General features: G+C 42.6%; 7 protein-coding genes across 10 annotated transcripts; 5 read left to right on the top strand and 2 right to left on the bottom strand.

Annotated features, from left to right (window-relative positions):
* The first annotated feature begins 2,215 nt into the window (after positions 1-2,215).
* On the top strand, positions 2,216-24,871 carry LOC141005720 (uncharacterized). 4 transcript variants are annotated; one of them, XM_073477707.1, is made up of 17 exons: positions 2,216-2,416; positions 15,091-15,173; positions 16,249-16,329; positions 17,050-17,109; positions 17,705-17,875; positions 18,404-18,478; positions 19,515-19,643; positions 19,808-19,853; positions 20,148-20,238; positions 20,386-20,527; positions 20,884-20,988; positions 21,112-21,199; positions 21,531-21,564; positions 21,965-22,039; positions 22,844-22,946; positions 23,095-23,234; positions 24,119-24,871. In XM_073477707.1, exons 1-17 carry the CDS (start codon positions 2,371-2,373, stop codon positions 24,249-24,251), a joined length of 1,602 nt encoding a protein of 533 aa, XP_073333808.1. In that variant the 5' UTR covers positions 2,216-2,370; the 3' UTR covers positions 24,252-24,871. The 4 variants fall into 4 exon arrangements, with proteins under 4 accessions (XP_073333808.1, XP_073333801.1, XP_073333827.1 ...); XM_073477700.1 differs by having other exon boundaries at positions 23,095-23,248; XM_073477726.1 differs by having other exon boundaries at positions 23,095-23,253; positions 24,119-24,246.
* A 393-nt stretch (positions 24,872-25,264) lies between these two features.
* On the top strand, positions 25,265-32,161 carry LOC141003321 (uncharacterized). The gene is made up of 12 exons (XM_073474648.1): positions 25,265-25,283; positions 27,116-27,463; positions 27,550-27,771; positions 27,937-28,290; positions 28,442-28,666; positions 28,818-29,081; positions 29,307-29,567; positions 30,056-30,316; positions 30,630-30,716; positions 31,161-31,257; positions 31,368-31,428; positions 31,687-32,161. Exons 1-12 carry the CDS (start codon positions 25,265-25,267, stop codon positions 31,798-31,800), a joined length of 2,313 nt encoding a protein of 770 aa, XP_073330749.1. The 3' UTR covers positions 31,801-32,161.
* An 11,621-nt stretch (positions 32,162-43,782) lies between these two features.
* On the top strand, positions 43,783-58,906 carry LOC141003206 (sialoadhesin-like). Its single transcript, XM_073474497.1, has 12 exons — positions 43,783-43,825; positions 45,258-45,614; positions 45,744-45,956; positions 47,194-47,463; positions 47,734-47,994; positions 49,175-49,365; positions 49,772-49,899; positions 49,944-50,083; positions 56,984-57,337; positions 57,570-57,797; positions 58,088-58,357; positions 58,626-58,906. The coding sequence occupies exons 1-12, from the start codon at positions 43,783-43,785 to the stop codon at positions 58,904-58,906; spliced, it is 2,736 nt and encodes a 911-aa protein (XP_073330598.1).
* Positions 58,907-68,147: 9,241 nt separating this feature from the next.
* On the top strand, positions 68,148-69,621 carry LOC141003152 (B-cell receptor CD22-like). The gene is made up of 4 exons (XM_073474435.1): positions 68,148-68,193; positions 68,283-68,510; positions 68,801-69,070; positions 69,341-69,621. Exons 1-4 carry the CDS (start codon positions 68,148-68,150, stop codon positions 69,619-69,621), a joined length of 825 nt encoding a protein of 274 aa, XP_073330536.1.
* A 15,448-nt stretch (positions 69,622-85,069) lies between these two features.
* LOC141003096 (uncharacterized) lies at positions 85,070-92,219 on the bottom strand. The gene is made up of 4 exons (XM_073474399.1): positions 92,131-92,219; positions 91,397-91,546; positions 90,080-91,127; positions 85,070-85,300 (listed from the first exon to the last, which is right to left on the bottom strand). Exons 1-4 carry the CDS (start codon positions 92,217-92,219, stop codon positions 85,070-85,072), a joined length of 1,518 nt encoding a protein of 505 aa, XP_073330500.1.
* A 7,913-nt stretch (positions 92,220-100,132) lies between these two features.
* On the bottom strand, positions 100,133-101,891 carry LOC141002775 (uncharacterized). The gene is made up of 2 exons (XM_073474171.1): positions 101,495-101,891; positions 100,133-101,184 (listed from the first exon to the last, which is right to left on the bottom strand). Exons 1-2 carry the CDS (start codon positions 101,889-101,891, stop codon positions 100,133-100,135), a joined length of 1,449 nt encoding a protein of 482 aa, XP_073330272.1.
* A 448-nt stretch (positions 101,892-102,339) lies between these two features.
* On the top strand, positions 102,340-122,809 carry LOC141002754 (uncharacterized). The gene is made up of 11 exons (XM_073474149.1): positions 102,340-102,399; positions 103,889-104,237; positions 104,367-104,585; positions 105,823-106,092; positions 107,453-107,643; positions 108,050-108,177; positions 108,222-108,392; positions 109,531-110,279; positions 120,624-120,893; positions 121,162-121,422; positions 122,604-122,809. The coding sequence occupies exons 1-11, from the start codon at positions 102,340-102,342 to the stop codon at positions 122,807-122,809; spliced, it is 2,874 nt and encodes a 957-aa protein (XP_073330250.1).
* Positions 122,810-123,735: the final 926 nt, after the last annotated feature.

Genomic DNA, 123,735 nt, shown 5'->3' with positions numbered 1-123,735 from the left:
ATATATATATGAGAGAGGATAAAAAAATCTAAATTTTAGATTCTTCCTCCTTTTCTTTTTAATTCTTAAACATGTACTTGTATTTATTTCTCCCCTGACTATATGTCTTAATTTATTATACTTTGATTACAGTCATTTATTGTTATAAGGCCTAATATGTAGGTATCTGTGTGAAATCAAAATGGTGCTGCAAGCTTTATAAATAATATTTGAATCATTAGGCAAACTACAGTGTATGTGCCGTACACCTTGGACAGGAATGACTGAAAATACTACTTTATAAGATATCATTTATGTGAAAAATATACTGGTAATGCTTAACATGTTAAGTCATCAAACCCAGTTTCTCACTTTAAAGACTTTTGGTGACTCAGTTTTACAGTTTTTTGCATTTTAATGAGCTTGCACATCGATGGTTCACCTGATCGATCAATACTTTCATTCTCTGTGTTGCTTTACTCCCACATTATACTATCAACTCTCCTACACTGTGGTGAGCTGAAAAGGTTTGTACCTTATCAACAGTATCAGCTTTTGGAGTTGCATGAAGTGCTTTGTGGCTCCGTGAGGTATTATGGTCTTGATTGTGACGATGTAACGTTTTAAGTATTATATTTAAAATTGTTGATGCCCAGCAGTGCCTAACAGGTCATCCAAAACTATATTTAAACCAGATGTTTTCAATAAATAGCTGATTTTCCTTTGGAGTTTTGTTGCATTGCATTTGCTATTTCCTGAGAAGAACAAGATCTGCAGGTACCGAGTACACTTTGCATGCTCCAGCATACCACAACTGTTCACAGCACCTTGTGATAGGCTATTAAATGAAACAATGTGAAAGTATGAAGATGTATTTGGAGATACAAAACTAAAAAGCAGGGCCACTAAACTTTAAACTGCAACAATCCATCACAACATGATAATCTGATGTGGCCTTTAGGTTAAACCTCCTCTCTGTGAAAGTCAGTGCAGTATTACCACCCAGTGGACAAAGGTGTAGTCTGCATTCCTGGTGCTGTTTCCTGCAAATCATGATGGTTTTATCTGTACCCACAAATATTCATTCCATCCAGCACAGAGACCATAGCTTTCCAGTTTTAAGTAGGTCAACTTGTCAGGAAATACCAGATGGCTTACAGCCTGTTGTTCTCAGGATATTTCTCCTTTCTGTGCGAGACTGGTTGATTTCTCCCTCATGGAAAAAAATAGACACAAGACAAGAGACAAAGTTATGAAACCGTCGAGTGAAGCTGAAAAGGATGTTGGATTTCTTAAAGAATTTCCTTCAAAAGGAAACTGTTGATTGATTCTTAGAAAGTTAACATTTTATATATACTTTTTTAATTGTATGCTTGTCTGTAGACATATTAAACATGTTTGCATGTAGTTCACCTGCATTTGCACTGTCTCATTAATTCAAAATAATTGGAATGAATGAACTTGAAGTGTACCATCTGAGCAGTCTCCATTTTCTCTCTCATAAATAGCACTTTATACCAAATTACATGGTTTTATTTGCACTATGTTGTTTTAATTGTCTTTTAACTTACGAACACCTTGTAACCTTGTTAAGAAAGGTGCTATATAAATACAATTATAGTGATGATGATGATGATGATGATGATGATGATGATGATGATGATGATGATAATGATGATATTATGGGGCACATCAAAGTATTACAAACATTAAGATCAATTAAAATAGAATAAAATCAAATGCATGCTGTGTGAAGTGTGTGAAGCAGCCATATTGCAGGTCCCGAAAAATACTTTTGGAGTTTTTTGTTTCTTATTTGCATTGTTTCTACTGCTTTTTTTAAAAAAAATGTATTTTCTATATATTTTTACTTATTTATTACTACAATTGTTAATTGATGCTCTCTATTTTTGCTGTCCCCTTTGCTGCTGTAATATTGCAAATTTCCCCATCGTGGGACTAATAAAGGATTATCTTATCTTTTCTTTGATCTTATACAATTAGCTAGATTTAATGTGGAATTTAGTTTTGTACTGCATTTGCTCTCTAAATCCTAAATCGTTTGATATCAAACCTTCACCAGTCATGACCAACAGGCTCATTTTCAACGCTTTTGTGGTTTTATTTTGATGGTTGCTGACCGGAAGTCGTCATCAAATTCTGCCCGTCATTGTTTTATTGTTGAAAGTGCGCACCGGAAGTCGTGCGCGCAGTGGCGGCGGTTGGTTGCGGACCGGACCGGAGGGCGGAGGACTGTCAACGGGCGACATTTCGCCTCACCGGCGAGCTGTCAGCGCTGAATGAAGAGTGGAAAGTTGTCGTCTTGTCCGGTGTGACTAGTTTACATTTATCCGAGAGTGTGGGCACGATAATGCCGGACGGTAAAACCCGATGAAGTTCACCAGAGATATCTGCCGGCTGCTGGGTCTGGGAGGCGGTGAGTAGAAGTGCCAGTCAGCCGCTGACAACTTTGAGTTTTTTTTTTCAGTCATTTCGGTTCTTATTTATCATTTTATATCACAGCCGCTGTGATAGCACTAATAAACCCACGCTGAAATAATACCTGTCACATTATAACGCCTAATTAGCTGCTTTATATGGGCTACAGGGCTTTTAATATTTTGAATTGTGGACACAAACAGTTTTTTTTTTTTGCTAACAGCTAGCGTTAAATACAGTTTATAGCTAGGTTAGCTAACTTACCTGCTTACAGGTGACTAAACTTGCTAATATGAATGAATGCCAATGTCATTTTGTGCCATGACTTTTATTTTTCTTTAATTTTTTCATCTTGCCTTATTAACCTTATCAAAAATGTTGATTTGCAATTTTTATTTTACTTAATTCAGTTGTTTTTTTGGGGGGTAATGAAACTAGCATTATATTTACAGGATAGAAAAGCCAGACTTCTTCATTTTTAACACCTATATTTCTGTGTTTCAGCAGACCCGTGTGTGACTGTGAGTGCATGCATTGTGTAAAAAAAATTACTTCAGCGTACATAATTTCACAATGAAATGCTTATTCTGTTTCCCTTTAGGCTGTTTGACTGTAGAAGTTCATGTCACCAGATCTACAGTATGTTATCTTTAGTTTTTAGCACCCCGCTCAGTGATTTGCAGAAAAAAAGATATATTTGGAAGTGCTTACAGTAAGTTTTGCACAGTACAAACCCGTGGAGGAACGGTGAAACAAGCAAAATGTAGTTAATCTACTATTGGTCTTGACAAGGCAAATCAACGGGGAAATGGACATCGGTACAGCTCTGTTAATAACTCGGTGGTGTCCCGTTCCACAGCACATTTGGGAAAAGTTATTTACAGAACTGTGTCAATGTCTGTTTTCCCTTATTTTATCCTGCACCCAGCCTTATTGTTAAACATGCTGATCAGATATTAGGGAGGACGAAAATCCTGATCCAGATATATCGCCCGATATTCTCAGACACACATACACAGAGTCAAACATTTGGGGCAAAGATACGAGCGTAATGGAGGCACAATATTTACAACACATTCGTTGATGGCAAAATATCTGTGTGAGGCCAATATATGCTGATAAAAATGGCCGACTGATATATTGGTCAGGCTCTAGCACTGAAGTCATAATAATAACTTGGAAACTCAGATTTCTTTAAAAGCGCCGACATCTTCCAATTGGTGCTGAGCGATATGAAAAAGCAAACAAACACAGGTACCTCATTGCAGTGAAACTTAGTTGTTCCAGGGAATTAAACCCTAGTAACAGATATAGAGCTCTAATGTTTATATAAAAGGAGAAGTCGATACTTTTAACCCTCAAACAACCAACTTTGCAATCAAAAAACTATTTTGAGTTGTCTGGTGAGTGAAACGCTTGCAAGTTGTAAACCTGGGACCAGGATGGGACGATTAATGCATTTATTATTGAAATGTTATTAATATAAATAATATTATTATTAGAAAAAGACTTGCAATAACTTTATCATGGTTATCTTTCATCATCGGGATAAACGTGAATCTCCTCACATGAACGCCTTGACAAAGCTGTCCAGCTCACTGACGTACATCCCTATATTGGTTTCCTGATTTAATTTTGAATTACCTAAGCCGGTCATCATGGCTGAAGGCATAGCTTGCACATTGTATCCCCCATAAAAACAAGTTAAATCAGATGTGTAAATACTACTGATTCCAAAAAAACGACAGGGAGATGAGTTTACCACCGTTTATCTGTCCTTTATTTGTGCAGAAAGACCTTATGATTTATGATTACTCATTAGACTCTTTGAATGTTTGTTCTGCGATTCAGTGTAAGGTTAAAGTGATTCCAGTATGCTGTAGGACGATTTTAGTTGTAATTTTAAAGTTTTAAGAATATTTTGATGATTATAAGGGTAAAATCATGAATCGCAGTTATGTTTGACAGGGTAATTATGTCAGCACATTTTCATATCTTCCAATGATCGACGACGAGGCCAGCCGTCTTCTTTGCAGAGGAAGTTCTGGTCAAGCCAACCGCATTAAATAGTCCTCCTCCTCTTCTTTGTTGATTTTACTGGCGGAGGAAAAACCACACCACCATCCACTGTATCAGAGTATATAACATAATGCCTTTCACTGACGGGTGCGCTGTCTTGAGTGAGTGAGAACGGGATGCGCAGCTCCAAAAATAGAAAATCAATATGTGGCGGCCGATGTTGTTATTGTGGCGGACTGCCACAAATAAGTTAATGTGTGGGAAACACTGAAGTAAACTGGTGATGCCGGAGCTGATGCATGCTGCGTGATGCACGTGTGTGACGAGGTGGGTGGGGCTGGGGGGTCTGTTTGCGCTGTAAAATTTCAGATTTTATCTTCCTGGGCGGGTCTCAGTTTACCTGGGCGGGTTGCCAAAGTAGAGCCTATGTATGGGAAACACTGCACACTGAATAACCATCAATAAAGGCACTTTAATTGTTGAATTAGTGCTGGGAGATGGTCCACATGAAGACTATATAGGACTTTAAAAAAGGAACATCTGGAGAAGATTAAGTGGACAGCTCCGTCCCCTCCTCTGAGCCTGTGACCCCTGATACCTGATACCTATGTTGTTTATCTTTGAAACTCCATACATTAACGGAAATGTGAAACACATGTTGCTTGCTCCCTGCAACATCAAACTATAACCTGACATTAACCTATAATAGGGCCTTACTCCAACCATAGAGGGCGGCGCTAAGGGAATTACTACTGCAAAGAAGCGGGTTTTGATTCAAGACTACAGGAGAGAGGCATCCGCTCACTTTAGTGGACTCGCTTTATAAGTCGAGCCTTCCACGATTGGCTTCTGTCCTGTAAAATCTAAATTTAAACTTTGAATTAGCAAAACAAAACTAAAATAAAATAAAAAAGTCTTTGTGATTTTGAACAAACTATTTTGCAGCAAATTTGGTTTTTGGCTGCTGTTACCGTGGAAACAGTTTCTTTTTGTATTTTGGTATTTAGAAAAAATTGAATTTAATCAGAGCTGTCTTGTGCCAGTGTTCATTATGTTTGGACTTGGAGTCTGCAGCGTTACATAAACCCTACCAAAAATATTTGACTGGTAAATGAGTTGTGCACTAACCTCTGAAGAATGTACACAAGCTGGTTTGACCTGCTTTAAGTCTGTCAAATGGTCAGCCCTGATTGAAAATAACTCAGGCTTTCAACTCATGTAGTATTAGACTCCACCGAAGTAACTAATGAATTATAAAGGAAAGTAAAAATTATCAGTCAGATTTTGACCTTTGGTGCCCTCAGCATGGCTCATGAGTCATTTCAGTTTCTGGTTAGACAAACGCCTACATCCTAAACACAATCTTCTCTTCCTGTTATTTAAGTCTCCCACCCAGACATAAATTAGGTTTATTTGTAATCAGTGTGAGTTTCCTTTTGTGTTCATCATACCTCTTGGCCTTGGACTGTCTCACGATAAAACATGCTCCTCACTTTGCTCTCACTTCATCTCCTCACATGTGTGCACTTGTGTTTTTTTTAATGAGACAAATCCCTTTGAGGAAGAAATTCATCTCCACATATCTCACATTTCTCATGATGAATACAGACATACCATTCTTATGCGCTTATTGTCCTGAAAAGTAACATTGATATCAGTGATTGCCGGCCTGTTGTATGATCTTCAACCGGTTTTGATTTTTTGCCAGCTGACTGAACCAGCATTTGTTGGGTGTAACGTACAGTAGAGAGAACTAGCAACTTGTGGCTAGTTAGCAGGAGCCTGGGGATAGCCGACTAGCTCAGCTCCACAGGTGGTGCCTTGCTTATGTCTTTGTATGATGCACTAAAACTTAGAGTTGTGCTCACTGTGCCACTATACTTCTCAGACACAAGTTTTAATCTTAATCATTAGAAAATGGTAATTTATCTCATGGTCTTCATCAGTGAACAGAGTCTAGGGCCTTCATTCACAAAGCAAAAACACAGTTAAAAAAACCAACGTCTGTAATTTTTACATTTACCTTCAAGTGAGTTTAGTTTTATGAAGACTTTGAGTTGAAAACTCAGACGAAAGCTTTCAAAGTGTCTTTTAAAAACTCTCGAGTTCATGTCGTAGTGAATCAGAAGCATCCAATAAATGTAACATTTTGTAAACACTGGATGTTCACAGACATCAGGTGAGCTCATGTGACAACAGTGACAGATTTTAGATCCTTTGTCTTGTTTCAGCAGAGTGTGAGTATCAGTTGATGAGTCAGAGGGAGAGCACTTTAGTTTGGACCTACCAGTGTGTGTGTTTAATTTGGCACATTGTGTTTCAGTGTCTTTGGGTGTGCCTGTGTGTGTGTGTTTATGCCAGCGTGTGCGATCCGTTTGTTGAATTGGCCGGAGGGCTGATGATTCAGTGTTCACCACAGACACTCATTAGCCTCGAGTTTCCTTTTTCTTTAAATCATTCAGCTAATGAGAGAGAGACGGAGAGGAAACCACTCCTCTCTGGATGGCAAAGCTGTTGCTGTATTTTGTATAAATGAAAGAAATGCAACAAGGCAGAGGTCATTTGGTATTTATTTTATTAATATAGACTTTCTGATTTCTTATTTTACTTATTGTGGTTTATATTTTTTTATTGATTCATTTCTCACCCTTTATTTTTTTAAGGTAAATTTCACTGCTCTCATTTCATGTCTTAGATTTTGATGAATCTAAATCTGTGAAAAATCAATTGTGAAATTATTAATGAATTAAATAACTAGATGCAAAAGTCTTTTTATGGCTGATCCATCAAATTAATAATCTGACAAACTAAAGCACTTGATGAAATTAAAATCCCAATATTGTCATAATGCAGTGAGCATTGTCCTTAATGTCATAGTATATACTATTTTTGATTTAAAACTTTAAAGAGGTGGTTTTGAAAGACGAAACACCAACAAATATGAATCGGAGCAGAATATTTTGTTAAATATAAGAGTTGTGAATTGTGGAAAATATAACTTCTAATCTTTTTTTAAATAAATTTTGACTTTTGGACTTCACAACACTTAGTTATTACCTCTGCAAAGGATGTTGTGTTTTTGCTTAGCCATATTGCGATTTTGATTATATGAAGACTAATTGTGCAGCTCTAATTAAAATGTATGAACGAGCCTCAAATCAAAAGAGAAATAACAGCCTCAAAGTTATTCTAAAGTCTGAAATATGACCCATACATGTCTTAAATATAAACTTTATTGATTTGGCAGTTACATACAGTGTATTTTCTCAAATATTGTCCATCATTTAAGATCGGAGAGGGTTTTCAGCTATGGTAATGTTAAATTTCATATAAGTGTAAGCATTGTTTATGTCAGTAGAGGAGGTCGTTCTTTCTGGTAAGGTGGCCTTCTACCTCCAACATTAAGTTTTAAGTAAAACTACAGACCTCATTCACACAACTACTGTATAGTCATTATATTTAATGTGACTGTTGTTTAGGCTGTTATCAACTAACAAAGTGGGTCATAAGATGTTAATCTGTGAGGCTTTCTAACTTCCTGTGGGGAAACCACAGGTATTATCAGAGACAAACATTTATTTCTGATTTCCCCACTGTTTTCTCAGAATCTATTTTTTTTATCATAATTTAGTAAGAAGCCTTTCTGTTTGCAGAAGTGCTCCATTCACTGTTCCTTCTGTTTGTTTTTAAAGCAAAGTCAGAATTTCTTTCATCAGTTCCTCACATTAAATCCCTTCCAGCAGTTCAGACGTTGTCTTCGCTTTCCTGGAAATCTTGTGAGAAAGGATTGTGAAATAACCACAGGAAGGGTTGAGTCTTATTAATAGCAGCTTTATACTCAGAAAAACATCAAAATAGAATGAGTGGATATAGATATGCACCCTGACACGCAGCAGCCCTTGTGGGGTTCACTGATAAATCGAAGCGTTGGTTATCGTTGGCATTAAGTTCACCCTGTGGTCACGGCCACACCATCTGCCTCCTTCCCAACCAAGCACATTCTGTAACACCAGCCCTGCTGATAACAAAGACGGCAAAAAAGGGAGAACAGCTCGCTACTGCTGGGCTGACGGGACCGATAAGACCAGCAAGGTCACCGAAAGCATGTCTCATCTCTCACCTCCTGCTCCCCCTCTCAGGGAACAAACTGAGATCAGAGCTTAAGGAACTAGATGAGACGTTAGTAGGTCACACTTTGCTGCACTGCCTCATCTCGAATCACTGCCATTCAAATCAACACCAAGCAAATCATTCTGGCCTCAGTGCAGACATGAGAGAGGATTCCTCAGACAGAAAGGGTCAATACGTTACTTCACCCTCCCTCAGTGTGCCTCTAATTTCTCCCGTTGGGCGTAGACCGACTAGTACGGGGGCCCTGAAGCAGGCTCTTCTTCTGGACTGCATGCACAGAAGTTCCCGATTTGAACCGTAGTAATAAGATACACGCAACTATTTCTGCAAATGTGTCCAATTTGATATCAATTCTGTCAACCACAGTGTGTTTTTGTCAAAGAATGCGTTTAACACACTAAATGTAGCTTTGTTAGACGCGTTGTCTTTGGCAGCAAGATCTTTACTAACTAATGATTTGCTAATTTGGATCTGTGGAGCAGTTCTCCTTGATACAACTCCTGCCAACCTCTGTTCTAGGTCGTGGTCACACATAAACGAATGCAGGCGGATGGTCAGTGCAGGATGTGAGGCACATGGTTTGTAGCTCTTTTTAGCGGTCAACATATTTGTTGGATTAGGCTTGACTTCACCAATATTAAAGTCTATGCGCAGCCAAGATATGAATTTGCCTCGCCACAGGATGCAAATGCTTTATTTGCCCGGTCGCTCACACAGAATTGGAAGTGAACAGGACTGTGATTTTGTGTATGCGTGACTGTGCCCGAGTACAGTGTGTAAACAAAGGAAGGCTTTCACTCCCGTGCTGCATGTCCGATAATCTGCTAAAAGTATAGCTCTAGTCCTAAATTCTCTCTTTTCCCATAACTTATTCTGTTATTCTGCTCTGCACATCAACAGAAAGATAAAAAACTGAAAACACTGTTGCTGATAGAGAGGTGGGTGTGTGTGTGTGTGTGTGTTGATATGGGTGTGTGTTTAAAACAAGGGAGGAAACTGTCAAGGCCACCCTGTCCGGCAGCCCTGAGAACCACATGTGGCTCTCATATCAAACAGCAACACATGGTTTGATACACAGAGCTCATTCTTGACTCCCTGAACATTTTTTGTTGTTGAGATAAAAGAGCAGACATGAAGCCTTTTTTTACTGGACCATCAGATCCAATCAATTGCCTTTATTTAAACCTACAGTCCATGACAGTGCTGTTCAAGCCTGTTGACATTTTGCTGAGTGTGCATGAACTTGCATGCAAACTCCTGTGGCCTCGTGGTAACGTGGCAAGTGCAATTTGTTGTCTCTCTCATAGTTGATGTGAAAGTTTCCATGGTAGTAAATATTGTGAAGCAAAGCTGAATGAAAACAGTAAGACTTCACTGAATCATGTCAAAGTGTGTGTCGTCAGAGGAGTCATCATCTGATAGCGGCAGTTGCTGTTCAGTCGAAATCTTAACAGCGTATTAAATCCCTACAGACTCATATTTTTCCCCTGGTGTATTCTGTTGATGGCTGTGGTCTGGTCTGTGTTCAGATCAAAACAATATGTGATGGTAATTGGGATCAGAAGTACATGAGGAGTATTGTTTAGCCGTGATACACAATGTTGTGGAGTGCCTGGGTGTGTAAATGTTTGTGACTGTAGGGAAGCAACAGCCAAACAAACGATTATTCATTCAGGAAAGTCGAATGAGCATGCTGGTTCTCTGGGTGATGACCTTTCCATCCACGGACAAGGTGATGGCAGACGGACGTGGCACTGTTGTATACAGATGTAGCATTTCTGTAGGTTGATGTCATCTTAGATATTGGCTATCGTTATATCTAGATATGGAAGTGTTGTCTTTTCCTGGTTTTAAAGGCTGCGTTACAGTAAAGTGAGGTCATTTTCTGAACTTGGCTTTACACACTGAGTCATTATATCCACATTACTGATGGTTATTTATCAAAAAAATCTCATTGTGTTTGTATTTTGTCAAGTACAAATCGTCATCCCTGCTATATTGTTGCAGTATTGATACGCAGGTATTTGGACAAGAATATTGTGATATTTTTTTCACTTCTTTTTAGGAGATTTAAAAATATCGAGAGATATATTGTGGGTTGGGATACAGCCAAAAAATCCAAAGTCATACAGCTTTGGAAAACTCCGAAAAATCCAACGCTGTATGACTTGACTTCATGAAAGTACGAGAGACAGAAGTCAAACAGAGAGGCGCTGGAGGAACATACATGCAACAACTCGCTAAAACGAATGAACTATCCACTGAATCAGAATCAGATTTATTGGCAAAGTATATGTACAAAAACAAGGAATCTGACTCTGGTTTGAAGCAGAGCCCGACCACTGCTGGAGATCGATATATCCAACGAAATACGCACATTTTTTGCAATGACATCCTTGACTGCATTACAATCTCTAAAAAAAAAAACCCAGAGTTTTCATATCGGTGCATATCGGGCAACATATTTGCAGATACCAATATATTTGTTACAGGCCAATATTGGCAGATAATATCGGCCAACTGGAAGACAGGAACAGGTAGACGCACAGCTAAAAACATAGACAACAAAGGTAGGAGTTTCTGTAAATTGTAAACAAATGCAGATAGTGCAGAGGAATGGATTGAAATTGCACACTTGAAGATGTTTATAGCTGATAGCGCTGACTGATTAAAACTTCCGACCCCCAGCGTTTCCATGGTGGTATTATTGTTGCTGCTGCTGTCGCAATTGTTTCTGTCTTCCTCAGAGTACAGCTACCAACCAGACAGGACAAAATATGAGTTATTTATTTAATCTGAACTCTGCATTCCTCTTGATCTCAACTACAAACCTGTGACTGCATCTTGCACGGTTGTGGTTGTGCAGACAAAATGTGTCCACAGACAGACAGACAGACTAAACATCTGCCAAAATACTCAACACTGCTTCTGTGTTAGTTTCCCCTACAGTAGGTGTCTCCAGGACTACATTTTGCCAGGATGACACACACACACACACGGACTCACAAGGTGTTATGGCTGGTAATAATAACCTATTGATGATAATACAAAAATAAACGGTAATCCTTTGTAAAGAGTGAAGAGGTCAGGACTATAAAAAATGAATATACACGTTTTAAAAACTGATAAAGTTGGGGCCTCATTAATTTTTTCTTTCTAAGCTTAAACACATCAGAATATAAAAACACATAATAGCATCAAAGAATTTGACTAAACACAATTTTATTGTTCATTATCTGCAGTTAAACTTAATTTATCATCAGAATTTCAGAGGATTCTGGGAAAAGAGTGGTTTATTCCCTGACAGTAGTAATTTTAAAACCCTCAGTCCTACATGGTACACTCACACAGGTGCTTTTAGTTAACCTGATATGACCTTGTTTGACATCCCCCTCACTCCCCCTCACTGCACCCGTCATGATGAGAAAACTTCAGACTTAATCTTTTTTTTCTGGTGTTAAAGCTGTCAGAGTTTGTCTTGGCCAGTTACAGACTAGTGCATTTACTGCCCCCGTCTGTCAGAGGGGGCGGCTGCTGATGATCAAACTGCTTTCACTGTGTCCTGCTGCATTAAAGGCAGCTGTGCTCAGGAGCACAGTAAATCCTGTAGAATAGCTGCTGATTTATTCTATAGGCTGTCATGTGAGTGGTTTTATGTTGTGGAGAAGGAGAATGTGTTTCAGTTACAAACCTATAATTTGGCCCTGGGCTAAATGTGGATGGTTACCCAAAAACAGGCATGTTATTCTCTCACAAACATCCTCCCTCCTTTCCTCTCTGGTTATTCCTCCTTTTGGTCGCTGTGAGTCAGGTGGTGTTGTGGCTCTTAATGCCAAACAGATTCAGTTTCTACTCATTCCAAAAGTTTCTGAACGAGCGGTCTATTCCTGGACCCAGAGTTTACTCCCCTCGCCTTTTCATCTGTCAACGTTGTGTGTTTGAGGGAATGTTGGCCTGAGAAAATACTTTTTATCCGTCATTTATCCAGAACATGCAACCTGATTCTTAGTATCAGCAGTTTTGTTTCATAAAAGCAATGCAGCCTGGTCTTTTACACCTTGGTTGGGCTACATGTGTACTGTACCATGTATGAACAGCTCCTTAAGTGGAGTTCTTATGAGAGATTGATCAGAACACGTAGCTGGATTCACTGTTATATGAATCAACCCCATATTGGATGTTTTAATGCCACATGTAGAAGTAGAATGTGAGATTTCCACGTCTGTTTTGATTATACAGGTGCTATGTAAATACTAAAAACTGTGCTCTTAATCAGAAACTGCGCCTTTAAACAAGCTGTCAGGACTTCTGTAAGGTTGTGATGTCAAGACTATACAGTCACTGCCCTGGATACATGGTGGGCGGTGCCTGCTCACACCTGCGAGAGCTGACCAATCAGAGCACACTGGGCATTTTGGGGAGGGGGGCCTTAAAGAGAGAGGCAGATTTTCATTTTATGTTTTTTAATTATGAGTGTGAGGAGGGTTATTGTCTCCTGATGGCTCCACACATGTCGTTTTTTAAAATCTTTTTTCGTTTTTCATCCGCAGCTATTTTTTTTTATTATTTCAGCCAAGCGAAAAAACTTTCTTGCACTAGTTTGTTTCTATTCAGGTTCATAGTAACTGATATGCAGATAGAAACAGGTGGATACAAATTGTTACTTAATTATCTGTAACATCTTTAGGATTTCTGTAGTGGGATTTGTTCTTGTTTACCAGTGGCTCTGTAAATAGCTGGTGGCATGTCACTACTGCTTGGGAAACAGATGGGTCCTTTAGCAATCACTTGAAATTAAAAACTACCGGCTGTTGCGTTTCCCCCTGCCACTGGTGTGAGTGGACGGTAACTGATCTGCTTCAGCAAAGTCAGTGTTCGTCAGCTGAGAGACAGTTTACTACCAGCCCAGCTCTGATAGCCAGCTGGTAAATGTCTCAACTCACATTGTGAATATGGATTTCGTCTCAGTAGGATCACTTGGGTCAGTTGGAATATAAGCAAGAGAGTGAGAGGTTTCTCTGTGGAATTTTTCTAGAATGCTTCTGGATACCTGAGCTCTATTTCTGTCCAGAGGCCCTTAGATATTTCTGGCATGGTGACCTATTGGTGTGGTATGAGTGGAAGGGAGCAGGATTCCCCTCTTTCAAACACACCCGCCTGCCTGGGGTCGTATTAACATGCACCAAACCTTTTCTGAGTCCATATAACCACAGAAGTCTCATCTGGGTTTGTTTGTTGTTAAATGATTTCAATGATTACTTAAAAATATTGTTGAATAAATAAAAACACATTTTTGGATTTAACTATTTAATGTGATGGAAAGAATCTCGTGGGTTGCAAGATGCACATTTTTCTAATTTTAGCTTTATTTTAATTTAGTTTGACATAAAAGGAATCAGGTGAAATATGTCCAACAGAACAAACACAAATCTAAAAGTTTTAGCTCAGACTGTTTAAGCAGAAAGAATTTACGACATATTAATGACTTGTAGACATGCAGTCTATGTTTCTGTTCAGTTTTAAAGACAATTTTGTTTAATTGTGCACACCACAATTTAGGAAAGTTGGCGTACTTCTGAAGAAGCACACGAGCAGCACATTGATGATGTCAGCGTGCTGTGATTGGTTTGCAGTGTTCGTCCAGGAAACGCAGTGTAGGACTTTGATCCAGGAACGTGAACCTACGCGACTGAATAACGTTACACACGATATATGAAACAGATCAGTGAGACCACCGGCAAATTAGAGCAGATAAAAAACTAAACAAAAACAAATTTCTTATTTGCATGTTTTTTAGTTAAAAGTAAAGTAATAAAACGTAAACCATAAATTGCGACATTTATTGTCCTTTAAAGGTTAAAGGACAGTTTTTTTTAACCTCGAGGCCACTGTAAATATTTGATGTTTAATGCTTCATTACACAGAAACACTATCAGCTGTCCGTGCTGCAGCATTAAAACATCACATTTACATGTTTGCCTTCATCAAAGTGCTGTGCAGATTATACTGCCTGTGTGTGTCATTACAGTACGTGTACCTGTTATTTTACTGCCTGTATTCAGGACAGACCTTTTCTCGTTCAAACAGACCACATCTCTGGACAATATTTGTATAACAGCCATCATTTGACTTTATTCTAGTAGGCTTTACATTTGTATCAAATATATTATTGTGTTGAATGGGGTCCATTTTGCTCTGTGAGCTGCCACTCATACAAGCTGAATGTTTTCACACTGATTCCTTTCTCTGCTTTCATCCAATCACAAGCTGCCACACGGTCACCTGTGCAGTTTTGCATGGGAAATGTGTCAGTCGGGCACTGGAAATCAGCACACACACACACACACACACACACACACACACACACACACACACTTGCACTCTCTCTCTCTTTCTCTCTCTCTCTAGACAAACAATCATTGTGAAAACACGTGACAGTGAAACTGAAAGCAATAGAAGGGATGTCTATTTCTTCATGTCATACCTCGTGTATGAAGACATATTTACTGTGTGTGTTTCCAGATGGACCAGGTGAGGAGGAGATGGAGGTTCAGGATGGAGCGTCTGCTCTGACAGACAGAAGAAAAGACCAAGGCTCTTCACAGGTAGACGGAAATTTTACTATACTATATTAAGTGTGGATCAGTTTGTACTCTACAACTATCTAAATACAACGGACTTGCGTTTAAAAAATAAGTGGATTATTAGTAAAAAAATTCTGCACTGAATGTATTTGTAGTGTGTGTTAAAAACAAAGATCCCCGTTTTCTCATCTACAAACATTTTATGCACTTTAATACTTCTGATGTCTCAACAAGCTGAAGCCAACACCAAAGTACCTTGAGATGCAGTTTTAATAATGGCCAATGGATGCTGGACTCCCCCCATGATCCAGGGTCATGATCCAGGCAGACTCCTCTCAGCTATTAAGGCCAATAGCTCCACAGCTAACTAGGGGTGTTAATGATTAATCATAAATCGATTAATCGCTGTTAAGAATTTAACCAATTAAAAATGTCCTAATCTGCCAATCGGAGACGGGCACAAATACAATGATAGATTACAGGTACTTGTTTTACAAATATATCCAAATAAAACACAAAATACTGGTATGAGAAAATATGTAATATGTCATTTAAAAAATACAAAAAGACATTTGACACATTTTAGCCATTTAGTTGCTTCACTATCGGTTGGATTTTGTTGCCAGTTGTTGAACAGTGACACACTGAAGCTCCGTAATTAAAATTAAGTCATTGTTTTGTGTTACTTGGTTCATCACTCAAGTAACTTTATGTTTACTATTTCTGTTCTTTTAACTCCCAATGTAGCCGACTGTGATTATAAATCAAACATAGATCATGTAAAACAGTTTTCTAAAGGAAAAATGTTCAACATATTTCATATATATTCAATGATTAATCGATAATGGATTGTTAAGGCAGCCGACTATCGATTAAAGAAAACTGAGCTGATTAGCTAAAAGCAGCTAGAGTACAGTGAGCCCCAGCTAGCGGTTACGCTCACCTCTATATATTTTTAATTTTTTTTAGCTATCTTCGCTTTCTGGCCATTTCTTAAAATTTACACCTTGAAGAAGTGACTCCAAGCTCTTGTTGAAGAAAAGTGCACCTGTCGAGTTACCTGAGCCCTGAATATGATACTGTATGTCTCGAGCAGGCGATGCTGAACAGCGAGGACGGTTTGGACGATGAGGAGAAAACGAGAAGGAGGGCAGAGAGGAGGAGAGCTAAAAGGAAAGTGAGTAAAATTATAATTAAAAACTTAATAAAAGGACGGTATCATTTAACATTTCTACTGACTGTTCAAAGTGCAAAAAACTCATACAGAGCATTTTAAAATATAATTTGAAATACAGATTCATGATTTTTGCCTCCATGTCACATCAAATATCAGAAGGTTATTTAAAGCTCAAGTGTGGAGTATGTAGTCTCAGTGATACTGACAGAAGAATGTTGATAGTTATTTGTGTCTTTCATATTTTTGAGAAATGTCTAAAACATTGGTTGACGCATCTGACAGAACAAACTACGATGTGTTCAACAGTTTTATAGACTGACGATCACTATCCTCACATCCTCAAAGTTAATATTGTAACATCCACCACATGTGACCTTATGTAAACTGCTCTGGACATGTAAAGCAAATATATGTTGTTCATCTTCTAGCTCACATCTTTGTTTATTATTCCTCACTAACCAAACTGAATGTGTCCTACATTCACACACATCACCACGCCTGTCACCACACCTGTATTTACTTCTGTCACCTGTTGTCCTGTCCGTCCTCACGCCATTTTTTATTTAATAGATGTTACTGTTTTCATAAGTCCTGCCACACCCTCCTCATGACTGTACCTCGCCCTTTATGACACACCTGGCAGCACATGTGCTTCCACACCTGTGTCCATACATGTCTGTGTGCCATCCCACAGCCACCATGTCCATGCTCTCCTTTTAGAGGCAGAAAGAACGGAAGAAACTGGAGCGAGAGGAGAGGATGGAGGACGCGTCAGAGCAGGTGAGATCATAAGGGCCTATAAGTAATCTGGTGTTATTTCCCTATAGTTTGCATGCTGCAATATATTCACGCCATCATCTTCATTTCCATATGTATTCATGCATTTATGTGTATATGCACACATAAACCTGGAAGTGCGTGTGTTTAATCGTCTGCTCCGGTAATTTTTTCAGTTAAATTGTTGCACAGATTTTAAGCAAGTTTATTTAAGTTTATTTCAGCAAAATAAAATGTGATGTCAGTGTATGTTTCCGTTAACTAGCCTTACAGTAGAATAAGAAAAAGCAGGTTCCTGATGATCAAGGTCTGTTCTAAGATATGTGATTCTGCAGGGACCCAAATCCAACAACAATCCAAGACATCATGACTTCATCCAAACAGTCTTACTCATCCAACAGGTGTTAAGACTCTTAAGATATGTGACAAATATAAATAACAGTTGAGTATCACTCACTGATCTGTTAAATTCTTATTGCTCAGTGTTTCCCTTTGAAAACACAATAAATCTTATGTTGCATAAAACCTCTGTAAAACCTGATTAGGAATATATGAGTTCCTCTTCTGGGGTAATCTTAACACTTTAAACTCTTAACAGGAAGAGGAAGTGGCCAGAGCGGCGTCAGAGAGTGACAGTGAGGAGGAATTGAAAGAGGAGGAGGAATGGACCGCCGTCCGTCCCAGAAACAAATGCCAGCCCGAATCAGTGCCTGCCCTTGTGACAGACCACAAGAGCAACCACCATTTGCCCCACAGGACCTCCGAGGAGGTGGGTTGAAGCCATGTTGGCATACTCAGCGTATCATTTATTCATTTAAAATGAAAATAACAACACAACAGAGCGACCTGTTACTTTAACAGCCCTGCAAAGTGTTCCTGAACAGTCAAATTTCGTTAAAGTGCTCATGAATGAGGCATCGAATGCTTGATAAAACTCATTTTTGAAATTGATTTAGGCAAAACGGTAAACTTTGTTGAGAATCCAGTCCACAGCACTCATAGTCCAAGGCTGGAACATGTCATGTCCATGTGCACTGCAGGAGGATGTCTGAGCCACATTTCTTTAAGCCCAGTTCGGCAGTGCTCTTTGCCGTAAGGTTTAGAGTTGCATCAGGTGCTGCAAGTCTAGTTTTCCATCGTCTGGTCTAGAATAGAAAAGTTAACTGAATCTTTGTGTGAAGTTTGTTTCTGTTCACGAAGTTGGAGTTAAAAAATCCCGTTTATAACTTCAACCAAGCAATAATAGACTTGTGTGTACTACTTTCCCGTAATTTACTATCTCTTGTGTTCATACCAGTTAAGAATGAAGCTGAATGAAGCACACCACACTTTCCTTGGACCAAGGAAAGAGGACCAAGACCTCTATTTTAAGGTACCTTGGTGCGGTTACTTTGTAGCAGCTGCGTCTGATTGGCTCTTCCGCTAAAACTAATCAAACTGGAGAAGTTAAGACTGCAAATATGTTCGGTATGAACACACTTACTCAGCAGTATGAAAAGAAAACCACATGCCACGTCTTTCACTTAATGTTGGTCCTTGTTGCCTGAAATGTTTAATGCAGTTGATGCGACACTGACTTAAGATGATAGTAGGGGGGTTTAGTGAGTAAAGAGCTGTTGTTTTTGAAGAAACATGAGTGCAAATGTCATAATATCAAACTCGTCAGACACAAGTGCAGTGTCCTTGAACAAGACATTGAGCAGCTACCTCCACTCTGACCTATCAGAGATCATATTTGTTTTAATGCTATACACACATTCACAAACATGATTCAGTCCTCAAAAAACAACTACGGCTCCTTTTGTACTGCATCAGTGCGGCGTGGCATGGAGGTGATCAGCCTGTGGCACTGCTGAGGTGTTATGGAAGCCCAGCTTGCTTTGATAGCCGCCTTCAGCTCGTCTGTAGTGTTTGGTCTGGTGTCTCTCATCTTCCTCTTGACAATACCCCATAGCCTCTCCACGATGTTCAGGTAAGGCGTGTTTGCTGGCCCATCAAGCACAGTAATACCATGGTCAGCAAACCAGTTACTAGTAGTTTTGGCCAGCAGGACCATACCACGGGACCATACCACGGCGCATTGATGCAGTAATTTGTGAAAAAGGAGCCCCGAACAAGTATTGAGCGCATAGATGAACATACTTTTCAGAAGGTTGACATTTCTGTATTATAAATCTTTTTTTTGATCGGTCTTATGTAATATTCAAATATTTTGAGATACTGGATTTTTGATTTTCATGAGCTGTAAGCCGTAATCATCACAATTTAAAACAAAAAAAAAGGCTTAGAAATATTTCACTTTATGTGTAATGAATCTAGAATATATGAAAGTTTCACTTTTTGAATTAATTTACAGAAAATAAAGAACTAAAGTATTGAGTGTTTTGTGTTCCTTCCTGGTGTTTCAGGAGCCAGAGTGGGACGTCAGCAGTGCATTTGTAGCCAAAGTTGCGAGCCACATCAAACTCAAAACCCTGAAGAGCAGAACAACACAGTTCTCCAGAGAAAACAAGGAGAACGAGGCCAGAGGCAGCCAGGTACACACACAACCAATGACCTGCTTCCTGATCCGTCTTTACGGGAGGATCTGTAATCAGTGGAAATGTAATTCTGGAGAATATTTCATTGGTATGTTTGATGACCGCCAGTAAAATCAGCGTTAAATACCCAACATTAACAAAACTGTCTGCTGTGATTGCAGATGGAGAACACAGAAGAGATGAGGAGGAGAGGGGAGTCTCTCACAGGTGAATCATCTATTTGTTGTTGTTAAGAAGTGTAAAGGATAAAGATTAGTTTAAAACTTCAACTTGGATTAAAAAAAACAGGATCATTTAAGGTATTTTCTGCTCACATTGCTGTAATACAAAGTGTTAATGGTCAAATAAAAAAAGGATTTTCTCACATGAAGATGACAAAGTTTTTAGATGTACAAAATATTTTTATGTATCTTAAATTTGTGAAGAATTATATCAGAAATATACAACAGTAGTGTTTCAACTGATTTTATGAGGAATATATCTTCCCTGCACATTCTCCAGTGCAGGGCATTCAGATGTTTGGGCAAGGCCAGTACAGCCGGGCAGTGGACATGTTCACAGAAGCCATCTACTGTGACCCCAAAGACCACAGGTGAGCCGAACTATGAACTCTGACCCCAACAGCTACACTCTGACCCTGTCCTCTCCTGACAGTATCACCTGGTTTCCTCTGTCTCCTTCACGCTCACTTTGGTTAAAGTCTCAGTCCGTCCCTCTGACTCTCTGTCTTGTCACTCAGGTTTTATGGAAATCGCTCCTACTGTTATTGGTGTCTGGAGCAGTACTACTCTGCCCTAACAGACGCCCAGAGGTCCATTCAGCTGGCTCCTGATTGGCCGAAGGGATACTTCCGTAAGGGCTGTGCTCTGATGGGATTAAAGGTCAGCAGCTGCTGTACGACAGACTTAAGGCTCATTTATGCTCCCTTTACACACAAAAATAGATCTGTCCATTTCACAATAATATACAACCGTCTCACATACCACATCCATGGGTCCTTCACGTTGGTATGAATGTTAAACAACCACTAGAGGACGCCGCCGCGCTGCTCAGCGGTCTCGCATGGACATCCACTTTTCCTTCGCTGCTGTCCAAGTCACAGTTAATTCCTGTCCGGTCTCTATGAATTAAACATAGAGCATAAATGAGCCTTAATACGTTCCAACCAATAATTTGCATTCTGTGATTTCATTGCTGAACCTAAACGTATGCTGAGTTTGTTGTGTGTGTTTTCCAGCGGTACAGTGAGGCAGAGAAGGCCATTGAGCAGGTGTTGAAGTTGGATCAGAACTGTAAGGAAGCATCCAGCAAACTCTTCACCTGCCGCGTCCTGCAGCTCAAGGTGAGGAGCAGCTGGGTGGAGCTCATCCAAATGTTGATTAAGTGTCATGCTTAAAGGTATTACATAACTTATGTAACTTCTATCTACTTACCCTTCTGAGATGCTCATTTTTTTTCGCTGCAGGAGTTGGGTTATGAAGAAGAGCAGAGTAAAATGCTGCTGGACAAGTTCACCACCGTTCAGGCGGTCATCACCTCACCTGAGGCCAAAAGTAAGAGCCAGCTGCAGTACCACATCTGTCCACACTGGGGCAGCACTGCTCTGAGTTAAACCACCCCTGTGGTTTGAAGAGGACATTACAGACAAAGAGCTGAAGGATACTTTATGGAGGAATAGTACATTTCTTTATATAGTAGATTTAGTTTATCAGTATGATGTTATTGTTGATATAGTAGCAGCTCTTTAGTGTAGCCAGCCAGAGAAATGTAATGTAATTTACAGCAAACTCATTGGTTCATGATGTTGAGTACATGTGATTAATGCTCTGTTTTTGTTCTTTTGTCATTACGTGACATCTACTTCCTGTCTCCTCTTACTTCCAGCACTGAAGCACACACCTCTGCAGGACCAGAGTGGGTAGGTTGTATAGCTGTAAGCAATACACATAATCCCACCAGTCACTATATGTGAATCTCACATATAACCTACAATACTGTGTTGTTTTAAACGTGAAGCGATCAATTTTCTTATTGAAATACATACAGCATCTGCTTTCTTTATAACTATATATACATGTAATCTAAATGATAATAAAATTAAATCAAATAATAATAATGTTGATGTTCACAAATGTTAAACATACATTCACCTCTTTGTCTGATAACATCTGTTGGACAAATAATCATATAATGGACTAATAATCACTCTTTCTCACATTATTCTCTCCTGTCATCTTCACTTTGTCTCTTCCTGTTCACATCCTTCATTTGTTTTCTTTCTCTTTGCTCACGCTATCTTCTTATTTCTTCTCCTCCAGGAGTTGTCGCTCTCTGTGGGTTGGGAACATTACAGTGGAAGTCACAGAGAAAGACCTCTTGGATCTCTTCAAAATGTAAAAACACTGTGTGTGCATGTGCAGTGTGTGCGTGTGTGTGTGTGTGTCGGGGGGGGGGGGGGGACAAATTAGTAGCTTTAAAAGGACGGAGTTATGAGTTCAGATTTAAGGGGTAACGAAACACATCCAGCTCTTCAGGAAGACTACAATAGTGAGATGGACTTTATATTTGTGAGAATTATCTCTGCTTATAAAGAGACTCTTTATCCTTCAGTTTATCACAAAAAGTCACACTCTGAATCGCCAAATTTGTAGATATGTTGCTTTTACTGGACAGGAAAGGGATGAAAACTAACTACTGCTACAATTGTACTTGCTATATATGCATGTGTATGTTAGTTTTAGCAACAGTCGAAGCAGCAGTGGTAGAGAGAAGGCAGAACATGTTGGTCAGTTTATTTGGTATTCAGCATTTTGAGATGAAAAATGTGTTACCAGTGTTTCAGCGTCAAAATTGTAAAATATATCTAAATTGTTCATTGATAATGAACTCCGTCAAACCTTAAAGCTGAAAGTCAGCACTTTGACCTCATCGTTCTGTTACAGTTGTAGATAGATAGATAGATAGATAGATAGATAGATAGATAAGATGACATAATAGATAGAAGTCATAAGGCTGATATAGCCAGTAACTGACTGACAGTCCAGCAGTTTAAAGACAGATGTAGTTATTGAGGCACTAGCAGCAGTAGTGGAGGGGTTGGTGTATAACTGTAATCATAATAACGTATTAATTGTCTGTAGATCTGTGCCGCACTGATTCGCTGAAGGTTAGAAGCTCTGTGTCTTCGGTGGTTACAGGTTTGGTGAGATAGAGAGCATCAGAGTTCTTCATGAGCGTTTCTGTGCCTTCGTCAACTTCAAGAATGCCAACATGGCCGCCAGAGCCCTGGAGAAGCTGCAGGTGAGCGATCAAAGCTGATTTAACGTTTAACATCTCAGATTTCATTGTCAGTGACTGAGTATGTCAACAAGTACGCAGCACGCAGTCACCCTGTTCTTCGGCCACTTCATGTGAAGTTTGATAAACTGTGCTGTTTCCTCCCGTCCAGGGGGTGGAGCTGGGGAGCAGCAAGCTGGTGATGAGATACCCAGACCGATGGATCCAGAGGAGCCTGCCCCCCATACAAAGGACCAACAGCAGCCTCAGCTCCAACGCTACAGGAACACAGCAGAGCACAGCTGCTGCAGGGTACCGAGCGTTCAGTTCAGTTCAGTTCATTTTCTTGACCGCTTTATCCGTGAGGGTCGCGGGGATGTTACCGCTTTACCGAGCATCATACCCATAATACCTGTATCTGTGCGCTGATGTGCTTTGTTCTTGTGCTAATGTTGTTGCAGTTGGATGTTGTACGATGGCTTGACACACATTACAAGTTGTGTTTTTTTCTTTTCTGTTTTGAGACTTAAAATATGTCTCAACTAAGGACATGTTGAGTAAGCGAACTGTTACTAGCTCGGTTGTAGATTGCCTTAAGTTATGTTACGACAGGTTCATGGTCCAGCACAAGACAAAACATATGGGGACGAATGGATATCTTTGTAAATTGGTTTAATTACTAGTTAATACATTTCTGCTACATTCCTTTTTGGCTTAAAATTGCTTTATTACATATTTATAATTAATATCGAATCGGTCCGAACCCTAATTAAGTCTCAGTCAAAGTTAAGGATACATTTTAGACATTTAAATTCCTTTTTAAAAAATAAATAAATGCCATTTTTCCCCTCCCTGTGCATTCACACTATGTCGTGTTCTTTACGTTCAAAGTCAACTGAAATCATTCACTTCTCATTATGTCAGTGACTCAGATGAAAAGTACATCCCAGTTCCTTTGGGCTTTTTTATCCCGCATCCACTTTTCCAACAACTTCCAAATTCATAACTCATCGCTTTGTGATCATCCTCTAATCACAGTATAATCCTTTTAATCACAGTGAAAATGTTCAGTGTTTACTGACAGAGAATAATCTTGTATGAGTTATTATCTCCAGCTTCAGTCTCTGTGCACTATTGGCACCCCATTATTTGCCTGCATGTACTCTAAGTGCTCTTTCTCTGTGAATATGATGCAGGATGTTCTCCAGACGCTGTGTACCTATTGATGGAGACGTGTGCTTCTACTGGCAGACCTCAGGCTGTTTCTATGGCGACAAGTGCCGCTTCAAACACATACCTGACCAACAAGGCCGAGACAAGAAACCATGACGACCCTAATTGTGTCCCCCTACGCTCCTAATCACAGCACCAAGGCACATTAAAGAAGGATTTACAGAGCAGGAACAAGAAGGACAGAATGAAGTAAAGAGGATGAGAAGATGCCTGAGGACACTGACAACTGATGTGTGTGTGAGAGAAGAGAGAGTCAGATGTGGTGTGTATGTGAAAGCCAAAGTGCTGCGACTCTGACCTGATGAGGAATTTTACAGCGTCCGGAGCCAAACCTCAGGAAGACGCGGAAAGAATAAATTCACATGTTACCGCAAAACTTTTAACACGGCGAGGTCCTCAAAGGATTTTAATTTATTGGAAGCATCACCGAGGAGTCCCTTTGCTCCATCTGGATCCTAAAACGTGTCGATGAACTTCCGGGTTTCAGCTGTGGGAAGTATGTCATCTGTCATCAGAGGGGATTTACGTTTGGTTGAAGAATATTGGAAACGATACCAAAGTCCAGTTCTATGACAAACTCTCTCTTTACCACCACTGTCAAATAGCTTTAAAGTCAAGAGTTATTTTCATACTTTTAAAAGCAGACGAAACATTTGAAATGTTTACTGTACATATTGTATTGCACAAAACAATAAAACAATGAAACCTTCTTAAAATGTTTTCATGTTTCCTCAAAACCTCCAATCAGTTATCAGCCTTTCAAATCCTCAGTCACACACACACACACACACACACACACACACTCCGTCATGACTGCTGCAGTGAGTGTACCACAAACTCACACATATTAACTACTGTGAAGTCACAACAGTTATTATTTATAAAATTTGCACATTAACTTATCTAACTCGTAATTTAGTCATTTCCCAGGACTTTCCCAACAGGAACATACTTCTGACAACACTGCACAGCCTCACTTCCAGCTCCGTGAGGCTTTGCTAAAAGCTAAGTGCTAACACTTCAATATCCAGAATGGTGCTACATGCTAACCCAGCTGCTGTTACACCTGGTTCAAGAAGGATAAGGACCCAGCACCACTAACTTCCAACATGAAGCTTATTGTGGCAGGTACGTTTCACTCCTTCACCAACACACACGCCCATTTACTACAGATTGCAGCTAGCGAAGGCACCACACTGAGGGCACCTTCATACACTGTTTGAAGCTATTAAGGATATAAACAGTCAGTCAATGAACATCTTTTCCTTCTGATTAAAATTCCTTCCCCAAAACTTCATAGTGCTCCTGCTGAACCAATCATTGCTAATTTTCCTTGCTGCCATATTCCAGCAAAAGAGTCCAGTCTCAATGTGAACGTAACAGTTGAAGTCGTGGGAAGATATATATGAGAATATCTTCGTGCTACTCTGCACATAAATGGTCTTGTTTACGTCTGATGATGTGATTCAAATCAGCTGTTTCCAGAGAGGTTGATTCTGAAGAAAGACAGTTGATTGTTGAGCGTCAGATACCTACACGTCCCCAGAATCACCTTCTCTCCCTTTAACTGTCACAACAGGTGCAGAGGAAGTGATTAAAAACATGTTGAATACTTCTCCGTCTTCAAACTGGCCTCAGACGTTGTTAGTGTGGTGTATGTGTGCAGTGTAGATACCTGAAACATATTCTTAAGTTTTGTTTTCCTATAATGTGAGACGGAAGAAGGGCCGTGCCAGGTTTGAACAAACCTCTGCCAACCACAATGATCTCACAAGGTTTTTTTCAAGACCACATCCTTTTCAAGGGGAAGAAACAGGCACAGTATTTGCCCTACACATTATCGACAGTGCGTGACGATGTGAGTCAACAAACAGAGAGATGAGAGGAGCAGCTATGGGCTTTACAGCAGCAGCAAGTGGATTTATTATCCTCTTTCTCTCTGTGTCAGGTACTGTACTTTTATATTCGCATTTTAGTGCATTCATCCGAGGAACTTCAGAGGGTGGTTGGTGCGCAGATGTCAAATACATTCACTTGTTTCTAAGTGCTGTATCGAAGGCAACTGGAGTTGTTTTAGTTTCTTGAAGATGTTTCACCTCTCATCCAAGAGGCTTCTTCATTTCTAACTAAGCAGCAGGCTTTAAACCCAGTGTGAGAGCGTCCTCACAGAGTCGTAAGGGGCACATGTGAGTCGTTGACCGAACCGGCCTTCATGTGGGTTGCTAGGTCTAGGTGAGCCCAGCTGTGAATGGTGCTTAAACTGTCTGGGGAGGGAACTCGGTACTGCATTATAGGTGGGTGATGAGTAGTGTCGTAGGCCACCTCCTCTGTTTGGACAGGACAACAGTGTCCACAACTTGGCCTGAGAAGACAGATGGTTTGAAAAACATGTAAAAGAGTCCGTGTATGTCAAGCTGGAACGACCGTCTTTGAACAGAGAAGGTGGCCTACTTGCAGCATTTTAGCTTTGGGTACAGTGATAGCTGACCATTAGTTCAACAAAGTTTAGCGATAAAGTCTGTCAGTCTCTCTACAGTCCTCTGCACTGTGACCACAGACAGGAAGTAAACCAAGCAAAGCAGACAGCCTTTAGTGCACCAAACCTGTCTAAGACTGACGCTTGTGACGTTCATCCTGTTCAGTTAAACTTCATTAAAGTTCTGCCTCCGTGCACAGAGAGATTAATTGTGAAAAGCATGTACTGTACATCTTCCATTGTTAGTGTGCAGTCTGTAAAACTGAACAATTGTTCTGTATTTGACCCCATGATGATTGTTTATTTTAGCAGAATCCAGACATGATGTGATGTAGCCTTTATTAACAGACAGCACGGAGGAGTTTTAAAGCTTGCCGAGGTTATTTTCCCTTCAAGTCGTCTTGCTATAATACATCTACTGCAGATACAAGTCTGTCTGTCATATTGTGAATCTGATTGTGCTTCCTAACGCTCTGTGTTGCAGTGGTACAAAGCAGTAAAGTATTGACGTACATCTCTGCTCAGATCTGTGCTGTGAGAGGATCGACAGTGGACATACGCTGCATCTACAGAACGCCGTCCACAGTGAAAAGACATTCTGTCACAGTTGATAAAATATTATGGTTTACTGAAGTTCAGGATAACGGTGCTGTGGATCTGAGAGCAGACCCGGAGTACGCAGGTCGCGTGAGGTATTACTGCGATAAGACGATCTGCACTTTAAGAATCACTGACCTGAGAGAGAGCGACTCGTCTGTGTACAAGTTCACATTCAAATACAAGCAACACAGGAGACACACCCGTACACCTGGAGTCATTTTATCAGTCACAGGTAACATTTTTATTGTTGTGTATTTGCATGTTTGTGAATGCTAACAGTTAAATCTGAAAAAAAACACGTCTGTTCCTTCTTCACAGATCCAGATCTGCAGGTGCAGGTGAGAAGATCATATTCTACCCAAGCTGAGCTGTTCTGTCACAGCGCTTGTCATCTACCTGAACGTCCTTCCTACATCTGGTACAAGAATGGACAGAAAATTCAGGCGGAAACATCTTCTTCATTCTCAGACTACTTTAATCCTGCAGACAGTTACTCCTGTGCTGTCAGAAGACACGAGGGTGTCCCTGCTCCTTCAGTGTGTGAGTTTAACATTTTGTAAAATAAAGCTCAACTTGTGATCTGCATGAACACATTTCCTGTCATGCTGCACCAAAATGAAGGAGAGTCAATACATCTTCATGTTACTGCAGTCTAAGATGTATGTAGTTGTAGTTCTACTGATTAAAACATATTTTATCTTTCAGGTGTCTATGATCAAACCTGCAACAGAGTGATTTACACTGACAGAAGCATCTGTGCCTTCAAAGGCTCATCAGTGGACATTTCTTGCACTTACAGCAGTTATGAAACTATCGGATCTAAATTCTGGTTCAGTCCTGAACGTTCTCATCAGTGGCAGAGTCCTTCACGACCTGAGGACCTTAGAGAAGACTCCCAGTTTGCAGGTCGTGTTCAGGTCCTTGAAACAGAGACAGGACGCTCCACTCTGAGAATCACTGACCTGACAGAGAGTGATTCAGCTGAGTATCACTTCAAATTCACAGCAGGAAGCTTTGAATGGATGAGTAGTTTACCTGCTACAACTCTGACTGTCACAGGTACTGATGAACACACACCAACACGCAATCTCAGTACAAACATGTTTATGAGTAAATATTATGTGCATTATGTGCTTTGGGATTGTTGATCCTTACAATAAGTATTGCTGCTGCGTTATGGTTATATGTGCTCGTGTATATGTGTATCCAGCTCTGCAGGTTCAGGTGATCCGAACAACAGTCCACCAGTCTGATACTGAGGCAGATCTGAAGTGTCACAGCAGCTGCGGTCCAGCTGGTGATGTTTCCTACGTCTGGTTCAAGAACGGACAGAAAATTCAGGAAGAAACATCCTCTTATAGAGATGACTTTCATCCTGGAGACCACATCTCCTGTGCTTTCAGAGGACATGAGGATTACCACTCTCCCTCACTGTGTAAATGTACCGCTATATCGTTCATATGATGTTGTCTGGTGGTGGTGTTAAAAAACAATTTTTTTGTCATTTTGTTATGAACTTTTAACAGTTCAAATGTGTTATAACCTGTGGTCTCAAAGTCATTTTATGTTCTCATCTTCACCTCCAGATGCTCCACAGTTCCCCTCTGTGACGGTGAGTCCCGCGGGTGAAATCATGGAGGGCAGCTCAGTGACTCTGACCTGTAGCAGTGATGCTAACATAGCAGCTAAATACACCTGGTACAAGAAGAATGTCAACCTCAAACCTCTCAGTAAAAATCCACAGCTTGTCTTCAGCTCCATCCAGTCCTCTGACTCTGGAGAGTATTACTGTACAGCTGAGAAGGAGCTGGGGAGGAGGACGTCTGAATACATCTCTATTAATGTGTCATGTGAGTGAAAACAAAGCCTTTTTAAAAGCATCATCGGTGAAAAATTGGTTTTGGTTAATTAAGGGTCTCACACCATCCTACAATTTTGGAGGAGTCTAAGATTGACCTGATTTTGAGCGTTTAGCTGAACCAAAATCCATTAAACATCCAGTTCAGATGCTGCCACATCCCATTACTTCTGATTGTTTAAATACAACTTCTAATTCTCTGTTAATACACCTCCAGATGCTCCAAAGCTTCCCTCTGTGTCAGTGAGCCCCTCTGCTGAGATAGTGGAGGGTAGTTCAGTGACTCTGACCTGTAGCAGTGATGCCAACCCAGCAGCTAAATACACCTGGTACAAGGAGAACCAGACGCTGTTTCAGGGACCAGAGGACACTTATACCTTCTCCTCCATCATCTCTGAGGACAGAGGGATCTACTACTGCAAGTCTGAGAATCAATATGGAGAGATCAACTCTTCATCTCTTTTTATAGACGTCCAGTGTGAGTATAAAACATCAACACATCACTTAGAACAACAATGGATTTAAAACTGCATTACTATCAATCTACTGTCATGTTCTTGAATTTTGTTGCACCAAAACTTCAAACCTACTTTTAAATGGAATGGATTGAATTTATAACCTGCGCTTTAAATGTGGTTTAGTCTTGGTTCTTGTTAACTCATTTTAATCGTCTCTGTTGTTCATGTAGTGTGTTGATATTGGAAAAGTAACAAATTAATGTCTTTATTTCCTTTTAATATTACCTTTTTTCAACCGAGCATCACAACATTCTCCTTAAAACTAATGTAGCTGGGGACTTTTAAAACGTAAAAAAGAAATTAAAAAAAAGCTCCTTACAGCTTTTCAAGCATAATCCTATTAAAGGAATCCAAAGACAAAATTAATGAAGTCAAACTAACAACACTTTCCTTTTGCCAAACAATTTATGAAGTATAATAGTTGTTTCCCTTAATACCTCTCCTCCAGATGCTCCAAGACTTCCCTCAGTGTCAGTGAGTCCCTCTGCTGAGATAGTGGAGGGCAGTTCAGTGACTCTGACCTGTAGCAGTGATGCTAACCCAGCAGCTAATTACACCTGGTACAAGGAGAATGAAGACTCACCAAAAGCATCAGGACAGATCTTCACCATCACTGACTTCAGAGCTGAACACAGTGGGAATTATTACTGTGAAGCCCAGAACAGAAGAGGACGTCACAACGTGAACTTATATCTTCTTGTTGTTGGAGGTAGGTTTTATGCTTAGTTTCATGCTCTGCATACAAACATGCTTTTTATCCGTCTTCTTGTTTTTACAGTTTTGTTTTTTTTTACCTTCTTGAAACCTGATTTTGTGAATTATCTGTGTATGCTGCTGGATTTCAAGCATTTGATGTTGTAAAACATGGCCGTGATATATATTTTTCTCTCTATGTCCATTCTGGGGCTGCATAGATTTAACCCTAACCCTCTCACACTGAGGGGCCCCTCATACTGTATTTCACATTACCTAAACTACCTGAGCAGCTATTTTCAACCTTTTACTTCGTGTTCACCTCCCAGTTAAACAGGCCTCTCACAGCACCTCTAACCAGGACTGTGGTGGGAGAACAGGACATCACAACTCCACCTTAAATCTGGCTACAACAGGTAAGTTATCCACTTTCACCTGCACACACCTACTGTATTAACTGTTATTAATGTATTATTTTCCCATCAGTAATATCAATTATGCTAACTTTGTCAGCGATCCAGCTCACCAAACTATCATCCAGTGATTAATTCGTCTGTGATATATATATATATATATATATATATATATACATACATATATATATATATATACATATATATATATATATATATATATATATATATATATATGTATAGTACCACGTAACACGATCAGTGATCAGTCATTGAGGGATTTTTTTGTTCCATTACATTTGCAAACCAAATATGTTTGTGACTGTGCAGCACGTACTTTACCTAAATGCTAAATCAGCCACAACAGAGGACAGGTCCACTAATGGACCCAAACATCCTGTAACTCCGGACTGAATTATCTAACTTTCCACGTGGTCATTGTCACAGCTGCACCGAGATCAGGCGTCAGAGAAGATCGCTCACGGGCAGTCACGTGCGTCCTGTTCGTCCTCGCCTTCATCCTCATTCTCTCACTATGGATTAGGTGAGCTGCTCTGTACCACTTTATTTATGTTCCCTAATATTCATACTTCAGCCACTTGTTTAATATAAATATTAATGATTATATTTTTCATCCATTCTCATATCGAGAAGAAAACACAGGCTGTCCAGTGGACAATATGAGCTTGGACAGAGACAAGACAACAGAGCACAGGTGAGGAAGAAGAGTTCAAGAGTGTATCTAACTATCTGTGAGAGTGAGCATGTGCTGTGCCTTCGCCTTCAACTACCACCAGCATGGCTGTATTAATATTTTCAGGACTATTTGGTTTCATTATTTTCATTGTTGGGCATTTATTTAATGAAGTATTCCACGAAAAAAGGGACTTTAAGGTGATTTTCTTGCTTTATTGATCTTGATTGTTCTCCACCTGTCATGGTTTTACTGATTTTCCCTCTCCTGTCATTCCAGACCTTTCCACGCCTCACCTGCCCACCAGCTGTCCGAAGTGTGTTTTCTGCTCTTGTCCATCAGCTGATCCGTCTCTTTCCGACACACTGGCAAACAAAATTCTCATTTGTATGATCTGAAAATGGCTTAATTACTTTTGCAATAGCAATAACATGATTGCTAATGAGAATAATGATATTTTCCAAATCTTTGTGACTGTCTACCATCTCCTCTCAAGTGAGGTGTTGTGTTGCACAAAGTCTAGCTGAAGCTACGCTTTAGCAAATATATGAGGAAGCAGAAGCCGGATGTGTTACTGATAATTCATTGACGTGTTATTGTAAATATCCTTATTTTTTTGGTCTGGCTACGCTGTACCTATACAGCCTCATAAAGCCACTTTTTAAAGCACTGTTAGATTGTTTTGCACAGCAATCCTTTGTCATGTTAAAGGTGTATAATATGAAAGATTTCTGCATTAAAATATCTAAAAAAGCTTTGTTATATCTCCTTTATTCTCTCCTTTACCAAGTGTCTATCTCCAAAAACTGCAGTTCCTTAAATGGCCACTCGAGGCTCCAAAAGTGTGTCAAGAGCCCATGAAAAACGGATGACAGAGTGGACAAAATGTGTGTGTGGTACAATTACAGTGCAAAGAAACAGAATAACTAAAAATCACAAAGTGACTCTGACCTGTAACAGCGATGCTAATCCAGCAGCTGAATACACCTGGTACACATATGTAAACTACTACCATACATTCCTCAGTAATGGAGCACAGCTTGTGTTGAGGTCCGTCCAGCCCTCTGGCTCTGCACAGTACCGCTGTACCGCTGAGAATGGACTGGGGAGATCACATAATTCCATATCTATGAATGTGAAATGTAAGTAAAACAAGATTAAACAAGTTTATATAATGTAAACTATGTTACAGAAACAGTCAAAATACCCCAAACAAAAAATTAAATCATAAATCAATAAGTGCTTTCATAAATACGCTCTTATCTGCGGGTCCGTAATACAAGAGGACGTTATAAATCTACTTTATATCTGGCTGTGAACGGTAATTAACACACACACACACACACATACATACATGTGAATATTGCTAACAGTGGACTAAGTGTCTTTAACCACCAAGTGTGGACCTCTGTTTCTGGTCATTTTGAAAAAACGTAAATAGAACAGAACATTTTACTTTTAAGGTCTTTTCCCAAAATATTACTTCAAATGTGTTTTTTCAATTTTGTTTAAACAAATTGCCAAGAGGGGACTTCAGCGACATCGACCTGTCAAAGAGGGGGCTTCCATATACTGCAGTGGGGCTGTCTGTACCCATTATTTCACCTAATGAAAGTTTGTTTACCAAAGAGACTTTCGTTGTTTCATTCTGAAGTTAATAATAAACTTTGATTTCGTCAATATTTAAACATTTCTGTAATACCGATATTACAAAAACAATCATGGCCGCTTTAATGGAGAATAAATAATATATAACTACTAATAACTATATATCTACTTGGATAAATCTCAAAATGTGAAATAATTTAAGCAATTATTCATATTTGGTTATTGTTGTTTTCTATTTATTTTAACAATCCTGTGCAACTCTTTTCTTGATAGAATGTCTGAAATGTATTTCATTTGTGTCTTCACTTCTTGAATTCGAACAATATTGTTTTAACATTAATGCAAATAAAACCAATTAGAAATCAAATCTCTCTTTACAGTATCTCCAGTTTGGAACTCAACAGTCGTAATGAATATCGCCAGGTTGACTCTGTTGGTCCTGATTCTGATTCCTCTGATTCTAATAATTCTGCACTTGAGGTAAACTATAAAAATCCATCATTTATAATCTTGGCTCTTTTATATTCTTATTTTTTACAAATTTGGCATTCATTATTTTTTTGGCACCATGAAGAACATCTTCTTAGTTTGTTTTGTCTTGTTGGATTTAATCCAGGAACAAGAAAACTCCAGTGAGCTCCACCACTGAACCAAATATCTATAAAGAGATAGAGATGAGGCAGAGACATCCTGGGCTCGAACAACAAGTCCTTTCATGATATTTTTATAGTCCTGTATGTTGATTTAATATGACTGGAACACAGTTTGCTATTAATATTTGGCCAAGGATTGAATTAGAACATAATATTCTTATAATGGTACATTCAGACCAACACGCACAAGTTTGATCACAGGATTATTGATTTTTTTATTCGCATCACCTGCACGGCACACAGCTCGGTAAATTTCAGCGTCTGGTGCTGCGTCGGGATTACGTTACCTGAGGCTGACTGGTGCCCAGTTCTCAGCTGCAGAGCACCTGTCCATCTGTCTCCAGAGAGTGGTTTCTTAATAGGTGTGTTAAAATCAATAAATAGTGACTGTGAACACCAGCAAGTAGGCATGGGACTGAATTAATCTGTCTTATCACATTGGTATGAACCCAAAACAAAGCGATTTTGCTGTGATCTAACTGCATTAAAAAAAAAAGCCCTAAACCTAACCCCGAATTCCAGCTTTGTCAGGTCTGACGATGAGGGGATGCAAATAGTTGCAAGGTGGATAACTAAGAATAAGACTGCATCAACTCACTACACTTGTCAATTGTAGGTTTGACAAATGTGTGGACAAATTAGCATAGGGTGAGTACAAGGCCGCAAGGAAAACAATCAGAATGCAGACAACCAGTCAGGCAGGAACAGTTAAGTGTTTTTAAAGTGATATACACAAGTTTCAAGGGAAACAGCAAACAGCTGAGAATCCACAAGTTAACAGGAATAGGGAACAGACGTGTGAATCAACTTCAGTAGTTGTGACTCCTTCTCTCTTTCGAATAAGTGTCAACGTCATCTGCGTATCACAATAGTTGCCCACGCCGACAGTTTCCATTCACACTCTGCAGCAGCCTGATCACAGAAGGTTAAGTAAGAATAGCAGACTATTTTTTTTTTTTTTTTTAGTTTTTAATGAACATTTTTGTTTGTTTTGTTTTGTTTGGTTTCATAGTCATTTCCTGTTTTATTTTGAAGGTCTCTCCTCATGTGTCATATTTTGCTATTCACTTCCTCCCTCTCAGCTTGTTTTCCTGTTCACCTGTTTTTGAATTGTTAATCAGTCCCTGTCTATTTAAAACTGTGTTCCCAGCACTTCTTTGGTTTGTACTTTATTTAGTTGTTGTATTTTTTTGTACTTCTTTAATTCTTGTATTGGCTTCTGCCTGCTCCTCCTGTTTTTCTTGCTTTTTGGATTTTGTATTCAGACCTCAGCTTCGTTACTAAAGCTCGCCTGTTGTTCTTTACCCTGCCTGCCTCCTGAGTGTCTTGTGTTTGGGTCTTCACCATTTTTGCAACTCGTAACAATACCAACTGACCAACAATGGACCCAGCGGACACAGAATCTCTGGTGGAGGAGCTGAAGAGGTACTGCTTAATTTTTTAGACTGAACTCAATCACAGGTTCTGTGGACTTTAAGCTCAGGCTGTTTTCCTACAACTTAATCGAAAAAGACACTCTGCTCAAGACCAAGGCTGTTGGACCCACAATTTGCAATTACTGACTTCACTAACAGCCTGCTAACCTCCCGCCTGCTTCAGCTCCTGTCTCAGCTAGCCACCCCCTGCTTGCCTTGCTTCCTAGCACCGTGGAGGTCTCACCGTCCGGCCCCATGGAGGGTCTGCTGCCCTGTGGTTGCAAGTCTCCCCTGTTGACGCAGGTCTTGTCCCTGGTTCAGTCGACGCCTCTCCGGCCCCTGAGTTTCCAATCCCTGCTGACTTACCAACAGACCCCCCAGAACATCATTCAGCAGCCTTCTGTGACACCCAGCGACACCTGCCTCATGCCATAGTCCTGGTACCCAGTTTCCAGTCTCGAGTCCTGCTGCCATGTTGCCTGCCTCCTTCTCTGGCGTCCAAGGGCCTTCAACGGTACCAAGACTCTGGTCCTGGTCTCCAGCTTCCCGAGGGCTTCCAACTCTGCCGCTGGTCTCGTGGCCTCCAGCCCGTCATGGTTTGATATTAAAGCTAGCCTCTTGTTCTTTACCCTGCCTGCCTCCAGAGTGTCTTACGTTTGGGTCCTCACTATCGTTGCTACACGTAACATCCAGTTTATTGTCTTAACTATACCTCACACACACACTCTGATGAATGTCTGGTTTAGGCTTTTTAATTTAATCAAAGCTCAGATTAAAATCAAGGCTGACTGAACCTTTGCTGTTCTGCTGCCTCGCCTTTGGAACAATATCACATTTAGTGTTCAGTTTGCTGATACGTCCATGTTTTACCTGCATTGTTTGTAAAGCAACAGTAAGAATCATTTCTTCATTTCATCTTGAGGGTTCACAGGCGTTTGTCTCTTCATACATATTAATAAGATAAAGAGGAAGGAAGCAGCCAGTTAACACCTCGATGTATGTTTAAAACAAGTGAACCAACCAGAGAGAGACAAAATGTCTCGTGACAACGTCCACCCTCTTTATTTAGAAGTGTTTGGTGAGATGAACTGACATTCAGTACTTCTCATGTATGTGATCGACCTGCTGATTTAACAGACGTGAGGAGAAGCTATGAGTTTAACAGCGGCAGCGAGTGGATTTGTTGTCGTCCTTCTCTCTGTTCAAGGTAATGTACATCTACATTTATACTGTAAGACTGTTAGCATGGTGGGTTATATAGTAAAGATTTGATGTGCAACAGTGCACAGGTAGAGACAGTAAAGCTGTGTTTGTGTGGATGTACAGTGACTGAACATACTGCACATTAACAAAGGAGAAATCTGAAGAGAAAATCTGTTAAATAAAATTAATCGCTCTCAGGAACTTCCTCAATCGTTCAAACTTCCTGCAAACTCATCTTGAGCCTGCGTTCGTACGTGTTAGAGGCTGGTCGATGTGCTGCGATAGCATAATTAACACAGGAACCAGAGTTCAGAAGTAACACCAGACGGTATCATGTCTTTCATGTCACGAGAAATTAAATATCATTAGAGTAACAAAGTGCACATTATTGTATAAAGAATGTGATTACAATGAGTGTGTAAAGTGGAGGTGTTGCTTGCATTTCTCTACAGCTCTCATTCACACTCTGCAGCAGCCTGACCACAGGAAGATGAGCAGCCCGCAGACACTTTTTTCATGTGTCACACACTTCTTATAAGTACTTCTAAGTACTGTGTTAAAGTGCACAGTGTCAATACATTGTTGCTCCTTCACTGCAGCCTCTGTGTGATGTGCGTCCTCAGTGCTCTCAGAGATCATGTGCACATCTTTTACTGTTCCTTTGCTTTAAATATTCTACGTACCGTTCTAGTTAAGATAACAGAGACTGCCCAAAAACCTGTTGATGAATTTTCATTCATCTGATTAACACAGGTGAGAAAGGAGATTCAGGAGACGTGATGCCTTACGTTGAAGTATTTAATGAAGCTCCATCTGGGAGAACATAGCTCAACAGTACATGTAGTGAGACAGTGTATTGCTTCACCAGTGCTGAAGGACACTTCCTGGTCTCTGACTACTTAACCTGCTACTGAATACTGCTTGTTTAAGTCCCGTTGTAATCAATGGAAGAAGATGGATTTTGGTCGATCATGAAGCTGGTGTGTTTCTCGTATGAGATATAGTGAAGGTTAGTGAAGGCACAGGAACCTCTGCACACACAGAAGCCTGTGACCCCGAGCATGACCTCAGGGTAACTCTACCTCCTCTGTAAGCAGAGTGGGAGATGTATATAGACAAATGTACTACTATGAACCTATGAGACTGAACATGTGAAAATTCCTTTACAAAACCGTCTGAAGGCTGCCTTTGCTCGCCCACCCCAAACACAGGTTTGTATGAAGAGAGCCACAGTATTTTGGGAAGTGTAGCTTCACAGACTGAAGCTCCTCCACTACAGTGAAAATCTGTCTCCTGATGATGTTTTGAGTCTGATTGTAGTTTCTGATGTGCTCTGTGTTGCAGTGATACAGGGTCAGGATGACTGGGGAGTGACTTACAGCTCTACTGAGATCTGTGCCTTAAAAGGATCAACAGTGGAAATAAGATGCACATACACATACCCATCCAGAATAGATGGTGGTGATACTGAAGTTAAGGAAACATTCTGGTTTACTAAACTGAGTGGAAATCAACCTGTGGATCTGAGTACAGACTCAGATTATCAAGGTCGTGTTGAGTACAGTTGTTATGAGAAGAGCTGCACTCTGAGAATCACAGACCTGAGAGAGAGCGACTCAGCTGAGTACAAGTTCAGCTTCATAACAAACCAACCAGGTGGGAGATATACTGGTTCACCTGGAGTCACTTTGAGGGTCACAGGTAACATTTTCATTCATATTTTAATTATTTCCAAATGTTCAACATCTAGACAACAATAATATAAATGTGTTGTGTGTGTATGTTGACAGTTTGTCTAAAATAACATTCTTGTTCCTTCTTCACATCCAGATCTCCAGGTGAAGGAGAGCAAATCCACACAATCTAGCCGGAGAGACCTGAAGTGTCACAGCAGTTGTCGTCTACCTGATCGTTCTTCCTACATCTGGTACATAAGTGGAGAGAAAATTCCATCACAAACATCTTCTACTTATTCAGTCTATTATTCTGCAGACAGTTTTTCCTGTGCAGTTGAAGGACACGAGGATTTCCCCTCTCCTCCAGTGTGTGAGTTTACTACACTAACATAACACCATCTGATGGAGTCTTATAACTACATGTATTTTAATATGGAGACCCTCATTGTGACTCTTCATGAACTCTGGTTTAAAAATGATCAAAACTTTGTTTTACCTTTCAGGTGTCTATGGTCAAACCTGCGACAGAGTGATTTACACTGACAGAAGCATCTGTGCCTCCAAAGGCTCATCAGTGGACATTTCTTGCACTTACAGCAGTTTTACCATTATCACATCTAAATTCTGGTTCAGTCCTGAACGTTCTCATCAGTGGCAGAGTCCTTCACAGCCTGAGGACCTTAGTGAAGACTCCCAGTTTGCAGGTCGTGTTCAGGTCCTTGAAACAAAGAGAAGACGCTCCACTCTGAGAATCACTGACCTGACAGAGAGTGATTCAGCTCAGTATCACTTTAAATTCAACACAACAAGCTTTGAATGGAGGAGTAGTTTACCTGGTACAACTCTGACTGTCACAGGTACTGATGAACACACACTGATGTAAAACATCAACATAGTACATTTAGAAACAGAGAACATGTTGAAAATGATGGATCATCATGAGTTTGTGTAATAATGACTGTTGTGTTGGCACTAATGTTCACTGCTAGTTCTAGGAATAGTAGCTGTTGTGTTGTCGTGTGTGTACATCTATCACTGATTTCTGTCAGAACCAGTGATAATAATATTGTTTCTTGTTCTCATATCCAGCTCTGCAGGTGCAGGTGACCAGAACAACAGTCCACCAGTCTGATACTGAGGCAGAGCTGAAGTGTCACAGCAGCTGCAGTCCAGCTGGTCGTCTTTCCTACGTCTGGTTCAAGAACGGACAGAAAGTCACAGGGGTGGAGACATCTTCTTTTAAAGGCCGGGTTTATCCTGGAGACATCATCTCTTGTGCTTTCAAAGGACATGAGAACTACGGCTCTCCTTCAGTCTGTGAGTTTGATCCACTGTATCAGGAAAAAACACATATACACACTGGCTACAAATTGCAGACAGACACATGTGTAAAGTAGTAAAAGTACAAATCATATTTCTTGGCTGTCAGTTTCCACCAGGAGGAGTCTGACCAGGGACAGCTCCACGATCAGCTCTCTACACAGCCACTGTGACAAATAGAGACAATTACAATAGAAACAGAGAAAGATACATTTCAATCACAACAGTCAATTGTCTGTGAAAACATATTCTAATGTTTCATTATTACATGTTCATATCTCCTCCAGATGCTCTAAAGCTTCCCTCTGTGTCAGTGAGTCCCTCTGCTGAGATAGTGGAGGGCAGTTCAGTGACTCTGACCTGTAGCAGTGATGCTAACCCAGCAGCTAACTACACCTGGTACAAGAAGAATGGAGATCCAGACCTTCAACCTCTCAGTAAAGAACCACAGCTTGTCTTCAGCTCCATCCAGTCCTCTGACTCTGGAGAGTATTACTGCACAGCTGAGAACGAGCTGGGGAGGAGGACGTCTGAATACATCTCTATTAATGTGACATGTGAGTGAAACAGTTCATTTAAAAATAACAACCAACTTAATTGTCTCCAGTTTTTACAGGAGAAGATTCTTCTGATCACATCTACTCTCTGTAGTTCTGCTTTCTTCACATTCACAGTCTGTGCGACACACAGCTACTCACTGTTTAACATTTAAATCCCATAAATGTCACTGTAGTAACAAACAGTTAACCGAGAACAACACCTCTCCTCCATCACACTAACTGGCTGATTAACAGACAATAACACCTGGGAAACTGATCAATGAATCAAACCCTACTAGTGAGGTCCACTACAGTCTATCTAATAACTGTCTATCTCCATTTCCAGGGAGCTCAACAACAACAACGATGATAAAAATCATCAGGTTGACTCTGGTGGTTGTGGTGTCGGTTCTGCTGCTTCTGTTTTGTCTGTGGATGAGGTGAAACTACAAACATTAATCAGTTCCATCACTGATCTGTTACTTTAAATATTTATTTTAATGTTTTTTGAGTTTTTAATGAACATTTGTGTTTGTTTGTCAATTTGATTCAGGAAGAAGAAAACTCTGAGCTCCACCACTGAACCAAATGAACCCATAGAGACTATGGAGATGAGAGAGGTATTGGGCCACAGTGACGAGAAATTAGCACATTTACTGTAGATGTTTTTATAACAAAGATCAATTTCAGGAAACAGTTCTGCTTTAAACATGTCTGAGTTTGTTGTCATTTAAAATCTGATTGTATCCACGTTCCATTTATGAGGCCTTTGACTCTCATCTTGTTGTCTCTCCCCATCAGTTGGAGTCTGATCCTGATTACACCAACATCTCACCTTTGAACAGAGAAACTGCAGCATGTGGCAGAAGTTTTGAGTAGCATGCAGCTTTATGTTTACCTGTGCAGGTACATTACATATGTTAAGGATTATACTTGGTATGCAACAAGCTATTTTATCTTTTAATGCTTATAATATAACATTTTATTCTAATGCAGTAAATTGCTTTGAAGAAATACTAATTGGCCTATCACATCACACCTGTCCTGGCAGAGAAAGACACGTGGAACAGGAAGCACAGTATCTCACAGCATGTACATTATATATGAAAACACATTGAAATGTAACATGAGCCCAGCTCTATCACACTCTGTAGCTGTAACTTTTCAAACTATTGCAGTGGCTGATTGAAATAAACATCCAGCTTCCAACAACAACTCTGTAGTTTGAACATTGTTTCAGTTCCCTCTCTGTGCTGCAGAGGGCGACAATGTGCAGAAAGTTTTGGATCTCACCATTTTTGCAACGTGTAACGGTACCAACTGACCAACAATGGACCTAGCGGTCCCACTGTCCAGTACCATGGAGGGTCTGCTGCCCTGTGGTTGCGAGTCTCCCCTGTTGACGCAGGTCTTGTCCCTGGTTCAGTCGACGCCTCTCTGGCCCCTGAGTTTCCAATCCCTGCTGACTCACCAACAGACCCCTCAGTCCATCATTCTGCAGCCTTCTCTGACACCCAGGCAGACCTGCCTCATGCCATAGTCCTGGTGCCCAGTTTCCAGCCTCCAGCCCTGCTGCCATGTTGCCTGCCTCCTGCTCTGGTGTCCAGCTGCTAGGCTCTGGCGTCCAAGGGCCTCCAACAGTACCAGGACTCTGCCCGTCATGGTTTGATATTAAAGCTAGCCTCTTGTTCTTTACCCTGCCTGCCTCCAGAGTGTCTTATGTTTTGGTCCTCACTTTTGTTGCTACACGTAACATCCAGTTTATTGTCTAAACATTAGCTCACATACATTCTAATAATAATAATACATTTATTTTATATAGCGCTTTTCAGGATACACAAAGACACTTTACAGGTTAAAAAGCAGAATGATAAAAACAACACAGTACAAATACAAGAAGAGACAAGTTATACATTAAAAACAGTTTTAAAAAGGTGAGTTTTGGTTGAGTGTTTTGAAGGTAGTGAGGTCTGTACAGTCTCTGATGTGTGTGGGGAGGGAGTTCCAGAGGGAGGGGGCAGCTACTGAGAAGGCTGTGTCGCCCCAGGTCCGGTGCTTGGTCCTGTGTGGTGGAGTGAGGAAGTTTGTGTCGGAGGAGCGGATGGTGCGGGACGGGTTGTGGCGGGCTTTGTGAGTGAGGAGGTGTATTTTTAATTGAATCCGTTGTGAGACAGGGAGCCGGTGGAGTTTCTGTAGGACGGGGGAAATGTGGTCACGGGTGCGGGTGTGGGTGAGAAGGCGAGCAGCAGAGTTCTGGACGTATTGAAGGAGGTGATGAAGGCATGGATCAGGGTTTCTGCAGCAGAGAAGGAGAGTGATGGGCGGAGACGGGCTATGTTCTTGAGGTGGAAGAAGGCAATTCTGGTGATTTGACTTATGTGTTTTTGAAAGGAGAGGTTGTTGTCAAAGATGACTCCGAGGTTGCGACTGTGTGGGGAGGGAGAGAGGGTGGAGTTGTCTAGGGTGAGGCAGAAGTTGTGAGCGGTTTTGATGAGGGATTTGCGGCCGATGATGATCATGTCCAATTTGTCGCAGTTTAGTTTGAGGAAGTTTGTTTGCATCCAGGATTTGATTTCAGTGAGGCAGTTGGTGAGTGTGGAGTGGGTTGCAGTGGTGATGGATTTTGTGGAGATGTAGATTTGGACGTCGTCAGCGTAGCAGTGGAAATGGAGACCATGACGGCGTATGATGTTGCCAAGGGGAAGCATGTATAGGATGAAGAGGAGTGGACCAAGCACTGAACCCTGTGGGACGCCTTGCGACAGAGGAGCAGTGGAGGAGGTGCAGTTGTTGATGTGGACGAACTGTTGTCTTTTTGTGAGATATGATTTTAGCAAGGAGAGGGCAGTGCCGGTGATGTTGAGGGAGGATTCAAGGCAGGAGAGAAGAATGGAGTGGTTGATGGTGTCGAAAGCTGCAGTGAGGTCCAGGAGGATGAGGATGCTGAGGTGGCCGGAGTCTGCAGAGAGGAGGAGGTCATCAGTGACTTTAATGAGGGCTGTTTCTGTGCTGTGTTGAGCACAGAAGCCGGATTGAAAAGGTTCAAAGAGGTTGGTGGAGATGAGGTGGGTTTTGAGTTGAGTGGCAACGGTGCGTCCCAGTGTTTTTGATTAAAAAATGGAGGTTGGAGATGGGCCAGAAATTTGTCATAATGTCAGGGTTGAGTCCAGGTTTTTTGAGAATGGGGGTGACAGCTGCCAGTTTGAGTGACTGAGGGACTGAACCAGAGCTGAGGGAGGAGTTGATTATTTTTGTGATGAGGGAGGAGATGGCTGGAAGACAGTTCTTGACCAGGTGGGATGGGATGGGGTCCAGGGCACAGGTGGGGCTTTTCATTTCTGCCATGATGGTGGACAGGTCCCTTGGAGACACAGGGGAGAACTGAGACAGGGGTTGAGAGGTGAGGGGGGGAGGGGTGAGTGAAGGAGTGGAGGGGGTAGGGGTAGGGGAGGTGGACAGGTTGCTGTAGATGTTGTCGATTTTTGTTTGGAAAAATGAAAGGAAGGAGTTGCATTTATCGGTTGTGAAGGAGTTGGAGGTGTTGTCAATGGGAGAAGAGAGCTTTGGGGTTGGTGGAGGCAGATTGAATGAGGTGGGAGTAGTAGGTGGAGCAGGTTTTGGTGAGAGCATCCATGTATTGCTGAAGATAGTCTGTATGAATGTCTGGTTCAGGCTTTTTAATTTAATCAAAGCTCAGATTAAAATCAAGGCTGACTGAACCTTTGCTGTTCTGCTGCCTCGCCTTTGGAACAATATCACATTTAGTGTTCAGTTTGCTGATACGTCCATGTTTTACCTGCATTGTTTGTAAAGCAACAGTAAGAATCATTTCTTCATTTCATCTTGAGGGTTCACAGGCGTTTGTCTCTTCATACATATTAATAAGATAAAGAGGAAGGAAGCAGCCAGTTAACACCTCGATGTGTGTTTAAGACAAGTGAACCAACCAGAGAGAGACAAAATGTCTCGTGACAACGTCCACCCTCTTTATGTAGAAGTGTTTGGTGAGATGAACTGACATTCAGTACTTCTCATGTATGTGATCGACCTGCTGATTTAACAGGCGTGAGGAGAAGCTATGAGTTTAACAGCAGCAGCGAGTGGATTTGTTGTCGTCCTTCTCTCTGTTCAAGGTACTGTACGTCTACATTTATACTGTAAGACAGGTAGCATTTATTTTTATAACTTGTTTTTGCCTCATTTCCTGCTGCAGTTTATCTGCCCAGCACCAAACAACAAAGTTAGCATCTGGCTGGAGACGAAAGTAGGGTATTTAGATGTTAGACAGATATTTCCCTCAGTATTTGTCACTCTTTCTTGCTTCAGGATAAATTTTTCAGTGTTTTCTATCCGTGAGAAAAGTTGCTCACACCTCAGAGTTCTGCATTTCTCTACAGCTATCATTCACAATCTGCAGCAGCCTGACCACAGGAAGATGAGCAGCCAGCAGACACTTTTTTCATGCGTCACACCCTTCTTATAAGTACTTCTCTCTAAGTACTGTGTTAAAGTACACAGTGTCAATACATTGTTGCTCCTTCACCGCAGCCTCTGTGTGATGTCCGTCCTCAGTGCTCTCAGAGATCATGTGCACATCTTTCACTGTTCCTTTGCTTTAAATATTCTCATGTAAACCTTAATGACTTGTACATTTCTCCAAACCTCTGTTGACTTTCATGAACCACAAATACCACTGAAACTTGATTTACAGCATCAACCCATTTTTAAAACAGACCTTAAGAGAAACGTGTGATACAGAATAAGTCTAACGTACCGTTCTAGTTAAGATAACAGAGACTGCCCAAAAACCTGTTGATGAATTTTCATTCATCTGATTAACACAGGTGAGAAAGGAGATTCAGGAGACGTGATGCCTTATGTTGAAGTATTTAATGAAGCTCCATGGAGGAGAACATAGCTCAACAGTACATGTAGTGAGACAGTGTATTGCTTCACCAGTGCTGAAGGACACTTCCTGGTCTCTGACTATTTAACCTGCTACTGAATACTGCTTGTTTAAGTCCCGTTGTAATCGATGGAAGAAGATGGATTTTGGTGGATCATGAAGCTGTTGTGTTTCTCGTATGAGATATAGTGAAGGTTAGTGAAGGCACAGGAACCTCTGCACACACAGAAGCCTGTGACCCCGAGCATGACCTCAGGGTAACTCTACCTCCTCTGTAAGCAGAGTGGGAGATGTATATAGACAAATGTACTACTATGAACCTATGAGACTGAACATGTGAAAATTCCTTTACAAAAACCGTCTGAAGGCTGCCTTTGCTCGCCCACCCCAAACACAGGTTTGTATGAAGAGAGCCACAGTATTTTGGGAAGTGTAGCTTCACAGACTGAAGCTCCTCCACTACAGTGAAAATCTGTCTCCTGGTGATGTTTTGAGTCTGATTGTAGTTTCTGATGTGCTCTGTGTTACAGTGATACAGGGTCAGGATGACTGGGGAGTGACTTACAGCTCTACTGAGATCTGTGCCTTAAAAGGATCAACAGTGGAAATAAACTGCACATACACATACCCATCCAGAATAGATGGTGGTGATACTGAAGTTAAGGAAACATTCTGGTTTACTAAACTGAGTGGAAATCAACCTGTGGATCTGAGTACAGACTCAGATTATCAAGGTCGTGTTGAGTACAGTTGTTATGAGAAGAGCTGCACTCTGAGAATCACAGACCTGAGAGAGAGCGACTCAGCTGAGTACAAGTTCAGGTTCATAACAAACCAACCAGCTGGGAGATATACTGGTTCACCTGGAGTCACTTTGAGGGTCACAGGTAACATTTTCATTCATATTTTAATTATTTCCAAATGTTCAACATCTAGACAACAATAATATAAATGTGTTGTGTGTGTATGTTGACAGTTTGTCTAAAATAACATTCTTGTTCCTTCTTCACATCCAGATCTCCAGGTGAAGGTGAACAAACTTTCTTCTTCCCGCTCAGAGCTGAAGTGTCACAGCAGTTGTCGTCTACCTGATCGTTCTTCCTACATCTGGTACATGAGTGGAGAGAAAATTCAGTCACAAACATCTTCTCATTCAGTCTACATTAATTATGGAGACAGTTATTCCTGTGCTGTTAAAGGACATGAGGATTTCCCCTCTCCTCCAGTGTGTGAGTTTACTACACTAACATAACACCATCTGATGGAGTCTTATAACTACATGTATTTTAATATGGAGACCCTCATTGTGACTCTTCATCAACTCTGGTTTAAAAATGATCAAAACTTTGTTTTATCTTTCAGGTGTCAAAGGTCAAACATGCAGCAGAGTGATTTACACTGACAGAAGCATCTGTGCCTTCAAAGGCTCATCAGTGGACATTTCTTGCACTTACAGCAGTTTTAACATTATCAGATCTAAATTCTGGTTCAGTCCTGAATGTTCTCATCAGTGGCAGAGTCCTTCACAGCCTGAGGACCTTAGTGAAGACTCCCAGTTTGCAGGTCGTGTTCAGGTCCTTGAAACAGAGACAGGACGCTCCACTCTGAGAATCACTGACCTGACAGAGAGTGATTCAGCTCAATATCACTTTAAATTCACAACAGGATGGTATGAATGGAAGAGTAGTTTACCTGGTACAACTCTGACTGTCACAGGTACTGATGAACACACACTGATGTTAAACATCAACATAGTACATTTAGAAACAGTGAACATGTTGAAAATGATGGATCATCATGAGTTTGTGTAATAATGACTGTTGTGTTGGCACTAATGTTCACTGCTAGTTCTAGGAATAGTAGCTGTTGTGTTGTCGTGTGTGTACATCTATCACTGATTTCTGTCAGAACCAGTGATAATAATATTGTTTCTTGTTCTCATATCCAGCTCTGCAGGTGCAGGTGACCAGAACAACAGTCCACCAGTCTGATACAGAGGCAGAGCTGAAGTGTCACAGCAGCTGCAGTCCAGCTGGTCGTCTTTCCTACGTCTGGTTCAAGAACGGACAGAAAGTCACAGGGGTGGAGACATCTTCTTTTAAAGGCCGGGTTTATCCTGGAGACATCGTCTCTTGTGCTTTGAAAGGACATGAGAACTACGGCTCTCCTTCAGTCTGTGAGTTTGATCCACTGTATCAGGAAAAAACACATATACACACTGGCTACAAATTGCAGACAGACACATGTGTAAAGTAGTAAAAGTACAAATCATATTTATTGGCTGTCAGTTTCCACCAGGAGGAGTCTGACCAGGGACAGCTCCACGATCAGCTCTCTACACAGCCACTGTGACAAATAGAGACAATTACAATAGAAACAGAGAAAGATACATTTCAATCACAACAGTCAATTGTCTGTGAAGACATATTCTAATGTTTCATTATTACATGTTCATAAATTCTCCAGATGCTCCAAAGCTTCCCTCTGTGTCAGTGAGTCCCTCTGCTGAGATAGTGGAGGGCAGTTCAGTGACTCTGACCTGTAGCAGTGATGCTAACCCAGCAGCTAAATACACCTGGTACAAGGAGAATGGAGATCCAGACCTTCAACCTCTCAGTAAAGAACCACAGCTTGTCTTCAGCTCCATCCAGTCCTCTGACTCTGGAGAGTATTACTGTACAGCTGAGAACGAGCTGGGGAGGAGGACGTCTGAATACATCTCTATTAATATGACATGTGATTGAAACAGTTCATTTAAAAATAACAGATTAAATGTGTCCAGTCTTTGCAGGAGAAGATTTTACTGTCATGTCTACGTTCTTGTGCTCCACATGCTCAGTCTGCTGTAATTCACTGAGCAGCTCCAGGAGACTTGAGGAGTTTTCTGCTGTTTTGGGACCCAGATTCAAACAGTGCTACACACAGCTGTTCACACTTTATGGTTTAAATACTACACAATCTATTGTTGTAACACACACTTAACCTATTCTCTTAATACATCTCTAGATGCTCCAAAGCTTCCCTCAGTGTCAGTGAGTCCCTCTGCTGAGATAGTGGAGGGCAGTTCAGTGACTCTGACCTGTAGCAGTGATGCTAACCCAGCAGCTAACTACACCTGGTACAAGGAGAATGAAGACTCACCAAAAGCATCAGGACAGATCTTCACCATCACTGACTTCAGAGCTGAACACAGTGGGAATTATTACTGTGAAGCCCAGAACAGCAGAGGACGTCATAACTCCACCTTACAGCTGATTGTTGTGGCAGGTGAGACACTAACTGGCTGATTAACAGACAGTAACACCTGGGAAACTGATCAATGAATCAAACCCTACTAGTGAGGTCCACTACAGTCTATCTAATAACTGTCTATCTCCATTTCCAGGGAGCTCAACAACAACAACGGTGATAAACATCATCAGGTTGACTCTGGTGGTTGTGATGTCGGTTCTGCTGCTTCTGTTTTGTCTGTGGATGAGGTGAAACTACAAACATTAATCAGTTCCATCACTGATCTGTTACTCTGAATATTTACTTTCATGTTTTTTGAGTTTTTAATGAACATTTGTGTTTGTTTGTCAATTTGATTCAGGAAGAAGAAAACTCTGAGCTCCACCACTGAACCAAATGAACCCATAGAGACTATGGAGATGAGAGAGGTATTGGGCCACAGTGACGAGAAATTAGCACATTTACTGTAGATGTTTTTATAACAAAGATCAATTTCAGGAAACAGTTCTGCTTTAAACATGTCTGAGTTTGTTGTCATTTAAAATCTGATTGTATCCACGTTCCATTCATGAGGCCTTTGACTCTCATCTTGTTGTCTCTCCCCATCAGTTTGAGTCTGATCCTGATTACACCAACATCTCACCTTTGAACAGAGAAACTGCAGCATGTGGCAGAAGTTTTGAGTAGCATGCAGCTTTATGTTTACCTGTGCAGGTACATTACATATGTTAAGGATTATACTTGGTATGCAACATGCTATTTTATCTTTTAATGCTTATAATATAACCTTTTATTCTAATGCAGTAAATTGCTTTGAAGAAATACTGATTGGCCTATCACATCACACCTGTCCTGGCAGAGAAAGACACGTGGAACAGGAAGCACAGTATCTCACAGCATGTACATTATATATTAAAACACATTGAAATGTATCATGAGCCCAGCTCTATCACACTCTGTAGCTGTAACTTTTCAAACTATTGCAGTGGCTGATTGAAATAAACATCCAGCTTCCAACAACAACTCTGTAGTTTGAACATTGTTTCAGTTCCCTCTCTGTGCTGCAGAGGGCGACAGTGTGCAGAAAGTTTTGGATCTCACCATTTTTGCAACGTGTAACGATACCAACTGACCAACAATGGACCTAGCGGTCCCACTGTCCAGTACCATGGAGGGTCTGCTGCCCTGTGGTTGCGAGTCTCCCCTGTTGACGCAGGTCTTATCCCTGGTTCAGTCGAGGCCCCTCCGGCCCCTGAGTTTCCAATCCCTGCTGACTCACCAACAGACCCCTCAGACCATCATTCTGCAGCCTTCTCTGACACCCAGGCAGACCTGCCTCATGCCATAGTTCTGGTGCCCAGTTTCCAGCCTCCAGCCCTGCTGCCATGTTGCCTGCCTCCTGCTCTGGTGTCCAGCTGCTAGGCTCTGGCTTCCAAGGGCCTCCAACAGTACCAGGACTCTGCCCGTCATGGTTTGATATTAAAGCTAGCCTCTTGGTCTTTACCCTGCCTGCCTCCAGAGTGTCTTATGTTTTGGTCCTCACTTTTGTTTCTACAGGTAACATCCAGTTTATTGTCTAAACATTAGCTCACATACATTCTAATAATAATAATAATACATTTATTTTATATAGCGCTTTTCAGGATACACAAAGACACTTTACAGGTTAAAAAGCAGAATGATAAAAACAACACAGTAAAAATACAAAAAGAGACAAGTTATACATTAAAAACAGTTTTAAAAAGGTGAGTTTTGGTTGAGTGTTTTGAAGGTAGTGAGGTCTGTACAGTCTCTGATGTGTGTGGGGAGGGAGTTCCAGAGGGAGGGGGCAGCAACTGAGAAGGCTGTGTCGCCCCAGGTCCGGTGCTTGGTCCTGTGTGGAGGAGTGAGGAAGTTTGCGTCGGAGGAGCGGACGGTGCGGGACGGGTTGTGGCCGGCTTTGTGAGTGAGGAGGTGTATTTTGAATTGAATCCGTTGTGAGACAGGGAGCCGGTGGAGTTTCTGGAGGACGGGGATGATGTGGTCACGGGTGCGGGTGTGGGTGAGAAGGCGAGCAGCAGAGTTCTGGACGTATTGAAGGAGGTGATGAAGGCATGGATCAGGGTTTCTGCAGCAGAGAAGGAGAGTGATGGGCGGAGACGGGCTATGTTTTTGAGGTGGAAGAAGGCAATTCTGGTGATTTGATTTATGTGTTTTGAAAGGAGAGGTTGTTGTCAAAGATGACTCCGAGGTTGCGACTGTGTGGGGAGGGAGAGAGGGTGGCGTTGTCTAGGGTGAGGCAGAAGTTGTGAGTGGTTTTGATGAGGGATTTGCGGCCGATGATGACCATGTCCAATTTTTCGCAATTTAGTTGGAGGAAGTTTGTTTGCATCCAGGATTTGATTTCAGTGAGGCAGTTGGTGAGTGTGGAGTGGGTGGCAGTGGTGATGGATTTTGTGGAGATGTAGATTTGGATGTCGTCAGCGTAGCAGTGGAAATGGAGACCATAACGGCGTATGATGTTGCCAAGGGGAAGCATGTATAGGATGAAGAGGAGTGGACCAAGCACTGAACCCTGTGGGACGCCTTGGGACAGAGGAGCAGTGGAGGAGGTGCAGTTGTTGATGTGGACGAAGTGTTGTCTGTTTGTGAGATATGATTTTAACCAGGAGAGGGCAGTGCCGGTGATGTTGAGGGAGGATTGAAGGAGGGAGAGAAGAATGGAGTGGTTGATCAATCAATCAATCAATCAATTTATTATTTAGAGTGCAAAATCACCATGGTACATGGTCTCAATACACTTTACAATAAAATCAAGTACAATAATAACAGACAATAAAACAATATTAAAACACCAAAGGAAAATGATAAAACAGTTAAAAATTAGTTTAAACCAAAATATTGAGTAAAAAGGTGTGTTTTAAGACGGGACTTAAAAATTGCAGTGGATGTAGCTTCTTTGATACCTAGTGGGAGGCCATTCCATAGAAAAGGAGCACGGTAGGCGAAGGCCCTGCCACCAGCTGACTTTTTATTGATTGGTGGGATGACAAGGAGGTTTGAACTAAGAGAACGAAGAGGACGTGGCGGAATGTAGGGAGAAAGTAGTTCAGTTAAATAAGATGGTGCAAGTCCATTTAAAGCCTTATAAGTTAAGAGAAGAACTTTAAAATCGGCTCTAGCCTGAATGGGCAGCCAATGTAATGATGCCAGGACAGGAGTTATGTGACAGAACCTACTTGTTTTTGTTAAAAGTCTGGCGGCTGAATTTTGCACAAGCTGAAGGCTCCTAGTAGTACAGATGGGGAGGCCAGAAAAAAGGACATTACAGTAATCTAAACGGGAAGACACAAGGGCATGGAGAACCACCTCGGCGCTACGCCGGGACAGAGCAGGGCGGATTTTGGCAATGTTGCGCAGGTGAAAGAAAGCCGTCCTGGTGATTTCCTTGATGTGAGTCTGGAAAGTCAGGGTCGGATCAAAAATAACACCTAGGTTTCTAATGTGCGTGCTTTCAGAGATTGAACAACCATCAATATTAAGACAAAGACTGTCAGAGAAGTACTTGTAGTTATTAGGCTTAATCACCAGCAAATCAGTCTTAGCAGTATTAAGCATGAGAAAGTTTTGACTCATCCAGATCTTGATTCGGCTTACACATGTTTCCAGATTTTGTATTTGAGAGGGGTCATTAGGCTGTAGTGGGATGTATAGCTGTGTGTCATCAGCATAGGAATGGAACTGTATACCATATTCGGCAATTATCCTACCCAGAGGGAGCATGTAAATGCAAAACAGCAGAGGCCCCAGGACAGACCCCTGGGGCACACCAGCGGTAACTGTAGAACATTCTGACAAAGAGTTATTGAAACTAACACATTGGGTTCTACTAGATAAGTAGGACTGGAACCATGAGAGCTTGATGGTGTCGAAAGCTGCAGTGAGGTCCAGGAGGATGAGGATGCTGAGGTGGCCGGAGTCTGCAGAGAGGAGGAGGTCATCAGTGACTTTAAGGAGGGCTGTCTCTGTGCTGTGTTGAGAACAGAAGCTGGATTGAAAAGGTTCAAAGAGGTCGGTGGAGATGAGGTGGGTTTTGAGTTGAGTGGCAACGGTGAGTCCCAGTGTTTTTGATAAAAAAATGGAGGTTGGAGATGGGCCAGAAATTTGTCATAATGTCAGGGTTGAGTCCAGGTTTTTTGAGAATGGGGGTGACAGCTGCCAGTTTGAGTGACTGAGGGACTGAACCAGAGCTGAGGGAGGAGTTGATTATTTTTGTGATGAGGGAGGAGATGGCTGGAAGACAGTTCTTGACCAGGTGGGATGGGATGGGGTCCAGGGCACAGGTGGGGCTTTTCATTTCTGCCATGATGGTGGACAGGTCCCTTGGAGACACAGGGGAGAACTGAGACAGGGGTTGAGAGGTGAGGGGGGGAGGGGTGAGTGAAGGAGTGGAGGGGGTAGGGGTAGGGGAGGTGGACAGGTTGCTGTAGATGTTGTCAATTTTTGTTTGGAAAAATGAAAGGAAGCAGTTGCATTTATCGGTTGTGAAGGAGTTGGAGGTGTTGTCAATGGGAGAAGAGAGCTTTGGGGTTGGTGGAGCCAGAGTGAATGAGGTGGGAGTAGTAGGTGGAGCGGGTTTTGGTGAGAGCATCTATGTATTGCTGAAGATAGTCTGTATGAATGTCTGGTTCAGGCTTTTTAATTTAATCAAAGGTCAGGTTAAAATCAAGACTGACTGAACCTTTGCTGTTCTGCTGCCTCGCCTTTGGATCAATATCACATTTAGTGTTCAGTTTGCTGATACGTCCATGTTTTACTTGCATTGTTTGTAAAGCAACAGTAAGAATCATTTCTTCATTTCATCTTGAGGGTTCACAGGCGTTTGTCTCTTCATACATGCTAATAATAAAGAGGAAGGAAGCAGCCAGTTAACACCTCGATGTATGTTTAAAACAAGTGAACCAACCAGAGAGAGACAAACTGTCTCGTGACAACGTCCACCCTCTTTATGTAGAAGTGTTTGGTGAGATGACGTGACATTCAGTACTTCTCATGTATGTGATCGACCTGCTGATTTAACAGACGTGAGGAGAAGCTATGAGTTTAACAACAGCAGCGAGTGGATTTGTTGTCGTCCTTCTGTCTGCACAAGGTACTGTACATCTACATTTATACTGTAAGACTGTTAGCATTTTTTTTATAACTTGTTTTTGCCTCGTTTCCTGCTGCAGTTTATCTGCCCAGCACCAAACAACAAAGTTAGCATCTGGCTGGAGACCAAAGTAGAGTATTTAGCTGTTAGACAGATATTTCCCTCAGTATTTGTCACTCTTTCTTGCTTCAGGATAAATTTTTCAGTGTTTTCTATCCGTGAGAAAAGTTGCTCACACCTCAGAGTTCTGCATTTCTCTACAGCTATCATTCACAATCTGCAGCAGCCTGACCACAGGAAGATGAGCAGCCAGCAGGCACTTTTTTCATGTGTCACACACTTCTTATAAGTACTTCTCTCTAAGTACTGTGTTAAAGTACACAGTGTCAATACAAGACCGCGGCAGCCCACAAACACCCGCTATAAAGCAGCCAACTTTAGCGCAATTATTTAATCATTGTGTTACGTATGACAAGAAAGGGGCCCGGTGGACAGCTTTTACAGATGCAGTCATTAGCATATCGCTAAAGATATGGTGCCCATATATACAGTGGAAAAGCTGGGGTTCATCCACATGCTGAAAACTTTCGACCCCAGGTATGTGTTACGAAGCCACTATGGGGCATGCCTCAAGCCAGAGGTAGTAGACAGGCTTGTCTTCCTGGCCAAAAATATGATTTAAAAAAACATGTTGAAACTAAAGACAGCAAGCACACACCTCATGTCCTGTACGGCTACCAACATGTGATGTTTACTATGCAATGCCTGCAGATGTTTAATTCAGGGATACAAAATACTTTTTGTATACAAAAGGCACCTTTATTTATCTGCAAAAAGGAAAGACACACATGTATTTTTTTCAAGAGGAGGCACTTTTACTCATTTTTTCAAGTGAGTTTTAGGGTGCACTGTTTACAATGGCAGGGAACAAACAGAATGGGTACATAAAAATGATAACAGATAAGAAGCAATCTGACAGAATACAAATAAAACAGAAAAAAGTGCTTGAAAATGATGAGAAACACTAAACAAACGAACATGACAAAACACAAATAAAACAGAGGTGCATAAAAGACAAATGGCAGACAACCATACAGGACAGCACGCAGTTAGAAACAGTCACATTCAAATGCTGAGTAGTTTGAAATCAAAGTCTTAAACTGGCCTATAGGTATAACTGTATCAAGTTTAAATGTACGTTGTAAAATGTTCCAAGTGTATGGAGCACTGAAACTGGAAGCAGTTTGCCCAAATTTAGTGTTTACACAGGGAACCTGGAGCATTATACGATCATTACAGACCTGCCTCAGTCCTGGTGCCCAGTTTCTGGCCTCCAGTCCTTTGGATCAATATCACATTTAGTGTTCAGTTTGCTGAGACGTCCATGTTTAACCTGCATTGTTTGTGAAGCAACAGTAAGAATCATTTCTTCATTTCATCTTGAGGGTTAAAAGAAATTTGTCTCTTCATACATGTTAATAATGTAAAAAGGAAGGAAGCCAGTTAACTACGCAATGTGTTTTTAAGACAAGTGTACCAACCAGAGAGAGACAAGCTGTCTTAAAATACCACATCTTCCCTTTTTGATGTAGAAGTGTTTGGTGAGATGAACTGACAACAGTACTTCTGCTGTATGTGATCGACCTGCTGATTTAACAGACGTGAGGAGAAGCTATGAGTTTAACAGCGGCAGCGAGTGGATTTGTTGTCGTCCTTCTGTCTGTACAAGGTACTGTACGTCTACATTTATACTGTAAGACTGTTAGCATGGTGGGTTTTATAGTAAAGACTTGATGTGTGATGTCATGCAGTGTGATGTGATCCCTGATACACCAGACATTCACTTGTCTTTCTTTATATTGAAGTCTTTACAGGACAACCAGCACAGAGCTGGGTCTGTTTTTTACACCTGCGACATCTCTGTACACTTCTACCTTAAACTTTATAAACTGCACAGGTAGAGACAGTAAAGCTGTGTTTGTGTGGATGTACAGTGACTACATACTGTACTTTAACAAAGGAGAAATCTGAAGAGAAAATCTGTAAAATAAAATAAATCACTCTGAGCTCCATCGTTCAAACTTCCTCCAAACTCATCTTGAGCCTGCGTTCGTACGTGTTAGAGGCTGGTCGATGTGCTGCGATAGCATAATTAACACAGGAACCAGAGTTCAGAAATAACACCAGTCGGTATCATGTCTTTCATGTCACGAGAAATTAAATATCATTAGAGTAACAAAGTGCACATTTTTGTATAAAGAATGTGATTACAATGAGTGTGTAAAGTGGAGGTGTTGCTTGCATTTCTCTACAGCTCTCATTCACACTCTGCAGCAGCCTGACCACAGGAAGATGAGCAGCCAGCAGACACTTTTTTCATGCGTCACACACTTCTTATAAGTACTTCTCTCTAAGTACTGTGTTAAAGTACACAGTGTCAATACATTGTTGCTCCTTCACTGCAGCCTCTGTGTGATGTCCGTCCTCAGTGCTCTCAGAGATCATGTGCACATCTTTTACTGTTCCTTTGCTTTAAATATTCTCATGTAAACCTTAATGATTTGTACATTTCTCCAAACCTCTGTTGACTTTCATAAACCACAAATACCACTGAAACTTGATTTACAGTATCAACCCATTTTTAAAACAGACCTTAAGAGAAACGTGTGATACAGAATAAGTCTAAAGTACCGTTCTACCGTTCGATAACAGAGACTTAGTTAGGTTAGTGAAGGCACAGGAACCTCTGCACACACAGAAGCCTGTGACCCCGAGCATGACCTCAGGGTAACTCTACCTCCTCTGTAAGCAGAGTGGGAGATGTATATAGACAAATGTACTACTATGAACCTATGAGACTGAACATGTGAAAATTCCTTAACAAAACCGTCTGAAGGCTGCCTTTGCTCGCCCACCCCAAACACAAGTTTGTATGAAGAGAGCCACAGTATTTTGGGAAGTGTAGCTTCACAGACTGAAGCTCCTCCACTACAGTGAAAATCTGTCTCCTGGTGATGTTTTGAGTCTGATTGTAGTTTCTGATGTTCTCTGTGTTACAGTGATACAGGGTCAGGATGACTGGGGAGTGACTTACAGCTCTACTGAGATCTGTGCCTTAAAAGGATCAACAGTGGAAATAAACTGCACATACACATACCCATCCAGAATAGATGGTGGTGATACTGAAGTTAAGGAAACATTCTGGTTTACTAAACTGAGTGGAAATCAACCTGTGGATCTGAGTACAGACTCAGATTATCAAGGTCGTGTTGAGTACAGTTGTTATGAGAAGAGCTGCACTCTGAGAATCACAGACCTGAGAGAGAGCGACTCAGCTGAGTACAAGTTCAGCTTCATAACCAACCAACCAGGTGGGAGATATACTGGTTCACCTGGAGTCACTTTGAGGGTCACAGGTAACATTTTCATTCATATTTTAATTATTTCCAAATGTTCAACATCTAGACAACAATAATATAAATGTGTTGTGTGTGTATGTTGACAGTTTGTCTAAAATAACATTCTTGTTCCTTCTTCACATCCAGATCTCCAGGTGAAGGAGAGCAAATCCACACAATCTAGCCGGAGATACGTGAAGTGTCACAGCAGTTGTCGTCTACCTGATCGTTCTTCCTACATCTGGTACATAAGTGGAGAGAAAATTCCATCACAAACATCTTCTACTTATTCAGTCTATTATTCTGCAGACAGTTTTTCCTGTGCAGTTGAAGGACACAAGGATTTCCCCTCTCCTCCAGTGTGTGAGTTTACTACACTAACATAACACCATCTGATGGAGTCTTATAACTACATGTATTTTAATATGGAGACCCTCATTGTGACTCTTCATGAACTCTGGTTTAAAAATGATCAAAACTTTGTTTTATCTTTCAGGTGTCGATGGTCAAACCTGCGACAGAGTGATTTACACTGACAGAAGCATCTGTGCCTCCAAAGGCTCATCAGTGGACATTTCTTGCACTTACAGCAGTTTTACCATTATCACATCTACATTCTGGTTCAGTCCTGAACGTTCTCATCAGTGGCAGAGTCCTTCACAGCCTGAGGACCTTAGTGAAGACTCCCAGTTTGCAGGTCGTGTTCAGGTCCTTGAAACAGAGACAGGACGCTCCACTCTGAGAATCACTGACCTGACAGAGAGTGATTCAGCTCAGTATCACTTCAAATTCATAGCAAGAAGGTTTGAATGGAGGAGTAGTTTACCTGCTACAACTCTGACTGTCACAGGTAGTGATGAACACACACTGATGTAAAACATCAACATAGTACATTTAGAAACAGTGAACATGTTGAAAATGATGGATCATCATGAGTTTGTGTAATAATGACTGTTGTGTTGGCACTAATGTTCACTGCTAGTTCTAGGAATAGTAGCTGTTGTGTTGTCGTGTGTGTACATCTATCACTGATTTCTGTCAGAACCAGTGATAATAATATTGTTTCTTGTTCTCATATCCAGCTCTGCAGGTGCAGGTGACCAGAACAACAGTCCACCAGTCTGATACTGAGGCAGAGCTGAAGTGTCACAGCAGCTGCAGTCCAGCTGGTCGTCTTTCCTACGTCTGGTTCAAGAACGGACAGAAAGTCACAGGGGTGGAGACATCTTCTTTTAAAGGCCGGGTTTATCCTGGAGACATCATCTCTTGTGCTTTGAAAGGACATGAGAACTACGGCTCTCCTTCAGTCTGTGAGTTTGATCCACTGTATCAGGAAAAAACACATATACACACTGGCTACAAATTGCAGACAGACACATGTGTAAAGTAGTAAAAGTACAAATCATATTTCTTGGCTGTCAGTTTCCACCAGGAGGAGTCGGACCAGGGACAGCTCCACGATCAGCTCTCTACACAGCCACTGTGACAAATAGAGACAATTACAATAGAAACAGAGAAAGATACATTTCAATCACAACAGTCAATTGTCTGTGAAAACATATTCTAATGTTTCATTATTACATGTTCATATCTCCTCCAGATGCTCTAAAGCTTCCCTCTGTGTCAGTGAGTCCCTCTGCTGAGATAGTGGAGGGCAGTTCAGTGACTCTGACCTGTAGCAGTGATGCTAACCCAGCAGCTAAATACACCTGGTACAAGGAGAATGGAGATCCAGACCTTCAACCTCTCAGTAAAGAACCACAGCTTGTCTTCAGCTCCATCCAGTCCTCTGACTCTGGAGAGTATTACTGCACAGCTGAGAAGGAGCTGGGGAGGAAGACGTCTGAATACATCTCTATTGATGTGACACGTGAGTGAAACGGTTTATTTAAAAATAACAGATTAAATGTGTCCAGTCTTTGCAGGAGAAGATTTTACTGTCATGTCTACGTTCTTGTGCTCCACATTCTCAGTCTGCTGTAATTCACTGAGCAGCTCCAGGAGACTTGAGGAGTTTTATGCTGTTTTGGGACCCAGATTCAAACAGTGCTACACACAGCTGTTCACACTTTATGGTTTAAATACTACACAATCTATTGTTGTAACACACTTAACCTATTCTCTTAATACATCTCTAGATGCTCCAAAGCTTCCCTCTGTGTCAGTGAGTCCCTCTGCTGAGATAGTGGAGGGCAGTTCAGTGAATCTGACCTGTAGCAGTGATGCTAACCCAGCAGCTAACTACACCTTGTACAAGGAGAATGAAGACTCACCAAAAGCATCAGGACAGATCTTCACCATCACTGACTTCAGAGCTGAACACAGTGGGAATTATTACTGTGAAGCCCAGAACAGCAGAGGACGTCATAACTCCACCTTACAGCTGATTGTTGTGGCAGGTGAGACACTAACTGGCTGATTAACAGACAGTAACACCTGGGAAACTGATCAATGAATCCAACCCTACTAGTGAGGTCCACTACAGTCCATCTAATAACTGTCTATCTCCATTTCCAGGGAGCTCAACAACAACAACGATGATAAACATCATCAGGTTGACTCTGGTGGTTGTGATGTCGGTTCTGCTGCTTCTGTTTTGTCTGTGGATGAGGTGAAACTACAAACATTAATCAGTTCCATCACTGATCTGTTACTTTAAATATTTATTTTAATGTTTTTTGAGTTTTTAATGAACATTTGTGTTTGTTTGTCAATTTGATTCAGGAAGAAGAAAACTCTGAGCTCCACCACTGAACCAAATGAACCCATAGAGACTATGGAGATGAGAGAGGTATTGGGCCACAGTGATGAGAAATTAGCACATTTACTGTTGATGTCTTTATAACAAAGATCAATTTCAGGAAACAGTTCTGCTTTAAACATGTCTGAGTTTGTTGTCATTTAAAATCTGATTGTATCCACGTTCCATTTATGAGGCCTTTGACTCTCATCTTGTTGTCTCTCCCCATCAGTTGGAGTCTGATCCTGATTACACCAACATCTCACCTTTGAACAGAGAAACTGCAGCATGTGGCAGAAGTTTTGAGTAGCATGCAGCTTTATGTTTACCTGTGCAGGTACATTACATATGTTAAGGATTATACTTGGTATGCAACATGCTATTTTATCTTTTAATGCTTATAATATAACATTTTATTCTAATGCAGTAAATTGCTTTGAAGAAATACTGATTGGCCTATCACATCACACCTGTCCTGGCAGAGAAAGACACGTGGAACAGGAAGCACAGTATCTCACAGCATGTACATTATATATGAAAACACATTGAAATGTATCATGAGCCCAGCTCTATCACACTCTGTAGCTGTAACTTTTTCAAAGTATTGCAGTGGCTGATTGAAATAAACATCCAGCTTCCAACAACAACTCTGTAGTTTGAACATTGTTTCAGTTCCCTCTCTGTGCTGCAGAGCAGTGGCGCAAAAAGGGGGTATGCACTATACGCGGTGCATAGGGGCGCACGGCCAGAGGGGGCGCCAAAACAAGGATGGGATAAAATATATTCTTGCGCTCTTAATTAACTATTCTCAAAATATATTTAAAATATAAGGGCTGGCCACTGGTAAATTTGCAAAGTGCTATAAAATCGACGTTACTGTGGTGGGCGCCCTCAATCGCCTTAAGGCTTTTAGTAGGCTACTTGTAAGCTCCAGTTAAGGGAGGAGGTGGGGAGGGGGCGCTGCTGAGGGTCCACTTTTAGTAGCTATTTGGATAGTTGACATTGACGTGGTGAGGCGTGTTTGAAGAAAGATGGAGAAGGCAAAAAAGTTGTCAGGTGCACAGTGTAGGAAGAGGAAAAAAGAAAAGGAGAAGGCGTCTGAGGGAATGCGCCAGAAAATGCTGAAATGGATGACAGACAGCAACAGGTATGAACTAATTTACAATGAAACAAATGACAAATGAAAACAAAGCTAACGTTAGATGCTGCTGTGCTGCTGGCCTGCCGCTGGCTAACATAACTTCGTTGGGTCACACAAACAGAAATTGTAGTGAATCGTGATTTCATGCTGATGCACACACAGTGAGCTATAGGTAAGGATTTAGAAACCGTTTGTCATATTGATTGTTATGTGGGGCGGCGTCGTGCATTAGCCTATGTGTGAAACGACGTTCGGACTAGCAGCTAGCATCTGATATGATTCATGATAATCACTTCACAAACAGTCGGATGAAAGTAACGTTACATGCAGGTCACCTAACAATAATACCCGACATTAGGTGGGCGTTTCTATTGCCAGGCCATGCCATGAGTGTTGTGGTTTGGAGTTTGTGGCTGCGTAGGCTACATGGTGTGTGTGAAATCAGATGTAAAGATGTACTTATTTATTATCTTTAACACTACTTGCTCGGTCTGACATTTTCATGAATATCACCAAGAGCAGGCTAAGCCAAAATGACTTACAATGAATCTTCTTGACACAATACTACTGTAGGCCTATACCTTTATTCCCTTGTCAGAGGCAACATTAGCTCATGCCCAGATGTAACTAGAGAATCACTTCAATATAATGTTATATATTATGATATCAATTTTATTCAGGTGTGAGGATGGAGATGGAGCAGGAAATGAAAGGGGAAGTAGCAGGTAGGTCTAATACGAGGTGGAAGTGTAGGGCAGTCACTTATATGTTCTGAATTTAATTAACTGTTTTATTATGAATGATAAGGCCTACTGGTAAGACTGAATCAGATAGATGTGTAATATGTGCTGAAAGTCTGCAAAGTCATTAAGCTGATTGTTTAATGGGCTAGTGGACAAGACATGAGGGAGAGAGAGGAGAGAAATGAGAAAGAGGAGACACCAGCAGGCAGAGAGGAGGACGAGGAGACAGCAACAGGCGGAGAGCAGGTGGAGGAGACAGCAACAGGTGGAGAGGAGGTGGAGGAGACAGCAACAGGCGGAGAGGAGGTGGAGGAGACAGCAACAGGCGGAGAGCAGGTGGAGGAGACAGGAACAGGCGGAGAGCAGGAGGAGGAGAGAGGAACAGGCGGAGAGCAGGAGGAGGCCCATGATGACATCAGGTAGGGATCATTTTAGTGTTAATTACACAAAATCAAACCTAATGCAGGGTGGTTGAGAGTTATTTACAGGTGTTTTTACTGTGTCCTTTTGGAAAATGCTAGATCAGAGAGTGATGGGGAGGCAGAGGAAGAAGTGGAGGTGGAACAAAGAGGAGCTACTAGGGACAGAACTTTGCCACAAGACCCATCTGAGTGGCCTGCACCACACGAGATAGGGGACACTCTAAGACAGCTAATGGTAGAGGATGGCCCACCGAAATGTCCTGATGGAACATTGGTATTGGTAGTGTATGGAAATATGTGAAGTCTGTTTCAGTAAAACTCTGTAGCCTAACTGAGACGTGCTTTTTTTTTTTTTTTTTTTGGATGGGGGGGGGGGGGGGGGGGGGGGGGGGGGCGCCAAAATTGATGTTGCATACACCCAAAAAACTGTGTAGTTGCGCCCCTGCTGCAGAGGGCGACAGTGTGCAGAAAGTTTTGGATCTCACCATTTTTGCAATGTGTAACGGTACCAACTGACCAACAATGGACCTAGCGGTCCCACTGTCCAGTACCATGGAGGGTCTGCTGCCCTGTGGTTGCGAGTCTCCCCTGTTGACGCAGGTCTTGTCCCTGGTTCAGTCGACGCCTCTCCGGCCCCTGAGTTTCCAATCCCTGCTGACTCACCAACAGACCCCTCAGACCATCATTCTGCAGCCTTCTCTGAGACCCAGGCAGACCTGCCTCATGCCATAGTCCTGGTGCCCAGTTTCCAGCCTCCAGCCCTGCTGCCATGTTGCCTGCCTCCTGCTCTGGTGTCCAGCTGCTAGGCTCTGGCTTCCAAGGGCCTCCAACAGTACCAGGACTCTGCCCGTCATGGTTTGATATTAAAGCTAGCCTCTTGTTCTTTACCCTGCCTGCCTCCAGAGTGTCTTATGTTTTGGTCCTCACTTTTGTTGCTCCACGTAACATCCAGTTTATTGTCTAAACATTAGCTCACATACATTCTAGTGTTTTGAAGGTAGTGAGGTCTGTACAGTCTCTGATGTGTGTGGGGAGGGAGTTGCAGAGGGAGGGGGCAGCTACTGAGAAGGCTGTGTCGCCCCAGGTTCGGTGCTTGGTCCTGTGTGGTGGAGTGAGGAAGTTTGCGTCGGAGGAGCGGACGGTGCGGGACGGGTTGTGGTGGGCTTTGTGAGTGAGGAGGTATATTTTGAATTGAATCCGTTGTGAGACAGGGAGCCAGTGGAGTTTCTGGAGGACGGGGGTGATGTGGTCACGGGTGCGGGTGAGAAGGCGAGCAGCAGAGTTCTGGACGTATTGGAGTTTATTTAGGAATTTGGATGGTGTGCCATAGAGGATGCTGTTGCAGTAGTCAATTCTGGAGGTGATGAAGGCGTGGATCAGGGTTTCTGCAGCAGAGAAGGAGAGTGATGGGCGGAGACGGGCTATGTTCTTGAGGTGGAAGAAGGCAATTCTGGTGATTTGATTTATGTGCTTTTGAAAGGAGAGGTTGTTGTCAAAGATGACTCCGAGGTTGCGACTGTGTGGGGAGGGAGAGAGGGTGGCGTTGTCTAGGGTGAGGCAGAAGTTGTGAGCGGTTTTGATGAGGGATTTGGGCCGATGATGATCATGTCCAATTTGTCGCAGTTTAGTTGGAGGAAGTTTGTTTGCATCCAGGATTTGATTTCAGTGAGGCAGTTGGTGAGTGTGGAGTGGGTGGCAGTGGTGATGGATTTTGTGGAGATGTAGATTTGGATGTCGTCAGCGTAACAGTGGAAATGGAGACCATGACGGCGTATGATGTTGCCAAGGGGAAGCATGTATAGGATGAAGAGGAGTGGACCAAGCACTGAACCCTGTGGGACGCCTTGGGACAGAGGAGCAGTGGAGGAGGTGCAGTTGTTGATGTGGACGAACTGTTGTCTGTTTGTGAGATATGATTTTAACCAGGAGAGGGCAGTGCCGGTGATGTTGAGGGAGGATTCATGGAGGGAGAGAAGAATGGAGTGGTTGATGGTATCGAAAGCTGCGTGAGGTCCAGGAGGATGAGGATGCTGAGGTGGCCGGAGTCTGCAGAGAGGAGGAGGTCATCAGTGACTTTAAGGAGGGCTGTCTCTGTGCTGTGTTGAGAACAGAAACCGGATTGAAAAGGTTCAAAGAGGTCGGTGGAGATGAGGTGGGTTTTGAGTTGAGTGGCAATGGTGCGTCCCCGTATTTCTGATAAAAAATGGAGGTTGGAGATGGGCCAGAAATTTGTCATAATGTCAGGGTTGAGTCCAGGTTTTCTGAGAATGGGGGTGACAGCTGCCAGTTTGAGTGACTGAGGGACTGAACCAGAGCTGAGGGAGGAGTTGATTATTTTTGTGATGAGGGAGGAGATGGCTGGAAGACAGTTCTTGACCAGGTGGGATGGGATGGGGTCCAGGGCACAGGTGGGGCTTTTCATTTCTGCCATGATGGTGGACAGGTCCCTTGGAGACACAGGGGAGAACTGAGACAGGGGTTGAGAGGTGAGGGGGGGAGGGGTGAGTGAAGGAGTGGAGGGGGTAGGGGTAGGGGAGGTGGACAGGTTGCTGTAGATGTTGTCGATTTTTGTTTGGAAAAATGAAAGGAAGGAGTTGCATTTATCGGTTGTGAAGGAGTTGGAGGTGTTGTCAATGGGAGAAGAGAGCTTTGGGGTTGGTGGAGCCAGAGTGAATGAGGTGGGAGTAGTAGGTGGAGCAGGTTTTGGTGAGAGCATCCTTGTATTGCTGAAGATAGTCTGTATGAATGTCTGGTTCAGGCTTTTTAATTTAATCAAAGGTCAGGTTAAAATCAAGACTGACTGAACCTTTGCTGTTCTGCTGCCTCGCCTTTGGATCAATATCACATTTAGTGTTCAGTTTGCTGATACGTCCATGTTTTATCTGCATTGTTTGTAAAGCAACAGTAAGAATCATTTCTTCATTTCATCTTGAGGGTTCATAGGCGTTTGTCTCTTCATACATGCTGTCGCATCATACATGCTAATAATAAAGAGGAAGGAAGCAGCCAGTTAACACCTCGATGTGTGTTTAAAACAAGTGAACCAACCAGAGAGAGACAAAATGTCTCGTGACCACGTCCACCCTCTTTATGTAGAAGTGTTTGGTGAGATGACCTGACATTCAGTACTTCTCATGTATGTGATCGACCTGCTGATTTAACAGACGTGAGGAGAAGCTATGAGTTTAACAGCAGCAGCGAGTGGATTTGTTGTCGTCCTTCTGTCTGCACAAGGTACTGTACGTCTACATTTATACTGTAAGACAGGTAGCATTCATTTTTCTAACTTGTTTTAGTTCACTCTGTGTTCTCATCAGCCTCGTTTCCTGCTGCAGTTTATCTGCCCAGCACCAAACAACAAAGTTAGCATCTGGCTGGAGACCAAAGTAGAGTATTTAGCTGTTAGACAGATATTTCCCTCAGTATTTGTGAGTCTTCCTTGCTTCAGGATAAATTTGTCAGTGTTTTCTATCCGTGAGAAAAGTTGCTCACACCTCAGAGTTCTGCATGTCTCTACAGCTCTCATTCGCGCTCTGCAGCAGCCTGACCACAGGAAGATGAGCAGCCACCAGACACTTTTTTCATGTGTCACACCCTTCTTATAAGTACTTCTCTCTAAGTACTGTATTAAAGTAGAGTGTCAATACAAGACCGCGGCAGCCCACAAACACCCGCTATAAAGCAGCCAACTTTAGCGCAATTATTTAATCATTGTGTTACGTATGACAAGAAAGGGGCCCGGTGGACAGCTTTTACAGATGCAGTCATGTTGCATATCGCTAAAGATATGGTGTCCATATATACAGTGGAAAAGCTGGGGTTCATCCACATGCTGAAAACTTTCGACCCCAGGTATGTGTTACGAAGCCACTACGGGGCATGCCTCAAGCCAGAGGTAGTAGACAGGCTTGTCTTCCTGGCCAAAAATATGATTTAAAAAAAAAAAATGTTGAAACTAAAGACAGCAAGCACACACCTCATGTACTGTACAGCTACCAACATGTGATGTTTACTATGCAATGCATGCAGATGTTTAATTCAGGGATACAAAATACTTTTTGTATACAAAAGGCACCTTTATTTATCTGCAAAAAAGAAAGACACACATGTATTTTTTTCAAGAGGAGGCACTTTTATTTATTTTTTCAAGTGAGTTTAAGGATGCACTGTTTACAATGGCGGGAACAAACAGAATGGGTACATAAAAATGATAACAGATAAGAAGCAATCTGACAGAATACAAATAAAACAGAAAAAAGTGCTTGAAAATGATGAGAAACACTAAACAAACAAACAAAACACAAATAAAACAGAGGTGCATAAAAGACAAATGGCAGACAACCATACAGGATATATATTGTCATATTGTCAGTGTTTTCTATCCGTGAGAAAAGTTGCTCAGACCTCAGAGTTCTGCATTTCTCTACAGCTATCATTCACACTCTGCAGCAGCCTGACCACAGGAAGATGAGCAGCCAGCAGACACTTTTTTCATGCGTCACACCCTTCTTATAAGTACTTCTCTCTAAGTACTGTGTTAAAGTACACAGTGTCAATACATTGTTGCTCCTTCACCGCAGCCTCTGTGTGATGTCCGTCCTCAGTGCTCTTAGACATCATGTGCACATCTTTTACTGTTCCTTTGCTTTAAATATTCTACGTACCGTTCTAGTTAAGATAACAGAGACTGCCCAAAAACCTGTTGATGAATTTTCATTCATCTGATTAACACAGGTGAGAAAGGAGATTCAGGAGATGTGATACCTTACGTTGAAGTATTTAATGAAGCTCCATGGAGGAGAACATAGCTCAACAGTACATGTAGTGAGACAGTGTATTGCTTCACCAGTGCTGAAATACACTTCCTGGTCTCTGACTATTTAACCTTTCATTGAATACTGCTTGTTTAATTCCCGTTGTAATCGATGGAAGAAGATGGATTTTGGTGGATCATGAAGCTGGTGTGTTTCTCGTATGAGATATAGTGAAGGTTAGTGAAGACACAGGAACCTCTGCACACACAGAAGCCTGTGACCCCGAGCATGACCTCAGGGTAACTCTACCTCCTCTGTAAGCAGAGTGGGAGATGTATATAGACAAATGTACTACTATGAACCTATGAGACTGAACATGTGAAAATTCCTTTACAAAACCGTCTGAAGGCTGCCTTTGCTCACCCACCCCAAACACAGGTTTGTATGAAGAGAGCCACAGTATTTTGGGAAGTGTAGCTTCACAGACTGAAGCTCCTCCACTACAGTGAAAATCTGTCTCCTGATGATGTTTTGAGTCTGATTGTAGTTTCTGATGTTCTCTGTGTTACAGTGATACAGGGTCAGGATGACTGGGGAGTGACTTACAGCTCTACTGAGATCTGTGCCTTAAAAGGATCAACAGTGGAAATAAGCTGCACATACACATACCCATCCAGAATAGATGGTGGTGATACTGAAGTTAAGGAAACATTCTGGTTTACTAAACTGAGTGGAAAACAACCTGTGGATCTGAGTACAGACTCAGATTATCAAGGTCGTGTTGAGTACAGTTGTTATGAGAAGAGCTGCACTCTGAGAATCACAGACCTGAGAGAGAGCGACTCAGCTGAGTACAAGTTCAGCTTCATAACAAACCAACCAGGTGGGAGATATACTGGTTCACCTGGAGTCACTTTGAGGGTCACAGGTAACATTTTCATTCATATTTTAATCATTTCCAAATGTTCAACATCTAGACAACAATAATATAAATGTGTTGTGTGTGTATGTTGACAGTTTGTCTAAAATAACATTCTTGTTCCTTCTTCACATCCAGATCTCCAGGTGAAGGAGAGCAAATCCACACAATATAGCCGGAGAGAGCTGAAGTGTCACAGCAGTTGTCGTCTACCTGATCGTTCTTCCTACATCTGGTACATGAGTGGACAGAAAATTCAGTCACAAACATCTTCTACTTATTCAGTCTACTTTGATTATGCAGACAGTTTTTCCTGTGCAGTTAAAGGACACGAGGATTTCCCCTCTCCTCCAGTGTGTGAGTTTACTACACTAACATAACACCATCTGATGGAGTCTTATAACTACATGTATTTTAATATGGAGACCCTCATTGTGACTCTTCATCAACTCTGGTTTAAAAATGATCAAAACTTTGTTTTATCTTTCAGGTGTCAAAGGTCAAACCTGCGACAGAGCGATTTACACTGACAGAAGCATCTGTGCCTCCAAAGGCTCATCAGTGGACATTTCTTGCACTTACAGCAGTTATTACAATATCAGATCTAAATTCTGGTTCAGTCCTGAACGTTCTCATCAGTGGCAGAGTCCTTCACAGCCTGAGGACCTTAGTGAAGACTCCCAGTTTGCAGGTCGTGTTCAGGTCCTTGAAACAGAGACAGGACGCTCCACTCTGAGAATCACTGACCTGACAGAGAGTGATTCAGCTCAGTATCGCTTTAAATTCACAACACAATGGTTTGAATGGAGCAGTAGTTTACCTGCTACAACTCTGACTGTCACAGGTACTGATGAACACACACTGATGTAAAACATCAACATAGTACATTTAGAAACAGTGAACATGTTGAAAATGATGGATCATCATGAGTTTGTGTAATAATGACTGTTGTGTTGGCACTAATGTTCACTGCTAGTTCTAGGAATAGTAACTGTTGTGTTGTCGTGTGTGTACATCTATCACTGATTTCTGTCAGAACCAGTGATAATAATATTGTTTCTTGTTCTCATATCCAGCTCTGCAGGTGCAGGTGACCAGAACAACAGTCCACCAGTCTGATACTGAGGCAGAGCTGAAGTGTCACAGCAGCTGCAGTCCAGCTGGTCGTCTTTCCTACGTCTGGTTCAAGAACGGACAGAAAGTCACAGGGGTGGAGACATCTTCTTTTAAAGGCCGGGTTTATCCTGGAGACATCATCTCTTGTGCTTTGAAAGGACATGAGAACTACGGCTCTCCTTCAGTCTGTGAGTTTGATCCACTGTATCAGGAAAAAACGCATATACACACTGGCTGCAAATTGCAGACAGACACATGTGTAAAGTAGTAAAAGTACAAATCATATTTATTGGCAGTCAGTTTCCACCAGGAGGAGTCTGACCAGGGACAGCTCCACGAACAGCTCTCTACACAGCCACTGTGACAAATAGAGACAATTACAATAGAAACAGAGAAAGATACATTTCAATCACAACAGTCAATTGTCTGTGAAAACATATTCTAATGTTTCATTATTACATGTTCATATCTCCTCCAGATGCTCCAAAGCTTCCCTCTGTGTCAGTGAGTCCCTCTGCTGAGATAGTGGAGGGCAGTTCAGTGACTCTGACCTGTAGCAGTGATGCTAACCCAGCAGCTAACTACACCTGGTACAAGAAGAATGGAGATCCAGACCTTCAACCTCTCAGTAAAGAACCACAGCTTGTCTTCAGCTCCATCCAGTCCTCTGACTCTGCAGAGTATTACTGCGCAGCTGAGAACGAGCTGTGGAGGAGGACGTCTGAATACATCTCTATTGATGTGACATGTGAGTGAAACAGTTCATTTAAAAATAACAGATTAAATGTGTCCAGTCTTTGCAGGAGAAGATTTTACTGTCATGTCTACGTTCTTGTGCTCCACATTCTCAGTCTGCTGTAATTCACTGAGCAGCTCCAGGAGACTTGAGGAGTTTTATGCTGTTTTGGGACCCAGATTCAAACAGTGCTACACACAGCTGTTCACACTTTATGGTTTAAATACTACACAATCTATTGTTGTAACACACACTTAACCTATTCTCTTAATACATCTCCAGATGCTCCAAAGCTTCCCTCTGTGTCAGTGAGTCCCTCTGCTGAGATAGTGGAGGGCAGTTCAGTGAATCTGACCTGTAGCAGTGATGCTAACCCAGCAGCTAACTACACCTGGTACAAGGAGAATGAAGACTCACCAAAAGCATCAGGACAGATCTTCACCATCACTGACTTCAGAGCTGAACACGGTGGGAATTATTACTGTGAAGCCCAGAACAGAAGAGGACGTCAAAACTCCACCTTACAGCTGATTGTTGTGGCAGGTGAGACACTAATTGGCTGATTAACAGACAGTAACACCTGGGAAACTGATCAATGAATCCAACCCTACTAGTGAGGTCCACTACAGTCCATCTAATAACTGTCTATCTCCATTTCCAGGGAGCTCAACAACAACAACGATGATAAACATCATCAGGTTGACTCTGGTGGTTGTGATGTCGGTTCTGCTGCTTCTGTTTTGTCTGTGGATGAGGTGAAACTACAAACATTAATCAGTTCCATCACTGATCTGGTACTCTGCATATTTACTTTCATGTTTATGAGTTTTTAATGAACATTTGTGTTTGTTTGTCAATTTGATTCAGGAAGAAGAAAACTCTGAGCTCCACCACTGAACCAAATGAACCCATAGAGACCATGGAGATGAGAGAGGTATTGGGCCACAGTGACGAGAAATTAGCACATTTACTGTAGATGTTTTTAGAACAAAGATCAATTTCAGGAAACAGTTCTGCTTTAAACATATCTGAGTTTGTTACATTTAAAATCTGATTGTATCCACGTTCCATTTATGAGGCCTTTGACTCTCATCTTGTTGTCTCTCCCCATCAGTTGGAGTCTGATCCTGATTACACCAACATCTCACCTTTGAACAGAGAAACTGCAGCATGTGGCAGAAGTTTTGAGTAGCATGCAGCTTTATGTTTACCTGTGCAGGTACATTACATATGTTAAGGATTATACTTGGTATGCAACAAGCTATTTTATCTTTTAATGCTTATAATATAACATTTTATTCTAATGCAGTAAATTGCTTTGAAGAAATACTGATTGGCCTATCACATCACACCTGTCCTGGCAGAGAAAGACACGTGGAACAGGAAGCACAGTATCTCACAGCATGTACATTATATATGAAAACACATTGAAATGTAACATGAGCCCAGCTCTATCACACTCTGTAGCTGTAACTTTTTCAAAGTATTGCAGTGGCTGATTGAAATAAACATCCAGCTTCCAACAACAACTCTGTAGTTTGAACATTGTTTCAGTTCCCTCTCTGTGCTGCAGAGGGCGACAGTGTGCAGAAAGTTTTGGATCTCACCATTTTTGCAACGTGTAACGGTACCAACTGACCAACGATGGACCTAGCGGTCCCACTGTCCAGCCCCATGGAGGGTCTGCTGCCCTGTGGTTGCGAGTCTCCCCTGTTGACGCAGGTCTTGTCCGCGGTTCAATCGACGCCTCTCCAGCCCCTGAGTTTCCAATCCCTGCTGACTCACCAACAGACCCCACAGACCATCATTCTGCAGCCTTCTCTGACACCCAGGCAGACCTGCCTCATGCCATAGTCCTGGTGCCCAGTTTCCAGCCTCCAGCCCTGCTGCCATGTTGCCTGCCTCCTGCTCTGGTGTCCAGCTGCTAGGCTCTGGCTTCCAAGGGCCTCCAATAGTACCAGGACTCTGCCCGTCATGGTTTGATATTAAAGCTAGCCTCTTGTTCTTTACCCTGCCTGCCTCCAGAGTGTCTTATGTTTTGGTCCTCACTTTTGTTGCTACACGTAACATCCAGTTTATTGTCTAAACATTAGCTCACATACATTCTAATAATAATAATACATTTATTTTATATAGCGCTTTTCAGGATACACAAAGACACTTTACAGGTTAAAAAGCAGAATGATAAAAACAACACAGTACAAATACAAAAAGAGACAAGTTATACATTAAAAACAGTTTTAAAAAGGTGAGTTTTGGTTGAGTGTTTTGAAGGTAGTGAGGTCTGTACAGTCTCTGATGTGTGTGGGGAGGGAGTTCCAGAGGGAGGGGGCAGCTACTGAGAAGGCTGTGTCGCCCCAGGTCCGGTGCTTGGTCCTGTGTGGAGGAGTGAGGAAGTTTGCGTCGGAGGAGCGGACGGTGCGGGACGGGTTGCGGCGGGCTTTGTGAGTGAGGAGGTGTATTTTGAATTGAATCCGTTGTGAGACAGGGAGCCAGTGGAGTTTCTGGAGGACGGGGGTGATGTGGTCACAGGTGCGGGTGTGGGTGAGAAGGCGAGCAGCAGAGTTCTGGACGTATTGGAGTTTATTTAGGAATTTGGATGGTGTGCCATAGAGGATGTTGTTGCAATAGTCAATTCTGGAGGTGATGAAGGTGTGGATCAGGGTTTCTGCAGCAGAGAAGGAGAGTGATGGGCGGAGACAGGCTATGTTCTTGAGGTGGAAGAAGGCAGTTCTGGTGATTTGATTTATGTGCTTTTGAAAGGAGAGGTTGTTGTCAAAGATGACTCCGAGGTTGCGACTGTGTGGGGAGGGAGAGAGGGTGGCGTTGTCTAGGGTGAGGCAGAAGTTGTGAGCGGTTTTGATGAGGGATTTGCGGCCGATGATGATCATGTCCAATTTGTCGCAGTTTAGTTTGAGGAAGTTTGTTTGCATCCAGGATTTGATTTCAGTGAGGCAGTTGGTGAGTGTGGAGTGGGTGGCAGTGGTGATGGATTTTGTGGAGATGTAGATTTGGATGTCGTCAGCGTAGCAGTGGAAATGGAGACCATGACGGCGTATGATGTTGCCAAGGGGACGCATGTATAGGATGAAGAGGAGTGGACCAAGCACTGAACCCTGTGGGACGCCTTGGGACAGAGGAGCAGTGGAGGAGGTGCAGTTGTTGATGTGGACGAACTGTTGTCTGTTTGTGAGATATGATTTTAACCAGGAGAGGGCAGTGCCGGTGATGTTGAGGGAGGATTGAAGGAGGGAGAGAAGAATGGAGTGGTTGATGGTGTCGAAAGCTGCAGTGAGGTCCAGGAGGATGAGGATGCTGAGGTGGCCGGAGTCTGCAGAGAGGAGGAGGTCATCAGTGACTTTAAGGAGGGCTGTCTCTGTGCTGTGTTGAGAGCGGAAGCCGTATTGAAAAGGTTCAAAGAGGTCGGTGGAGATGAGGCGGGTTTTGAGTTGAGTGGCAACGGTGCGTCCCCGTATTTCTGATAAAAAAGGGAGGTTGGAGATGGGCTGGTTGTCATAATGTCAGGGTTGAGTCCAGGTTTTTTGAGAATGGGGGTGACAGCTGCCAGTTTGAGTGACTGAGGGACTGAACCAGAGCTGAGGGAGGAGTTGATTATTTTTGTGATGAGGGAGGAGATGGCTGGAAGACAGTTCTTGACCAGGTGGGATGGGATGGGGTCCAGGGCACAGGTGGGGCTTTTCATTTCTGCCATGATGGTGGACAGGTCCCTTGGAGACACAGGGAAGAACTGAGACAGGGGTTGAGAGGTGAGGGGGGGAGGGGGGAGTGAAGGAGTGGAGGGGGTAGGGGTAGGGGAGGTGGACAGGTTGCTGTAGATGTTGTCGATTTTTGTTTGGAAAAATGAAAGGAAGGAGTTGCATTTATCGGTTGTGAAGGAGTTGGAGGTGTTGTCAGTGGGAGAACAGAGCTTTGGGGTTGATGGAGCCAGAGTGAATGAGGTGGGAGTAGTAGGTGGAGCGGGTTTTGGTGAGAGCATCCTTGTATTGCTGAAGATAGTCTGTATGAATGTCTGGTTCAGGCTTTTTAATTTAATCAAAGGTCAGGTTAAAATCAAGACTGACTGAACCTTTGCTGTTCTGCTGCCTCGCCTTTGGAACAATATCACATTTAGTGTTCAGTTTGCTGATACGTCCATGTTTTACCTGCATTGTTTGTAAAGCAACAGTAAGAATCATTTCTTCATTTCATCTTGAGGGTTCATAGGCGTTGGTCTCTTCATACATGCTAATAATAAAGAGGAAGGAAGCAGCCAGTTAACACCTCGATGTGTGTTTAAAACAAGTGAACCAACCAGAGAGAGACAAAATGTCTCGTGACAACGTCCACCCTCTTTATGTAGAAGTGTTTGGTGAGATGACGTGACATTCAGTACTTCTCATGTATGTGATCGACCTGCTGATTTAACAGACGTGAGGAGAAGCTATGAGTTTAACAGCAGCAGCGAGTGGATTTGTTGTCGTCCTTCTGTCTGCACAAGGTACTGTATGTCTACATTTATTTTGTAAGACTGTTAGAAAAATAAATGCTAACTTGTTTTAGTTCACTCTGTGTTCTCATCAGCGTCGTTTCCTGCTGCAGTTTATCTGCCCAGCACCAAACAACAAAGTTAGCATCTGGCTGGAGACCAAAGTAGAGTATTTAGCTGTTAGACAGATATTTCCCTCAGTATTTGTGACTCTTTCTTGCTTCAGGATAAATTTTTCAGTGTTTTCTATCCGTGAGAAAAGTTGCTCACACCTCAGAGTTCTGCATTTCTCTACAGCTATCATTCACAATCTGCAGCAGCCTGACCACAGGAAGATGAGCAGCCAGCAGGCACTTTTTTCATGTGTCACACACTTCTTATAAGTACTTCTCTCTAAGTACTGTGTTAAAGTACACAGTGTCAATACAAGACCGCGGCAGCCCACAAACACCCGCTATAAAGCAGCCAACTTTAGCGCAATTATTTAATCATTGTGTTACGTATGACAAGAAAGGGGCCCGGTGGACAGCTTTTACAGATGCAGTCATGTTGCATATCGCTAAAGATATGGTGCCCATATATACAGTGGAAAAGCTGGGGTTCATCCACATGCTGAAAACTTTCGACCCCAGGTATGTGTTACGAAGCCACTACGGGGCATGCCTCAAGCCAGAGGTAGTAGACAGGCTTGTCTTCCTGGCCAAAAATATAATTTAAAAAAAAATGTTGAAACTAAAGACAGCAAGCACACACCTCATGTCCTGTACAGCTACCAACATGTGATGTTTACTATGCAATGCACGCAGATGTTTAATTCAGGGATACAAAATACTTTTTGTATACAAAAGGCACCTTTATTTATCTGCAAAAAAGAAAGACACACATGTATTTTTTTCAAGAGGAGGCACTTTTATTCATTTTTTCAAGTGAGTTTAAGGGTGCACTGTTTACAATGGCAGGGAATAAACAGAATGGGTACATAAACATGATAACAGATAAGAAGCAATCTGACAGAATACAAATAAAACAGAAAAAAGAGCTTGAAAATGATGAGAAACACTAAACAAATGAACATGACAAAACACAAATAAAACAGAGGTGCATAAAAGACAAATGGCAAACAACCATACAGGACAGCACGCAGTTAGAAACAGTCACATTCAAATGCTGAGTAGTTTGAAATCAAAGTCTTAAACTGACCTATAGGTATAACTGTATCAAGCTTAAATGTATGTTGTAAAATGTTCCAAGTGTATGGAGCACTGAAACTGGAAGCAGTTTGCCCAAATTTAGTGTTTACACAGGGAACCTGGAGCATTATACGATCACTACAGACCTGCCTCAGTCCTGGTGCCCAGTTTCTGGCCTCCAGTCCTTTGGATCAATATCACATTTAGTGTTCAGTTTGCTGAGACGTCCATGTTTAACCTGCATTGTTTGTGAAGCAACAGTAAGAATAATTTCTTCATTTCATCTTGAGGGTTAAAAGAAATTTGTCTCTTCATACATGTTAATAATGTAAAAAGGAAGGAAGCCAGTTAACTACGCAATGTGTGTTTAAGACAAGTGTACCAACCAGAGAGAGACAAGCTGTCTTAAAATACCACATCTTCCCTTTTTGATGTAGAAGTGTTTGGTGAGATGAACTGACATTCAGTACTTCTCATGTATGTGATCGACCTGCTGATTTAACAGGCGTGAGGAGAAGCTATGAGTTTAACAGCAGCAGCGAGTGGATTTGTTGTCGTCCTTCTGTCTGCACAAGGTACTGTACGTCTACATTTATACTGTAAGACTGTTAGCATGGTGGGTTATATAGTAAAGACTTGATGTGTGATGTCATGCAGTGTGATGTGATCCCTGATACACCAGACATTCACTTGTCTTTCTTTATATTGAAGACTTTACAGGATGACCAGCACAGAGCTGGGTCTGTTTTTTACACCTGCGACATCTCTGTACACTTCTACCTTAAACTTTATAAACTGCACAGGTAGAGACAGTAAAGCTGTGTTTGTGTGGATGTACAGTGACTGTACATACTGTACATTAACAAAGGAGAAATCTGAAGAGAAAATCTGTTAGAAAAAATTAATCGCTCTGATGAACTTGCTCCATCGTTCAAACTTCCTCCAAACTCATCTTGAGCCTGCGTTCGTACGTGTTAGAGGCTGGTCGATGTGCTGCGATAGCATAATTAACACAGGAACCAGAGTTCAGAAGTAACACCAGTCGGTATCATGTCTTTCATGTCACGAGAAATTAAATACTGTTAGAGTCACAAAATGAATAACAAGTGTAAGTCACACAAATTAACATTTTTGTATAAAGAATGGGATTAAAATGAGTTTATAAAGTGGAGGTGTTGCTTGTAGTAATGAAGCCACAGAGAATTATCACCCGACTCCAGTTCCTGTCAGCTTCACTGAGTTTTTTAGTTTTATTTTTCTAACTTAATTGTTTTAGTTCACTCTCAGTGTTCTCATCAGCCTCTTAATTGGAGCCTTTTAATCTGGCTGGAGAAAGTAGAGTAATACAAAGTAGAGTATTTAGCTGTTAGACAGATATTTCCCTCAGTATTTGTGACTCTTTCTTACTTCAGGATAAATTTGTCAGTGTTTTCTATCCGTGAGAAAAGTTGCTCACACCTCAGAGTTCTGCATTTCTCTACAGCTCTCATTCACACTCTGCAGCAGCCTGACCACAGGAAGATGAGCAGCCAGCAGACACTTTTTTCATGTGTCACACCCTTCTTATAAGTACTTCTCTCTAAGTACTGTGTTAAAGTACACAGTGTCAATACATTGTTGCTCCTTCACCGCAGCCTCTGTGTGATGTCCGTCCTCAGTGCTCTCAGAGATCATGTGCACATCTTTCACTGTTCCTTTGCTTTAAATATTCTCATGTAAACCTTAATGATTTGTACATTTCTCCAAACCTCTGTTGACTTTCATGAATCACAAATATCATTGAAACTTGATTTACAGTATCAACCCATTTTTAAAACAGACCTTAAGAGAAACTTGTGATACAGAATCAGTCTAACGTACCGTTCTAGTTAAGATAACAGAGACTTAGTTAGGTTAGTGAAGGCACAGGAACCTCTGCACACACAGAAGCCTGTGACCCCGAGCATGACCTCAGGGTAACTCTACCTCCTCTGTAAGCAGAGTGGGAGATGTATATAGACGAATTTACTACTATGAACCTATGAGACTGAACATGTTAAAATTCCTTTACAAAACCGTCTGAAGGCTGCCTTTGCTCGCCCACCCCAAACACAAGTTTGTATGAAGAGAGCCACAGTATTTTGGGAAGTGTAGCTTCACAGACTGAAGCTCCTCCACTACAGTGAAAATCTGTCTCCTGATGATGTTTTGAGTCTGATTGTAGTTTCTGATGTGCTCTGTGTTACAGTGATACAGGGTCAGGATGACTGGGGAGTGACTTACAGCTCTACTGAGATCTGTGCCTTAAAAGGATCAACAGTGGAAATAAACTGCACATACACATACCCATCCAGAATAGATGGTGGTGATACTGAAGTTAAGGAAACATTCTGGTTTACTAAACTGAGTGGAAATCAACCTGTGGATCTGAGTACAGACTCAGATTATCAAGGTCGTGTTGAGTACAGTTGTTATGAGAAGAGCTGCACTCTGAGAATCACAGACCTGAGAGAGAGCGACTCAGCTGAGTACAAGTTCAGCTTCATAACCAACCAACCAGGTGGGAGATATACTGGTTCACCTGGAGTCACTTTGAGGGTCACAGGTAACATTTTCATTCATATTTTAATTATTTCCAAATGTTCAACATCTAGACAACAATAATATAAATGTGTTGTGTGTGTATGTTGACAGTTTGTCTAAAATAACATTCTTGTTCCTTCTTCACATCCAGATCTCCAGGTGAAGGTGAGCGCATCCTCAGATCCTAGCCGGAGATACGTGAAGTGTCACAGCAGTTGTCGTCTACCTGATCGTTCTTCCTACATCTGGTACAAACGTGGACAGAAAGTTCAGTCACTAACATCTTCTACTTATTCAGTCTACTATAATAATGGAGACAGTTATTCCTGTGCTGTTAAAGGACATGAGGATTTCCCCTCTCCTCCAGTGTGTGAGTTTACTACACTAACATAACACCATCTGATGGAGTCTTATAACTACATGTATTTTAATATGGAGACCCTCATTGTGACTCTTCATGAACTCTGGTTTAAAAATGATCAAAACTTTGTTTTATCTTTCAGGTGTCAAAGGTCAAACCTGCGACAGAGTGATTTACACTGACAGAAGCATCTGTGCCTCCAAAGGCTCATCAGTGGACATTTCTTGCACTTACAGCAGTTTTTCCATTATCAAATCTAAATTCTGGTTCAGTCCTGAACGTTCTCATCAGTGGCAGAGTCCTTCACAGCCTGAGGACCTTAGTGAAGACTCCCAGTTTGCAGGTCGTGTTCAGGTCCTTGAAACAGAGAAAGAACGCTCCACTCTGAGAATCACTGACCTGACAGAGAGTGATTCAGCTCAGTATCACTTTAAATTCAACACACCAAGCTTTGAATGGATCAGTAGTTTACCTGGTACAACTCTGACTGTCACAGGTACTGATGAACACACACTGATGTAAAACATCAACATAGTACATTTAGAAACAGTGAACATGTTGAAAATGATGGATCATCATGAGTTTGTGTAATAATGACTGTTGTGTTGGCACTAATGTTCACTGCTAGTTCTAGGAATAGTATCTGTTGTGTTGTCGTGTGTGTACATCTATCACTGATTTCTGTCAGAACCAGTGATAATAATATTGTTTCTTGTTCTCATATCCAGCTCTGCAGGTGCAGGTGACCAGAACAACAGTCCACCAGTCTGATACTGAGGCAGAGCTGAAGTGTCACAGCAGCTGCAGTCCAGCTGGTCGTCTTTCCTACGTCTGGTTCAAGAACGGACAGAAAGTCACAGGGGTGGAGACATCTTCTTTTAAAGGCCGGGTTTATCCTGGAGACATCATCTCTTGTGCTTTGAAAGGACATGAGAACTACGGCTCTCCTTCAGTGTGTGAGTTTGATCCACTGTATCAGGAAAAAACACATATACACACTGGCTGCAAATTGCAGACAGCCACATGTGTAAAGTAGTAAAAGTACAAATCATATTTATTGGCTGTCAGTTTCCACCAGGAGGAGTCTGACCAGGGACAGCTCCACGATCAGCTCTCTACACAGCCACTGTGACAAATAGAGACAATTACAATAGAAACAGAGAAAGATACATTTCAATCGCAACAGTCAATTGTCTGTGAAAACATATTCTAATGTTTCATTATTACATGTTCATATCTCCTCCAGATGCTCCAAGGCTTCCCTCTGTGTCAGTGAGTCCCTCTGCTGAGATAGTGGAGGGCAGTTCAGTGAATCTGACCTGTAGCAGTGATGCTAACCCAGCAGCTAATTACACCTGGTACAAGAAGAATGGAGATCCAGACCTTCAACCTCTCAGTAAAGAACCACAGCTTGTCTTCAGCTCCATCCAGTCCTCTGACTCTGGACAGTATTACTGTACAGCTGAGAACGAGCTGGGGAGGAGGACGTCTGAATACATCTCTATTAATGTGACATGTGAGTGAAACAGTTCATTTAAAAATAACAGATTAAATGTGTCCAGTCTTTGCAGGAGAAGATTTTACTGTCATGTCTACGTTCTTGTGCTCCACATTCTCAGTCTGCTGTAATTCACTGAGCAGCTCCAGGAGACTTGAGGAGTTTTATGCTGTTTTGGGACCCAGATTCAAACAGTGCTACACACAGCTGTTCACACTTCATGGTTTAAATACTACACAATCTATTGTTGTAGCACACTTAACCTATTCTCTTAACACATCTCCAGATGCTCCAAAGCTTCCCTCTGTGTCAGTGAGTCCCTCTGCTGAGATAGTGGAGGGCAGTTCAGTGACTCTGACCTGTAGCAGTGATGCTAACCCAGCAGCTAACTACACCTGGTACAAGGAGAATGAAGACTCACCAAAAGCATCAGGACACATCTTCACCATCACTGACTTCAGAGCTGAACACGGTGGGAATTATTACTGTGAAGCCCAGAACAGCAGAGGACGACATAACTCCACCTTACAGCTGATTGTTGTGGCAGGTGAGTTATTAATTCCCCAACATGATCATTTATTGTTTGTGAAACCTTTGACAAAACCAACCCAAAATCCATTGTTTTTTATGATAAGCCGTTTAGGCCAGAAATACATACTTGACGTACATATGTAAACGTCTGTATGACTTTCTATAAAAGTATGTTTGTATGTAAAAGTGAGTATGTATGTATGTATGTATGTGTTAGGCATCAACATTGTCACAGGTCTAGGTTTTATCATGCAGGTAGTCAGAGGGCTAGGACAATGCCTCAGGACAGATGCACCAATTTTGTTAGCAACTAAACTCATGGTGCAACTCAACTTTTTCCATAACATTAACTATAGTCCACTCTAACATTTAAGAAGAACAACAACAATGAATACTGCGTAACAGGTAACATTAGAGTTGTCTAGAACACTCATAAACAGTTTCTCTGGCTTTCAGCCCAAAACGCATTGCCTCAAGGCATGCTGGGGAAACTCCGCCCAATTATTCCCCAACTGAGTTGAGTGTCAATGTAACCGGATGTAGGATGGTGATGACGTTGGAGGTCATTAACCGGAGCCGGAAGTTGCTGCCACAATATGGCGCTGTGGGGATTTATTTACACGTGAAGGAGACAGCCCTCTGACTCCCTGCACGATAAAACTGCATGATAAAACTTAGGCCTGTGATCATGTTGATGCTGAACTATTGAGTACATATATTCTCACTTTTACTTATAGACATACTCACTCTTACATACATACATACTCAATTTTACATATATACAGACTCAACTCGCACAAATATGCATTCTCACACACATATACACTACTGAGAGTATGTATGTATGTGCTCAGTACCAGTATGTATGTATATGCAAGTGAAGTATGTATTTTTGGCCTTAACGGCTTCTCATAGATTTTTGTGCAACTTACAGTCACGTTTGGATTCAATAACTCCTGTAACTTCCAGATTTGTGCTCTGTCACTGTTTTCTAGCTACATGGAAGTTACCAGTTGCTCTCTCAACCACTGCTGTGTTGCTGGTCTTCATATTCATCTTGGTCTTGTTCTGCATCAGGTGAGCAGTTCAGTTTCTCTGTGATTGAATTTACTTTGCATCATAAAAGAAATACTCACATATGTACAATGAAAGAGTTATTGGCCCTCTAGTCTCTATGACATAAAGCTTGTTTTAAGAAAAACATGTTGAAGTACCCCAGTAGCTCAGCTGGTAGAGCGTGCGCCTCATGTACAGAGGCTGCAGTGGTCCTGGGTTTGAATCTGACCTGTGGCCCAGAGCCTTTCAAAAAGTGGGCGGTCACTGCATCGCTCGAGAACAGCGACCATTTATTCTCTCAATGTGCATTTGGGCATTATATGAATGTATGAATATGAACCTATCCTGTAAAGTCTGTGATGAGTTAAATTATTCATTTGTTTCTTTGTTCGGACATTTTATCCTCTCGTCAGAAGAGTGAGGTCTTCACAACACCCGTCTGAGGCTGAGGAGAGACCAGACAACAGAGCGCAGGTATAAACAGAAACATGCTACCTTGTCCTTCTTTGCCTACTTTCCTCACCCACATGAATCACTTCCTTCTTCTTCTATCACCCTCTCATACTTTTGTATGTGAACCTCAACTCATGACCAGAATTAAGATAATGTGAAGGATTAGCTGCAGTGGAAGGGCAGAATGTTATACTGACTTTAAAACTTGTGAACTTGTCCTTTAAATACCCACAATAAATGAAATAATTTTAATATTTACAACATTAATGAGGTGATAATACAAACTCAGAAATATTTATTATTTCCATAAGTGAATAATCAAGCTGTTCTCAGAAGAAAATAAGGTCCTAGAACACTGTTTGAAGCTAGAAAGGTGTCAGGGTCCGCCACATATAAACAAAGTAAAACAGTATAAACTGTGTTTTCCTTTAAGGTCAGTTTGTTTATTCAGTTTATTCAGTCATGAACACAGAGAGAGTTTGTTTATTTAGTTTGTTTGGACAGAAAAATAATCAGTCAATGAAGATCTTTCTCTTCTGATTAAAATTCCCTCCCCAAAACTACGTCGGGCTCCTTTAAAGACCATACGGGACTCCATGTATATGGTTGTAAATAATGTGTTTTGAATGAATATTGTGACCTCTGCTGGTGAGCAGTAGGTAGTGCAATAACAAAAACAAGCTTCAGGATCACACACGTCTATGTCTCAGCAAATTAGGCTGAAAACTCTCCACTTTTTAGTTAATTGAATGTTGATTTGATGCAACAGCGCAGTAAATGTTTTATTTACTACCTTAAAGGGCCAGTTCACCCCTGTAGTTTTATTTATCCAGATTGTTTTGCTGTGAGTAGTTGAGTTTTGGAGTTATCAGCTGTAGAGATGTCGGCCTTCTCTCCAATATAATGGAACTAGACGGCACTTCGCCTCGACCTTGTTGTGAACAGTTTCATTATCTTGAGTAACCAGCTCATGATTTCTGGAAAGAAAGATTGCTGCAGAGTTTTTAAATTTAGTTTTTGGGCACACAACCCGAGCATCTAGTTCCATTATATTGGGTTAGGGTTTCTTTGTCAAGAGTTTGAATACATGGAAAATGTAAAAGTCCTCTTGTCTCTGTGGCCAGCAGAGAGAAGAGCTTCACTACGGCAGCGTACGATTCACAAGGACCCAGGCAGACGCTCTCTACTCAAACTTCAGCCCAGCTCGGCCCCACAGGAACGAGGAGGAGAGTGTTGTATACGCGAGTCCAAACTTCATCAGTGCCTCAGGGTGAGCAGCTCCTCACACAGGAGAATCTTTGCTGCTGTTTGAGTTTTAATGAAATACACATTAAGTTTGAAGGCTGTTGCATGTGTCTGTTGTATTCTAAACTGAATTTCATGATTTTTGAGGTTTCTTGTTAATTATTTTACCATTTTTTCAACAAACTATTTTAATTTCCGTTTAATTCCTTCACAGAACAAACCATCAAGCAGCTATGGAGGATTCATCTGCACTGTACAGCAGAGTTATCAAAAGCCACCGAGTGTGACGACAGCATGGATCTGTGGGTTGTATTGATGGATCTTTTCTTCACTGATGGTTTGACTAAGAACGCAGCGTTGGGGCAACATTATTTCATTTATACCTCATTTATATTAATGAGGGTAGACTGAACATTAGAAACACCTCTCAGTGTAACACATGCAGTTCCACACAATGACCACAACACCTTCCTGCAACTGTTTAAACATAAATGAAACATTATAACTTTCATGAAGGCAGAATTTATTACAGGACTGTTGTGTCAGACTGTGTTAGTTTTGCTTTAGTGTATATAATAAAACTCCATCTGACTGTAGTTACAGCAGATTGCTTTTTTTCACTATTTTTAATGATCACAACTGTTTATATCACAAGTCAAATATCCTTTATATATATTCACATGCTCATTTTCTGAATTTGTCTTTTTACTGCATTGAAATCTCAGCTTGTTATTATTAACTGTCTATACTGCTGTATGTATTTATCTACTTTGAAAACTCTTTTTACATTTGTCACATTTTCATCATCCTGCATGGAAAATAGCAAGTAAGACTCAAAGAAAAAACGTATGTCTCTGACTGTATGTTGGCCGAATGACCAAAACATTTTTTTAGTTTTTTCTTTCACATTTTCAGCCTTTTGACTTTGGATATGTATTCAGGTCTGATTAAACACAAGCTTTATCACATCATTTTGTTGTTGTGTCTGATATGAAAAGCACTCAATCATTTTGGGACATGAATTGACTTTGAAAAAGATCATTTTAGATTAACTGGGGTTTACCAATCTGTACATGTACTCAGTGTTTTATTGTATCTACCTCAGTATTTTTATTTTATTTACCTCAGTGTTTTATTGTATCTACCTCAGTATTTTTATTTTATTTACCTCAGTATTTTTATTGTATCTACCTCAGTGTTTTATTTTATTTACCTCAGTATTTAATTTTATAGCTACTTAAAGGGACTTGGAGCAGGATCAAGAAATAAGACTCAATAGTGACTCGCTGGCTGTTGCGGCCGTTAGGGTAACTGCAGCCATCAGCCAAGCCGGCGTGGGAGTGCGCATGAGCTCTTCACAACAGTGCAGCTGATGCCATCTCATCCCTATTCGTCAGACGCTTGACGCTTGGTCAAGTGCCCCTCGCGTCGATACCTGACGCAGGAGGCTTCCCCCCTTTGCGTTGGTCTTATCCGCTACACATGAAGCAGCCGGGAAGCTGCTTGTTGTGTGTAGCGACACACAAGCGCAGCGATTTACAGTTACGGTTGATGCAGTCTGAAAGGCACGGCCGAAAGCAAGGACGGCATATCGGGGGACAGAAATATCGTCTCTGATACGGGATTGCTGTGTGTTAGCGGCTAATGTTGCTACACAGACACAAACAAACCGTTAGCCTGTGGCTACAGCCAGCTGCTAGCGTCACCTCCCGGATAACAGGTTGGGCTTTCGGTCCCATATATAAAGGGACATATTTCTAACTATTCGGTTTCAGACTAAAGGACCGCGGAAAATGCGCAGTCTGTAACTATTCAGTGTTACACAGCGGTGGACTAAGTTGTTTGCAGCTAATGCTACTTTGCACATTAGGTCACTCCAGTCCTCGGTGATCTCATATGATTTCCAAATCAAGCTCTAAACATGACCTGTGATGTTTTCTTACCTGGTTACTAGGAAATGAGCCATGTCAGCATCTGTTTTCAGTCCCAATTCAAGTTGAAGCTGCCTCCATGAGTCCAACGCGTATCCGATGTGTATTCGGGTGCCAGCCCGCTTTGCTCGTAATTTTGTTTCGACTCACGACATGCCGTTGATAAAACCTTTGTTTTCTTCTTAGTATGACTTTTTAGTGGACTTTGTGTGATGGTGGGTCGTTTGCTGGCTGTAGCAGAATCCATTACTACCCAAACACGAGTTTGGGTCCATGGCGTTTGTTTACTTCCTGTATCCAAGTCGAAAGCCGGTCGAGGACGCGCATTCAGTGTCATCTGACGTCACGTCCGCAGGACTGCGCGGGAAATTTGCGCCCGAATTGCAGTACATTATGCAGCACACAGCCTGTTCAAGGCAATGGAGAGATACGTGGGTGGGCTCATTCTTTTTGGCTTTAAACGCTTCATCACCCATTAGCATTAAAAATCTTAAAATCCTCCTTGAACCGACACCTTACCGTGGTGGAGGGGTTTGAGCACCTGAATGATCCTAGGAGCTATGTTGTCCGGGGCTTAATGCCCCTGGTAGGGTCTCCCAAGGCAAACAGGTCCTAGGTGACAGGTCAGACTAAGAGCGGTTCCAAAGCCCCCTATGATAGAAAAAACAACAAGGAAGTGTACGGCGCCCGGAATGGCATCACCGGGGCCCCACCCTGGAGCCAGGCCCGGGGTTGGGGCTCGCAGGCGAGCACCTGGAGGCCGGGTCTTTGCCCACGGGACCCAGCCGGGCACAGCCCGAAGGAGCGACGTGGGCCCGCCCTCCAGTAGGCTCACCACCCGCAGGAGGGTTCAGAAGGGGCTGGTGCGGTGCGATTTGGGTGGCTGTCCTGGGCGGGTGCCCCAGCGACCCAATCCCCAGACGGTGACTCTAGCCATGGGGACATGGAATGTCACCTCGCTGAGGGGGAAAGAGCCTGAACTGGTGCGGGAGGTTGAGCGCTACCAACTAGAGATAGTTGGGCTCGCCTCCACGCACAGTCTGGGATCTGGAACCCAACTCCTTGAGAGAGGCTGGACTCTCTTCTACTCTGGAGTTGCCCGTGGTGAGAGGCGGCGAGCTGGTGTGGGCCTGCTCATAGCTTCCCAGCTCAGCTGCCATGTGTTGGAGTTTTCCCCGGTGAACGAGAGGGTTCCCTGCGCCTTCGGGTCGGGGATAGGTCTCTCACTGTTGTTTCGACCTACGGGCCAAACGGCAGTGCAGAGTACCCGGCCTTCTTGGAGTACCTGGGAGGGGTACTGGAGAGTGCTCCAACTGGGGACTCCATCGTTCTACTGGGGGACTTCAACATCACGTGGGCAGCGACAGCGTTACCTGGAGGGGTGTGATTGGGAGGAACGGCCTCCCTGATCTGAACCCGAGTGGTGTTCCGTTGTTGGACTTCTGTGCTAGCCACAGTTTGTCCATAACGAACACCATGTTCAAGGATAAGGGTGTTCATCAGTGCACGTGGCACCAGGACACCCTAGGCCGGAGGACAATGATCGACTTTGTGGTCGTGTCATCTGACCTCCGGCCGTATGTCTTGGACACTCGGGTGAAGAGAGGGGCTGAGCTGTCAACTGATCACCACCTGGTGGTGAGTTGGTTTCGCTGCCAGGGGAGGAAGCTGGACAGACTTGGCAGACCCAAACGTATTGTGAGGGGTCTGCTGGGAACGTCTGGTGGAACCCTCTGTCGGGGAGGTCTTCAACTCCCACCTCCGGGAGAGCTTTGACCAGATCCCGAGGGAGGCTGGGGACATTGAGTCCGAATGGGCCTTGTTCTCCGCTTCCATTGTTGACGCGGCTGTTAGGAGCTGTGGCCGTAAGGTCTCCGGTGCCTGTCGTGGCGGCAATCCCCGAACTCGGTGGTGGACACCGACAGTGAGGGATGCTGTCACGCTGAAGAAGGAGTCCTATCGAGCCTGGTTGGCTCGGGGGACTCCTGAGGCAGCTGACGGGTACCGGCAGGCCAAGCGTGCTGCAGCACGGGCGGTCGCGGAAGCAAAGACTCGGGCCTGGGAAAAGTTCGGGGAGGCCATGGAGAAGGACTATCGGTCGGCCTCGAGGAAATTCTGGCGAACCATCCGGCACCTTAGGAAGGGGAAGCAGCACCCGACCAACACTGTTTACGGTGGAGGCGGGGAGCTGTTGACCTCGACCGGGGATATCGTCGGGCGGTGGAAGGAGTACTTTGAGGATCTCCTCAATCCCACTGACACGTCTTCCATAGAGGAAGCAGAGGCTGGGGACTCGGAGGTTGATCCATTCATCACCCAAGCCGAAGTCACCGAGGTAGTCCGGAAGCTGCCCGGTGGCAAAGCACCGGGGGTGGATGAGATCCACCCTGAGTATCTCAAGTCTCTGGATGTTGTGGGGCTGTCTTGGCTGACACGTCTCTGCAACATCGCGTGGCAGTCGGGGACAGTGCCTCTGGACTGGCATTCCGGGGTGGTGGTCCCTCTATTCAAAAAGGGGGACCGGAGGGTGTGTTCCAACTATCGGGGGATCACACTCCTCAGCCTCCCTGGTAAAGTCTATTCCAGGGTACTGGAGAGGAGAATTCGGCCGATAGTCAAACCTCGGATTCAGGAGGAACAATGCGGTTTTCGTCCTGGCCGTGGAACACTGGACCAGCTCTATTACCTCCGCAGGGTGCTGGAGGGTTCATGGGAGTTTGCCCAACCAGTCCACATGTGTTTTGTGGACTTGGAGAAGGCATTCGACCGTGTCCCTCATGGCATTCTGTGGGAGGTGCTTCGGTAGTACGGGGTCGGGGGCCCTCTGCTAAGGGCTGTACAGTCCCTGTACGACCGGAGCAGGAGCTTGGTTCGCATTGCCGGCAGTAAGTCAGACCTGTTTCTCGGGGTCTTGTTCACGAGTGAGGGAAGGATGGAGCACGAGATTGACAGGCGGATTGGTGCGGCGGCCACAGTAATGCGGTCGTTGTATCGGTCTGTCGTGGTGAAGAGAGAGCTGAGCCGAAAGGCGAAGCTCTCGATTTACCGGTCAGTCTACGTTCCTACCCTCACCTATCATGAACTTTGGGTCGTGACCGAAAGATCCCGGATACAAGCGGCCGAAATGAGTTTCCTTCGCAGGGTGGCAGGGCGCTCCCTTAGAGATAGGGTGAGGAGCTCTGTCACACGGGAGGAGCTCGGAGTAGAGCCGCTGCTCCTCCACATCGAGAGGAGTCAGCTGAGGTGGCTCGGGCATCTGTATCGGATGCCCCCTGGACACCTCCCTCGGGAGGTGTTCCAGGCATGCCCCACCGGGAGGAAGAGACCCCGAGGAAGACCCAGGACATTCTGGAGTGACTATGTCGCCCGGCTGTCCTGGGAATGCCTTGGGATCCTCCCGGAGGAGCTGGAGGAAGTGTCCGGGGAGAGGGAAGTCTGGGTGTCCCTGCTCAGGTAGCTGCCCCCGCAACCCGGCCCCGGATAAGCGGTAGAAAATGGATGGATGGATAGATCTTAAAATGCATGTTTATAATTTCACAGATCCTGCCCCAAGTTCCTTTAAGCATTTTTATTGTAGGTCTGTACAGTCTCTGATGTGTGTGGAGAGGGAGTTCCAGAGGGAGGGGGCAGCAACTGAGAAGGCTGTGTCGCCCCAGGTTCGGTGCTTGGTCCTGTGTGGTGGAGTGAGGAAGTTTGCGTTGGAGGAGCAGACGGTGAGGGACGGGTTGTGGCGGGCTTTGTGAGTGAGGAGGTGTATTTTGAATTGAATCCGTTGTGAGACAGGGAGCCAGTGGAGTTTCTGGAGGACGGGGGTGATGTGGTCACGGGTGTGGGTGAGAAGGCGAGCAGCAGAGTTCTGGACGTATTGGAGTTTATTTAGGAATTTGGATGGTGTGCCATAGAGGATGCTGTTGCAGTAGTCAATTCTGGAGGTGATGAAGGCATGGATCAGGGTTTCTGCAGCAGAGAAGGAGAGTGATGGGCGGAGACGGGCTATGTTTTTGAGGTGGAAGAAGGCAATTCTGGTGATTTGACTTATGTGTTTTTGAAAGGAGAGGTTGTTGTCAAAGATGACTCCGAGGTTGCGACTGTGTGGGGAGGGAGAGAGGGTGGAGTTGTCTAGGGTGAGGCAGAAGTTGTGAGTGGTTTTGATGAGGGATTTGCGGCTGATGATGACCATGTCCAATTTGTCGCAGTTTAGTTGGAGGAAGTTTGTTTGCATCCAGGATTTGATTTCAGTGAGGCAGTTGGTGAGTGTGGAGTGGGTGGCAGTGGTGATGGATTTTGTGGAGATGTAGATTTGGATGTCGTCAGCGTAGCAGTGGAAATGGAGACCATGACGGCGTATAATGTTGCCAAGGGGAAGCATGTATAGGATGAAGAGGAGTGGACCAAGCACTGAACCCTGTGGGACGCCTTGGGACAGAGGAGCAGTGGAGGAGGTGCAGTTGTTGATGTGGACGAAGTGTTGTCTGTTTGTGAGATATGATTTTAACCAGGAGAGGGCAGTGCCGGTGATGTTGAGGGAGGATTGAAGGAGGGAGAGAAGAATGGAGTGGTTGATCAATCAATCAATCAATCAATTTATTATTTAGAGTGCAAAGTCACCATGGTACATGGTCTCAATACACTTTACAATAAAATCAAGTACAATAATAACAGACAATAAAACAATATTAAAACACCAAAGGAAAATGATAAAACAGTTAAAAATTAGTTTAAACCAAAATATTGAGTAAAAAGGTGTGTTTTAAGACGGGACTTAACCCTCTAGGCGCCAGAGTTTATTTAGGAAAATATTCCGTTTGGATTGTAAGATTTCAAAAGGCTGTAGCTTGGAAGTGATGAGAGATAAATTCATAGTGTAAATGAGAAAAATATTCATAATGACCTAAAGTTTGTGATGGGAGTAAATTTAATCATCTAATTTGCATATTGTGACGTCACCAGGTGACTGAAAGTAACTTTCAGTAAAACTGATTTTTGAACATATTTACACAGAAAAAAAATATTTATATTGTCATCTCATCCTCAAAATAAAGGAACAGGAGTCTGATTGGAGTAAATTTACTAATCTAATTTGTATGTCACCAGGTAAAATTCAGTAAAACGGAATTCTGAACATATTTACACAGTAGATTTTTTTTTTTCATCCTCTCATCCTCAGAGTAAGTGAACAGGAATCTGATAGGAGTAAATGTCCTAATCTAACTTGTAAAAAGAAAAGAAAACTCTCTCCGTGATCAGCGTGTGTTGCTTGTGTGACAGTGTGCGCAGCTGCAGCATCGTCCGTCACTCGTCTCTGACGAGCGATCGTCATCAGAGGGCAAATCGTCCCCTTCTGAATCGCGATCAGCAAAGATCTGTGCAAGCACCTCATCCGCACTGTAAAGTCTTTTGGGCATTTTGTTTTTTATTACAAAAATCGCTATCTGTCTCTCGATCTGTCCAGCACACTTCCGCCACCGCTCCGCGGCTCTCTCCTCTCCCACTCTGCCCGCTTAGCCGCTGCCGCTCCGACAGCCGGTGTCGGGTTTCAAACTTTTTTTTCTCAGGTATTTTGCATAGAAACACACCCCCAAATGACGTCAGGATTGAAGCTGAATCTATTGGCTATCTAGTGGTAGCAAGCAGTAACAGCACAAGGCAGTAGATTTAAAGATACAGGCTGTTTTAATGAGCAATGTTGCCTGTCGCAATAATGCGACTTTGGCGCCTAGAGGGTTAAAAATTGCAGTGGATGTAGCTTCTTTGATACCTAGTGGGAGGCCATTCCATAGAAAAGGAGCACGGTAGGCGAAGGCCCTGCCACCAGCTGACTTTTTATTGATTGGTGGGATGACAAGGAGGTTTGAACTAAGAGAACGAAGAGGACGTGGTGGAATGTAGGGAGAAAGTAGTTCAGTTAAATAAGATGGTGCAAGTCCATTTAAAGCCTTATAAGTTAAGAGAAGAACTTTAAAATCGGCTCTAGCCTGAATGGGCAGCCAATGTAATGATGCCAGGACAGGAGTTATGTGACAGAACCTACTTGTTTTTGTTAAAAGTCTGGCGGCTGAATTTTGCACAAGCTGAAGGCTCCTAGTAGTACAGATGGGGAGGCCAGAAAAAAGGACATTACAGTAATCTAAACGGGAAGACACAAGGGCATGGAGAACCACCTCGGCGCTACGCCGGGACAGAGCAGGGCGGATTTTGGCAATGTTGCGCAGGTGAAAGAAAGCCGTCCTGGTGATTTCCTTGATGTGAGTCTGGAAAGTCAGGGTCAGATAAAAAATAACACCTAGGTTTCTAATGTGCGTGCTTTCAGAGATTGAACAACCATCAATATTAAGACAAAGACTGTCAGAGAAGTACTTGTAGTTATTAGGCTTAATCACCAGCAAATCAGTCTTAGCAGTATTAAGCATGAGAAAGTTTTGACTCATCCAGATCTTGATTCGGCTTACACATGTTTCCAGATTTTGTATTTGAGAGGGGTCATTAGGCTGTAGTGGGATGTATAGCTGTGTGTCATCAGCATAGAAATGGAACTGTATACCATATTCGGCAATTATCCTACCCAGAGGGAGCATGTAAATGCAAAACAGCAGAGGCCCCAGGACAGACCCCTGGGGCACACCAGCGGTAACTGTAGAACATTCTGACAAAGAGTTATTGAAACTAACACATTGGGTTCTACTAGATAAGTAGGACTGGAACCATGAGAGCTTGATGGTGTCGAAAGCTGCAGTGAGGTCCAGGAGGATGAGGATGCTGAGGTGGCCGGAGTCTGCAGAGAGGAGGAGGTCATCAGTGACTTTAAGGAGGGCTGTCTCTGTGCTGTGTTGAGAACAGAAGCCGGATTGAAAAGGTTCAAAGAGGTCGGTGGAGATGAGGTGGGTTTTGAGTTGAGTGGCAACGGTGAGTCCCAGTGTTTTTGATAAAAAAAATGGAGGTTGGAGATGGGCCAGAAATTTGTCATAATGTCAGGGTTGAGTCCAGGTTTTTTGAGAATGGGGGTGACAGCTGCCAGTTTGAGTGACTGAGGGACTGAACCAGAGCTGAGGGAGGAGTTGATTATTTTTGTGATGAGGGAGGAGATGGCTGGAAGACAGTTCTTGACCAGGTGGGATGGGATGGGGTCCAGGGCACAGGTGGGGCTTTTCATTTCTGCCATGATGGTGGACAGGTCCCTTGGAGACACAGGGGAGAACTGAGACAGGGGTTGAGAGGTGAGGGGGGGAGGGGTGAGTGAAGGAGTGGAGGGGGTAGGGGTAGGGGAGGTGGACAGGTTGCTGTAGATGTTGTCGATTTTTGTTTGGTTTCGGTTGTGAAGGAGTTGGAGGTGTTGTCAATGGGAGAAGAGAGCTTTGGGGTTGGTGGAGCCAGATTGAATGAGGTGGGAGTAGTAGGTGGAGCAGGTTTTGGTGAGAGCATCCTTGTATTGCTGCAGATTTCAGACTTCAACTTTGTTACTAAAGCTCGCCTGTTGTTCTTTCCCTGCCTGCCTCCTGAGTGTCTTGTGTTTGGGTCTTCACCATTTTTGCGACTCGTAACACTACCAACTGACCAACAATGGACCCAGCGGACACAGAATCTCTGGTGGAGGAGCTGAAGAGGTACTGCTTATTTTTTTAGACTGAACTCAATCACAGGTTCTGCGGACTTTAAGCGTAGGCTGTTTTCCTACAACTTAATCGAAAAAGACACTCTGCTGAAGACCAAGGCTGTTGGACCCACAATTTGCAATTACTGACTTCACTAACAGCCTGCTAACCTCCCGCCTGCTCCAGCTCCTGTCTCAGCTAGCCACCCCCTGCTAGCCTTGCTTCCTAGCACCGTGGAGGTCACACTGTCCGGCCCCATGGAGGGTCTGCTGCCTTGTGGTTGCGAGTCTCCCCTGTTGACGCAGGTCTTGTTCCTGGGTCAGTCGACGCCTCTCCGGCCCCTGAGTTTCCAATCCCTGCTGACTCACCAACAGACCCCTCAGACCATCATTCTGCAGCCTTTTGAGACACCCAGCGACACCTGCCTCATGCCATAGTCCTGGTACCCAGTTTCCAGTCTTGAGTCCTGCTGCCATGTTGCCTGCCTCCTTCTGTGGTGTCCAGCTGCTAGGCTCTGGCGTCCAAGGGCCTTCAACGGTACCAAGACTCTGGTCCTGGTCTCCAGCTTCCCGAGGGCTTCCAACTCTGCCGCTGGTCTCGTGGCCTCCAGCCCGTCATGGTTTGATATTAAAGCTAGCCTCTTGTTCTTTACCCTGCCTGCCTCCAGAGTGTCTTACGTTTGGGTCCTCACTATTGTTGCTACACGTAACATCCAGCTTATTGTCTTAACTATACCTCACACACACTCTGATGAATGTCTGGTTTAGGCTTTTTAATTTAATCAAAGCTCAGATTAAAATCAAGGCTGACTGAACCTTTGCTATTCTGCTGCCTCGCCTTTGGAACAATATCACATTTAGTGTTCAGTTTGCTGATACGTCCATGTTTTACCTGCATTGTTTGTAAAGCAACAGTAAGAATCATTTCTTCATTTCATCTTGAGGGTTCACAGGCGTTTGTCTCTTCATACATATTAATAAGATAAAGAGGAAGGAAGCAGCCAGTTAACACCTCGATGTATGTTTAAAACAAGTGAACCAACCAGAGAGAGACAAAATGTCTCGTGACCACGTCCACCCTCTTTATTTAGAAGTGTTTGGTGAGATGACGTGACATTCAGTACTTCTCATGTATGTGATCGACCTGCTGATTTAACAGACGTGAGGAGAAGCTATGAGTTTAACAGCAGCAGTGAGTGGATTTGTTGTCGTCCTTCTCTCTGTTCAAGGTACTGTACATCTACATTTATACTGTAAGACTGTTAGCATGGTGGGTTTTATAGTAAAGATTTGATGTGCAACAGTGCACAGTTAGAGACAGTAAAGCTGTGTTTGTGTGGATGTACAGTGACTGTACATACTGTACTTTAACAAAGGAGAAATCTGAAGAGAAAATCTGTTAAATAAAATTAATCACTCTGACGAACTTCCTCAATCGTTCAAACTTCCTGCAAACTCAACTTGAGCCTGCGTTCGTACGTGTTAGAGGCTGGTCGATGTGCTGCGATAGCATAATTAACACAGGAACCAGAGTTCAGAAGTAACACCAGACGGTATCATGTCTTTCATGTCACGAGAAATTAAATATCATTAGAGTAACAAAGTGCACATTTTTGTATAAAGAATGTGATTACAATGAGTGTGTAAAGTGGAGGTGTTGCTTGCATTTCTCTACAGCTCTCTTTCACACTCTGCAGCAGCCTGACCACAGGAAGATGAGCAGCCAGCAGACACTTTTTTCATGCGTCACACACTTCTTATAAGTACTTCTCTCTAAGTACTGTGTTAAAGTACACAGTGTCAATACATTGTTGCTCCTTCACTGCAGCCTCTGTGTGATGTCCGTCCTCAGTGCTCTCAGAGATCATGTGCACATCTTTCACTGTTCCTTTGCTTTAAATATTCTCATGTAAACCTTAATGACTTGTACATTTCTCCAAACCTCTGTTGACTTTCATGAACCACAAATACCACTGAAACTTGATTTACAGCATCAACCCATTTTTAAAACAGACCTTAAGAGAAACGTGTGATACAGAATAAGTCTTACGTACCGTTCTAGTTTAGATAACAGAGACTGCCCAAAAACCTGTTGATGAATTTTCATTCATCTGATTAACACAGGTGAGAAAGGAGATTCAGGAGACGTGATGCCTTACGTTGAAGTATTTAATGAAGCTCCATCTGGGAGAACATAGCTCAACAGTACATGTAGTGAGACAGTGTATTGCTTCACCAGTGCTGAAGGACACTTCCTGGTCTCTGACTATTTAACCCTTCATTGAATACTGCTTGTTTAAGTCACGTTGTAATCAATGGAAGATGATGGATTTTGGTGGATTGTGAAGCTGGTGTGTTTCTCCTATGAGATATAGTGAAGGTTAGTGAAGACACAGGAACCTCTGCACACACAGAAGCCTGTGACCCCGAGCATGACCTCAGGGTAACTCTACCTCCTCTGTAAGCAGAGTGGGAGATGTATATAGACAAATGTACTACTATGAACCTATGAGACTGAACATGTGAAAATTCCTTTACAAAACCGTCTGAAGGCTGCCTTTGCTCGCCCACCCCAAACACAGGTTTGTATGAAGAGAGCCACAGTATTTTGGGAAGTGTAGCTTCACAGACTGAAGCTCCTCCACTACAGTAAAAATCTGTCTCCTGATGATGTCTTGAGTCTGAATGTAGTTTCTGATGTTCTCTGTGTTGCAGTGATACAGGGTCAGGATGACTGGGGAGTGACTTACAGCTCTACTGAGATCTGTGCCTTAAAAGGATCAACAGTGGAAATAAGATGCACATACACATACCCATCCAGAATAGATGGTTGTGATACTGAAGTTAAGGAAACATTCTGGTTTACTAAACTGAGTGGAAATCAACCTGTGGATCTGAGTACAGACTCAGATTATCAAGGTCGTGTTGAGTACAGTTGTTATGAGAAGAGCTGCACTCTGAGAATCACAGACCTGAGAGAGAGCGACTCAGCTGAGTACAAGTTCAGCTTCATAACAAACCAACCAGGTGGGAGATATACTGGTTCACCTGGAGTCACTTTGAGGGTCACAGGTAACATTTTCATTCATATTTTAATTATTTCCAAATGTTCAACATCTAGACAACAATAATATAAATGTGTTGTGTGTGTATGTTGATAGTTTGTCTAAAATAACATTCTTGTTCCTTCTTCACATCCAGATCTCCAGGTGGAGGAGAGCAAATCCACACAATCTAGCCGGAGATACCTGAAGTGTCACAGCAGTTGTCGTCTACCTGATCGTTCTTCCTACATCTGGTACAGAAATGGAGAGAAAATTCAGTCACAAACATCTTCTACTTATTCAGTCTACTATAATTATGCAGACAGTTATTCCTGTGCTGTTAAAGGACACGAGGATTTCCCCTCTCCTCCAGTGTGTGAGTTTACTACACTAACATAACACCATCTGATAGAGTCTTATAACTACATGTATTTTAATATGGAGACCCTCATTGTGACTCTTCATCAACTCTGGTTTAAAAATGATCAAAACTTTGTTTTATCTTTCAGGTGTCGATGGTCAAACCTGCGACAGAGTGATTTACACTGACAGAAGCATCTGTGCCTCCAAAGGCTCATCAGTGAACATTTCTTGCACTTACAGCAGTTTTAACATTATCAAATCTAAATTCTGGTTCAGTCCTGAACGTTCTCATCAGTGGCAGAGTCCTTCACGACCTGAGGACCTTAGTGAAGACTCCCAGTTTGCAGGTCGTGTTCAGGTCCTTGAAACAGAGACAGGACGCTCCACTCTGAGAATCACTGACCTGACAGAGAGTGATTCAGCTCAGTATCACTTTAAATTTATCACAACGAGCTTTGAATGGAGGAATAGTTTACCTGCTACAACTCTGACTGTCACAGGTACTGATGAACACACACTGATGTAAAACATCAACATAGTACATTTAGAAACAGTGAACATGTTGAAAATGATGGATCATCATGAGTTTGTGTAATAATGACTGTTGTGTTGGCACTAATGTTCACTGCTAGTTCTAGGAATAGTAACTGTTGTGTTGTCGTGTGTGTACATCTATCACTGATTTCTGTCAGAACCAGTGATAATAATATTGTTTCTTGTTCTCATATCCAGCTCTGCAGGTGCAGGTGACCAGAACAACAGTCCACCAGTCTGATACTGAGGCAGAGCTGAAGTGTCACAGCAGCTGCAGTCCAGCTGGTCGTCTTTCCTACGTCTGGTTCAAGAACGGACAGAAAGTCACAGGGGTGGAGACATCTTCTTTTAAAGGCCGGGTTTATCCTGGAGACATCATCTCTTGTGCTTTGAAAGGACATGAGAACTACGGCTCTCCTTCAGTCTGTGAGTTTGATCCACTGTATCAGGAAAAAACACATATACACACTGGCTACAAATTGCAGACAGACACATGTGTAAAGTAGTAAAAGTACAAATCATATTTATTGGTTGTCAATAACAGTCAATTGTCTGTGAAAACATATTCTAATGTTTCATTATTACATGATCATATCTCCTCCAGATGCTCCAAAGCTTCCCTCTGTGTCAGTGAGTCCCTCTGCTGAGATAGTGGAGGGCAGTTCAGTGACTCTGACCTGTAGCAGTGATGCTAACCCAGCAGCTAACTACACCTGGTACAAGGAGAATGGAGATCCAGACCTTCAACCTCTCAGTAAAGAACCACAGCTTGTCTTCAGCTCCATCCAGTCCTCTGACTCTGGAGAGTATTACTGTGCAGCTGAGAAGGAGCTGGGGAGGAGGACGTCTGAATACATCTCTATTAATGTGACATGTGAGTGAAACAGTTCATTTAAAAATAACAGATTAAATGTGTCCAGTCTTTGCAGGAGAAGATTTTACTGTCATGTCTACGTTCTTGTGCTCCACATTCTCAGTCTGCTGTAATTCACTGAGCAGCTCCAAGAGACTTGAGGAGTTTTATGCTGTTTTGGGACCCAGATTCAAACAGTGCTACACACAGCTGTTCACACTTTATGGTTTAAATACTACACAATTTATTGTTGTAACACACACTTAATCTATTCTCTTAATACATCTCTAGATGCTCCAAAGCTTCCCTCTGTGTCAGTGAGTCCCTCTGCTGAGATAGTGGAGGGCAGTTCAGTGAATCTGACCTGTAGCAGTGATGCTAACCCAGCAGCTAATTACACCTGGTACAAGGAGAATGAAGACTCACCAAAAGCATCAGGACAGATCTTCACCATCACTGACTTCAGAGCTGAACACGGTGGGAATTATTACTGTGAAGCCCAGAACAGCAGAGGACGTCATAACTCCACCTTACAGCTGATTGTTGTGGCAGGTGAGACACTAACTGGTTGATTAACAGACAGTAACACCTGGGAAACTGGTCAATGAATCCAACCCTACTAGTGAGGTCCACTACAGTCTATCTAATAACTGTCTGTCTCCATTTCCAGGGAGCTCAACAACAACAACGATGATAAACATCATCAGGTTGACTCTGGTGGTTGTGATGTCGGTTCTGCTGCTTCTGTTTTGTCTGTGGATGAGGTGAAACTACAAACATTAATCAGTTCCATCACTGATCTGTTACTCTGCATATTTACTTTCATGTTTTTTGAATTTTTAATGAACATTTGTGTTTGTTTGTCAATTTGATTCAGGAAGAAGAAAACTCTGAGCTCCACCACTGAACCAAATGAACCCATAGAGACTATGGAGATGAGAGAGGTATTGGGCCACAGTGACGAGAAATTAGCACATTTACTGTAGATGTTTTTATAACAAAGATCAATTTCAGGAAACAGTTCTGCTTTAAACATGTCTGAGTTTGTTGTCATTTAAAATCTAATTGTATCCATGTTCTATTTATGAGGCCTTTGACTCTCATCTTGTTGTCTCTCCCCATCAGTTGGAGTCTGATCCTGATTACACCAACATCTCACCTTTGAACAGAGAAACTGCAGCATGTGGCAGAAGTTTTGAGTAGCATGCAGCTTTATGTTTACCTGTGCAGGTACATTACATATGTTAAGGATTATACTTGGTATGCAACATGCTATTTTATCTTTTAATGCTTATAATATAACTTTTTATTCTAATGCAGTAAATTGCTTTGAAGAAATACTGATTGGCCTATCACATCACACCTGTCCTGGCAGAGAAAGACATGTGGAACAGGAAGCACAGTATCTCACAGCATGTACATTATATATTAAAACACATTGAAATGTATCATGAGCCCAGCTCTATCACACTCTGTAGCTGTAACTTTTTCAAAGTATTGCAGTGGCTGATTGAAATAAACATCCAGCTGCCAAAAACAACTCTGTAGTTTGAACATTATTTCAGTTCCCTCTCTGTGCTGCCGAGGGCGACAGTGTGCAGAAAGTTTTGGATCTCACCATTTTAGCAACGTGTAACGGTACCAACTGACCAACAATGGACCTAGCGGTCCCACTGTCCAGTACCATGGAGGGTCTGCTGCCCTGTGGTTGCGAGTCTCCCCTGTTGACGCAGGTCTTATCCCTGGTTCAGTCGAGGCCCCTCCGGCCCCTGAGTTTCCAATCCCTGCTGACTCACCAACAGACCCCTCAGACCATCATTCTGCAGCCTTCTCTGACACCCAGGCAGACCTGCCTCATGCCATAGTTCTGGTGCCCAGTTTCCAGCCTCCAGCCCTGCTGCCATGTTGCCTGCCTCCTGCTCTGGTGTCCAGCTGCTAGGCTCTGGCTTCCAAGGGCCTCCAACAGTACCAGGACTCTGCCCGTCATGGTTTGATATTAAAGCTAGCCTCTTGTTCTTTACCCTGCCTGCCTCCAGAGTGTCTTATGTTTTGGTCCTCACTTTTGTTGCTACAGGTAACATCCAGTTTATTGTCTAAACATTAGCTCACATACATTCTAATAATAATAATAATACATTTATTTTATATGGCGCTTTTCAGGATACACAAAGACACTTTACAGGTTAAAAAGCAGAATGATAAAAACAACACAGTAAAAATACAAAAAGAGACAAGTTATACATTAAAAACAGTTTTAAAAAGGTGAGTTTTGGTTGAGTGTTTTGAAGGTAGTGAGGTCTGTACAGTCTCTGATGTGTGTGGGGAGGGAGTTCCAGAGGGAGGGGGCAGCAACTGAGAAGGCTGTGTCGCCCCAGGTCCGGTGCTTGGTCCTGTGTGGTGGAGTGAGGAAGTTTGCGTCGGAGGAGCAGACGGTGCGGGACGGGTTGTGGCCGGCTTTGTGAGTGAGGAGGTGTATTTTGAATTGAATCCGTTGTGAGACAGGGAGCCGGTGGAGTTTCTGGAGGACGGGGATGATGTGGTCACGGGTGCGGGTGTGGGTGAGAAGGCGAGCAGCAGAGTTCTGGACGTATTGAAGGAGGTGATGAAGGCATGGATCAGGGTTTCTGCAGAAGAGAAGGAGAGTGATGGGCGGAGACGGGCTATGTTTTTGAGGTGGAAGAAGGCAATTCTGGTGATTTGATTTATGTGTTTTGAAAGGAGAGGTTGTTGTCAAAGATGACTCCGAGGTTGCGACTGTGTGGGGAGGGAGAGAGGGTGGCGTTGTCTAGGGTGAGGCAGAAGTTGTGAGTGGTTTTGATGAGGGATTTGCGGCCGATGATGACCATGTCCAATTTTTCGCAATTTAGTTGGAGGAAGTTTGTTTGCATCCAGGATTTGATTTCAGTGAGGCAGTTGGTGAGTGTGGAGTGGGTGGCAGTGGTGATGGATTTTGTGGAGATGTAGATTTGGATGTCGTCAGCGTAGCAGTGGAAATGGAGACCATAACGGCGTATGATGTTGCCAAGGGGAAGCATGTATAGGATGAAGAGGAGTGGACCAAGCACTGAACCCTGTGGGACGCCTTGGGACAGAGGAGCAGTGGAGGAGGTGCAGTTGTTGATGTGGACGAAGTGTTGTCTGTTTGTGAGATATGATTTTAACCAGGAGAGGGCAGTGCCGGTGATATTGAGGGAGGATTGAAGGAGGGAGAGAAGAATGGAGTGGTTGATCAATCAATCAATCAATCAATTTATTATTTAGAGTGCAAAATCACCATGGTACATGGTCTCAATACATTTTACAATAAAATCAAGTACAATAATAACAGACAATAAAACAATATTAAAACACCAAAGGAAAATGATAAAACAGTTAAAAATTAGTTTAAACCAAAATATTGAGTAAAAAGGTGTGTTTTAAGACGGGACTTAAAAATTGCAGTGGATGTAGCTTCTTTGATACCTAGTGGGAGGCCATTCCATAGAAAAGGAGCACGGTAGGCGAAGGCCCTGCCACCAGCTGACTTTTTATTGATTGGTGGGATGACAAGGAGGTTTGAACTAAGAGAACGAAGAGGACGTGGCGGAATGTAGGGAGAAAGTAGTTCAGTTAAATAAGATGGTGCAAGTCCATTTAAAGCCTTATAAGTTAAGAGAAGAACTTTAAAATCGGCTCTAGCCTGAATGGGCAGCCAATGTAATGATGCCAGGACAGGAGTTATGTGACAGAACCTACTTGTTTTTGTTAAAAGTCTGGCGGCTGAATTTTGCACAAGCTGAAGGCTCCTAGTAGTACAGATGGGGAGGCCAGAAAAAAGGACATTACAGTAATCTAAACGGGAAGACACAAGGGCATGGAGAACCACCTCGGCGCTACGCCGGGACAGAGCAGGGCGGATTTTGGCAATGTTGCGCAGGTGAAAGAAAGCCGTCCTGGTGATTTCCTTGATGTGAGTCTGGAAAGTCAGGGTCGGATCAAAAATAACACCTAGGTTTCTAATGTGCGTGCTTTCAGAGATTGAACAACCATCAATATTAAGACAAAGACTGTCAGAGAAGTACTTGTAGTTATTAGGCTTAATCACCAGCAAATCAGTCTTAGCAGTATTAAGCATGAGAAAGTTTTGACTCATCCAGATCTTGATTCGGCTTACACATGTTTCCAGATTTTGTATTTGAGAGGGGTCATTAGGCTGTAGTGGGATGTATAGCTGTGTGTCATCAGCATAGGAATGGAACTGTATACCATATTCGGCAATTATCCTACCCAGAGGGAGCATGTAAATGCAAAACAGCAGAGGCCCCAGGACAGACCCCTGGGGCACACCAGCGGTAACTGTAGAACATTCTGACAAAGAGTTATTGAAACTAACACATTGGGTTCTACTAGATAAGTAGGACTGGAACCATGAGAGCTTGATGGTGTCGAAAGCTGCAGTGAGGTCCAGGAGGATGAGGATGCTGAGGTGGCCGGAGTCTGCAGAGAGGAGGAGGTCATCAGTGACTTTAAGGAGGGCTGTCTCTGTGCTGTGTTGAGAACAGAAGCTGGATTGAAAAGGTTCAAAGAGGTCGGTGGAGATGAGGTGGGTTTTGAGTTGAGTGGCAACGGTGAGTCCCAGTGTTTTTGATAAAAAAATGGAGGTTGGAGATGGGCCAGAAATTTGTCATAATGTCAGGGTTGAGTCCAGGTTTTTTGAGAATGGGGGTGACAGCTGCCAGTTTGAGTGACTGAGGGACTGAACCAGAGCTGAGGGAGGAGTTGATTATGTTTGTGATGAGGGAGGAGATGGCTGGAAGACAGTTCTTGACCAGGTGGGATGGGATGGGGTCCAGGGCACAGGTGGGGCTTTTCATTTCTGCCATGATGGTGGACAGGTCCCTTGGAGACACAGGGGAGAACTGAGACAGGGGTTGAGAGGTGAGGGGGGGAGGGGTGAGTGAAGGAGTGGAGGGGGTAGGGGTAGGGGAGGTGGACAGGTTGCTGTAGATGTTGTCAATTTTTGTTTGGAAAAATGAAAGGAAGGAGTTGCATTTATCGGTTGAGAAGGAGTTGGAGGTGTTGTCAATGGGAGAAGAGAGCTTTGGGGTTGGATTGAATGAGGTGGGAGTAGTAGGTGGAGCGGGTTTTGGTGAGAGCATCCTTGTATTGCTGAAGATAGTCTGTATGAATGTCTGGTTCAGGCTTTTTAATTTAATCAAAGCTCAGATTAAAATCATGACTGACTGAACCTGTGCTGTTCTGCTGCCTCGCCTTTGGAACAATATCACATTTAGTGTTCAGTTTGCTGATACGTCCATGTTTTACCTGCATTGTTTGTAAAGCAACAGTAAGAATCATTTCTTCATTTCATCTTGAGGGTTCACAGGCGTTTGTCTCTTCATACATATTAATAAGATAAAGAGGAAGGAAGCCAGCCGGTTAACACCTCAATGTATGTTTAAAACAAGTGAACCAACCAGAGAGAGACAAAATGTCTCGTGACCACGTCCACCCTCTTTATTTAGAAGTGTTTGGTGAGATGACGTGACATTCAGTACTTCTCATGTATGTGATCGACTGCTGATTTAACAGACGTGAGGAGAAGCTATGAGTTTAACAGCAGCAGCGAGTGGATTTGTTGTCGTCCTTCTCTCTGTTCAAGGTACTGTACGTCTACATTTATACTGTTAGACTGTTAGCATGGTGGGTTTTATAGTAAAGATTTGATGTGCAACAGTGCACAGGTAGAGACAGTAAAGCTGTGTTTGTGTGGATGTACAGTGACTGTACATACTGTACATTAACAATGGAGAAATCTGAAGAGAAAATCTGTTAAATAAAATGAATCACTCTGAAGAACTTCCTCCATCGTTCAAACTTCCTCCAAACTCATCTTGAGCCTGCGTTCGTACGTGTTAGAGGCTGGTCGATGTGCTGCGATAGCATAATTAACACAGGAACCAGAGTTCAGAAATAACACCAGTCGGTATCATGTCTTTCATGTCACAAGAAATTAAATATCATTAGAGTAACAAAGTGCACATTTTTGTATAAAGAATGTGATTACAATGAGTGTGTAAAATGGAGGTGTTGCTTGCATTTCTCTACAGCTCTCATTCACACTCTGCAGCAGCCTGACCACAGGAAGATGAGCAGCCCGCAGACACTTTTTTCATGCGTCACACACTTCTTATAAGTACTTCTCTCTAAGTACTGTGTTAAAGTACACAGTGTCAATACATTGTTGCTCCTTCACCGCAGCCTCTGTGTGATGTCCGTCCTCAGTGCTCTCAGAGATCATGTGCACATCTTTCACTGTTCCTTTGCTTTAAATATTCTCATGTAAACCTTAATGATTTGTACATTTCTCGAAACCTCTGTTGACTTTCATGAACCACAAATACCACTGAAACTTGATTTACAACATCAACCCATTTTTAAAACAGACCTTAAGAGAAACGTGTGATACAGAATAAGTCTTACGTACCGTTCTAGTTAAGATAACAGAGACTGCCCAAAAACCTGTTGATGAATTTTCATTCATCTGATTAACACAGGTGAGAAAGGAGATTCAGGAGACGTGATGCCTTATGTTGAAGTATTTAATGAAGCTCCATCTGGGAGAACATAGCTCAACAGTACATGTAGTGAGACAGTGTATTGCTTCACCAGTGCTGAAGGACACTTCCTGGTCTCTGACTATTTAACCTGCTACTGAATACTGCTTGTTTAAGTCACGTTGTAATCAATGGAAGAAGATGGATTTTGGTCGATCATGAAGCTGGTGTGTTTCTCGTATGAGATGTAGTGAAGGTTAATGAAGACACAGGAACCTCTGCACACACAGAAGCCTGTGACCCCGAGCATGACCTCAGGGTAACTCTACCTCCTCTGTAAGCAGAGTGGGAGATGTATATAGACAAATGTACTACTATGAACCTATGAGACTGAACATGTGAAAATTCCTTTACAAAACCGTCTGAAGGCCTCCTTTGCTCGCCCACCCCAAACACAGGTTTGTATGAAGAGAGCCACAGTATTTTGGGAAGTGTAGCTTCACAGACTGAAGCTCCTCCACTACAGTGAAAATCTGTCTCCTGATGATGTTTTGAGTCTGATTGTAGTTTCTGATGTTCTCTGTGTTGCAGTGATACAGGGTCAGGATGACTGGGGAGTGACTTACAGCTCTACTGAGATCTGTGCCTTAAAAGGATCAACAGTGGAAATAAGATGCACATACACATACCCATCCAGAATAGATGGTGGTGATACTGAAGTTAAGGAAACATTCTGGTTTACTAAACTGAGTGGAAATCAACCTGTGGATCTGAGTACAGACTCAGATTATCAAGGTCGTGTTGAGTACAGTTGTTATGAGAAGAGCTGCACTCTGAGAATCACAGACCTGAGAGAGAGCGACTCAGCTGAGTACAAGTTCAGCTTCATAACAAACCAACCAGGTGGGAGATATACTGGTTCACCTGGAGTCACTTTGAGGGTCACAGGTAACATTTTCATTCATATTTTAATTATTTCCAAATGTTCAACATCTAGACAACAATAATATAAATGTCTTGTGTGTGTATGTTGATAGTTTGTCTAAAATAACATTCTTGTTCCTTCTTCACATCCAGATCTCCAGGTGAAGGAGAGCAAATCCTCAGATCCTAGCTGGAGATACCTGAAGTGTCACAGCAGTTGTCGTCTACCTGATCGTTCTTCCCACATCTGGTACAGAAATGGACATAAAATTCAGTCACAAACATCTTCTACTTATTTAGTCTACATTAATAATGGAGACAGTTATTCCTGTGCTGTTGAAGGACACGAGGATTTCCCCTCTCCTCCAGTGTGTGAGTTTACTACACTAACATAACACCATCTGATGGAGTCTTATAACTACATGTATTTTAATATGGAGACCCTCATTGTGACTCTTCATCAACTCTGGTTTAAAAATGATCAAAACTTTGTTTTATCTTTCAGGTGTCTATGATCGACCCTGCGACAGAGTGATTTACACTGACAGAAGCATCTGTGCCTCCAAAGGCTCATCAGTGGACATTTCTTGCACTTACAGCAGTGATGAAACTATCACATCTAAATTCTGGTTCAGTCCTGAACGTTCTCATCAGTGGCAGAGTCCTTCACAGCCTGAGGACCTTAGTGAAGACTCCCAGTTTGCAGGTCGTGTTCAGGTCCTTGAAACAAAGACAGGACGCTCCACTCTGAGAATCACTGACCTGACAGAGAGTGATTCAGCTCAGTATCGCTTCAAATTCACAACACCATGGTATGAATGGAGCAGTAGTTTACCTGGTACAACTCTGACTGTCACAGGTACTGATGAACACACACTGATGTAAAACATCAACATAGTACATTTAGAAACAGTGAACATGTTGAAAATGATGGATCATCATGAGTTTGTGTAATAATGACTGTTGTGTTGGCACTAATGTTCACTGCTAGTTCTAGGAATAGTAACTGTTGTGTTGTTGTGTGTGTACATCTATCACTGATTTCTGTCAGAACCAGTGATAATAATATTGTTTCTTGTTCTCATATCCAGCTCTGCAGGTGCAGGTGACCAGAACAACAGTCCACCAGTCTGATACTGAGGCAGAGCTGAAGTGTCACAGCAGCTGCAGTCCAGCTGGTCGTCTTTCCTACGTCTGGTTCAAGAACGGACAGAAAGTCACAGGGGTGGAGACATCTTCTTTTAAAGGCCGGGTTTATCCTGGAGACATCATCTCTTGTGCTTTGAAAGGACATGAGAACTACGGCTCTCCTTCAGTCTGTGAGTTTGATCCACTGTATCAGGAAGAAACACATATACACACTGGCTACAAATTGCAGACAGCCACATGTGTAAAGTAGTAAAAGTACAAATCATATTTATTGGCTGTCAGTTTCCACCAGGAGGAGTCTGACCAGGGACAGCTCCACGATCAGCTCTCTACACAGCCACTGTGACAAATAGAGACAATTACAATAGAAACAGAGAAAGATACATTTCAATCACAACAGTCAATTGTCTGTGAAAACATATTCTAATGTTTCATTATTACATGTTCATATCTCCTCCAGATGCTCCAAAGCTTCCCTCTGTGTCAGTGAGTCCCTCTGCTGAGATAGTGGAGGGCAGTTCAGTGACTCTGACCTGTAGCAGTGATGCTAACCCAGCAGCTAATTACACCTGGTACAAGAAGAATGGAGATCCAGACCTTCAACCGCTCAGTAAAGAACCACAGCTTGTCTTCAGCTCCATCCAGTCCTCTGACTCTGGAGAGTATTACTGTACAGCTGAGAACGAGCTGGGGAGGAGGACGTCTGAATACATCTCTATTAATGTGACATGTGAGTGAAACAGTTCATTTAAAAATGACAACCAACTTAATTGTGTCCAGTTTTTGCAGGAGAAGATTCTTCTGATCACATCTACTCTCTGTAGTTCTGCTTTCTTCACATTCACAGTCTGTGCGACACACAGCTACTCACTGTTTAACATTTAAATCCCATAAATGTCACTGTAGTAACAAACAGTTAACCTAGAACAACACCTCTCCTCCATCACACTAAGTGGCTGATTAACAGACAGTAACACCTGGGAAACTGATCAATGAATCCAACCCTACTAGTGAGGTCCACTACAGTCTATCTAATAACTGTCTATCTCCATTTCCAGGGAGCTCAACAACAACAACGATGATAAACATCATCAGGTTGACTCTGGTGGTTGTGGTGTCGGTTCTGCTGCTTCTGTTTTGTCTGTGGATGAGGTGAAACTACAAACATTAATCAGTTCCATCACTGATCTGTTCCTCTGAATATTTACTTTCATGTTTTTTGAATTTTAAGTGAACGTTTTGTTTGTTTGTCAATTTGATTCAGGAAGAAGAAAACTCTGAGCTCCACCACTGAACCAAATGAACCCATAGAGGCTATGGAGATGAGAGAGGTATTTACTGTAGATGTTTTTATAACAAAGATCAATTTCAGGAAACAGTTCTGCTTTAAACATGTCTGAGTTTGTTGTCATTTAAAATCTGATTGTATCCACGTTCCATTTATGAGGCCTTTGACTCTCATCCTGTTGTCTCTCCCCATCAGTTGGAGTCTGATCCTGATTACACCAACATCTCACCTTTGAACAGAGAAACTGCAGCATATGGCAGAAGTTTTGAGTAGCATGCAGCTTTATGTTTACCTGTGCAGGTACATTACATATGTTAAGGATTATACTTGGTATGCAACAAGCTATTTTATCTTTTAATGCTTATAATATAACATTTTATTCTAATGCAGTAAATTGCTTAGAAGAAATACTGATTGGCCTATCACACCACACCTGTCCTGGCAGAGAAAGACACGTGGAACAGGAAGCACAGTATCTCACAGCATGTACATTATATATTAAAACACATTGAAATGTAACATGAGCCCAGCTCTATCACACTCTGTAGCTGTAACTTTTCAAACTATTGCAGTGGCTGATTGAAATAAACATCCAGCTTCCAACAACAACTCTGTAGTTTGAACATTGTTTCAGTTCCCTCTCTGTGCTGCAGAGGGCGACAGTGTGCAGAAAGTTTTGGATCTCACCATTTTTGCAACGTGTAACGATACCAACTGACCAACAATGGACCTAGCGGTCCCACTGTCCAGTACCATGGAGGGTCTGCTGCCCTGTGGTTGCGAGTCTCCCCTGTTGACGCAGGTCTTATCCCTGGTTCAGTCGAGGCCACTCCGGCCCCTGAGTTTCCAATCCCTGCTGACTCACCAACAGACCCCTCAGACCATCATTCTGCAGCCTTCTCTGACACCCAGGCAGACCTGCCTCATGCCATAGTTCTGGTGCCCAGTTTCCAGCCTCCAGCCCTGCTGCCATGTTGCCTGCCTCCTTCTCTGGTGTCCAGCTGCTAGGCTCTGGCTTCCAAGGGCCTCCAACAGTACCAGGACTCTGCCCGTCATGGTTTGATATTAAAGCTAGCCTCTTGTTCTTTACCCTGCCTGCCTCCAGAGTGTCTTATGTTTTGGTCCTCACTTTTGTTTCTACAGGTAACATCCAGTTTATTGTCTAAACATTAGCTCACATACATTCTAATAATAATAATAATACATTTATTTTATATAGCGCTTTTCAGGATACACAAAGACACTTTACAGGTTAAAAAGCAGAATGATAAAAACAACACAGTAAAAATACAAAAAGAGACAAGTTATACATTAAAAACAGTTTTAAAAAGGTGAGTTTTGGTTGAGTGTTTTGAAGGTAGTGAGGTCTGTACAGTCTCTGATGTGTGTGGGGAGGGAGTTCCAGAGGGAGGGGGCAGCAACTGAGAAGGCTGTGTCGCCCCAGGTCCGGTGCTTGGTCCTGTGTGGTGGAGTGAGGAAGTTTGCGTCGGAGGAGCAGACGGTGCGGGACGGGTTGTGGCCGGCTTTGTGAGTGAGGAGGTGTATTTTGAATTGAATCCGTTGTGAGACAGGGAGCCGGTGGAGTTTCTGGAGGACGGGGATGATGTGGTCACGGGTGCGGGTGTGGGTGAGAAGGCGAGCAGCAGAGTTCTGGACGTATTGAAGGAGGTGATGAAGGCATGGATCAGGGTTTCTGCAGCAGAGAAGGAGAGTGATGGGCGGAGACGGGCTATGTTTTTGAGGTGGAAGAAGGCAATTCTGGTGATTTGACTTATGTGTTTTTGAAAGGAGAGGTTGTTGTCAAAGATGACTCCGAGGTTGCGACTGTGTGGGGAGGGAGAGAGGGTGGCGTTGTCTAGGGTGAGGCAGAAGTTGTGAGTGGTTTTGATGAGGGATTTGCGGCCGATGATGACCATGTCCAATTTTTCGCAATTTAGTTGGAGGAAGTTTGTTTGCATCCAGGATTTGATTTCAGTGAGGCAGTTGGTGAGTGTGGAGTGGGTGGCAGTGGTGATGGATATTGTGGAGATGTAGATTTGGATGTCGTCAGCGTAGCAGTGGAAATGGAGACCATAACGGCGTATGATGTTGCCAAGGGGAAGCATGTATAGGATGAAGAGGAGTGGACCAAGCACTGAACCCTGTGGGACGCCTTGGGACAGAGGAGCAGTGGAGGAGGTGCAGTTGTTGATGTGGACGAAGTGTTGTCTGTTTGTGAGATATGATTTTAACCAGGAGAGGGCAGTGCCGGTGATGTTGAGGGAGGATTGAAGGAGGGAGAGAAGAATGGAGTGGTTGATCAATCAATCAATCAATCAATTTATTATTTAGAGTGCAAAATCACCATGGTACATGGTCTCAATACACTTTACAATAAAATCAAGTACAATAATAACAGACAATAAAACAATATTAAAACACCAAAGGAAAATGATAAAACAGTTAAAAATTAGTTTAAACCAAAATATTGAGTAAAAAGGTGTGTTTTAAGATGGGACTTAAAAATTGCAGTGGATGTAGCTTCTTTGATACCTAGTGGGAGGCCATTCCATAGAAAAGGAGCACGGTAGGCGAAGGCCCTGCCACCAGCTGACTTTTTATTGATTGGTGGGATGACAAGGAGGTTTGAACTAAGAGAACGAAGAGGACGTGGCGGAATGTAGGGAGAAAGTAGTTCAGTTAAATAAGATGGTGCAAGTCCATTTAAAGCCTTATAAGTTAAGAGAAGAACTTTAAAATCGGCTCTAGGGGGGGCGCTAGAGAGCCAGCGATGTAGTAGGTTGTGTTTTCCATCAGCTCCTCCACTACAACTTGATATAAGTATTTAACTCTCCTTTTCTGCACTTTTTGACGGTGAAATCCGTTTCTAACATCTCGAAGAATGGTTAAAACCAGGAAACCGACTCCAAAAACACCAGAGTCTCTCTCAGAGACTGAAGACAATCCGTCGATCGAGCCTGCTAATGCTAACGCTAGCTCACCTGGCTCCACCAGCCCTGTGCATGCTATAACAGATGCACTAGACGAGGAGCCCTCTCTGTCGCCCATCCTGGGGGCCATTAGACGGATGGAAAACTCGATGAACGCGAGGTTTGACAACTTGGAGACAACTCTCGCTGGGCTTAAAACTGCCGTCGCCTCCAACACCTCCCGCATTATAAACCTGGAAGACTGGCACGGTGAGTTTGATGGACGCCTGGCCGACCTGGAAAAAAGCCAGGATGACCTGTGTGCACAAAACAAACTCCTGAAAGCCAAAGTGAACGATCTAGAGGGCCGCTCGAGGAGACAAAATATTAAAATTGTGGGTCTGCCAGAGAAAATTGAGAGAGGCTCCCCAACTACGTTTGTGTCTGACTTGCTGCCTAAACTCCTCGGAGCCGCGCATTTCCCCCAGGGGATTAAAGTGGACCGTGCCCACCGCATCGGCGCTCCAAGCAACCGACCACGCATTATGATCGCCAGGATACATCACGACACCGTGAAAGAGAAGATAATCCGAGTGGCTCGCAACGATGGTCCGCTAAACTACGAGGGGCAGCGCATTAGCATCTTTCCAGACCTCACAGCAGAAGTGATGAAGGACCGCAAGGAGTTTGATGCAGTTCGACTGAAACTTAAGGAGGCCGGTATCCGCCATGGGTTCCTGTTTCCTGCACGCCTGATTTTTACTCATGCTGGTCAAACCAAGATATTTGAATCAGCAAAAGAGGCAGCCACCTACGCTGACAGACACATACAGCCTTCAGCAGCTGGCAACGCCGAGTGACCGGATGCCGCCAGTGCGACTGGATCAAGAGCCAGGCTTACCTGCACAGGTGTGGATATTCTCACTATGGATGGACAAAATGAACGGTGAGGCAAAAGCCAACGTGTTTTTGCAATAATTGCACTACTCAGACTTTACGTTCACATAGTTTGCCTTAACATTATGACGTATGTGTAAGGTCACTTTTGGTTATTGCTGTCAGTTCTACTATGATTGGCTCATATCTTAGACATTATGCGCTTTTGAGGAAAAAAAAAAAAGAAGAAAAAAAGGGGAAAAAGGCAGTCTTTAAAATTTGCTTTGTTACTTACATTTGTTACTCTTGTCTCTTGTTCTTAATTTTTTTTTTTTTGAAAATAGGTTTCAAAATGCATATTACCTGATTTATAAGGAGGGTTTATAATTCACTTACAGGAGAGTGGCAAGGAGTTGATATGGGGGATAATGTTAGTTTGCTTTGTTAGGTGCTTTACCGCATGTACAGGCTCCTTTCTCAGCAGCTCCGCTGCCATGTGGGGTTTATATTACCCTTTTTTTTTGGGGAGGGGGGGGCAAAGTAGGGAGTTCGAAGGGTATGTTCTATCAGTTTGGTTCACGTTGTACTCATTTTTTTTGTTTGAATACAATGGCATCTTCCTTTTTTATGTGGTAGCGGTGTCATGAGTGGCCCAACGAATGATCATAGGAATAACATTGTTAATCTAACTTCTTGGAATGTCAGAGGTTTAAACAACCCATCAAAGAGAGCCAAGGTATTTTCTCATTTACGTGACTTGAATGCTGATATCTTATTTCTGCAAGAGACACATATTAGACACACAGAGGCCTCAAAACTTAGGTGTAGCTGGATAGGACAAATATTTCAGTCAACCTTTTCAGCCAAGGCACGTGGTGTGGCAGTTTTAATCAAAAAGAATATTCCCTTCCAACACATTTCAACTAAATCAGATCCAAATGGTCGTTTCATAATTGTGACTGGCAAAATTTTGTCTGTTCACGTTACCCTCCTTAACTTATATGCACCAAACTTTGACAACCCTGGGTTTTTTCGAGGTGTTTTCCGGCTGATACCTGACCTAGCAACAACCAACTTGATTGCAGGTGGTGATTTCAACTGCGTCTTAGACACCATTTTAGACAGGTCCTCACTTCGCCCAGTTAATCCTTCGGACTCCACAAATATGCTGAATAATCTAATGAAGTCGCTTAATCTGCTTGATATCTGGAGGATTCACAATCCCACAGGGAAAGAATATTCCTTTTTCTCACAAGTTCACAATACATACACAAGGATTGATTACTTCTTAATTGATTCTAAGTTGACAGCATTTATTAAGTCATCTAAATATCACAATATCTTAATTTCAGACCACAGCCCAGTTTCTGTAGGCATGGACTTCGGATGGAAAAAACCACACTATAATTGGCGATTCAATCCAAGTCTTCTTAATGACAAAATATTTTTGGAAAAATGCTCGCTTTCGATAAAGGACTATTTAGCTTTTAATGATACAGGCGATGTTTCAGATTCAACACTGTGGGAGGCCTTTAAGGTTGTGATAAGAGGTTTTGTCATATCCTATGAAACTGCACAAAAAAAACAGAGGAGACAGAGATTATCAGTTATAGATCCACAGCTTACCCTCCTTGAAAAACAGTATAGAGAGGCTCCATCCTCACCTTTATTGAAGGAAATCGTTAAGTTAAAGCATGAATATAACTGTATTCTCTCTCAACAAATTAATACTTTGTTGTTGAAAGTGAGGCACAAACATTTTGAATTGGGAGATAAACCTGGCCCTCTTCTTTCACGCCAGCTACGAGGAGCACAAGCTAGCAGGGCTATTCACGAAATTAAAAGTCAGACAAGCTCTATTGTTACAGACCCTGTTGAAATTAATAAGTGCTTCAGGGACTTTTATGAAAATTTATATAAATCCCAAACCTCCGCAACAGAAGGGGATACTCTTCAATTCTTGCGCTCCCTTTCGCTTCCTAAAATAGACTGTGATACACAAAATGAACTCAATGCGGAAATTACTTTACAGGAGGTTATGACGGCTATAAAGGATTTTCCGAGTGGAAAGTCACCTGGTCCTGATGGCCTGGGCATTGACTTTTATAAAGCATTTATTGATGATGTGGCCCCTCTATTATTGAGAATGTTTAAAGAATCGATAAGGAATAAAAAACTACCAGACTCATTATATACGTCAAACATCTCTTTAATATTGAAAAAAGATAAAGATCAGACTGATCCATCGTCTTATCGGCCTATTGCTCTTCTCGGGAGTGACCTCAAAGTCTTTTCCAAAATCCTAGCTAATAGATTGAATAAACATGTTGCAACTATTATACACCCAGACCAGGTGGGGTTTATTCCCAGGAGATTTTCTTTTTTTAATGTCCGTAGATTACTGAATATTGTATATAGCAAACAAAACAAGTCAAAATCTGCAATACTTACACTTGACGCGCACAAGGCATTTGATCAGGTAGATTGGAAATATATGCTTTTAACAATCAGAGAATTTGGCCTGGGTGAAAGTTTTAGCTCATGGGTAGAGATGCTTTATGCGTATCCAACTGCATCAATCCTTACCAACTCAGACAGATCTCACCCTTTCAACCTGCACCGTGGTGTTAGACAGGGTTGCCCCCTAAGCCCTCTGTTGTTTGCTTTGTGTATTGAGCCCCTTGCAATAAGTATTAGATGTAATCCAAAAATTATCCCTATACATCTGGGTAAATTAGATCATTATATAGCGTTGTACGCTGATGACGTGATCCTGTTCTTGTCGCAGCCTGAAAAATCTTTTCCAGCTTTATTGGATCAAATTAAAACCTTTGGTAAGCTATCAGGATATACTGTAAACTGGCAGAAATGTGAATTTATGCCTCTGAGTGAGGACTTAAATCCCAACTTTCTCAGAAATCTACCCGTAAAGGAGATCACCCATGTTAAATATCTTGGCACTACAATCCCCAAACAATTTGATCAGCTCTATACACTGAACTACAAGGCTCTGATTGATAAACTTAAAACTGATATTGAACTTTGGCGAACACTGCCCATGTCAATGATCGGCAGAATTAATGCTATAAAAATGGTGACCTTACCTAGATTCCTATACATATTTCAGAATGTACCCATCTTTCTGTCTAAAAAATTTTTTAAAACATTGGACTCAATCACTATGCCTTTCGTTTGGGGATACAAACCACATCGAATAAGTAAGAAGCACCTCTGTAAGCCAAAGGAACTGGGTGGACTGACGCTCCCTTTATTTCAACATTATTATTGGGCAGCTAATGCACGAGCACTTGTGTATTGGCAGCAAGCTTATCCGACAGAACTTAATGCTACTACACCATCATGGCTTGCCATAGAACAGGACGTCACTGGTACCTCCCTCCCAGCACTACTCAATACAGCAAAGAGAAGGCCTGGACCATTTAAAGGGATTGGGGTTATAGTAGAACATTCATTAAAGGTGTGGTACCAGATTAAAAAAACATTTAATTTAACTAACACTTCTATTTTTGCCCCCATTTGTCACAATCATGCATTTCGCCCCTCTCAGTCAGATTCTGTTTTCTCTTCCTGGAGAGGGAAAGGTCTGGTTACTCTGAAAGATTTGTATATTGACAATGTTTTTGCCTCATTTGACCAACTTAAAAGAAAATTTGATTTACAAGCATCTCACTTTTTCAGATACTTGCAAATCAGGAACTATACTAGAGCAAACATCTCAAACTTTGAAACCTATAACTCGCCAGATGAAATCTACTCTCTTATAACAAAGAAACCTGAGACCAAAAAGCTGGTGTCCATGTTTGTAAATGTGTTTGCAGTTCAAACTGCTCCAAGTACGCAATATCTGAGAGAGTCCTGGGAGAAGGATATAGGTACCACCATTTCAGAAGATGCATGGCGTAAATGTCTTCATAGCATACATACATGTTCAGTTAATTCAAGACATCAGCTAATACAGTATAAGGTTATACATAGACTCCATTATTCACGTGTTAAACTGCATTCATTCTATGCATCCACTTCACCATTATGTGTAAAATGTAAACAGACTGATGGTACACTGGCACACATGTTCTGGTTTTGTAACAAACTTGGTAGATTTTGGCATGATGTTTTCCATTTCTACTCTGAGGTTTACGGATATGATCTCACGCCAGACCCAGAGACAGGTATCTTTGGCTGGTCTCACCAGCTTGATACTCTTAGTCGCTGGAAAGCCTTATCAATACAGTATGGAATGGTTGTTGCAAAGAAAATTATTCTTAAAGTCTGGAACAAAGAAACATCCCCATGTTTTGAAGCCTGGCTCACTGAGTTCTCAAATATTTTATATATGGAAAAAATTCGATTTGAGTTATTAGGAAAATCAGACAGATTCCATCAAATATGGCAACCATTTCTTGATCACATCACACAGCTGAGAGGACCCTCATGACACCTTGATTTCTTGATTATGTTTGAGTATTTATTTGTCCATAATTTACACAAATGTATATAATTGTATACAGTCATGGATGGCCATAGAAACTGTAATACAGTATAGTACAACTTTCACCCCTTTTTTTTTTTTTTTTTTTTTTTTCTTTCTTTCTTTCTTCTTTTTTTTCTCCTTTTATCTGTCTTTTTTCTTTCTTTTTCTCCCTAACCTACTTTGGGGGAGGGGGGTGGGAAAGAAGGGGTAATTGTTTGGGTTGTTATGTACCTGGATGTTTTGAAAATGAATAAATAAAGTACTTAAAAAAAAAAAATCGGCTCTAGCCTGAATGGGCAGCCAATGTAATGATGCCAGGACAGGAGTTATGTGACAGAACCTACTTGTTTTTGTTAAAAGTCTGGCGGCTGAATTTTGCACAAGCTGAAGGCTCCTAGTAGTACAGATGGGGAGGCCAGAAAAAAGGACATTACAGTAATCTAAACGGGAAGACACAAGGGCATGGAGAACCACCTCGGCGCTACGCCGGGACAGAGCAGGGCGGATTTTGGCAATGTTGCGCAGGTGAAAGAAAGCCGTCCTGGTGATTTCCTTGATGTGAGTCTGGAAAGTCAGGGTCGGATCAAAAATAACACCTAGGTTTCTAATGTGCGTGCTTTCAGAGATTGAACAACCATCAATATTAAGACAAAGACTGTCAGAGAAGTACTTGTAGTTATTAGGCTTAATCACCAGCAAATCAGTCTTAGCAGTATTAAGCATGAGAAAGTTTTGACTCATCCAGATCTTGATTCGGCTTACACATGTTTCCAGATTTTGTATTTGAGAGGGGTCATTAGGCTGTAGTGGGATGTATAGCTGTGTGTCATCAGCATAGGAATGGAACTGTATACCATATTCGGCAATTATCCTACCCAGAGGGAGCATGTAAATGCAAAACAGCAGAGGCCCCAGGACAGACCCCTGGGGCACACCAGCGGTAACTGTAGAACATTCTGACAAAGAGTTATTGAAACTAACACATTGGGTTCTACTAGATAAGTAGGACTGGAACCATGAGAGCTTGATGGTGTCGAAAGCTGCAGTGAGGTCCAGGAGGATGAGGATGCTGAGGTGGCCGGAGTCTGCAGAGAGGAGGAGGTCATCAGTGACTTTAAGGAGGGCTGTCTCTGTGCTGTGTTGAGAACAGAAGCTGGATTGAAAAGGTTCAAAGAGGTCGGTGGAGATGAGGTGGGTTTTGAGTTGAGTGGCAACGGTGAGTCCCAGTGTTTTTGATAAAAAAATGGAGGTTGGAGATGGGCCAGAAATTTGTCATAATGTCAGGGTTGAGTCCAGGTTTTTTGAGAATGGGGGTGACAGCTGCCAGTTTGAGTGACTGAGGGACTGAACCAGAGCTGAGGGAGGAGTTGATTATGTTTGTGATGAGGGAGGAGATGGCTGGAAGACAGTTCTTGACCAGGTGGGATGGGATGGGGTCCAGGGCACAGGTGGGGCTTTTCATTTCTGCCATGATGGTGGACAGGTCCCTTGGAGACACAGGGGAGAACTGAGACAGGGGTTGAGAGGTGAGGGGGGGAGGGGTGAGTGAAGGAGTGGAGGGGGTAGGGGTAGGGGAGGTGGACAGGTTGCTGTAGATGTTGTCAATTTTTGTTTGGAAAAATGAAAGGAAGGAGTTGCATTTATCGGTTGAGAAGGAGTTGGAGGTGTTGTCAATGGGAGAAGAGAGCTTTGGGGTTGGTGGAGCCAGATTGAAAGAGGTGGGAGTAATAGGTGGAGCGGGTTTTGGTGAGAGCATCCTTGTATTGCTGAAGATAGTCTGTATGAATGTCTGGTTCAGGCTTTTTAATTTAATCAAAGCTCAGATTAAAATCATGACTGACTGAACCTGTGCTGTTCTGCTGCCTCGCCTTTGGAACAATATCACATTTAGTGTTCAGTTTGCTGATACGTCCATGTTTTACCTGCATTGTTTGTAAAGCAACAGTAAGAATCATTTCTTCATTTCATCTTGAGGGTTCACAGGCGTTTGTCTCTTCATACATATTAATAAGATAAAGAGGAAGGAAGCAGCCAGTTAACACCTCAATGTATGTTTAAAACAAGTGAACCAACCAGAGAGAGACAAACTGTCTCATGACCACGTCCACCCTCTTTATTTAGAAGTGTTTGGTGAGATGACGTGACATTCAGTACTTCTCATGTATGTGATCGACCTGCTGATTTAACAGACGTGAGGAGAAGCTATGAGTTTAACAGCAGCAGCGAGTGGATTTGTTGTCGTCCTTCTCTCTGTTCAAGGTACTGTACGTCTACATTTATACTGTAAGACTGTTAGCATGGTGGTTTTATAGTAAAGATTTGATGTGCAACAGTGCACAGGTAGAGATAGTAAAGCTGTGTTTGTGTGGATGTACAGTGACTGTACATACTGTACTTTAACAAAGGAGAAATCTGAAGAGAAAATCTGTTAAATAAAATGAATCACTCTGAGGAACTTCCTCCATCGTTCAAACTTCCTCCAAACTCAACTTGAGCCTGCGTTCGTACGTGTTAGAGGCTGGTCGATGTGCTGCGATAGCATAATTAACACAGGAACCAGAGTTCAGAAATAACACCAGTCGGTATCATGTCTTTCATGTCACAAGAAATTAAATATCATTAGAGTAACAAAGTGCACATTTTTGTATAAAGAATGTGATTACAATGAGTGTGTAAAATGGAGGTGTTGCTTGCATTTCTCTACAGCTCTCATTCACACTCTGCAGCAGCCTGACCACAGGAAGATGAGCAGCCCGCAGACACTTTTTTCATGCGTCACACACTTCTTATAAGTACTTCTCTCTAAGTACTGTGTTAAAGTACACAGTGTCAATACATTGTTGCTCCTTCACTGCAGCCTCTGTGTGATGTCCGTCCTCAGTGCTCTCAGAGATCATGTGCACATCTTTCACTGTTCCTTTGCTTTAAATATTCTCATGTAAACCTTAATGATTTGTACATTTCTCCAAACCTCTGTTGACTTTCATGAACCACAAATACCACTGAAACTTGATTTACAGTATCAACCCATTTTTAAAACAGACCTTAAGAGAAACGTGTGATACAGAATAAGTCTTACGTACCGTTCTAGTTAAGATAACAGAGACTGCCCAAAAACCTGTTGATGAATTTTCATTCATCTGATTAACACAGGTGAGAAAGGAGATTCAGGAGACGTGATGCCTTACGTTGAAGTATTTAATAAAGCTCCATCTGGGAGAACATAGCTCAACAGTACATGTAGTGAGACAGTGTATTGCTTCACCAGTGCTGAAGGACACTTCCTGGTCTCTGACTATTTAACCTGCTATTGAATACTGCTTGTTTAAGTCACGTTGTAATCAATGGAAGAAGATGGATTTTGGTCGATCATGAAGCTGGTGTGTTTCTCGTATGAGATATAGTGAAGGTTAGTGAAGGCACAGGAACCTCTGCACACACAGAAGCCTGTGACCCCGAGCATGACCTCAGGGTAACTCTACCTCCTCTGTAAGCAGAGTGGGAGATGTATATAGACAAATGTACTACTATGAACCTATGAGTCTGAACATGTGAAAATTCCTTAACAAAACCGTCTGAAGGCTGCCTTTGCTTGCCCACCCAAAACACAGGTTTGTATGAAGAGAGCCACAGTATTTTGGGAAGTGTAGCTTCACAGACTGAAGCTCCTCCACTACAGTGAAAATCTGTCTCCTGATGATGTTTTGAGTCTGATTGTAGTTTCTGATGTGCTCTGTGTTACAGTGATACAGGGTCAGGATGACTGGGGAGTGACTTACAGCTCTACTGAGATCTGTGCCTTAAAAGGATCAACAGTGGAAATAAGATGCACATACACATACCCATCCAGAAAAAATAACCGTGATACGAAGTACGATATGAAGTTAAGGAAACATTCTGGTTTACTAAACTGAGTGGAAATCAACCTGTGGATCTGAGTACAGACTCAGATTATCAAGGTCGTGTTGAGTACAGTTGTTATGAGAAGAGCTGCACTCTGAGAATCACAGACCTGAGAGAGAGCGACTCAGCTGAGTACAAGTTCAGGTTCATAACAAACCAACCAGGTGGGAGATATACTGGTTCACCTGGAGTCACTTTGAGGGTCACAGGTAACATTTTCATTCATGTTTTAATTGTTTCCAAATGTTCAACATCTAGACAACAATAATATAAATGTGTTGTGTGTGTATGTTGACAGTTTGTCTAAAATAACATCCTTGTTCCTTCTTCACATCCAGATCTCCAGGTGAAGGTGAACGGATCCTCAGATCCTAGCCGGAGATACGTGAAGTGTCACAGCAGTTGTCGTCTACCTGATCTTTCTTCCTACATCTGGTACAAACGTGGACAGAAAGTTCAGTCACAAACATCTTCTACTTATTCAGTCTACTATTATTCTGCAGACAGTTTTTCCTGTGCTGTTGAAGGACATGAGGATTTCCCCTCTCCTCCAGTGTGTGAGTTTACTACACTAACATAACACCATCTGATGGAGTCTTATAACTACATGTATTTTAATATGGAGAACTCATTGTGACTCTTCATCAACTCTGGTTTAAAAATGATCAAAACTTTGTTTTATCTTTCAGGTGTCAAAGGTCAAACCTGCAACAGAGTGATTTACACTGACAGAAGCATCTGTGCCTCCAAAGGCTCATCAGTGGACATTTCTTGCACTTACAGCAGTTATTACATTATCAAATCTAAATTCTGGTTCAGTCCTGAACGTTCTCATCAGTGGCAGAGTCCTTCACAGCCTGAGGACCTTAGTGAAGATTCCCAGTTTGCAGGTCGTGTTCAGGTCCTTGAAACAGAGAGAGGACGCTCCACTCTGAGAATCACTGACCTGACAGAGAGTGATTCAGCTCAGTATCACTTTAAATTCAAAACAACAAACTCTGAATGGAGGAGTAGTTTACCTGGTACAACTCTGACTGTCACAGGTACTGATGAACACACACTGATGTAAAACATCAACATAGTACATTTAGAAACAGTGAACATGTTGAAAATGATGGATCATCATGAGTTTGTGTAATAATGACTGTTGTGTTGGCACTAATGTTCACTGCTAGTTCTAGGAATAGTAACTGTTGTGTTGCCGTGTGTGTACATCTATCACTGATTTCTGTCAGAACCAGTGATAATAATATTGTTTCTTGTTCTCATATCCAGCTCTGCAGGTGCAGGTGACCAGAACAACAGTCCACCAGTCTGATACTGAGGCAGAGCTGAAGTGTCACAGCAGCTGCAGTCCAGCTGGTCGTCCTTCCTACGTCTGGTTCAAGAACGGACAGAAAGTCACAGGGGTGGAGACATCTTCTTTTAAAGGCCGGGTTTATCCTGGAGACATCATCTCTTGTGCTTTGAAAGGACATGAGAACTACGGCTCTCCTTCAGTCTGTGAGTTTGATCCACTGTATCAGGAAAAATCACATATACACACTGGCTACAAATTGCAGACAGACACATGTGTAAAGTAGTAAAAGTACAAATCATATTTATTGGCTGTCAGTTTCCACCAGGAGGAGTCGGACCAGGGACAGCTCCACGATCAGCTCTCTACACAGCCACTGTGACAAATAGAGACAATTACAATAGAAACAGAGAAAGATACATTTCAATCACAACAGTCAATTGTCTGTGAAAACATATTCTAATGTTTCATTATTACATGTTCATATCTCCTCCAGATGCTCCAAGACTTCCCTCTGTGTCAGTGAGTCCCTCTGCTGAGATAGTGGAGGGCAGTTCAGTGACTCTGACCTGTAGCAGTGATGCTAACCCAGCAGCTAAATACACCTGGTACAAGAAGAATGGAGATCCAGACCTTCAACCTCTCAGTAAAGAACCACAGCTTGTCTTCAGCTCCATCCAGTCCTCTGACTCTGGAGAGTATTACTGTACAGCTGAGAAGGAGCTGGGGAGGAGGACGTCTGAATACATCTCTATTAATGTGACATGTGAGTGAAACAGTTCATTTAAAAATAACAGATTAAATGTGTCCAGTCTTTGCAGGAGAAGATTTTACTGTCATGTCTACGTTCTTGTGCTCCACATTCTCAGTCTGCCGTAATTCACTGAGCAGCTCCAGGAGACTTGAGGAGTTTTATGCTGTTTTGGGACCCAGATTCAAACAGTGCTACACACAGCTGTTCACACTTCATGGTTTAAATACTACACAATCTATTGTTGTAACACACTTAACCTATTCTCTTAATACATCTCCAGATGCTCCAAAGCTTCCCTCTGTGTCAGTGAGTCCCTCTGCTGAGATAGTGGAGGGCAGTTCAGTGACTCTGACCTGTAGCAGTGATGCTAACCCAGCAGCTAACTACACCTGGTACAAGGAGAATGAAGACTCACCAAAAGCATCAGGACAGATCTTCACCATCACTGACTTCAGAGCTGAACACAGTGGGAATTATTCCTGTGAAGCCCAGAACAGAAGAGGACGTCATAACTCCACCTTACAGCTGATTGTTGTGGCAGGTGAGACACTAACTGGTTGATTAACAGACAGTAACACCTGGGAAACTGATCAATGAATCAAACCCTACTAGTGAGGTCCACTACAGTCCATCTAATAACTGTCTATTTCCATTTCCAGGGAGCTCAACGACAACAACGATGATAAACATCATCAGGTTGACTCTGGTGGTTGTGATGTCGGTTCTGCTGCTTCTGTTTTGTCTGTGGATGAGGTGAAACTACAAACATTAATCAGTTCCATCACTGATCTGTTACTCTGAATATTTACTTTCATGTTTTTTGAATTTTAAGTGAACATTTTTGTTTGTTTGTCAATTTGATTCAGGAAGAAGAAAACTCTGAGCTCCATTACTGAACCAAATGAACCCAAAGAGACTATGGAGATGAGAGAGGTATTGGGCAACAGTGACGAGAAATTAGCACATTTACTGTAGATGTTTTTATAACAAAGATCAATTTCAGGAAACAGTTCTGCTTTAAACATGTCTGAGTTTGTTGTCATTTAAAATCTAATTGTATCCACGTTACATTTATGAGGCCTTTGACTCTCATCTTGTTGTCTCTCCCCATCAGTTGGAGTCTGATCCTGATTACACCAACATCTCACCTTTGAACAGAGAAACTGCAGCATGTGGCAGAAGTTTTGAGTAGCATGCAGCTTTATGTTTACCTGTGCAGGTACATTACACATGTTAAGGATTATACTTGGTATGCAACAAGCTATTTTATCTTTTAATGCTTATAATATAACATTTTATTCTAATGCAGTAAATTGCTTTGAAGAAATACTGATTGGCCTATCACATCACACCTGTCCTGGCAGAGAAAGACATGTGGAACAGGAAGCACAGTATCTCACAGCCTGTACATTATATATGAAAACACATTGAAATGTAACATGAGCCCAGCTCTATCACACTCTGTAGCTGTAACATTTTCAAAGTATTGCAGTGGCTGATTGAAATAAACATCCAGCTTCCAACAACAACTCTGTAGTTTGAACATTGTTTCAGTTCCCTCTCTGTGCTGCAGAGGGCGACAGTGTGCAGAAAGTTTTGGATCTCACCATTTTTGCAACGTGTAACGATACCAACTGACCAACAATGGACCTAGCGGTCCCACTGTCCAGTACCATGGAGGGTCTGCTGCCCTGTGGTTGCGAGTCTCCCCTGTTGACGCAGGTCTTGTCCCCGGTTCAATCGACGCCTCTCCAGCCCCTGAGTTTCCAATCCCTGCTGACTCACCAACAGACCCCTCTGACCGTCATTCTGCAGCCTTCTCTGACACCCAGGCAGACCTGCCTCATGCCATAGTCCTGGTGCCCAGTTTCCAGCCTCCAGCCCTGCTGCCATGTTGCCTGCCTCCTGCTCTGGTGTCCAGCTGCTAGGCTCTGGCTTCCAAGGGCCTCCAACAGTACCAGGACTCTGCCCGTCATGGTTTGATATTACAGTCTCTGATGTGTGTGGGGAGGGAGTTCCAGAGGGAGGGGGCAGCAACTGAGAAGGCTGTGTCGCCCCAGGTCCGGTGCTTGGTCCTGTGTGGTGGAGTGAGGAAGTTTGCGTCGGAGGAGCTGATGGTGCGGGACGGGTTGTGGCGGGCTTTGTGAGTGAGGAGGTGTATTTTTAATTGAATCCGTTGTGAGACAGGGAGCCAGTGGAGTTTCTGGAGGACGGGGGTGATGTGGTCACGGGTGCGGGTGTGGGTGAGAAGGCGAGCAGCAGAGTTCTGGACGTATTGGAGTTTATTTAGGAATTTGGATGGTGTGCCATAGAGGATGCTGTTGCAGTAGTCAATTCTGGAGGTGATGAAGGCATGGATCAGGGTTTCTGCAGCAGAGAAGGAGAGTGATGGGCGGAGATGGGCTATATTCTTGAGGTGGAAGAAGGCAGTTCTGGTGATTTGATTTATGTGATTTTGGAAGGAGAGGTTGTTGTCAAAGATGACTCCGAGGTTGTGACTGTGTGGGGAGGGAGAGAGGGTGGAGTTGTCTAGGGTGAGGCAGAAGTTGTGAGTGGTTTTGATGAGGGATTTCCGGCCGATGATGACCATGTCCAATTTTTCGCAATTTAGTTGGAGGAAGTTTGTTTGCATCCAGGATTTGATTTCAGTGAGGCAGTTGGTGAGTGTGGAGTGGGTGGCAGTGGTGATGGATTTTGTGGAGATGTAGATTTGGATGTCGTCAGCGTAGCAGTGGAAATGGAGACCATGACGGCGTATGATGTTGCCAAGGGGAAGCATGTATAGGATGAAGAGGAGTGGACCAAGCACTGAACCCTGTGGGACGCCTTGGGACAGAGGAGCAGTGGAGGAGGT

Source organism: Pagrus major, chromosome 1 (genome assembly GCF_040436345.1).
Source record: "Pagrus major chromosome 1, Pma_NU_1.0".
In the NCBI taxonomy this organism is placed as follows: domain Eukaryota; kingdom Metazoa; phylum Chordata; class Actinopteri; order Spariformes; family Sparidae; genus Pagrus; species Pagrus major.
This window is presented reverse-complemented; position numbering and strand designations above follow the sequence as displayed.

Bases quoted from the DNA above. Each gene is read 5' to 3' on its own strand.
- LOC141005720 (XM_073477700.1), top strand. From the start codon at position 2,371: ATGAAGTTCACCAGAGATATCTGCCGGCTGCTGGGTCTGGGAGGCG. The intron at 15,174-16,248 runs GTAGACGGAAAT...TGTCTCGAGCAG, and splicing joins AAGACCAAGGCTCTTCACAG to GCGATGCTGAACAGCGAGGA. The intron at 18,479-19,514 runs GTACCTTGGTGC...CTGGTGTTTCAG, and splicing joins ACCAAGACCTCTATTTTAAG to GAGCCAGAGTGGGACGTCAG.
- LOC141003321 (XM_073474648.1), top strand. The intron at 28,291-28,441 runs GTACTGATGAAC...ATGTGTATCCAG, and splicing joins TACAACTCTGACTGTCACAG to CTCTGCAGGTTCAGGTGATC. The intron at 29,568-30,055 runs GTGAGTATAAAA...CCTCTCCTCCAG, and splicing joins TCTTTTTATAGACGTCCAGT to ATGCTCCAAGACTTCCCTCA.
- LOC141003206 (XM_073474497.1), top strand. From the start codon at position 43,783: ATGTCTCGTGACAACGTCCACCCTCTTTATGTAGAAGTGTTTG. The intron at 47,995-49,174 runs GTGAGACACTAA...CTGTTGACGCAG, and splicing joins ACAGCTGATTGTTGTGGCAG to GTCTTATCCCTGGTTCAGTC. The intron at 58,358-58,625 runs GTGAGTGAAACG...ATACATCTCTAG, and splicing joins CATCTCTATTGATGTGACAC to ATGCTCCAAAGCTTCCCTCT.
- LOC141003152 (XM_073474435.1), top strand. From the start codon at position 68,148: ATGACTGTTGTGTTGGCACTAATGTTCACTGCTAGTTCTAGGAATA. The intron at 68,194-68,282 runs GTAACTGTTGTG...TCTCATATCCAG, and splicing joins CACTGCTAGTTCTAGGAATA to CTCTGCAGGTGCAGGTGACC. The intron at 68,511-68,800 runs GTGAGTTTGATC...TATCTCCTCCAG, and splicing joins CTACGGCTCTCCTTCAGTCT to ATGCTCCAAAGCTTCCCTCT.
- LOC141003096 (XM_073474399.1), bottom strand. From the start codon at position 92,219: ATGGGGCCGGACAGTGTGACCTCCACGGTGCTAGGAAGCAAGGCTAGC. The intron at 91,128-91,396 runs GTCACTCAAACT...CGGCCACCTCAG, and splicing joins AGCTCTGGTTCAGTCCCTCA to CATCCTCATCCTCCTGGACC. The intron at 85,301-90,079 runs GTCGCATTATTG...CCCCATGGCTAG, and splicing joins TTAACCCTCTAGGCGCCAAA to AGTCACCGTCTGGGGATTGG.
- LOC141002775 (XM_073474171.1), bottom strand. From the start codon at position 101,891: ATGCTCTCACCAAAACCCGCTCCACCTACTACTCCCACCTCATTCAAT. The intron at 101,185-101,494 runs GTTCAGTCCCTC...ACCTCACTGCAG, and splicing joins CAACTCCTCCCTCAGCTCTG to CTTTCGACACCATCAAGCTC.
- LOC141002754 (XM_073474149.1), top strand. From the start codon at position 102,340: ATGAGTTTAACAGCAGCAGCGAGTGGATTTGTTGTCGTCCTTCTCTCT. The intron at 102,400-103,888 runs GTACGTCTACAT...GCAGTGATACAG, and splicing joins TTCTCTCTGTTCAAGGTACT to GGTCAGGATGACTGGGGAGT. The intron at 110,280-120,623 runs GTATCCGCCATG...TATCTCCTCCAG, and splicing joins ACTGAAACTTAAGGAGGCCG to ATGCTCCAAGACTTCCCTCT.